At 35.8% G+C, this 144,179-nt stretch overlaps 3 protein-coding genes across 12 annotated transcripts; 2 read left to right on the forward strand and 1 right to left on the reverse strand.

The window, feature by feature from the left end:
* The first annotated feature begins 13,482 nt into the window (after positions 1 to 13,482).
* On the forward strand, positions 13,483 to 24,456 carry LOC145035079 (callose synthase 7-like). Of its 2 annotated transcripts, XM_078983661.1 has the most exons (41): positions 13,484 to 14,197; positions 15,048 to 15,148; positions 15,243 to 15,355; positions 15,448 to 15,535; positions 15,623 to 15,733; positions 15,850 to 15,972; positions 16,074 to 16,163; positions 16,256 to 16,347; positions 16,423 to 16,564; positions 16,661 to 16,795; positions 16,873 to 16,949; positions 17,034 to 17,121; positions 17,197 to 17,319; positions 17,416 to 17,533; positions 17,607 to 17,938; positions 18,023 to 18,075; positions 18,149 to 18,209; positions 18,284 to 18,365; positions 18,457 to 18,506; positions 18,592 to 18,678; positions 18,759 to 18,958; positions 19,040 to 19,121; positions 19,218 to 19,381; positions 19,472 to 19,595; positions 19,680 to 19,783; positions 19,860 to 19,962; positions 20,037 to 20,188; positions 20,269 to 20,378; positions 20,470 to 20,571; positions 20,656 to 20,724; positions 20,821 to 21,007; positions 21,083 to 21,194; positions 21,279 to 21,401; positions 21,545 to 21,663; positions 21,753 to 21,836; positions 21,918 to 22,030; positions 22,108 to 22,337; positions 22,416 to 23,213; positions 23,293 to 23,343; positions 23,459 to 23,644; positions 23,845 to 24,455. In XM_078983661.1, exons 1-41 carry the CDS (start codon positions 13,996 to 13,998, stop codon positions 24,079 to 24,081), a joined length of 5,718 nt encoding a protein of 1,905 aa, XP_078839787.1. In that variant the 5' UTR covers positions 13,484 to 13,995; the 3' UTR covers positions 24,082 to 24,455. The 2 variants fall into 2 exon arrangements, with proteins under 2 accessions (XP_078839786.1, XP_078839787.1); XM_078983660.1 differs by having other exon boundaries at positions 13,483 to 14,197; positions 17,034 to 17,319; positions 23,845 to 24,456.
* A 2,971-nt stretch (positions 24,457 to 27,427) lies between these two features.
* LOC145035080 (uncharacterized) lies at positions 27,428 to 50,946 on the reverse strand. Of its 8 annotated transcripts, none has more exons than XM_078983662.1 (5): positions 50,579 to 50,940; positions 50,246 to 50,322; positions 49,753 to 50,061; positions 49,185 to 49,665; positions 48,926 to 49,100 (listed from the first exon to the last, which is right to left on the reverse strand). In XM_078983662.1, exons 3-5 carry the CDS (start codon positions 49,885 to 49,887, stop codon positions 49,039 to 49,041), a joined length of 678 nt encoding a protein of 225 aa, XP_078839788.1. In that variant the 5' UTR covers positions 49,888 to 50,061; positions 50,246 to 50,322; positions 50,579 to 50,940; the 3' UTR covers positions 48,926 to 49,038. The 8 variants fall into 8 exon arrangements, with proteins under 8 accessions (XP_078839794.1, XP_078839793.1, XP_078839788.1 ...); XM_078983663.1 differs by having other exon boundaries at positions 49,753 to 50,064; XM_078983665.1 differs by lacking the exon at positions 50,579 to 50,940 and adding an exon at positions 50,413 to 50,535.
* A 326-nt stretch (positions 50,947 to 51,272) lies between these two features.
* LOC145035083 (callose synthase 7-like) lies at positions 51,273 to 93,939 on the forward strand. Of its 2 annotated transcripts, XM_078983672.1 has the most exons (42): positions 51,273 to 51,663; positions 59,413 to 59,513; positions 59,672 to 59,784; positions 59,864 to 59,951; positions 60,031 to 60,141; positions 61,929 to 62,036; positions 62,131 to 62,220; positions 62,318 to 62,409; positions 62,486 to 62,618; positions 62,709 to 62,834; positions 62,926 to 63,002; positions 63,075 to 63,162; positions 63,239 to 63,352; positions 65,494 to 65,611; positions 65,690 to 66,021; positions 66,110 to 66,162; positions 66,233 to 66,293; positions 66,371 to 66,452; positions 66,542 to 66,591; positions 66,681 to 66,767; positions 66,859 to 67,064; positions 67,146 to 67,227; positions 67,323 to 67,486; positions 67,577 to 67,700; positions 67,821 to 67,927; positions 73,062 to 73,164; positions 73,242 to 73,393; positions 73,487 to 73,596; positions 73,687 to 73,788; positions 73,868 to 73,936; positions 74,007 to 74,193; positions 74,286 to 74,397; positions 87,487 to 87,609; positions 87,687 to 87,805; positions 89,264 to 89,347; positions 89,430 to 89,542; positions 89,689 to 89,918; positions 90,002 to 90,799; positions 90,877 to 90,927; positions 91,027 to 91,209; positions 91,659 to 91,907; positions 93,788 to 93,939. In XM_078983672.1, the coding sequence occupies exons 1-41, from the start codon at positions 51,462 to 51,464 to the stop codon at positions 91,902 to 91,904; spliced, it is 5,691 nt and encodes a 1,896-aa protein (XP_078839798.1). In that variant the 5' UTR covers positions 51,273 to 51,461; the 3' UTR covers positions 91,905 to 91,907; positions 93,788 to 93,939. The 2 variants fall into 2 exon arrangements, with proteins under 2 accessions (XP_078839798.1, XP_078839797.1); XM_078983671.1 differs by lacking the exon at positions 93,788 to 93,939 and having other exon boundaries at positions 91,659 to 92,074.
* The last annotated feature ends 50,240 nt before the right edge of the window (positions 93,940 to 144,179 follow it).

Raw genomic sequence — 144,179 nt, forward strand, 5'->3', positions numbered from 1 at the left:
GATCCAACATCGTCTGAATCATCAATTGCACACCAGCCATGGTTATTGGCTCAGGTGCTGCTGCTACAACAGGTCTTTGTTCAATCACTGGTGGTTGATTCCTGTTTTCCTCAGCATTTCCAACTCCACTTCTTGTTTTCACCATTTTTGATCTACACACCGAATAAGGTGAAATTAGATCCTTATTCACGATAGATATTGAAATCATCCTTATCACTCCGAAACGTTTACATGCTAGTTCTAATATAGTAGACGTACGCTTAGAATCCTACACACATAAAGTTTCTAGATCCGGTCGGCAACAGACCATAGATCCGAACAAATAATATCATATATGGCAACACACAACATTTAGCACATAATTAAAGCATTTTAGGCAATATTCCTAAAATAAACTAGTGCTCGTGTCTAAAACATAACAGACACACATCTCAAAATTCCACTTAGCATTCTAAGTTTAAGTATAGAAATCCTAAAAATTTCTAATTCGCTTAAACTAATGCTCTGATACCAACTGTAACACCCCCCTCTGGCACGTATCACTTTGCCAGGGCACGGGTCGATGTGTTCGACAGGGACGTCGAACCCTATAATGGGGGGTGAAAGTGGGTTAGATCTGATCCTACATCGGCTTGGAAGGAGAACGAAACATTTCCTTATAAAGGGGTGTGGATACCTTCCTTGTCACAACGCGTTTTAAAGTCGTGAGGGCAGCAGATGCCATAAGAACTCTGCAGTTAAGCGTGCTCGGGCGGGAGTAGTACCGGGATGGGTGACCCCCTGGGAAGTCCTCGTGCCGAGTGGCCCAAAGCGGACAATATTGTGATACGTGCCATAGGGGGGTGTTACACCTACCCATGGTCCAAGTCAACCTAACTATCAAAGTCAACATTCAGTTGACCTGACTCGTCGAGTTGGGCCGCCAACTCGTCAAGTCCTTACTCTTACTTCCTTGATTCCACTCGCTACTACTCGTTGAGTTTTGGCGCAAACTCGGTGAGTTCCTCTTCGCTACTAACACTCAAACAATCTGCATCCGAATCACCGAGTTGTATGAACAACTCATCGAGTTCTCCTTCATCAGATGATCATTCTAGCTGTGACTCGCCGAGTTGTATGAATAACTCGTCGAGTCTGTTCTTGAAGTATGAAGATGGCCTTGAACTCGCCGAGTCGGGGCATTGACTCGCCGAGTTCTTCCACGAATGAGTCTAACCCTCTAACTCACCGAGTCCACTTCTCACTCACTGGCTCCACTCGGCATAACTCGAAAAAGGAAACACAAGGGACTCGCGACTCGACTCGCCGAGTCGTATGCATGCAAATACTATACACTCGATTTTGTTTGAAACTAATCCATGCCATGAATAGATCTGGGTTCCTGGGACTTGATTTACACGTAAAGTTTCCAACTTTACGTGTAAATAACATCAAATGGAAGTTTTAAGGTTAAAAGCACACTATAATAGTAGATCAAGAGCTTTCATGCAAAATGGATCCATAAAGGTGCTAGATCTAAGCTCCTGGAAATCAAATCTAGCTAGATATGAAGGTTAATCAACTCCATGAGTCCTCTATGCTACTACTAAGCTAAGAAATGGTTTAAGAATGGCTTCACAAAAGAGATTTAAGCATTGAAACAGAAAAGGGCCAAGATATACCTTACTTTCTTCTGAAAGTCCTCCAAGATCTAGGATCTCCTTCTTCTCCTCTTGATCTACCTTTCTTTATCTCTCAAAATCTTCAAAGAATACACCAAAATCACTCAAAATGCAAAAAGAGGCTCTAGGGTTTCGAGAATGAAGCTCTGAGGGGTGATGGGGGCTGACTTGAGGCCCCAAAAGTTGTTTATATAGGGTGCAAACCCTTGAAATTAGGGTTTCATCCAGACTGGCGGACTCACCAAGTCGCCAACTTAAACCTGCTCGAAATCACGACCCAACTCGACGAGTCCAGCTACTGACTCGTCGAGTTCCCCTTAAAACTTGAGGGAATATAACAATAAATAACAATATAAATATCATACCAGAATTTGGGTGTTACAAGCCTCCCCCACTTGTCTCAGACTTCGTCCTCGAAGTCTGCTGTTGCCAAATCTAAGAACAACTCAGGGTAATGCCCCCGCATCTCCTCCTCGGACTCCCACGTCCACTCAGAACCCTTACGGTGCCTCCACTGCACCTTTACCAACTGAATCACTTTGTTCCTCAAAGTCTTCACCTTCCGATCCAAGATCGCAACTGGCTTCTCGACATAATTCAGGTTGTTATCAACTTGAATATCCTCAATAGGCACTATTGCTGACTCGTCCACCAAACACTTCCTCAACTGAGAAACATGGAAAGCGTTGTGGATCTGGCTAAGCTCTGACGGAAGATCCAACCGATAAGCAACCCGACCCACCCGGGCAAAAACCCTAAAAGGACCAATGAACCTGGGGCCCAGCTTGCCCCTCTTTCGAAACCTAATAACACCCTTCCAGGGCGAAACCTTCAAGAGGACCATATCGCCCACTTGAAACTCCAAATCTGAACGCCTCCTATCGGTGTAACTCTTCTGCCGACTCTGAGCAGTCTGCAGTCTGCCACAAACCTGCTAGATCAATTATGTCATCTTGAGCACCACCTCGGTGCTCCCAATGACTCGCTGACCGACCTCGCCCCAACAAATCGGGGTCCTGCACTTCCTCCCATAGTGCATTTCGAAAGGAGGTCGATCGATACTCGCATGGTAACTGTTGTTATACGGAAATTCTGCTAACGGAAGGTACGTATCCCAACTGTCACCGAAGTCTAGAACACATGCCCGCAGTATGTCCTCAAGGGTATGAATCGTTCTCTCGCTCTGTCCATCCGTCTGAGGATGGAAAACAGTGCTAAAATGGAGACGAGTACCCATCTCGTCGTGAAACCGCTTCCATAATCTGGAAGTGAAACGGACATCTCGGTCTGACACCACCGAAACAGGCACTCCATGACGTGCCACTACCTCCCTCGCATAAATATCAGCTAACTTTTCTGCTGATATGCTCTCCTGAATCGGTATAAAATGAGCGCTCTTCATCAACCGATCCATAATAACCCATATAGAATCCACTCCACGTGTAGTCCTGGGAAGCTTTGTGATGAAATCCATGGTAATGTCTTCTCATTTCCACACCAGAATGTCTAACGGCTGCATCTTTCTGTGAGGTCTCTGGTGTTCTGCCTTAACCTTCCTGCAGGTCAGGCACCTCTCCACATACAAGGTGACATCCCGCTTCATGCAAGGCCACTAATAATAGGGTCGAAGATCTCTATACATCTTCGTAGCCCCCGGATGAATGGAAAACCGAGACTTATGGGCCTCATCCATCAACACTTGCCGTACTCCACCCCAGTACGGCACCCAAACTCTCTCGTGAAGGGTCAACAATCCTTTACTATCATAGTCAAAAGAAGCTACTCGGCCCACGATTCTCTTACACTTCTGTCTCTCCTCTTTGAGGCCTTCTCCCTGTGCCTCCTTAATTTGCTCCAATAATGGAGCAATCACCGTCATCCTCAAACAAATGTCCCTGATCGGGGCCGCTACCACCTTGCGGCTCAAAGCGTCGGCCACTACGTTGGCTTTCCCCGGGTGATAAAGGATCTCACAATCGTAATCCTTCAACACATCCAACCATCGCCTCTGCCTCATGTTCAGATTCGGTTGATCCATGAGGTACCTCAAACTCTTGTGATTCGTGTAAATGGTACAACGGACCCCATAAAGGTAATGTCTCCAAATCTTGATGGAAAACACCACTGCCCCCAGCTCTAAATCATGCATAGGATAATTAGCTTCATGCGACTTCAACTGTCTCGAGGCGTAAGCTATCACACGGCCTCGCTGCATCAATACTACTCCCATACCTGTGATCGAGGCATCACAGTAGACTACGAAATCCTCTACTCTCTCTGGCAGGGTAAAATTTGGTGCCTCGCACAATCTCTGCCTGAGGGTCTCAAACACTACTTGTTGCTCAGGCCCCCAATGAAATGCTACCGACTTCTTGGTCAGTCGGGTGAGCGGTACTGCTATCTTGGAGAAATCCTGGATGAATCTCCTGTAATACCCTGCCAATCCTAGGAAACTCCGAATCTCGGATGGAGACCTCAGAACCTCCCACTGCATCATAGCCTCAATCTGGGCCGGATCTACCAAAATACCCTTCTGGTTGACGAGGTGACCAAGGAACTGCACCTCACGCAACCAAAACTCACACTTGGAGAACTTCGCGAAAAGTTTCTCCTTCCTCAAAACATCTAGCACCTCTCTCAGGTGTTCCTCATGCTGCTCCTGAGTCTTGGAATACACCAAGATATCGTCTATGAATACTATCACAGACCGATCCAGCATCGGCCTGCACACGCGGTTCATGAGGTCCATGAACGCGGCCGGAGCGTTGGTGAGCCCAAACGGCATCACCACAAACTCATACTGACCATACCTGGTCCTGAAGGCAGTCTTCTGCACATCCTCATCTCTGACCCGCATCTGGTGATATCCGGAGCGTAAATCAATCTTGGAGAACCAAGACGCTCTCTGAAGCTGATCAAACAAGTCATCTATCCTCAAAAGTGGGTAACGGTTCTTCACCATTACCTTATTTAGCTCCCGGTAATCTATACACATACGGTGCGACCCGTCCTTTTTCTTCACGAATAAAATCGGTGCACCCCAGGGCGAACTGCTCGGCCTGATAAATCCTTTGTCCAGCAGCTCTTGCAGCTGTGTAGACAACTCCTGCATCTCTAGGGGAGCCAACCGATACGGTGCCCTGGCTATCGGAGCCGCACCAGGGACTAGATCAATCTTGAACTCAACTTGTCTCTCAGAAGGTACCCCCGGTAATTCCTCCGGAAATACATCCGAGTAATCTCGCACCACTGGAACATCATCAACTGCCATATTGCCCTTCTCTCGAGCATCTGAAACATAGGCAATATAGCCGACACAACCCTGCTGAAAGTAGTGTCTTGCCCTCGCTGCTGAACACAGAACTGGCCCGTTGTGGCTTCTCTCCCTGAATCACTAACTCTCCCCCACTGGGAGTGCGTACCCTCATTAATTGTAGCTCGCAATCTATCACCGCCCCATTGGGGCTCAGCCAATCCATGCCTACTATGACTTTATTCCCTCGCAGGGGAATAGGGACCAAGTCCACCGGAAACTGCTCATCGAACAACTTCATAGAACACCCTCTGTGCACCCTTGCCACCCTAACGGTCCTATCAGCTGCAATCTTAACCTCAAGTGGACAATCTAGCTCCCTTGGAGCTCTGCTAAACCTCTTGCTAAGTGCGAGAGAGACGAATGATCGGGTAGCTCCCGAATCAAACAATACCGTAACTGAAATGTCATTCACTGAGAACGACCCTATACAAAACATATAACCATAAGAAACACTCAATAATAAATGCAGAGATAAGGGGAAAATACATACCCATCACCACGTCAGGAGTCGCTCGCGCCTCCTCTGCTGTCAGCTGAGAAGCCTTACCCTTTGCCACCGGCGTCTCAGCTCGGCCCTGACGGCCATCTGTAATCCTCAAAGTAGTAGGAGCAGGTGCTGACACCTTTCCTGCAACAGCTAAACTCGGACACTGGGACTTTTTATGTCCCCTCTTATTGCAATGGAAGCAAATCATATCTGATGTTGCAACGGCGACAGTAGTGGTTATACAATCTCTGCTCATATGCCCAGTCCGGCCGCACTTGTAGCAACCGGCACTCCCTGCCTTGCACGCCCCGTCGTGAAATCTCCCACACTTGCCACACCGAGCGTAGCTCTGCTAACTCCTAGCTCTATGATCTGAACCCTTGGGCTTTTTTCCCGCATTCCCTGTACCTGGAGCCGCCTCCAGCCTCCTCTTCCTCTCCATCTTAATGTCAATCTCTCTCTCTCTCTCTCTCTCTCTCTCTCTCTCTCGCCCTAGCAATCATGTCATCCAGCGTTTTGCAGTTGGACCGGCTCACGAACTGGCGGATATCACTCCGCAACATCTCATGATAACGAGCCTTCTTCATTTCCTTATCAGCCGCATACTGAGGAACGAGAAGTTCCCTCTCCCTGAACTTGGCGGTAATTTCCACCACCGTCTCAGTAGTCTGGGTAAGATCCTGAAACTCGCGAGCTAATTGTTGCACCTCAATAACCGGTGCGAACTCGGCTCTGAATCTGGTAGTAAAGTCTGCCCAAGTCATGGCATCCAAGGCTGCATCATCTCCGATGGCATGACCAATCTTCTTCCACCAATCCCGTGCCCTGTCCTTCAGAAGACAGGACGCCAATCTGACCTTGTCCCCCTCAAGACATCTGCTAGTGCGGAAGGCGTTGGCCACATCTGCCAACCATCTGGTGCTCGCTATGGGGTCCTGCGCCCTGTGGTAATCTGGAGCTCCACATGCACGAAACTCCCTGAAGGTGAGCGTACGCGACCCCATCATGGCCGCTACCTCAGAACGAAAAGTACTCAGCCTCTCGTCCATCATCTCTACGATACCCTCCTTGATCGAACCGAAGATCACAGGAGTCTGCTCAAGTATGGTGCGAGTAATCTCTGAAGAGATAAACTCCCTGGTCTGCTCATCCAACTGCCCGACCTCCGGGCCTGATCCTGATCCCCCTCCGGCACCTGAACTACCGACTGCTGGTCTAGGGCGTAATTCCACCATTCTGAAACACAACATAATAAACGTCAGGAACACTGATATATCTCGTGGAATCACTACTACCACAAGTTTCCTGGTCTCATCTCAGCTTTCCTTGATTCGAGTACGGATCCTCTTCTTCCAGTAGTACAGGCCCATACTACCTTCCACATTTATCTGTACTTTCCTCAAGTACTGCCTCGACTCCACCAAGTCACTATTACTGCTAATGATCTCTGCTACTCTCATCCTAGGCTTGCCCTAGGGAATTCTCTGACTATACCTGATCCAGTCCTCAGCTGCTGAAAGCCTCCTTGTGATGCCAATTAGCCAGAACCTGAACACCATCACATGCGGCGAGGCTCAGATAATCCTTCAAGTAACAGACTCGTCTCTACAACGGTTAGACTCAGACAAGAGCTGCGCAATAGAGCTAAGTCTAGCACTCTGAGATTATTCAACCCTATTCACATGTGACGTGACGTATTCACCTAATGGCTAACTCCCATCACTTAGAGTCTCACAAAGCACAAAGTAAGCAACATTCGGACATAGGAGACTACTCAAGCAATTCTATCCTCATAAGAGGGAAACTATACTAGCATACAATGCTAAGCTCACATTATCAGGCATAACCTAAACATGCTATCCTACTGCTGACTACTCTATGCTAGCATGCAATTCTTATAAGGCTGAAACACATAAAACAGACATATAAGGCATCATCCTAGATCCTTAGTTCTATACTAGCATGTTGTTCTACTGAAACTGAAACTGATATTCACAACATAACTTGTATGGGTAATTTGGGAGTACTTACTTGAGCTCGGCTGATCGCATGCACCACACCCCTTTTCTCTTTTCAAAGCTTTTATCTTCTTAAATTTTTTTTTTTTTACTTTTTCTAAAACTCTTTTCTTTTGAAAACATTTTACCTAGGGCTGTAAACGAACCAAACGAACACGAACAAGGTCTTGTTCATGTTCGTTCATTTAAGTTAGCCGAACAACAAACGAACACGAACGGATAAACGAACGAGATTTTCTTGTTCATGTTCGTTCGTTTAACAAATTACTTTGTTCATGTTCGTTCATTTATGTTCGTGAACATGCTAAACGAACATAAACGAACAAACATAAACGAACAAAGATAAAAAAAAACACAGTTGAACATATATGAACATAAACGAACATATAATATAGCAATATAATAAAAAATAATTGAATATAGATGAATATAAATAAACTTAAACGAATGAAAATAAACGAACATAAATGAACATCATAAACGAATGTTCACGAACATAAATGAACGAACGAGACCATTGTTCATGTTCGTTCATTTAACTAAACGAACGATAATTTTTGTTCATGTTCGTTCATTTATTAAATAAACGAACATAAACGAACTTCCCGCCGAACAGTTCACGAACGGTTCGCCGAACGTTCAGTTCGTTTACAGCCCTAATTTTACCATTTCCTTAGTTTGAGTTCAGACACACCCGGAAGTGTGCCCAAATCCCTCAAACCAAGGCTCTGATACCAACTTGTAACATCCCAAAATACAACCCAATTTTTTTTGTTAAAATAGTAATAAAAATCATATATTGATTGTCATATCATAAAAACCATATGTCAAATATCTCAACTCATAATAAAATGTCGTGAAACAACTATATCAAATCAAACTATGAATCAAAACAAACTCCCAGGATAAAGACTGAAGCTGTGGTGTGTGCGATGCCATCATCCCGAGCTCTTCCCCTTACTTGCGGAAGTACCTGAAACCAAAACTAAAACTATAAGCACGAAGCTTAGTGAGCTCCCCCAAACTACCACATACCATACAATAACATATAAACACGTACTGGGCCTTGCCCACTGCATCGGGCCGAAGCCCGGAACTGCATCGGACCGAAGTCCGGAACTGACTGGGACCTTGTCCCTTGCATCGGACTGAAGTCCGGAACTAACTGCATCGGACCGAAGTCTGGAACTGAATGGGACCTTGTCCCCTGCATCAAACCGAAGTCTGGAACTAACTGCATCGGACGAAGTCCGGAAACTAACTGAGCATAACATAGCATAACATAAACACATATCAACTAGCATAACACACATGATCATAAACTCATTTACTGCATACTACGTCAGGCCGTAGCCGATAACACCTAACACATAAATCCTGTATGAGCCACGAAGGCATCAAACACACTAACAACTGCATCGGACCGGAGTCCGGAAACTACTACTAACTAAATGGGCCGACATTGTGGCCTTAGACCCGTTCTTATTGGAAGGAAACTCACCTCGTAGCCTAGCTGATGAAAGGACTGCTTTGGAATCTGTCTGCTGCGTCGCTTGTTTCACCCCGACTACTAGGGATGAGATTTAGAACCGGAAACCCGGACCAGAACCGGAATCGGACCGGAACCGGAACCGTTAGAACCGGAATATATAAAACCGGTTCCGGTTCCGGGTTTAAAAATTGGCTTTATCCGGGTTCCGGGTAATCCAGGTTTGGGTCCATCGGGTCCGGGTAAAACGGGTCTAAAAACCGGAACCGGTGTTTGGAACCGGAACCACTTTTAGGGCCGGAACTGATTTTTGTGAAACGTTTAAAAGATGCATATCTCATTCGTTTCAACTCCGATTGACATGCGGTTTTTTCCAACATGTAGTTTAGAGTTTGTACATGTTTTTAGACTATAAATTTGCCATTTTTAGTTTAATATTCATTGACTTACAGTCCCCCAAAGTCGAGATATCAAAGCTGGAAGTTTTTAATTTTTTTGTTTTTTTGTATTCGGTGAAAGTTTTAAAACATGCATATCTAATTCGTTTGAAGTCAGATTGATATGTGGTTTTTTGCAACTTGTAGTTTACAGTTTGTACATGAGTTTAGACTTTAATTTTGTCATTTTTGGTTTAACATTCAATAATTTACAGTCCTCCAAATTCGGGATATCAAAACTGAAAATTTTCAACTTTTCAGCAATTTGTTTTTGTACTTTGTATTATGTGAAAATGTTAACACATGCATATCTCATTCGTTTAAAGTCGGATTGACATGTGGTTTTTTCCAGAGTGTATTTTAGAGTTTGTACATGATTTTAGATTATAATTTTGTTAATTTTAGTTTCTTATTCAATGAGTTACAGTCCCCCAAAGTCGGGATATCAATATAAAAATTTTCAAAGTTTAATCCGCTAAGTAGTAAGTAATTACCAAAAAATTCCGGTTTTTCCGGGTTTTCCGATTCTAAACCCACTTTATCCGGTTCCAACCTACCCACTTTATTGTTTCCGGGTTTTCCGGTTCTAGACCCACTTTACCCGGAACCATACCCGGAACCGAACCGGAACCGGTTCCTATATACCGGTCCGGTTTCCGGTTCTACAAAATCCCATTAACCGGTTCCGGGTTTTCCAGGTCCGGGTCCATTCGATCCGGGTTTGGACCCACTTTCATCCCTACCGACTACAATATCCATGAGCACCATCAATCAAATACTGATAATAATAATATTAAGGGTAAAATAACTCTCCTACCCCTGGTCCAAGTCAACCTAACTATCAAAGTCAACATTCAGTTGACCTGACTCGTCGAGTTGGGCCGCCAACTCGTCGAGTCCTTACTCTTACTTCCTTGATTCCACTCGCTACTACTCGTCGAGTTTTGGCGCAAAATCGGTGAGTTCCTCTTCGCTACTAACACTTAGACAATCTGCATCCGACTCGCCGAGTTGTATGAACAACTCGTCGAGTTCTCCTTCATCAGATGATCATTATAGTTGTGACTCGCCGAGTTGTATGAACAACTCGTCGAGTCTGTTCTTGAAGTATGAAGATGGCCTTGAACTCGCCGAGTCAGGGCATTGACTCATCGAGTTCTTCCACGAATGAGTCTAACCCTCTAACTCACCGAGTCCACTTCTCACTCACTGGCTCCACTCGGCATAACTCGAAAAAGGAAACACAAGGTACTCACGACTCATCTCGCTGAGTCAGAAGAACGACTCGCTGAGTCGTATGCATGCAAATACTATACACTCAATTCTGTTTGAAACTAATCCATGCCATTAATAGATCTGGGTTCCTGGGACTTGATTTACACGTAAAGTTTCCAACTTTATGTGTAAATAACATCAAATGGAAGTTTTAAGGTTAAAAGCACACTATAACAGTAGATCTAGAGCTTTCATGCAAAATGAATCCATAAAGGTGCTAGATCTAAGCTCCTGGAAATCAAATCTAGCTAGATCTGAAGGTTAATCAACTCCATAAGTCCTCTATGCTACTACTAAGCTAAGAAATGGTTTAAGAATGGCTTCACAAAGGAGATTTAAGCATAAAAACAGAAAAGGGCCAAGATATACCTTACTTTCTTCTGAAATTCCTCCAAGATCTAGGATCTCCTTCTTCTCCTCTTGATCTACCTTTCTTTATCTCTCAAAATCTTCAAAGAATACACCAAAATCACTCAAAATGCAAAAAGAGGCTCTAAGGTTTCGAGAATGAAGCTCTGAGGGGTGATGGGGGCTGACTTGAGGCCCCAAAAGTTGTTTATATAGGGTGCAAACCCTTGAAATTAGGGTTTCATCCAGGCGGACTCGCCGAGTCGCCAACTTAAACGTGCTCGAAATCGCGACCTAACTCGACGAGTCCAGCTACTGACTCGTCGAGTTCCCCTTAAAACTTGAAGAAATATAACAATAAATAACATTATAAATATCGTACCAGAATTGGGGTGTTACATGACCTTGTTGAGCATCCGACTTTGCAACGCAAGGTCCGTAAACCTCGTTAAGCCATGTTTTCGTGTCCTACACACTCCCGATGAGTGTGTTATAGTGTTGTATCACTTTGGTTCATTGTTTAGCACTATCAAGGCTAAGGAAAATTAAACACACAAGTTTTCCAAATGATGTTTTCTCATTAAAATAGCGAGTTGTAGAGTAATTACATAACGTAAACCATAGTATACAAGGGTTAATTGAGTTGTACGGTTTGACTCGTTGACTTTGTTTGACTTTGACTTGACCCGAAATTGACTATTGTCACAGTAGTCGACTTCAACCACCTTTAATGGCATTTGACTGGTGCGATAGAGGGGAGAAGGGTTGATACGTTATCGAAGGAGAGGGTGGAAAGGATTTTTTTTTCATATATAAGCAAACCACAGAGCATAAAGATAGATAGAATGAGGGTTTACCGACGAGGTCGATTTAGAAGGTGGGGGAAGAGAATGATTGGAAGAAGAAGGCGGTGAAGAAATACGTGTACATATGAATCGAGCAACAAATATATGGAGTCGGTGGTGTGGTGGAGCTATGCTATTGGGAAACAGAGACGGTGGCCAATGACTCAAATGTGGACTCGAATGCATCCCACTGTCTATAAAAAAACAAAAAGAAAAAGAAAAAAGAAAACAAAAAAGAAAAACCCACCAATAGGAACCAAATACTGTTCACTAAGGGTCCTCACAATTAAAAGTTATATAAATTTGAACAAAATTCAGCATGCATAATAAAAAAATAGCACATATAATATAATATTGAACAAAATTCAACATGTATAATTAAAAAACAACACATATAAACTGAATTTGAACAAAATTCAACATGTATCTCCTCCTATGCTCGAAATCAGATGAAACATAATATGATTTTGATTTTGATTTCACAAACTCTGAAATGACACTCTCAGATTTCGAAAAATCAGAAGAAAGAAAATGATAGAAGCAGAAAAAAGAAAATGATAGAAGCAGAAAAAAGAACAAATCACAAATTGAAACATATTGGAAAAAAATCAGAAAAAAATTCGTCTTTCGCAAGAAACGGATTCTAAAGAAACGTATCAGAAACGAAAAAGAAGAAGAACACGAACCTGGGCAGAGATGGAGGGGATCAGTGACTTTTGGTCAGGGACAGAGGAGGAGGACGGCGTCTTGGCCAGCGAAGGGACAAACCGATGAAGGTTGATGATACATGATGGAGGCGCTGATATAGATGAACGAGGGGCAACGTTTTCTTTCTTGTTCGGGCACAATTGTCCAACGCATGTTTCTTTTTCATCCAGACATGAGTTTAAGCTTTGTAGGAAAGATATATCTTACCGGGGAAAACTGAACTTTTTTGTGCATATCAAACGGTTTTTCCGACCCATTTAGCTAGAAAGATCTTTCTGGGTCTGGAAAGATGGTTATTAAAGAGGACCTTAGGCTTTTCAAGCGTATTGACATTGTAATATGTACATGTACTTTAAAAATTTTCATTAATGCAATTTTAAGTAATGGAAGATCTTAGGATTCTAAGTAATGAAAGATCTGAGCAAAATTGTCCATTTACTATGTTTTATGTTAGGTTGGAATCTTTACATAAATGATCCCTTATGTTTTTCTGCTGATTTGGTGTGAGTGCAAAGTTGTCTTTTCACATGAATTTAACAGCATAAACCGATGGGAGTTAAGTCCCAGGGACTAAAGCTGATACCAAATAGTGAAATAAGGACCATACATAATTAAATCCCAATATTAAGACCAAAACTGATGATTTATGCAAACCACAAGATTCAAGAACCAAAACTATATTTTACTCTAAGTATTATGCTTAATCTATCTGGTCCACTTTAATCATGTCCATCGACCAAACGTTATTTTAACGACATATTTAAACAATATGAAAGGAATAGAGAAACTAATGTTTGTGAAATTAGAAACTCATTGCAATTTTTCGTTAAATATATATAAGTAAAGAGAAATTAAATATGAAATTATCATATCGTCAATCGAGTGTTCTGTTACTTCTGTTTTTCTGGTTAAACCCTAAAGGGGCGGGAATAGGCAGAAAGCAGTCCACACAGGAATCTCGTATTCGTATCTCCCTTTTGCCGTAGCACGAGTCAAAAGAGGACCAGAAAACCCTGCTGTTCATGGGAACTGGTGCAATGGCATCTTGGTTACAATGGATAATCAATCAAAATCAAAAGCAAAAAGCAAAACCCTCGCTGTTTCCCTTCCTTGGTCCCTTTTCAATTCCTTCCCTTGGGATGCAGTCATTCTATTCTCCTCATCCTCTTCCCCCATAAAGTTGAAAAATGCTCCCATTCTTTACTTGCTATCAGAGAAAGCCCTAAAAGCTAAGTAATTGCCCCGCATCAGCAAGCAAAGGATCTTTACACACTCTATCTATATCAAAATTCATAAATACAAATATGGTTTTCGTGTGCGCATTCTTCAGCAGCTTTCAGGGTGGAGGGAGAGAGAGTTCCAACAAGTTTCAGGTGGAAATCAGGGGTGCTGACGGAGTTGGACGGCAGGAATGGCGAGTACGAGTGGGACCAAAGATGAGGTGGGCCCACCGAGGTCGTTGTCAAGGAGGATGACGAGGACTTCCACTATGGTTGATCCTAATGCCGAAGGTGTTGATAGCGAGCTTGTTCCTTCTTCCCTTGCTTCTATTGCTCCCATCCTTCGGGTTGCCAATGAGATCGAGAAGGATAATGACAGAGTTGCTTACTTGTGTATGTTTCCCCTTACTATATCTGCCTCTTCCTTTCCTAAGATGCCAAATTGCTTATAATTTGTTGTGTTTGGAGGTGAGTTTTGAAATCGATTGATTGGAAAATCTATTGATTAAAACTAGATAGGTGTGTAACTTTGCTTCTATAAATAGGATGAACCAGAATAATAATTAATTACTTTTAAATACAATAGCACATCACACAGATCCAAGTATTGCTCATAAAATCAGGGTATCTGGCACTATGTAGTCCTTTTGGTGATTGTGCATAGCTTATAAGACATTGAGAACTACCTAATAGGATTCAAATCATGCCGCATCAGACACCAAGTCATAGGATAGGTCCAACCTCTTGGGGTCTTCTGTGACTCTTGATATCATGAGACGAAAAAAGAGAAACTTTTTGGAGTTACTTAAGTTTGTTTCTGGTTGAAATATGTTTGATTAGTTTAGAAAATAAGTTTTGTTTCAGGTTTACAATGTATAAGATGATTTAGATTCGATTGCTCTATTCTTTTTGGCAAAAGGGACATGCATAAAGATTAATTTTGACTACTACATAAAGAATTTTGGACTTTTCTTTTGAGGTATTCAGAGCAAGTATTTTTTTTTTTAAAAAAAAAAAGGTAAAAAAGCAGATAAGCTGGTATGAACAGAAATGCTGCAACTGTAAAAGTACAAGAAAAAGAAAGCGAAAATAGAGATAAAAAGTAGCACCATATATCATTTCCTCAAAAGTACATCAGCATATACAACCTTGAAACAACCAAGAAAATTAAGACAGCATGGTGGTTGTGCTTGCTGGTTGCTGTAATAAATTTCTCATTTATGCCTTTAATTTGTTGCATTAGGCCGGTTTCATGCATTTGAGAAGGCCCACAGGATGGATCCGATATCTAGTGGACGTGGTGTTCGCCAGTTCAAGACCTACCTGCTACATAGACTTCAGAAGGTGCACATTACTATTTTCACCATTTTAAGTGTATTTTAGTCATATTAGATTTTCAGAAATTCTAATGAAAATTTAAAATGTTGTATTGGTGTAGGAAGAAGAAACGACAAAACCTCGGCTAGCAAAAAGTGATCCTAGGGAAATCCAGAAGTTCTACCAGAACTTCTATGAGAAAAACATCAGAGAAGGCCAATACACAAAGAAACCGTGAGGCTTGTTTTTAATTAATGTCTAGAGATGTTACATCACATCATCTGATTACTTATTCATTTTGTTGTTTTTCTTCTATCATCTCTAAGTGAGGAGATGGCCAAGATTTATCAGATTGCAACGGTTTTATATGATGTACTAAGGACTGTGGTACCTGCTTCAAAAATCGAGCAAGAGGTATGATTGTTTTATCATACTTTGATATCTAGTTACCATGTAAGTTTAAATACCCCATTGCTCATGTATGCTTCTATGGCATTCTAGACTCAACAATATGCAAGAGATGTAGATGCAAACAGAGAACAACATGAACACTATAACATCCTTCCTTTGTATGCTGTTGGAAATAAACCAGCAATCACAAGGCTTCCCGAGGTTGTATTCAGACAGACATAAATCTCATTTTCTATATATATATACACACACACACACACACACACACAAAGATGTATACATCCTTCTTATTTATTTCACTCTTCACATGTCATTAGATCCAAGCAGCTCTTCGAGCAATTCGCACTGTGGATAACCTTCCATCTGTTAGAAGGATAGGAGACGGAGACAAACCTATTAATGATATTCTTGAGTGGTTATCATTAATTTTTGGTTTTCAGGTAACTAACTTATATTCATAAACTGCTTTATTTAAATTTAACTATGCACAAATTGTTTACAAATGTGACTATATTGAAAATTTTGTGATTCTGAAATGAAGAAAGGAAATGTTGCAAATCAACGGGAGCACTTGGTATTGTTACTTGCAAATATCGATAGAAGGTCGAAGGGTGTTGATGACTATGATCAGGTAAAGCTCCCACTTTTTTACTGTAATATTTGAAAACTGTGTGTGACTGTGATTTAGAGATGAACTAAATACTGATGAGGAGCTTTTTGCAGTTGGGTAGCCATACTGTAAAGCATTTACTGGATAAAACTTTCAAGAACTATGTCTCATGGTGTCATTATTTGCATCGAACATCAATCATTGAGTAAGTTATTAGCAAGATGAGATAGCATGTTTCTTGTTCTTTGAAGTGAGGATTTAATCTTTTTGTTTGTTCAAGTTCAAATAAGGTTCCACCTAGAGCTGATAGGCAGCAGTGGCAGCAGTTGCATCTTCTCTACATTGGACTCTATCTACTCATCTGGGGTGAAGCTTCAAACATACGGTTCATGCCTGAATGCCTTTGCTATATTTTTCATAATGTATGTTATTATTTTTTGTTCATATTTAAAAGAATACAGTTATCATTTTGTTTGTCTTTATGATGCGATCTTTTTTTTTTTCTTTGAACAAAACAGATGGCAAATGAAATGCATGGAACTTTATTTGGCAATGTCCAACCTGTAAGTGGAGGGACATATCAAGCAACAGCAGTTGATGAGGAAGCATTTCTGCGTGAGGTCATCTCACCTGTTTATGATGTTCTTCGCAAGGTAATAACATCATAAGTTGTGTTCCAGTTTGATAAATTCTACTATTCTAATGGGACTTATTTTTGTAATGGTGGCAGGAAGCCAGGAGAAATCAAGGTGGCAAAGCAAGCCATGCTTCATGGAGAAATTATGATGATCTTAATGAATATTTTTGGTAACTACTCTCTTTATAAGTATTATAAAACTGACATTCATGCTGTGAAACTGTTGACCAACCTTTAATTCTGTTTTCTTGCAGGTCTGACAAATGCCTTAAGTTAGGCTGGCCAATGGATCGCAAGTCTGACTTTTTTGTCCACTCTGATGAGTCATCGCGCCATCATGCAGTATGTGTGGATTTAATTATGCTAGTAATTAGTTTCCACCAAATAAAAATATGCTCAAATTTAAGTAATCTGCAGGGGCGCAATCAAGTAGTATCTGGAAAGAAGAAGCCTAAAACAAATTTTGTTGAAGTGCGTACATTTTTGCACCTTTACAGGAGTTTTGATCGGATGTGGATATTCCTCATATTGGTCTTGCAGGTAGGCATATATATAACAGAATCATGCAGTTAGTATCAGTTGGTGAGTTCTTATTAGGGCTGGTAGCATTTGAATCATTTCTTTTTGATCTTGTAGGCTATGATCATTATTGCATGGCATGGAGATGGATCGATCTTTGGAATTTTGGATGAAGGTGTCATCAAAAGTATATTCAGCATATTCATTACTCATGCCATACTTAATTTTATCCAAGGTACGTATTTACTTCCTGCACATTCTTTCGTTACTTCTGTTGCCCTTTTGTAATTTATGGTTTCTTTTTGCAGCTAGTCTAGACATAATCCTTAGTTTCAATGCCTGGGGGAGCTTAAAACCTACACAGATTCTTCGCTATATACTCAAATTCATTGTAGCTGCATTTTGGGTGGTAATCTTGCCAGTTTGTTACTCAAGATCAGTTCCAAATCCAACAGGACTTGTGAAGTTTGTCAGTACTTTGGGGGGAAATTGGAGAGAGCAATCACTTTATAACTACCTTATAGCAATTTACTTGATACCCAACATACTGGCTGCCTTTCTATTTCTTCTTCCACCTATAAGGAGACACATGGAACGTTCCAATTGGCGCATAGTTACTCTTCTAATGTGGTGGGCACAGGCAAGTTCATTTACATGTTGGTTGGTTGTGTGTATTGATGTCACATGCTTCTTGTTTTATTTTGAATTTTGCGGATTTTTACAGCCAAAACTCTATGTTGGAAGAGGCATGCATGAAGACATCTTTTCTCTTTTCAAGTAAGGATATAAAGTTTATTTATGAATTGTGATTTGATACATTTTTTTCTTACTTTGTTACTCTTGATCTTAGGTATACTCTATTTTGGATAGTGCTGCTAATAAGCAAGTTCGCATTCAGCTACTATGTGGAGGTAATCATGGAAATGCTTGTTACCATATGATTTGTATAGACAGTTTATGCTTATTTTTGCAAATTTCATTGTAGATACTGCCACTGGTCACACCCACAAAGTTAATCATGAAAATGCATGTTAGCAGCTATGAGTGGCATGAGTTCTTTCCCAACAGTAAAATCCTAAAATTTTCATACAAACTTTGTTTAATTGTGATTCCTATTAGACTAAGATCTGATTACTTACTTATTTGAACATTTTGTAGTGACCCACAATATCGGCGTTGTTATTTCTATTTGGGCTCCAATTGTCATGGTGAGTGTTCTTTAAAATAATAATTACTTTTGTTTTGCATTTATGAGGCCGATTAAACATATGTAATGTTATATTTTCATTTTAGGTCTATTTCATGGACACACAAATTTGGTACGCGATATATGCTACTATTATTGGTGGAATCTATGGGGCCTTCAGCCACTTGGGTGAGGTTAGTACGCATATATCTTTACTTTACTAAATTTTGAAATAGAAAGATGACATCATCATTCTGTGGTGTTTGATCCTTAGATACGGACGCTTGGCATGCTAAGGTCACGATTTGAATCGGTTCCTTTAGCTTTTGTTGAACGCCTTGTGCCTATGCAAAAAGATCCTAAAAGAGATCATATGGAAGATGATCTATCCATGAGAAAGAACATAGCAAAATTTTCACAGGTGTGGAATGAATTCATATTTTCAATGCGGATGGAAGACTTGATCAGCAACAGGTTTTAAACAGTTTGTTGTTATTAATCTAAGGAATCAAACTGAAGCAGAATATTCTGTTGACATTTGTTTTATTTTTCAAGTGAGACAGATCTGCTTCTTGTACCTTATACCACAAGTGATGTTCCAGTTGTCCAGTGGCCACCATTCTTGCTTGCTAGTAAGGTACATATTATCCTCCATGCCTTGGCTTGATGTCTTTTTGTTATTGTTTATCTGAAGTTAAAATGTAATCATGATTTTGACTTTTTGCCACTTAAGATCCCCATTGCATTAGACATGGCCAAAGATTTCAAAGGAAAGGAAGATGCAGACCTGTTCAGGAAGATCGCTAATGATGATTATATGCGGTCAGCAGTGATGGAATGCTACCAAACACTTAAGGAAATATTATTTGAACTCATTGATGATGACCGAGATAATATGTAAGGCGTACATCTTGATCCTACTGCAAATTTATACTTACAAGTAGTTGGAAAATCTATTTCATTTTCATTTTCATTTTCTTTTTACAGGATCTTACAGCATATATGCCATGAAATAGAAACTAGCATTCTAGAGCGAACGTTTTTGAGTAAATTTCGTATGAGCGAATTGCCTTCACTCAATGATAAGCTGGAGAAGTTCTTGGATCATCTGGTAAGAGGTGTTTCTTTATTATTCATCATCATTGGCAATCTATTCCTTATATTGTTTTTTGTTATTTTTCTGATTTCTCCACAGCTAGCAGATAATGTTGATGATGAGAAATACACATCCCAAATCATCAATGTTTTTCAGGATATCATGGAGATTATCACACAAGATGTTATGAATAACGGGCACGAGTAAGTCTTTTATTTTGGATTGAGTGATTGACCATTAAACATTATGCTGTAAAATTCATTTTGTGTCCTTTTGTAGGATACTTGAAAGGGCCCATGCTCATCATCATGATAGTGACAAAAAGGAAAGATTTGAGCGAATCAATGTCCAATTAACTCAAATCAGATCATGGAAGGAAAAGGTATCATCTGTCATATTGCACTCACGATTTTGTTCTTATTATTCCTTTTGCTAATTTTACATTTATGCCCCTAGGTGGTGAGGCTTCGGTTGCTTTTGACTGTCAAGGAATCTGCAATTAACGTCCCTACAAATTTGGAAGCTCGTAGGCGTATCACTTTCTTTGCAAACTCCTTATATATGAAAATGCCAAATGCTCCAATTGTCCGTAACATGCTCTCATTTAGGTCAGTAATTTTCCAACCATTCACTTATTTCACTCATGGATGCCCTACATCATTGTCCTTATTATTAGGTTTTGTTTCAGTGTTTTGACTCCATACTACAAAGAAGATGTTCTCTATTCAGATGATGAGCTTAAGAAGGAAAATGAAGATGGAATTACAATTTTGTTTTACCTCCAGAAGATATATCCAGGTGACTCTTGATATTAGTTTCGATTGTTGTCCTCTTTATCTAGAATCAAACAACATTAATATATATATTTTTGTTGTATATGCAAAACCAGATGAATGGAAGAATTTTGAAGAGCGGATTGCAGATAGCGAGGATAAAACAGAAGCCACACGTCAATGGGTTTCTTATAGGGGGCAGACTCTTTCCAGAACTGGTATTTCTGTTTGCATGCTAGTTTAATTAAAACTTAAAAGTCACGTTTTATATATTTAGAAGCTCATTTACAAAAGTTTCTCAGTGAGAGGGATGATGTACTACAAGGAAGCTCTTCAACTTCAATGCTTCCTAGACTATGCAAAAGACAATGGTTAGTGTGATTGGTCAAAAGTTTTTCAGTGTCAGTAACTTTTTTCAAAAAAAATTATTTTTTATTTTTTTATTTATTTATTTTTTCTTTCCACAGAGATTTTTACTGGATTCCGGACAGCTGACGTGAATAAACATCTCATGGATCTCAAAGAACGTGCAAGTGCAATGGCTGATTTGAAGTTCACCTATGTAGTCTCTTGCCAGATTTATGGTGCTCAAAAGAAATCCAGTGAGGAGAGAGATCAAAGTTGTTATACCAACATCTTGAATCTCATGCTGACGTAAGTGTTGTTATGATCGTATATTAATCAGAAATTTAATTGTACATTTTGTAATTATATTTTGATTGGTTTCAGATATCCTTCTTTACGAGTTGCTTACATAGATGAGAGAGAGGCTACCATTAAAGGTAGATCTCAGAAGGTTTACTACTCTGTTCTAGTTAAGGGTGGGGATTCTTTAGACGAGGTAACTATGACTTTTTGTGTAACATAACAAACTGATGATGGATTTTTTGTTGTTAACTATTATCATGGCATATTGGCATGATAGGAAATATACCGTATCAAGCTTCCAGGCCCCCCTACAGAAATTGGTGAAGGAAAACCTGAAAACCAAAATCATGCCATTATTTTTACTCGTGGAGAAGCGCTACAGACAATCGACATGAATCAGGTAATTTACTAATTTACAAAAAAAAAAACAATTGTAATCTTTCAGAAGCATCCACAGATATCTAAAATCATCTATATATATATATATATATATATATATATATATATATATATATATATATATATATATATATATATGTACAGGACAATTACTTTGAGGAAGCATTCAAAATGAGAAATGTATTGGAGGAATTTCACAAGGATCATCATGGCCAACGTAGACCAACAATATTGGGGTTGAGAGAAAATATCTTCACTGGAAGGTCAGTACTTAATTTACCTACTATAACATTTTTCCAACTTGTGTATGGAAGGTTACACCAATTCTTTCTCTCATTTCATTGTTTTACAGTGTGTCGTCACTTGCTTGGTTCATGTCCAATCAGGAGACAAGTTTTGTGACAATTGGGCAAAGGGTTTTAGCTGACCCTCTGAGGTATATATAATAATGAAAAATGCATGGATATATGAAATTATCAAGTACCCTCTATGAATTGGAATCTTTCTGCTTCCACAGGGTGCGATTCCATTACGGTCACCCAGACATATTTGACAGACTCTTTCACATCACAAGGGGTGGCGTAAGCAAAGCTTCTAAAACCATCAACTTGAGCGAGGATATATTTTCAGGTAATTAAACTTTCTTCCCATCTTCAAAAATCAAAATTATGAATCTAATCTTGTAACAACATCCTTCATCCTTCCAGGTTATAATTCCACTCTGCGTGGAGGTTATGTGACACATCATGAATACATCCAAGTAGGAAAAGGTCGTGATGTTGGTATGAATCAAATATCCCTTTTCGAAGCTAAAGTTGCAAATGGAAATGGCGAACAGACACTCAGCCGTGATGTTTACCGACTCGGTCGCCGTTTTGATTTTTACAGAATGTTCTCATTCTACTTCACCACAGTTGGTTTCTACTTTAGCAGCATGGTATAACATCAAATCTTCATCTACTTGTATTTACTACTTACAACTTTTATATAATTACTTCCTTCTCTTTCTATCCAGGTCACTGTGCTGATTGTTTATGCCTTTCTATACGGACGCATGTACATGGTTTTGAGTGGGTTGGAAGGGCGGATATTAGAAGATGCAAGTCTTAGTAGCAACAAAGCCCTGGAAGAAGCTTTAGCCACCCAATCCGTCTTTCAGCTCGGTTTACTTCTCGTGCTTCCTATGGTTATGGAAATCGGTCTAGAAAGAGGATTTCGCACTGCATTAGGCGACTTCATCATAATGCAACTCCAACTCGCCTCTGTGTTTTTCACTTTCCAGCTTGGAACAAAAGCACATTACTATGGAAGAACGATTCTACACGGAGGCTCAAAATATCGCGCCACGGGTCGTGGTTTTGTTGTCTTCCATGCAAAATTCGCTGAAAATTACAGGTTATATTCACGTAGTCACTTTGTGAAAGGGTTGGAATTGGGGATTCTGCTTGTTATCTATCAGGTGTATGGGAATTCGTACCGGAGTTCAAATCTATACCTGTTTATAACGTTCTCGATATGGTTCTTGGTGGCTTCGTGGTTGTTTGCTCCTTTTGTGTTCAATCCTTCGGGATTTGATTGGCAGAAAACAGTGGAGGATTGGACTGATTGGAAAAGGTGGATGGGGAATCGTGGTGGGATTGGAATTGCACAGGATAAAAGTTGGGAATCATGGTGGGATGCAGAACAGCAGCATCTTAAGTACACAAACATAAGGGGAAGAATTCTTGAAATTATACTTGCGTGTCGCTTCTTCATCTATCAGTATGGACTTGTGTATCATCTTAATATTTCACGTGGAAGCACGAGTATACTGGTTTGTTCTTCCTTCCCTAATCCCTATTCGTTTGTTTCATGTTAAAACAATCCGTTGTCATCCGTTTTTTTTTCTTCAGGTTTATGCGCTTTCGTGGTTGGTCATGATATCTGCTCTTCTAGCATTGAAGGTAAAAAAAAACCAAAAAACCAAATTGATCATCTATGATTGTGTGGTAGAGCTAGAAAGACAATGCAATTCTTGAAAACCTAATTGTATGGTGTAATGTTCACTCTTTTTGTCAGTTGGTGTCAATGGGGAGAAGAAGATTTGGCACAGACTTACAGCTGATGTTCAGGATCTTAAAGGCGCTTCTCTTCCTTGGCTTCCTTTCAATCATGACAGTCTTATTTGTTGTATGTGGCCTGACCATCAGTGACATATTTGCTGCCTTCCTTGCCTTTTTGCCAACAGGCTGGGCATTCATGTTGGTAAGTGCTGTTTCTTTTTTGCACTTACTCTTGACTTAATGTATTAAGATTTAAGACACCAACCTTTTTACCTTCTTAACTCCTCTCATGTTCATGTTACTTAAAATTGATGAATTTGTTTTTTGGGGAAAAGAAACATACCTTATTTTATTTGTCTCATTTGCTTACTGATGATGGTGGTTGTGGAACTGTGAATTCAGATTGGTCAAGCGTGCAGGCCTTGTGTAAAAGGCATAGGATTTTGGGACTCGATAATGGAGTTAGGGCGTGCATACGAATGCTTGATGGGATTGGTGATATTTATGCCAATTGTCATACTTTCATGGTTCCCTTTCGTATCAGAGTTCCAAACAAGGCTGCTTTTCAATCAAGCATTCAGCAGAGGTCTCCAGATTTCAATGATTCTTGCTGGGAAGAAGGACAAGGACAAGACCTAACCTACTTGTTAACACCCTTGTTCAAAGGAAGTTTTGAATTTACAACTCTACATATATATATATATATATATATATATATATATATATATATATATATTTTTATCTGTATATATTCTTCAGATTCATAATTCTTTTTAAACTTAATTGCTATTGTCAAATCAAATCTTGATTAACAACAGTCTGAAATTACAGTCATACTTGTTGAAAAAAAAAATATACCCATGACATTGAAGGTAACTTCAGTCGTTTATACAGATTTGTTCTAAAGAATCTAGGGCTGTTTAAATGTTTTACGCCTAATTCTTGCATAAAGTTGCAATAATCACTTCCGCAAGGCTCTGCTTTTGAGTGTAATTATTTTAGGGATAATGACTTGAAAGAGTAATATATTTTTCGAGTTGTATACATTTGGTCACTGAGTTTTTTTTTTATTTTTTTATTATTTTATTATTTTTTTTTGTTCACATTTACCCCTTCAACTTGTTAAACTGTATACATTCAGTCCTTATGACCGGCTACTCCAGGTTAATCGGTAAAAATGACTTAATAGGCTAATATATTTCTCACTTTGTACACATTTAGTCCTTAATATTTTTGTACATATTTGATACTTAATATTTTTTTTTTGTTGCAAAATAAATCAATTTTGTTTTTGCACTCATTCAGTACTTATGAATGATTTCTTTAGGCTTTTTCTTACGACTACGTGAGACATTCATTAATGAGTTTTTGGGGCTTTTGATGCTTATGTCCATCGCGATCTCGACTACTTGGTTGCTTATGTCATGTGTTCTGAACGTCATAAGTTCTTTATAAGATCTCAGATTTCAATGATCTTTATATCCATGCATTCGTATTTCAACTTTCTACTGCTTTCATTTAGATTTACTTCAGTTAAAAAGTAATATATTTTTACTTACGATCTTTATATCCACACATTTTTTTATGAATGCATGTATGAACGTTTTTTTTTTTTTTTTTTAATAATAAAATCATAAGTAAAAAAATATTACATTTTAACGGGAGTAATCTTAACGAAAGTTGTAGTAGACTCAAAAAACGAATTTGTGGATGGATATAAAGATTGTTAAAATCTGATATCGTATGAAAAAGTTACGACATTTACATTACAAGACCTAAGTCAAACCACAATACTTACGCAACCAAACAGTCGAGATCGCGATGGACATAAACATAATAACCCCAAACACCTCATTAATGATTGCTACACGTAAGATGTCGTGAGAAAAACTTATAGTAATAATTCCTAAGTACTGAATGAGTACAAAAACAAAAATAACTTATTTTGAAACAAAAAAATATTAAGGACTAAATATGTACAAAATGAGAACTATATTATCCTATTAAGTCATTTTTCTCGGCTAACCTGGAGTAACCGGTCATGAGGACTGAATGTATACATTTTAACAAGTTGAAGGGTAAATATGGACGGAAAAAAAACTCAGTGAACAAATGTGTACAAATCAAAAAATATATTACATTTTTAAGTCATTATCCAATTATTTTATGTATTAATAGAAAAGATATTATCATTCACCTAGGTACCTCAATTTTTTCTTTTCGAAATTTTTTTGCTATTCAAGTTTTATCTTTCTTTCATTTACATAAAAATAAGTAAAATATAACTTGTTTGATATGATTGACAATTGACATAACAATGATGTGATATTGATATCAGACTACACAAAAATAAAATGATTGACGTGTTTAATCACTAATAATTTTAATTTTAATAAACTTAATATAGATTTTGTATAAAAATCATTTTTACTTTTTGTAAAGCAATTATCTTAAATCATATTATTACTTATTAGTTATTTATTTTTATTTTTTGATTTAATATTCATTATATTTTTTTGACGTTTTATTCGAATATATATATATATATATATATATATATATATATATATATATATATATATATATATATATATATATATATATATATATATATATGAGTTGACGTTTTATTCGTTTATTTTTTTAATGATTTGTTCGTTTACATTATTTAATCATAATTTTTTTAAACATTTTGTTCGTTTATCCGAAACAGGCTTTTAAAAACGCAGGTCAACTGAATTTGTAACATTTTTTACAACTTAGGATTTTTTATTATTTATTTATTTATTTATTTGTATATTCTTTTTACAACTTATGAATGTTTAACTTTTTTTGACTTTTTGTTCATTTTATAAAATTTTTATTAGTTTATCGAAATTTAAAAGAACGGATTATAATAATCCCTAATTATTTTTTACAAATTATGAATTTTTTTTGTAAAAGCTTTTTACGAATTAGGAATATTTTTAAATTTTAACGTTTTGCTCATTTTGTAAAAAGGTTAAAAAAATGTTAAACATGAAAAATATAAATTAAAAGTTTGAAACATAAAAAATAACTTGAAAAAAATAAGTAAAAAAAATATATAAACACTATTTATAAAATGATATAAACACTATGTCATATATCACATTAGATTAATATATTCAAATGAATATAAAATGAAAATTATCAATATAACAACAAAAATAATCCCTCATTGATAGATTCATCGATGAGATGTTCGTGCATTTAAGCTTTCATATATGAATCACATGTGATTTATATGTGAATCACATGTGATTTACATATGAATTACATGTGATTCATGTGTGGATTACATGTAATATTTAGAAAAGTAAAACTGAATGGCCATTTTTGATATGTCTCTCTCTCTCTTTCTCTCTCTCTTTCTCTCTCTCTCTCTCTCTCTCTCTCTCTCTCTCTCTCTCTCTCTCTCTTTTTCTTTGGACAAAATATGAATAACTTTATTGTAAATATACGCTTCCATAAAGCTTTGTCATGTTCTATGTATGCTGCCTTTGGATTCCAAAATGATTTATATTCTGGCAATTGCTGAATTATGTAATTTTTTGTTTTTTTACAAAGAAACAGCCAAAACTATAAAAATACATCACCCATCGATTGTACAATACAAGTGTCTAATGCATTTTAATAATGAATTAGATTTGCTTCAAAATCAGCACCTAAGGGAGTAAATATGATAATCAAAGAGAAAATTAATACATTAAACCAATATAGGTGTTGAAATAGAAGCAATCTGATTGATTGTCATACACATAAAGCAATATTTCCTACCAAACACTTGCTTTAAGCATCATTGTAAGGATTTTATTTATTTGAGGAAGCAAGCTGTGACATCCCTATTTTCACGGCCAGAAATGACCGATTTTATTTATGCTTTATGAAAATCAGAGTACCTTTTTTAATAAAAATGTTGCGGAATTTGTTCCCAGTAAAACATGATAAATACGTTATCAAAGCATTTCCGAAGAAAAGTATTTTTATTCATTTTAAAACATTTGAAATGTCATCGCCAATACAGAAACATAAGCATAAATAGAACTTACATTCATTATCACTAGTGATTTATATCTCCTTCATCTCTCAGTGTAATGTGACTTCATAACAACACCTGTGATATAAATAAATTGAGTGGGTCAGGTTGGGAAACCTGGTGAGTACATAGGGTTTTCAACCCATAATAATATAATTATTATGTTTAATCAATTAAGCATCAGCCTAATTACCCATCCCCATTATCTTCTTTATTCTTAAGGATCTACCCTAAGAATCAGCTATTACTCGTTCATTTATTCCTAAGGAATCGACACGAAGTCCATCGTTGCCACGGTTTACACAACAAGCACTAAGTCTGCATAGTCGCTAGGGGTTAGGCATCAAGTCTGCATGATTGCCAAGGTTTACACAACGGGCACTAAGTCTACATAGTCGCCAGGGTTTAGGCATCAAGTTTGCATGATCGGCAAGGTTTAGGCACCAAGTCTGCATGGTCGCCAAGGTTTAGAGTACACCGGGTGAACACATCGTTCACAACACCTACAGGTTGCGAGCCTGCTAGTGTTCCACTGGACTATCTAGAATAGTCTGTGGTTGTCATCCATACTCTGCTGAATGACGGGGCCATCGTTTGGGAAAAGGCTTCTCACATCGTCCATCTCTCACCCTCACCTCGTGGTCTATAACACCTCTCAACTCATCATCAAACTCATATTCCATCTATTACATCTACCCATGTTTTACCCCAACATTATCGTAGATATAAAATACATATACAGTTTAAATCATTTAAAACATGTATAAAATCGTTCATCTAACATAGACAACAAGTATTCAGATAATATGCACACATAGCACGCAATTTATATAAAATACTTCATATCTATGTGTAATATGAAAGTAACTATGCACTCACAACACGTAATTTATATTAAATATTTCATATCTATGTGTAAGATGAAAGTAACTATGCACTCACTTGATAAGGTGGTGACTCGGTACTCGGACAACGCTTCGTTTACTTTAAAATAATTTCCTTCGACGAAACCTAGTATTATTACCACTAGATTTTAGTCTAATATTTACCGTGACTAATTATTAATATAAAGGGCTTGTAGCCCAGTGGTATCAGGTGGTGCACTCCCTCTTTGAGGTCGAGGGTTCAAGTCCCGTCGTGGATATATGTGGAATAGGTGTCGTTAGCTTAGGAGTAGATTAGATTTGCCGGTTCAAAAAAAATTATTATTATTATTATTATTATTATTATTATTATTATAATATAAGAGTTTAAACAATACTTTCCAACCACTATGTATAGACAGGGGCTAGACATAAAACACCGGAGGCAGGACCATTTTGGCGTATAGCACTTCTGAAATCCAACAACCCTATGCGGCCCTTTAAACCAGATTCCCCGTACCGCGAGTAGTTAAAAAGATATTATAACGACACTTATATAAGTCATAATAATAACTCAAATATTTATTATAAATTCATAATAACAATACTAGTTTTAAATATAAACTATATTTAAAATAGGGTAAGCATAACTTACTTACAAGGGGATTTTAGCTAGGAGTCGGGCTTTGCAGGGGCAGAACTTCATCGCTAAATCTTTCTAAGAAAGATTCGTGCAGCGCTTCAGCGCTCACCTTACTATACTAAAACTACAGAAAGAGAAGTCGAATCACAAGGGACCGAAATGCTCGGAGGATAAGAAGAGAAAGACTCTTGAATCAAGATAATGGTGCAAGAAATATGAGAGCCCAAGGTACTTACTTATACTAATTGAATTTTCAAAAACTACCCTCCATAATTACTTAATGACCTTTTAATTATATAAACAACTAAACACATCTCTATAATACTGTTTTAAAAGGATTTAATGATATTTGTACTAAACTAATGTCGAAAGAACTCAACATTAGTCTTATAATGACAACATGTATATTTATGTGTACGTATATATGATTTATACTTTATTTTAATACGTAAATATGCTATTATAATTTGTAACTCGTTCATACGAACTCCGTTTTTGATGTTCTTTATATCCACGCGTAGGTGGAGACGTACTCTACAACTTTCGTTTAGACTCCATCAGCTAATTTTGACTTTATTTTTAAAGTTATATTTTTAATAGGCCGGGACAGGATTGGTCTGTTAAAATCTCATAACTTCTTTATCCGATGTCCATTTTCTTCTGTCTTTTTATCGTTACGCTACTAATAACGAGATCTTCGATTCTCGTTTAGGTTGTGTCGGCTAAAAACCGCTCGATCTAATACTCGAACTTCGGGCTGTACACCGCTAAGCCGAAACTTCAAAAAATCATAACTTCCTCATACGATGTCAGATTTGGGCGTTCTTTTTATGGACGTTCTCAGGTTAACATATTCTATGACTTTCATTTAGATTACTAAGGCTAAAAGTCGCTCTATCATAAATTCACTATTTACGCCTTCTCGGTGCCGTGCCGGTTCCGTTGCGAAACTTCGATGGGTCATAACTTCTTCGTTATAACTCGGATTTCGACACTCTTTATATGTACGGAACCCTTGAGGCATATTCTACAGAGAGAATGATTTATAATCCATGTCTCAGTTCATATGATATCTAGAATGGAGGAATATATGATCCCTTATCTAATAGACAAGTCATCGACAAAGGTCAGAGTTCATCGACAAGGTCAGAGTTCGACAACAACTTTTGAGAGCTACAATTGTCAGTTGGTTCTTGAAGTTATACTCAATAATAGTTTTAGACTTATCCAAGTGGGAGACTGTTGGATTAGTGTCTAAGTCCATAACTATAACTGGTATGTACTTGACCTGACTCGACATGGTCCATTTGGGTTGCATGGCATCAGAACATTTGAATAGACCGTTTATGAGAAGAAGACATTTGTTACATATTAATATATTATAAGTTCTAATATATTAATATGAGATCATGTTATTTAATTAGTATTGATCAAGAATTAATTTGGACTTAATTTAGTGATAAAAAAGAAACTAATTAAAATATATGGGGATTGATTGTGTAAATCATTCATTCTTATATATGTGGGCTTATGATCCAAGATTCCTTATGTTGGATTTAACCCATGTGGTGACCCATGGATACTCCATGGAGGTTAAAACCCATGGAGCATTATTTGCATGTCAGCATGTGTTGTATTTCAGTTTACATTGTAATTTCTTTTAAAAATTTGTTCAAACCCATTGTAAATTTGTAATGATTTTTAAACTATGGTTGGTGTTGTCTTTTAACTTTTGCTATGAAACCCTTAATATTGCCACACCTCGTGTTTCCGCTTTAGCGGGGTGTGACAGAAAATGGTATTAGAGGAATGGGTAAAGTCATGGGTTACATGGTGTAACCCTAATGTGCACACTATATAAGGATCCCTTTAGCTCAAGAAATTGGCACTAGTGATACATATATGAGGGCTAGCCAATTTGAGCATGAAGTGTCTTCTTCTCATGGTTATTCCAAGAGTTGATGATGTTGTGTGAACCATTTGAGGTGTCACACTTAGGGCACTAGGCTCTCGAGCATCATGGAGTCAAGCTACATCAAGAGGTATGTATTCTAACTTGTTATATTACCGAAGTATCAAAAGATTGTATGCTAAATAGGGTAATACATTGGAATATTCATATTTGCATGTATAATAGAGAAAACATAGATCCAAGGTATTTAAGGTTGCATGTACACTTAGGAGTGTTAGAATGCTCAAAACCCAACACTAGGAATGATGCCTTATATGCCTATTGTATGAGCTTATTCGAACTGCATGCTAGTACTGATTAGTTAGTAATATGATAGCCTGATTAGGATATGCTTGATTATGGTTACTCAATGCTCGAATGCTACTTGCTTTGTGCTTTAGGAGTTCTACTTATCTTTAACTAACTAGTAAACAAATATGTTAAGTTACATATTACGAGGACTAAATAATTTCAGAAGGTTAGGTTTAGCCTTATTTCGCAGCTCTCGTGTGAGTCTAACCATTGTTGGGAGAGACCTCTCATTCGAAGAATTATCTGGTGTTAGTAATATGTAATGGTATTCGCGAGCTAGTTAGGGAAAGGTAGCATGGACTTATTATGAAGCTGATGGCAGAGAGTGGGTCGGAGATTACCCTAGGGCAAGCCTAGGATGAGATTAGCGTAGTGAACAATAGTAGTGAAAGGGACTTGGTGGAGTCAAGGCAGTTCTTGAGGAAAGTACGGATAGATGTGGAAGGTAGTATGGGCCGATACTACTGAAAGCAGAGGATCCGTACTCGAATTAAGGAAGACTGAGATGAACCCATGGAACTTGTAGTGTGTGAGATCCCTTGAGTTATGATGAGTATTCTGATGATTTTATTGGTGTATTTTGAGTATGGTGACGCTACGTACAAGACCAATTGGTAGTTCTGGCGTAGGCGAGGGATCAGGATCGGGCTTTGGAGCCGGGCAGCTCGATGATCAGATGAGATAGTTCATTTCATCTGAGATCACGCGCAGTATCATTGACCAGACTCCTGTGATCTTCGGTACGGTCAAGGAGGGCATTTTTTTGAGATTCTTGAAGAGAGGTTGGGTGCATTCCGTACCGAGATGGCGGCCATGTTAGGGGCGTACACGATGACATTCATGGAGTTCCGAGCATGCGGAGCTCCAAACTACCATGGGGCTAGGGAACCTATTTCTAGCAGCAGGTGGTTAGTGGATGTTTCCTATGCCTTTCACACCAGCCGCTGTCCCAAGGGGGACAAGGTACGACTTGCTTCCTGCCTCCTGAAGGACATGGTGCATGATTAGTGGGAGGAGGTTGGATGAGCTATTGGAGATGATGCCACTATTGATGTGTTGACCTAGAGTGATTTCTCAACCCAATTCAGGGCTAAGTTCACACCTGTAATAAAGGTGCAACAGCTTGCGAGGGAGTTCCAGGATCTCCAGCAGATGACTGAGACAGTGACCGAGATCACCGCCATGTTCAAGGAGAGGTCCGTTCTGATTCTGCAGTATGTGGCGGATGAGGAGATGAAAAAGGCCCGATACCATGAGATGTTGAGGAGCGATATTTGACAGTTTGTGAGACGATCCAGCTGCAAGATGCTGGAGGATATGATAGTGAGAGCTCGTGAGAGGGAGCTGGGTTTGGAGATGGAGAGGAAGAGGAAACTAGATGGGGTTCAGACAGGCAGTTCGGGAAAAAAGCCCAAGGTATCAGATCACAAATCGAAGAGCCAGCAGGGCTACAACCGTTGTGGCAAGTGCGGCAAGATGTATGAGGGGACGTACAAGGTGGGTAGTTTGGGCTGCTTTAAGTGAAACCGAACTGGTCATGTCAGCAGGGATTGTACTGCTACCACCACCACCACCACAATATCAGATTTGATTTGCTTCTAGTGCAATCAGAGGGGACACAAGTGGTCCCATTAGCAGCAGTAGGATAGGTGGCGACACTCGCTTCTACTACACTGAGGATTACCGATGGCCAATAGGGCCGGACAAAGGTGCATGTGGAAAAGAGCAGGGCCTTTCAGTTGACAACAGAGGAGGCACGTGCAACTCCTGATGTTGTAACGGGATCGTTCTTAGTGAACGGTATATCTGCTCTGGTATTGTTCATTCTTAGCAAGCGTTTTGTTGGAGCTCCGGGGGAACTGGACTGTACTCTTGATGTAGAGATCATAGATGATAGGACTGTACGAGTTGCGGTGGTTCATCGGGGATTTACACTGTAGTTGTTCGATGAGCACTTTTCTGTGGATTTAGTCCCTATTCCCCTGCGAGGGAATAAGGTTATCGTGGGTATGGACTGGTTGAGCCCTAATGGAGCAGTGATCGATTGCGAGCAACAACTTGTGCGAGTTCAGACCCCAAGTAGGGTTGCACAGACTATGTCACCTATGTCATGGATACCTAGGATAAGGGTAAGGCGATAGTGGATGATGTACCAATTGTACGGGAGAACCCGAACATATTCCCGGGATACCTCTGGAGAGACAGGTAGAGTTCAGGATTGACCTAGTTCTTGGTGCGGCTCCGATAGCCTAGGCACCATATCGGTTGGCTCCTCCTGAGATGTAGGAGTTGTCTACATAGCTGCAGGAGTTGTTAGACAAGGGATTCATCAGGCCGAGTAGTTTTCCGTGTGGAGCCCGATCCTGTTTGTGAAGAAGAAGGACGGGTTACATTGGATGTGTATAGATTACCGGGAGTTGAATAAGGTAATGGTGAAGAACTGTTATCCCCTCCCGAGGATTGATGACTTATTTGACCAACTTCAGGGTGCATCTTGGTTCTCCAAGATTTATCTGCGATCGGTTTATCACCAGATGCGAGTCAGGGACGACGATGTGCAGAAGATAACCTTTTGAACTCACTATGGTCACTATGAGTTCATAGTGATTCCTTTTGGGCTCACCAATGCTCCTGCTGCATTCATGGACCTCATGAATCGCGTGTGCAGACCGATGCTGGATCGGCATGTGATTGGTATTTATCGATGACATCTTGGTTTATTCCAAGACTCAGGAGCAGCTTGAGGAGCACCTAAGGGAGGTGCTAGAGACACTGAGGAGGAAGAGACTTTTCGCAAAGTTCTCAAAGTGTGAGTTCTGGTTGTGCGAGGTGTAGTTTCTGGGGAACCTTGTCAACCAGAAGGGTATTTTGGTCGATCCAGCCAAGATAGAGGCCGTGATGCAGTGCGAGGTTCTGAGGTCTCCATCTGAGATTAGGAGTTTTCTTGGTTTGGCGGGTTATTATCACAGATTCATCTAGGATTTCTCCAAGATTGCTATTCCCTTGACCTGACTGACCAAGAAGTCGGTGACCATCCGCTAAGGGCCTGAGCAGTAGGAAGCTTTCGAGACTCTCGGATAGCGGTTGTGTGAGGAATCGATTCTGACTTTACCGGAGGGCATCAAAGATTTAGTGGTTTACTATGACGCTTCGATCACGAGAATGGGTGCAATGCTGATGCATCGGGGTCACGTGATAACATACGCTTCGAGGCAGTTGAAGCCTCATGAGGTGAATTATCTGACACACGATTTGGAGCTGGGGGCTATGGTTTCACTCTCAAGATTTGGAGACAAAACTATTGGGTTTTGAGCATTCTAACACTCCTATGGTGTACATGCAACCCTATAAACCTTGGATCTATGTTTTCTCTATAATACATGCAAATAAGAACTTTCCAAGGCTTTAATCCTAACTAGCATATTATGAAGCACTTGTACTACAAAGTACTAGTTAGATGACATACCTTTTGATGTAGCTTGATGTCTTCAAGCTTTAAGAGCTTAGCCCCAATAGTGTGGAAGCCTCAAGTGGAATCACAAATCACCAAAACACCTTGGAAGACTTTAGAGAATATAGATACTTGGTTCTCTCTAGTGAAATTGGCTAGCCCTTCATAGTGTACCCACTAGTGCCAATTTCACCAACCAAGGACATCTTTATATAGTGTGGAGGATTAGGGTTAAACCCTAATACCCATGACCTTTCATTTCCTAGGATCCATGGGTTAAACACTCCATGGACTATCCATGAAAGCTTAGCCCAACCTAAATGAACTTGGCCCATTCCATATATATAAGAGTCCATATTTAATTAGTTCCTTTGATCACTTAATTAATTATAAATTAATTCTTGATCAATACTAATTAAATAATATGATTCCATAGTAATATATTAGAACTTATAATATATTAATATTAATCATAAACATACTATTCTCAAAAGATTATCCATATAAATTGTGTCGGTGAAGTGCAACCCAAATGGACCATGCCGGGTCGGGTCAAGTACATACCAAATATAGTTATGGACTTAGACATTAATCCAACAACTACCTCTATGGGGTTTGTTGTACCATTTACACAGACCACAAGAGCTTGAGGTACCTGATGGATTAGCCAAATCTGAACATGAGGCAACGTCATTGGTTGGATGTGGTAAAGGATTATGATTGTGAGATCCTTTATCACTCGGGGAAGCCCAATGTGATGGATGATGCTCTTCTCCGCAAGGCAGTGGTGGCTTTGATTCGAGACATATATCTGAGGATGACAGTGATTACTCCGTTAGTGTGAGAGGATGATTCAAACCCTAGAGGACATGCTGTGTACGTACGTATTAGACTTTGGTGGGAGTTAGGATACGTATCTTCCGTTATCAGAATTTTCGTATAACAATAGTTATCACGCTAGCATAGATGGACATCACTTTGAGATACTCTACGGGAGGAAGTGTAGGACCCCAATTGTTGGGGTGATGTTGGTCAGAGAGTCATGGGGAGTAATGAGGTGGTACTCAAGACCACGGAGAAGATCCAGTAGGTCCGGAGCAAGCTTCAAACTTCTCAGAGTCGGCAGAAAAGCTATGCCGACAAGCGCTGTTCAGACTTAGAGTTTCAGGTAGGGGATATGGTCCTCCTGAAGGTGTCACCTTGGAAAGGTGTTATCCGGTTCAGGAAGCGAGGCAAGCTAGGCCCCAGGTATATCGGTCCGTTCAGGGTTTTGGCTTGGGTGTGCCGGGTTGCGTTTCAAATGGATCTGCCATCCGAGCTTAATCAAATCCACATCACCTTCCATGCCTCCCAGATACGGAAGTGCTTAGTGGATGACTCCGCAATTGTGCCTTTAGAGGATATTGTAATATACATGTTCAATTATTATGTATTGTAAATTATAAAAGTAAATAATATTATGAAATATTATGTAAATATGAATGTTGAGTTCTAACAGATGGTTTTTACTAGAAATAAAGTAAAACTATGCCCAGAATCATTCAGAAAGTATTGGAAGAATCATTCAGAAAGTATTGGAAGTCTTATGAGATTCAATCAAATACCAAATAGTGAAATTTAGTGAAAATATAAAATTTTAAAATAAGTAAAATTTTATTATTTAAAATTGTAAAGAATCTCGTTAGAAAAGTTTAGGCGAAAACCTCGTTGAAATCCGAGTTATAACGAAGAAGTTATGACCAATCGAAGATCCGTGACAAAACCGGCACGAGGCCAAATGATGTAAAAGTGAGTTTTTCATAAGCTAATTTTTAGCCTTAGTGATCTAAACAAAAGTCGTAGCATTCATTAAACCAAGAAGTTCGATAAAAAGAACGCTAAAATCTGACTTCGTATGAGGAAGTTATGATTTTTCTAAATTTCGGAATAGCAGTAGACAGCTAAGAACTCGAATTTTAGATCGAACGTTATTTAGCCGAAACAACCTAAACGAGAATCGAAGGTCTCGTCATTTGTAGTACAACGGTAAAAAGTCTGATGAAAATGGACGTCGGATGAAGAAATTATGAATTTTTAACGGATTTTCCTGTCCCGGTCTGTTAAAAATAAGAATATTAAAAATAAACTCAAAATTAGCCAATGAAGTCTAAATGAAAATTGTAGAATATATTCTCGCCTACGCGTGCATATAAAGAATGTCAAAAACGGAGCCAGTATGCGAAAGTTATGGATTTTAGAAGTTTGGGGCACATTTTCCGAGAATTTTCTCATGAATAGTACCGGCCACATCACCTCGCAAGAAGCAGATGCGTCACTGAGTCGTGCCACGTCCGACGTGCGAACCGTGTCGTGTCCAAGCCGATGACTCCTCGCCTGTCCGAAGCGCTGGTCCAATCCCCGTCCGATGCGTGCCCTTCACCTCTCCGAGCCTCGCTGCGTGCCAGCTCTCCCTTCTCGCTTCGTGGCCTTCGCTCCAGCAGCTGCGTGTCCCTTCTGACTGGCCGACCTTCGCACCCTCACCCTATAAATAAGAGGGCTGCGAACCCTCCCGAAGAAAAATGGGAAACTAACCATTTTCACCCCCCCTTTTCTTATTTTTTCTATTTTGACATTCCCTGAAGCCCCGATATCAATTTTAGCACCCAAAATACGTCCTGAAGTTCCCGTGAAGCTTGAAAAATTTATCTTTTCGGTTTTGAAGCCATACCTTCGCTGAGCCCGGTTTTTAATATATCTCATGGTTTTTATAGAAGAAAGCTATTTATAGTAACGAAGTGCTGCACAAATTACTATTTTATTACTATTCAATATATAGGAACAATTGTATGTTATGTGTTATATGTGCAAGGTGCTTTCTTGTGATATTCTGGTATTGACTTTGAGTCTTTGGCCATGTAGAGCATGTCTCGTTTTCATATTATACCTTTGATCATGTAGAGCATGTCTTGTATTATTTTGGTATTGGCTTTGTGCCTTTGACCATGTAAAGCATGTATCGTATAACTTTTGATATTGGTAATGGGCTAGGTAGGGCTGAAAGCCTATATATGCTAGCAAAATGATAATCAGAAAATTATGTCTTTTATGCCATTTGGGCTGAACTCTATTGATGTATATCAAGCATTGAAAAGTATATCTTTGAATAAAGTATTTGATTGATATGAACGCATGTCACATGATTTCACATATGTCTTTGTTGTTCCTCTTTACTTCCACCATATTGATGTATATATATGACATAACGTTATATTGTATCTATTATTGAACTCACTAAGCATTGTCGCTTACCCTCTCAATATTTTAATAAATTGCAAGCAATAAGCATCAAGTATAGCCATATACTGTCGGAAGAATTAGAATAGTTTCTATTATTACTTTTGTATTTAAGTTTTAGTATGTATAAAATTACAATATCCTGGGTAGTTTTGTAATAAACTTAAACTTAGTCGGTTTGTATCCAATGTTTTGTAACAAGACCATCTTGTATAATAAAATATTACTTTTATGAATATGCATGTAGCATGTTTTGGAATAAGGAGGTATATAATTCATGAAAGTATCGAGGAGGGTCTTTCAATCATGGTATCAGAGCGGAAGTTTAAGTGAACTAAATTCTAAGGATTATTATTTAGACTTAAACTATTGAGAGTTCAATATATGAACTAATTCATTGTTAGTATACGGATACAAACCATAGGAAAGACTTAAGTGAAGTATTAGGTAATAATAAATCCTAATATTCTAAAATTATTATATTACTCCAAATTTTCAGAGGAATGGCTGAAGCAGTAAGTAGTCATACATCAGAAGTTGGTGGGGATCGTCATCTTGATGAAGCAGAAACTCCAGTATCCCCTCGTGAGGTGCGAATCATGGATAAACTGACTGGCGTTATCCAACAAACTCTTGAAGAGCACAAGAAGGATAATAATAAAGGCAAAGAGAAAGCTGTTGGAGAATCTTCAGGAGAGAAGGCGAGACATCCCTCTTTCAAAACTTTTAAAAGCAGTGGAGCTACAGAGTTTTCTGGTTTCCTTAATCCTATAGTCGTTCTTACTTGGATTCAGAACACAGAGAAAGTATTCTGTATTTCCCATGTGGATAATGAAGATAAGGCTAATTACGCATCTACAATGCTAGTTGATGAAGCCTTGGTCTGGTGGGAAGCAACGTATGAAGCTCTCAATAATTATAACCAGGAGAACTTGTCCTGGGAGATGTTCAAGACTCGTTTGCTAGTGAAGTATTTTCCTCTAGACATGATGAGAAGGTTAGAGAAAGAATTCCTAGAACTCAAACAAGAAGGGAAGACGGTGAATGAGTATGATACTCAGTTCAATCAACAAGCACGATTCGCTGCAAAGTACATACCAACTGAAAACGATAAAATTCAGTTGTTCTTGGAAGGGTTATGATATGAAATCTGCGACTTTGTGATAAATCGGGATATTCTATCGTTTGATAAAGCTATAGAGTATGCTCGAAAGCGTGAGCATGACTTAGAGATACATGGTGCCACTCTCTTTATTTCAAAACCGCCACGTATTGAATGAACTACTCCTGTTTCCTCTATGCCACCACCTCAACCTGTTCGAGCCGATTCAAATTCAAGGATGCAATCTCAGAATGCATCTCGTGGCAGTGATAGGTCAGAATCTTTTTCTCTTCAGTCACCATTATGTAGAAGATGCGGAAAGAATCACCAAGGCCAATGCAAAATAGATAAAGGATCTGTGATATGTTATGGGTGTGGAGAAATGGGTCACGTAAAACCTGTTTTCCCGATGAAGAGTACTACGTGCTATGCTTGTGGTGTTATTGGCCACAAAAACATTTTTTCTCTACTCTTACTAGTCAGATGACGGGAAGTCAAGCTTCTGTTCAACAACCAGAGATAAGTCAAGTCCCTGTTCAACAATCAAAGGGTACTCCAACTAAAAAGGAGGAGGCGCCAAAAGCTAAAGGTCGTGCATTCCAGATTACTACAGAAGAAGCACGTGTGGACGCGAACGTTGTGACGGGTACATTTATTGTCAACTCTAGACCTGGTCACATCTTATTTGATTCTGGTGCTTCAGATTCTTTTGTGTCTCATGAATTTGCACATTCTTTTCAAATTTCTTGCTATGCAATGGCGTAACCATTTCATGTAGATACTGCGGGAAGTATATCATTACTTGCTGATAAAGTCTATAGAGATTGTGTTATATAAATTGAAGGCTATAATTTTCTTGCTAATCTGATCCCTATCTCCTTGCCCAACTTCGATATTATTCCCGACATGGATTGGTTGTCAAAGAATCACGCATAACTCTTATGTTATGAAAAGATAGTACGTATTCCTATCAAAGGGAAGAATCCTCTTTATGTCTACGGTGAACAAAGACCTAAAATCTTAAAAATAATATCTTCTTAAAAGCTTGTAAATTCATATCAAAGGGATGTTCTATCTATATGGCCTATACAGTTGATATCTCTAAAGAGGAGAAGAAAATTGTAAATGAGTTTCCCGTTATTAACGAGTATCATGAAGTTTTCCCCGATGATTTGCCTAGATTACCTCCAGACAGGCAAGTGGAATTCCAAATCGACCTTGTGCCTGGTGCTGCTCCGATTGCAAAGACTCCTTATTGTCTTGCACCCGCTGAGATGAAAGAAATGATGATCCAACTGCAGGAATTACTTGACAAAGGCTTTATTCGACCGAGTACCTCTCCTTGGGGTGCTCTGGTATTGTTTGTCACGAAGAAGGACGATTCGATGCGAATGTGTATTGATTACCGTGAGCTAAATAAGGTGACTATCAAGAACAAGTATCCACTACCTCGCATTGGTTTTGTGCCTTTGACCATGTAAAGCATGTATCATATAACTTTTGATATTGGTAATGGGCTAGGTAGGGCTAAAAGCCTATATATGCTAGCAAAATGATAATCAGAAAATTATATGTCTTTTATGCCATTTGGGCTGAACTCTATTGATGTATATCAAGCATTGAAAAGTATATCTTTGAATAAAGTATTTGATTGATATGAACGCCTGTCACATGATTTCACATATGTCTTTGTTGTTCCTCTTTTCTTCTGCCATATTGATGTATATATATATGGCATAACGTTATATTGTATCTCTTATTGAACTCACTAAGCGTTGTCGCTTACCCTCTCAATATTTTAATAAATTGCAGGCAATAAGCATCAAGTATAGCCATATACTGTCGGAAGAATTAGAATAGTTTCTATTATTACTTTTGTATTTAAGTTTTAGTATGTATAAAATTACAATATCCTGGGTAGTTTTGTAATAAACTTAAACTTAGTCAGTTTGTATCCAATATTTTGTAACAAGACCATCTTGTATAATAAAATATTACTTTTATGAATATGCATGTAGCATGTTTTGGAGTAATGAGATATATAATTCATGAAAGTATCGAGGAGGGTCTTTCAAATATTCAGGTGGATGATAATTGAACTACATCGAGAGAGCAATAGCCATTCTTGACATGAAGATCAAAGAGTTGAGGAACAAGAGGGTAGAGCCGGTAAGGTTGCAGTGGCTACACCGCGAGGGGTCTGAGTGGACTTGGGAGCCCGAGGAGGAGATGAGGGAGCACTACCCAGAGCTATTTCCAGATGTAGAGGACTTCTAGGATGAAGTCAGATTCAAGTATAGGAGAATTGTAACATCCGTGATTTAAGGTAAGGCTAATTATTTATTTTTGTAATTTATTGTTGACTATGAGAGTGATGATGGATTAATTGAGTGGGCCTTTAGTGAGTGGGCCTATTGAAGACATACGTTGGGCGTAAGCTTGGCATACATGGGGCGTAGTAGCAAGATTGGATGCAGGGGGCGGAGGTGTGTATGCATAACGTACCAAGGAGTACGCGCAACGTACGTGGGCAGACTCAAAACCCTAATTTTTAGGGTTAAATCCATATAAATACCTTATTATGTCCCAAACACCAGCCTCCTTACCATCCACTTAAACATAGAAACCCTAGAAAGGTTAACATTCCTCATCCTTGTGTGATTTGATATTATGAAGCCCATTTTGGTAGTTTGGATCTTGGAAGGACAATGAAGAAGTTGGTTAAGAAGAACTTGTATAACTTGAGCTCAAGGATCTGGGATATCATCATCATCTAGTACTCTTTTGAGGTAAAAAGCTTACAACTTGCCTCATGTATGCTTAGATCTATGGTAATGGTGCTTTGGACCTTTTTAGTCCCAAGAATGTATTTTTATCATCCAAATCCGTTTCTAGGCTTAGGGTTGCCACCCTTAGTGCTATATGAGTCCCAAGAATAGAAAAGTTTCCATCTTGAAGGTCTTATTGTGGCCATGCATGACTTTTAGTCATTTCCATGGAAGTTAGTTGTTATATTTCATGTTTGGGTCAATTTGGTGGTTTGCAAGCCACCAAGTAATCGAATTTATGGGTTAAGACACTACAGTGGACTTATATCTATGTTTGAAGCTTAAGGTCTTAAGGGATTAAGCCTTTTTGGAGTTTATGGCTTAACAGGTTAGTACGCTGGGCGTACAAGCCCGTACGTGCAGTGTACAAGCCATGCAAGCTGTATGCTTAACGTACACAAGAGTACGCCCCATGTACTCACTGGATATGGGTTTTCATCATTTGGGCCCCGTTTTTAACCTGTTTGTTATTGTTTAGTTTATTTTAGCTCGATTATTTACAAAATTGATATAAAAAGCTTAGTTTTTTCTAAAAATGACGTTCTTGGCTCAATAAGCCACAAATTCTCAATAAGGCCCAAACATAGTGAAAATAACACTTTAGTCCCCCTTTTTTTCAAAACTTGTATTTATGGCTAGTTTGTGGTAAAAATAACATTTTAACCCATTTTTGTCAAAAATATCATTTTTGGCTTGATTTGTTTGAAAATACACATTTTCTGGTTTTTGGCTTTTCTGACCTAGTTGTTGGAAAATTTGTAGAAAAATCATCGTAAGTCGAAATTTGGATCCGTAAATTCTGGAGGTTTGGAAATTTTTTCTACTTTGTTCAACATTTTTCTCATAATTTTTAATGGCCTCTAACAAGTATGAAATTTCTCACCTTCACAGGTTGGTCCGAAATTATTTAAAATCTGATAGATAGTTTTGTAAAATTCGCCAAAAATTGTAGAAAAATCGTATGAAAACATGAGAGTATTAATTTTAAAGGTAATAACCTGAAATTTTTTCATGTAAAAGATTTTTGAAAAATATTACCATTAAGGTGGTCAAAGCAGTTCGAGATTGGACTAATACTTTTCTGTCAAGGGCAAATTTTTGAGTTTAAGTTATCTAAGTTTGTTCACAAGACTTGTTTTTGCTATTTTAAGTGTATAAATCCCAGATCTACAAGTTTACATGTTTTATATGTGATAAAACATACTTTTCTCAAGGTTTTTTTTCAAGATCCAAGTGATAAACTTCATTTTCAAGTAAAGATCTAAAAGTTAAACACATAAACACGCATATATAAATAGATCTAACACAAAAGCACTTGTATTCTCCCCCAAAAACATTATAAAACTGAAAACAAGGGGGTATGAACTCACCTTGGGTTTTTTTTTTGAGATGTAGATGATGAAGAAGATGAAACTTTGAACCTAGCTTGAGTTTTTGGTGGGATCTTGAGATAAAGGTGGTTTTAAGGTCCAAAATCACGAAAATGAAGTTGTAAGAGGAAGGATCTTAGCATAGACTTGAAATATAACATCTAGAGAAGAATATGGACTTACCAAGTTATGATACTTGAAGGAAATCTTGAGGATGACACCACCACCCACAAATTTTTGAGAGAAATAAAGGATGAGAGTTTTCTTGAAGCTAAGTGATGCAATAAATGAAGTTGTGAGGTGTATGAAGAGGGGTATGCTGAGTGATAGATAAGAGGAAGAGGAGAAGTTGACTTCTTTAAAACTTGATGGGATGCATGCCTTGTTACATGATGGTCCAAGGCATAGATGTATGATGGACAACATTAAGGTGGCAATGCATTATCCCTTATTCTTCTCTCTCTCTCTCTCTCTCTCTCTCTCTCTCTCTCTGATAATGGGCTAACCTAGTTTGGAGAGGCACTTGGCCCACGGTTGGCCCAAAATATCAAATCCGATTTTTGGTATGGCCCAAAAGAGTTTTTCGGCCCATAGAGACTACATGAAGAAGTTATCAGCCCATTAGGGCCTAATAAAGAAATCTTGGTCCAATAAGGGTTTTAGGTTGAGAATTTATGGGTTAAGGCCCAAAAATGATTGGGCTTGGCTTATTGGATCGAGTTTTGGGCTTACATAAGGAGATTATATTGTTTTAGGAATATCCTTGGTCGTCATTAGCAAAATGGTCTATTTAGGAATATAACTGCAATGTATTGTCACTTATAATATGTCTAACTTGCAAATATCCTTTGTGTTTAAGTGGACCATAATATTGGTGATTGACCAGAGCTATTCATGCAGGTGTGTGTGTGTGCAGAGAAACGATATTAAATTGCTTGACAACTTTTGATCCCAAAATGTTTTAAATTTAATTATTAAAATGTATTTGTTTTATTTTATTTATTTTTGTTTTTATTAAATTCGTTCATATTTTTCCTCTATGTGCAAATTTAGGGGGAGAATAAAAAAACCAAAAAAAAAATCATAAAATTAAAAAAAAAAAAATCCAAAAATATGTTTATTTCGGTTTTTATTTCTTTTTCAGAAAAATCAAAAATCCAAAAACATTGCTTTGAACGTATTTTAATTTTATTTTTATTCTTAGTTGTTATATTGTGTGCTAAGTTTTTTTAATTACTTTATCTCAAAATTTCTTTTGTCTTAAAATATGAATTCGAAGGAAGAAGAGACTTAAGGAGAATTCAAAAGAAGAAGAGACCCAATGAGTCTGTATCAGAATTTTCTGAGCAAGGAGAAGAAATTTGGAAAGGAATTGACAATTATTACACTTCACATTACTTTCACAAGGAATTGAAAGCTTGAAACTGTACAAACTGTTAGTTATGCAATATCTTTCTAAAAACTATCGTATTTAAGGAATTGAAAGTCTGAAACTGTACAGATTGTCAAGAGGTCTTGTCAGTTATCTTTACCTAAGAACTATCATGACACTAGAGCGATGCACCTCGCAAGACACGATTATCGATGAACATCTTGCCAAGGGCCAAGTTAACTTGTTAACTTGAAAAACTGTATTGAGATCTTTGATCGAGGATATGCAGGGCTAACATAAAAAATAGCCATGAGTAGTTCTCCGATACTCAACAAATCACAGTACGTTCCTTCGTGTTTACACATATAATGTGAGTAGTATCCATTTGAGACAAGGCTAGGTCCTTGAACATCTGTGATGAGAAGGGTCCTTATGACTTTGTGATCCACATGAATTTTTTGGTCATGGTTATTTTTAAGACACATCCATGATCGACGAATAATATTCATTCGAAGGAACAAGAAGTGGATATTATTATTCAACTCACAGTCTTTCAACCCCAGAAGCAAGGTGAAGCTATTTTTGAAGTTATGTGATGAATTGCATTGAAGCCTCCTTAATCAATTTGCTGCTATTTATGAGCCTGCTGAAGTGATCCAAAAGAATCGGTCTCTTTGTTATTGTCTATGAAGTTTCTCAAAGCTAAAAGTGCCGACTTACAAGAAGCCTCTATACCCAATGTGCGTTCAAAGTCAAATTTGAGGGAAGCCCAACTACTAAAGATGAAGTTATTCATATAGAAGATTCATATGTACATCTTGTAGTCAAGTTGAGATCGAGGAAAGAGCTGAAAGCAAGTTCAAGGAAGACTAAAAAGAAAAGAAAGTTATAAACCAAGGGGTAGATTGTTAGGAAATAAATTTTGTGGTTTATACTCTGCATTTCATAGCTTTTAGAGTTCTCGGTCTAAGTACCAAAAACACCATGGTTTCGATGTTGTGTGGACCGAAATCTCTTAATGATTTTTGGTTGGGCTTTGTATTAGGTCTAGGTATATATTGTTTTGTTTAAGATATGTAAAAAGGGATTTCCATAATAGCCATATCGAGTTCAAGAGATAAAAACAGAGAGAACCGAGAGTAATTCATCATCTTATGTACTAGACTATTATCAATATAGTGTGCATTGAAGATTTGGTAATTATGTTCTTGTTCCTTATTACGATTTGTGGTATTCACTAAATTGGGATTCTGCATCAATTTTAGTGATTTCGATTGATACATATTCAGATTGGGTTTTGCATGTTTCTTTAAGCCTTTCTTCTCTAGAAGAGATAGAACGTGAGATTAATTTGCTATTGTTTGTTCTCCTTTTTGGAGATTTTGTCCACGACAGCAGACTGAGCAGCAAAAACGATAGTTGTTGCTGATATAAGGGTCTATACTTACTGCGAAAGTTGTTAGGTTTCATTGGAGTGATGGTCGGAGATGTGCTCAAAATTATCTTTGTCCCACGATCTTGTTTGCTCGTGAACTAGATCTGGAGGCTTTCGACTGTAGATCTAGAATCGATAACACCATATTTAGTGGTCGGTGAAAGCGAGATCGGAGAGGAGACAAGACAGAGATGGTTATGAGAAGGTAGTTTCATACTAGATGTTTTTTCGGCTAATTCAAAGAGGTGGTTCAGGAAGAAGGAGAGGCGGAGGGAGGTGGTTTTCGACAAGCAAACGAGTGGAGGTGAAGAGATGAAATGACAAAACAATATTGAGAGAGTGAATAGGCAACGTTCCGACAATGTGTTGGTCTTTTCGACAGTGTTCCAGTCGTTTCGATGGTATACCAACGATGATGCGGTGGTTCCGACGGGGGCAGTACGGTGGTCCGATGACGGCAATAAAGTAGTGCGACGGCGGCCGTATGGTGGTCCGGTGGTTTTTGTAGTGGTGTAACTTTAAATAAGATGAGCGAGAATACAATAAGTTTCTATGGTGAGGGAGTGATAACTGTTAGGTGGGTATGTGGATAGAGCTTATTTCTAATAAAAATATAATAGATAATAAATATATTAGTAGTTTAGATGTATAGTGAATTTGTGGTTGAAATTTATTCTCAGTTGTTCTTATGTTACAAAATGTTTTCATTTGAACATACATTATATATATATATATATATATATATATATATATATATATATATATATATATATATATATATATATTATGAAAAACAAAAAACCTTAAAAAAACCTAAAAATCATAAAAATGCATAAAAAATACTTATAGATCACAAAACTTTTTTTTTGAAAAAACCGCACCTTTTACTACAAATTCGTTGATTTTTTTATTTTTTTTTTCAAAAAAATTGATTTTTTATTTTTTTTAGTGAATTTATAAATAAATATGCGATTTTTTCATATATAAAATTAAAAAAAAGTTTTGTGATCTCTATTTTTTATGCATTTTTATGATTTTTAGGAGTTTTTTAGGGTTTTTTTGTTTTCCATATAACCCTTCCCTTTATATATATATATATATATATATATATATATATATATATATATATATATATATATATATATATATATATATATATATATATATATATATAGTGATGAGATCGGTTGAAAACTCATAGTTTTCCGAGAACTAAAAGTGAAACGTTAGATCAAAACTAATGTATTAAGGGATTGATCGTAATCTTACAGATCTCATTTAATGTTTATTTTTTGTGTTATTGGACACAATTAACATAATAAATCAAATTTCGGATTTTTTAAAAATAATTTTTGATTTTTTTTATAAATGGAGATTTTTTAATTTTTTTCAGAAAACTTGAATTTAAATTTTTTTTGAAAAAAAGTAATTTTTTAAAAAACACTACAGTTTTTAAAAAAAAACCGTTTTATTTTACGAAAACTGCAAGTTTTTCAAAAATAAAAAGCTGCAATTAAAAAAAATTGAATTTTTTTCAAAAAAACTGCAACTTTTTCAAGAAACTCCAATTTTGTTAAAAAAACTGCATTTTTTGAAAAAATAAATTTTTAAAAATCAGTAAATTAAAAAAAACTAGAATAAAAAAAACCTAATATCTTTTAACAAAAAAAAAATCAACGTTTTAGGTGCGGTGCATATATGCATATTTTTTTAAATGCATATATGCATATTTCTTATACTATAATATTTGTAAGTAAATCATAAAAAATCTTATTTTTATTAATCAATCTATAAACATAATAGTACAAGTATTTTGTTCGATACAAAATAAAGTATATAAAATAAAAAATATACAAATTACAAAGCATTTTCATGTCTTCATGTCAATATTTCCTTATTTTTTTTTTTTTCAATTTATCATTTACACCTCTTCAATATTCATCACAATTTCTTCCAAATCTAAAGAAAAAAAATTGATTGATGCAAAAACACTTACGAAAGTACATATATGATTTTCATGTGATTAACATATGAATCACATGTGATTCACATATGAATCACATACAATTCACACATGAATCACATTTATATATGAAATCATATGTAATTCACATGCGATTCACATATAAATCACATGTGACTTACATGTAAATTATTTGTGAATCAAATGTGATTTACATGTGAATAAAATGTGATTAATATGTGAATTGCATGTGATTCTGTGTGATTAACATATGATTGTGTCCATATATACGTAATTCATATTTAATTCACTTGTGATTTATATGTGAATCATATAGTATTTATATATGATTTACATGTGATTAATATGTGAATCACATGTGATTAATATGTGATTTACATGTGAATCACATATAATTCACATGTAAATATATAATCTTTTTCGTACCTTGTAAAGTAAATAAGTAAAAGTATGAGGCTACTACCATTGAAGATAATAAAGGTCATTAAAACTCAAATAATTTTAACTCTATAAATAGTTGATGAACTTTTAGTTACAAATAAAAAGTTAAAGATAATAAAGTTCATTAAAACTCAAATAATTTATAATAAAGGATAATACTTTTTAGTTCTTTTTAAATAAAGAAACTTGAAAATTAAGTAAAATAATAAATGAAAGTTCAAAAATATTTGCGTCATTAAAAGTTACATAAATGAAAATGGGATATATATTATCAATTATCATTCCATTCCACGATGGAGTGAAGAAAAAACACTCAATGAGACAATAACGATAATAAAAATACATTAAAACCCAAATAATTTATGATAAAAATAACACTTTTTGTTTATTTAAAATAAATGTAACTGAGTTGATGTAATATAAATATTTTTGCCATCATAAATTACATATATAAAAATGGGTTTTATTTAAAATTTTCATGTCATTCCATGATTCCCTGGCTGAGAAATGAAAATTAGCAAAATGATTCCTTTCGGAATGGTCCATTCCATTCCATTGAGCAAAACAAAACACTACCTGAGTATATGACCTTAATCACTAGAAATTATAATGAAATGAATGTTTGATTATAATAAGAAAAATAAAAATAAAAAAGCTTACCATGATCTTTAATGGAGGAAGTATTTTGAACAGACAACTCCCTTTCTCTTTCATTCAAATTATCCTCTTTTGTTCGATAATCTACTAATTTAGAGCTTATCTCTTTGCACATGTTTCCAGATGCTTTTAATTCTGTCTCCAATTTAGATACCCTTCCATGGTATGCATCATTATCTTCTTTGGCTTTATCATACATTAATCTAGCTTTCTCTAGTTCACCTTGTAATTCTTTTGTTTGTTTAACCAAAGATGGCATAGTATTCTTTATTACCTCCACCTTTTTCAATAAAGATGCAATCATGTCATCAATCAGTATTGAGAAACTACCAAATTGGTCACCAAGAATTTGGTTTCTAGGATTCAACTTATGCAAAGTGTTTCCAACATGTGAACCAATAATAATACCGTCACTATCTTCTGCATTGAACTCTTCAAGCATCCCAATGTTCCAATCATTGTCAAATCCAACATCCCAACTTTCCTATAAATCATAAGAAATGAGATAGATAAAAGAGACAAAAGCATGAAACTAAATAACTAAAATTGTAAGAACTAGTGATATTATTACCTCAACTGAATGATGCTCTTGAAACTGTTCTGAATCAAAACTACCCTTTATGTCTTCGAGAACACAATCAATTTCTTTTAATTTTTCGGTTTTTTTTCTCAAGACTTCTCTTGAACAAAGTGAATAAAGACTCATCTTTTAACAACACTTGAACCTAGAGAGCTCTTGACCCCATTTATTATTACATGTATTTAACTTAGTTTTGACGATCAAAATCTCTTGTTCAACTTTCTTCTTTTCCCCAACAAGATCAGAAATAGTGTTCTTATGGTACTCAACTTCATGAACTGACCATTCCTTCAACAATCTCTACTTTAATTTCCAATACAAATTAGATTTTTATTCCAACATTGTATGGAAATCAAACTAAACTTGTAATTTTTTACTAAAAAGCCTAACTCTATAGACCCTAACTCTATAAAATTGTAAACAAATTGATTATAAATTTATGATAGAAATTGGAAAAGTCAATGAACACATTCAAACAATATACCTTCTAGTATCTCCACTTCCCAAAGGCCTGATATGCTTAAAATGATGAAGTCCGATTATTTCACCATCTGCAGTGATCTACAAAACAATAAAAAAGGTAAACATTGTTAACATTCAAATTGAATTGATTTAGAAAGCTGAATATTAAGAAGAATAAAATGCAAGCACCATTAACATGAAGTCGGAACTCAAAATCTAGTTTAGGAATCTGTAGCAAAAAGGAGCTCTGATTCCAATCTCAAACATTGAACTCTATGTATTAGGTTAATTTACTAAAATGTCCTAATAAGCGAGACCTATAATTTGCTAAAATGTCCAAGTAGTGAAGCGAGACCTGATTTCATTGAAATCGAAACACAGTTGAAGACTTGAACATCGCCGACACCGATTGAACCTCTGAATCAAGAGGTTTGGAGCGATCGGACCTCTGGTTGATTTATTAAGGCACGAAACTCTGAGAGGGAAGAAGGACGCAACTATCATGTAGTTCAATCTATCAATCATTAGGGATCTTCATTTGGGATCGGTTTATGATATAATGGATCGATGAAATGGATTTTGTTTCCAGATCTACGGTAGCGGCGTTAGGCAATGGAAATCATGGAGGAAATCGGTGATTGAGGTCGATCCAGGGAGGTGATTCGGTGAAGAAGACGAGAGAGAGAGAGAGTTAAAAGAATTATTTTATTCCTAAAATGCCCCTGATTCATTTTAAAATCATACTCCCGTGTCTTATTTTGTCTATGTATTTACAAAAATACCACAATGCATCTTGGCTATATTTTTTTTTATCCAAACGCTCCACTTTTAGTTCTTGGGTTTTCGGGAAAATATGGATTTTCAAATGATGATTCCCCTCTCTCTCTTTCTCTCTCTCTTTCTTTCTCTCTATATATATATATATATATATATATATATATATATATATATATATATATATATATATATATATATATATATATATATTCTTCGTCCCTACCTTCATAAAAAGTTGAGAAATGCTTCATTCTTTACTTGCTATCAGTGAACGCACTAAAAGCTAAGTAATTCCCCAAATTAACAAGCAAAGGATCTTTACACACTCTATATATCAATATTAAGAGATACAAACATTGTTTTCGTGTACAAATTTTCAGCAGCGTTGAGGGTGGATGGAGAGACAATTCCAACAAGTTTCAGGTGGATATCAGGGGTGCTGACGGAGTTGGGGGGCAGGAATGGCGAGTACGAGTGGGACCAAAGATGAGGTGGATCCACCGAGGTCATTGTCAAGGAGGATGACGGAGGCTTCCGATATGGGTGATCCTGAATTCGATGCTGTTGACAGCGAGCTTGTCCCTTCTTCCCTTGCTGCTGTTGGTCCTATCCTTCGGGTTGCCAATGAGATCGAGATGGATAATGACAGAGTTGCTTACTTGTGTATGTTTCCCCTTACTATATTTGACTCTTCCTTTCCTATAGAATGCAGAATTTCTTATAATTTCAGGTGTGGAGATAAGTTTTTAAAGTGATTGAATAGAGAATGTATGGATTCAGACTAGATTGCTTCTATAAATAGGATGAATCAGAATAATAACTAATTACTTTTAATTACAATAGCAAATCACACAGATCCATGGTATCTAGTACTATGTATAGTCCTTCTGGTGCCTCTGCTTGGCTTTTATGGAGTTATAGCTACCTAATGGGATTCAAACCTTGCTGATTCTACCTAGTCGTAGGTCTAACCTCTTAATTAATTAGGGTCTTTTGGTGATCCTTGTTATCATGAGACGAAAAATGGAATAATCTTGGAGTTACTTAAGTTTGTTTCTGCTTGAAATTGGTTTGATTAGTTTAATTAGAATATAAGTTTTGTTTCACCTTTGCATTGTATAGTATGATTTTAGTTACCGTAAAAAGTGATTGCTATATTCTTTTGGGAAAAAGGGACATGCATAGAGATTAATTTTGATTACTAAATAAAGAATGATGGACTTTTCTTTTGAGGTATTCACAAGAAAAAGTGAAAATGCATAAGTTGGTAGAAATGCTGCATTGTAAAAGTAAAGAAAAAGGAAAGCAAAAACAGAGAGATAAAAAAAATTCAATATCTTATCCTCAAAAGTTCATTAACATAGACAACCTTGAAATAGTCTAGAAAATTAAAACAAATTGGATGGGGAGCTGGATGCAGAGGAAAGAGGCACACAAGCGTGGAGAGCGGTTGCTGGGACCCTGGGGCGGAAAGTCGTTAGGGCCCTGATTTTTGATGTTATTATACCTGAAATAAATGTATATAGATGTAGTCTTAATTTTTCATAACTTTTTGGCCCCTATTTATTCATGATATATCTTCATACATGCTATGCAATTCAAGAAAATTATTAGTTTTAGATTATATAGTAATTAACTTCAATAAAGCTTGAAAATCAATTTTATATCATTATCTTTCCTTAGACATCGGGATAATAGGTAAGAAAATAGATTAGTAGTTAACAAAATCTCAAAAAATTATTGAAAAACCAAACAAATCCTAGAAAAATTAGGTTCCAGGTTGATTAAGAAAACTAAAACTCTAAGAAAACAAAAAAAGTAATCATATATTATTGGGACAAAAAAGAACCACTAAGATGTGCACTTTTTATTTCTCCTCTTTCTTGTTCGCTGATCTGCCATTCCGACCAGCAACCTCGGTAGTTGATGAGCTCTATGTCCCTCATCCCCGCTAAATTTGTAAATTTCTTCGCTTTTTCTTACTTTTTTTTTTCTCTATCGCTCTTCCTCTCGTTAGATTAATAGAACTTAGATATGATAAAATTTGAATGATAGAGTTGGTTATGAGCTCAAAAACTCAAAGTACCACAACACTCTTTAAAGGAAAATGGTTTAATATTACTTATTAATTGTTATTTAATAAAAGAAAAAGAAAAACCAAATTCATTTGTTAAAAATATATAATTACAAATCAACATCCTAATCATATACTATATATGACCTTTATAAACATAGAAAACTTACAAAAATTCAAATAGGTATTTTGAATAACTTTATTTGTTTGATAGCTATTGTGTTATATTTATTATTAACTAGTAAAAAAGCCTTGGCTTCGTCTCGGGTTTTTTTTATTTTTATTTTTTTATTTATTTTTTTAAATTGTGGAAACATTTAGAAAACAAAAGCCAAAAGTCATAGGAATATTGTATTTTTAGCTGGCAGCAAATAAGATATTAAAAATGTAAAAGTTTGGAAAGTGATGTGTCTAAATGAAGGCCAACACAAGTTTACTACGGGACTAAAAATGTAAAAGTTTGTAAAATGGTATATATATATATATATATATATATATATATATATATATATATATATATATATATATATATATATATATATATATATATATATATATATATATAGGGTTAGGTTCATGTGAGACGGTCTAATTTTGTGAGACCGTGAGACGTATTTTTTTATTTTTTATTTTTTTAGTTAATTCAAGTTCTGAAAATAATATTATTTTTTTTTTAATTTTTCCATTTAATATGCATTTTAAAATTATTTTTAGAATATGCACAGTGTAATATTCTATTTAGAATATTTCACGTATTTTTAAAAAAAATAGGGTTTATTTTATTTTATTTTTTATTTTTTTTAGTTAATTCAAGTTCCGAATATAATATTTAAAAAAAAAATTTTTAGATTTTTCCATTTATTTTGCATTTAGAATATTTCACGTATTTTTCAAAAAAAAGGGATTTTTTTTATTTATTTTTAATTTTTTTTAGTTAATTCAAGTTCCGAAAATAATATTTAAAAAAAGAATTTTTGGATTTTCCCATTTATTTTACATTTTAAAATTATTTTTAGATTTGGTCTCACGGTCTCACAAAATTCGAATGGGTTCAAATGAACCTGAACATATATATATATATATATATATATATATATATATATATATATATATATATATATATATATATATATATATATATATATATATATATATATATATTCTTTTCTCTTACACTTGCGATTTTTAATTTAACAATTACATCAGATATTTAATTAGTTGTTACTTTTTTTTTATTATAAATTATGTGATCCCAGTCCATGAGGTGTTTGGATGCATAAATGTGAGATTCCGTGTATTCACCTTGATGCATATGCATCCACTCGAATCATAGATATCAAATCACAACACTTAGTTTAATGCATTTATAGTTACACCTTAGTGTGTATCGGGCCATGAGCATGGTTTTTTAAACCAAGTTAGTAAGAAAATACTTTAACTAAGGGAAAGAGTTCCATATATTAGGGTCTATGATCCATAAGGAAGCGGTATTGAAGATCACGTTACCACTTCATAAAGTCATGTCCTGGCAATAGAGTAGGTTTGGAGAGAAACAACCTTGATCCATAACACATAAGGTTTTAAATAATCGAACCCATACCTTTATCCCCAAATCAATGAGTATTCAACTTCTTAGCCCAACCCATTTACATTATTACGATTACAAAAATGTTTGTATTCCATAAAGTGTTATCTATAAAATATAACATGCATCACATTTACTTCATATTTAAAATAAAATTTCTTAAATAAAATAAATGTCTACTATATCAAACAAGAATCAGAGCATGTAGACATGTAAAGTTAAGAAGTTGAGGTATGCGATTCAACATGATGCGAGTCATAGAGTCTAAGTACAAGAACAAATTCAGCATTCGATTACAATTTCTAGATGAGATGCTAGAATAACTTGTGAATGTGAATATCAGATTTTCGATTGTGATCCATATTGCTAATTGATGATTTATAAATAGAAAATTGGTCCAAAAGGTTTGGAAAACCAAAATAAGAATGAATTATCGAGTTCTCGTCTGCTTATCTATTGGTAGTCGGTCCTCCCTTTAGTGGTTTGGGCTTGGGATTTGAAATTAAGAATCAACATGATTGGGGAAATTAAGCATTGTAGTTCTAATATATATAAGTGGCATGTTTTAAATGAAGTAGATCGGTAATGATCCATACTCAAACCTTTTAATAAAATGATTAACGAGTATACGAATAAAAAATTAAGATCTAAACTCTTATGACACTTATGTGCTCGATAAAATCAAGGCCAAAACTTGCTTCATTGCCAAGTCTATAAAATAGAGAGCACATACATGATTTTTACAAGAAGGACCAAGGATATTGTAAGACTAACTATGTTCTATGGATTTAAATGATGATTAAAAAGGAACGCAAGAGGAAGATAAAGGTTGTGGAACTGAAGATGCTGAATTAGACATATAGTAGAACATTATTGGATTGGGTAGCGAAACTGAGAATCAAAAATTCATTGAGAGTTGAGAATTACACCCACTATAATGAAAATGTAGGAAAGAAAAGTTTGTTCGAATATGTTATATTCATAAGAGACAACTAAAATTTTATGGCTAGGAAGGTGGAGAAGGTCACCATAGAGGTGTGAGGAGGAAATGACACCCAAGAAGGAAGTTAGAAGATAATGTAAGGTTAGACTTGAAGAAGTAACTCTTTTCTAGAATATATGGCCACTGATAGGAGGGTGTGGATGCTTAGAATTATGATAGTGGAGTAGTATGGAAGTAAAACATATACTAGCTTTCTTATCACTATTTGTTCTTGCCGTGTAGTATTTTACCGGTTAGTTGTTGTGCCCTCTTTACTTTTCATTTTTTATCACTAGTATCCGCTTCCTGCTTTATTGCTAGTATCTGCTTTTATTTTTTATGTATCCGTTTAGTATTTACCTAATACTATTTATCCTTAATCCTTTTCACTTTAAGCTTTTATTGCTAGTATGTGTTTTTTCTTTAGTACACAACACTTATTTCTCCATTGAGGGTGGAGTTTTTTATGTTGGTCCTCCCTTTGGTGGTTTGGGCTTGGGATTTGAAATTAAAAATCAACATGTTCGTGTAAATTAAAAATTAAAAATTATAGTTCTTATATTTATAAGTGACATGTTATAAATGAAGCCAGATCGGTAATGATTCATACCCAAACCTTTTAATAAAACGGTTAACGGGTATACGAATAAAAAATTAAGATCTAAACCCTTATGAAACTTACGTGTTTGATAATATCAAGGTCAAAACTTTTGCTTCATTGCCATGTGTAACGACCCAATTTTCATGTCCAAAAATTTCATTTTAAAATATTACTTTAGAAAACATTAATAAATAAAAACATTGTTTGATCACACCATAACACATCGCAAACCATGTTTTAAAAGTCAAACCATACATCCCATCAAATATCAGAGTACAATCCCAGTGAATCTCGTAAATGCGGAAACCGAAGAGTGTGTGTGTGTGACATGCTGCTACCGCGCCGACTCCTTTCCCCTAGCTGAGGAGGTACCTGAAACCAAAACTGAAACCGTAAGCACAAAGCTTAGTGAGCTCCCCCATAATACCCCATACCATACAAGCATTTAACATATAACATGCAATTAGGAGATACGGGCCTCGCCCACACTCGTGAAGATACGGGCCCCGCCCACACCTCACTTTCTGAGAGATACGGGCCCCGCCCACACTCGTGAAGATACGGGCCCCGCCCACACTTCGCTACCTGGGAGATACGGGCCTAGCCCACACTCCATTCTCGGAGAGATACGGGCCCCGCCTACACTCAACCGCCAACTCATATCACACAAGTATCGCACAGACAACAAGTGTAAACAGTTCTATCATGCTGGTATATAACACAATCAACTCAACTAATAGATACGGGCTCGGCCCACACTATAATACTAACGTCTCATCTATACGGGCCGGCCTTGGTGCCTTAGACCCGTTACTACTGGAAGGAAACTCACCTCGAAACAGCTGCTGGTCTGTGTGGGAATTGATCACCTACTACTGCTGCTGCTGCTCCGGAAACTCCCCGGCTGTAATTCCCACAATATACTTAATCATACACTGCTAACTGTCCTTTGGGTAAAAAGACCATTTTACCCCTGGTCTAGCCCTAAGTCAAATCGAAGTCAACTTTTAGTTGACCCAACTCGCCGAGTGGATCTCCACTCGCCGAGTCCCTAGCAAACTATTGTCCTGGGTCCCTGATTCTACTCGTCGAGTTGGGCTATGACTCGACGAGTCCATCTTCTAAACTGTCATTCAACTCCTTCATCCTACTCGCCGAGTTGTATGAACAACTCGTCGAGTTCATCTTCATCCGAAGAACACATATGCTAAGACTCGCTGATTTGTATGAACAACTCGCCGAGTTTGTTCTTGATCTATGAAGATTGCCTTGGACTCGCCGAGTCAGGGCATTGACTCGCCGAGTCCTATCATGAGTGAGTTCAGCTTCCAACTCACCGAGTCACCCCCTGTGACTCACGGCTCAACTCGATACATCTTAAAGGGACCAGTTTAGTGACTTGCGACCAGACTCGTCGAGTCACATATATGACTCGCCGAGTCGCAGCCATGCATCCATCAAATACACCGATTTGCTCGATTCCAGTCCATGCCATTCACAGATCTGGGCTTCTAGGACACAATTCACACGTAAAGTTTCCAACTTTACGTGTAGATATTCACCAATATGGATTTTGAGGCTCAAAGTGCACCAAAAGAGGTAGATCTAGGGCTTTCATGCAATACGACCCCATAAAGGCAATAGATCCAAGCTCCAGGGACTAAATCATGCCTAGATCTAAAGGCTAACAACTTATTATCACCCACAAAGCACAAACAAGCTTGGGGAAGGGCCCAAGAAGGACTCCAATGAAGCAAAAAGGGATTACAAGCTTGAAAACAGAGGGGAAACGAGCTATACCTCAAGGAATATGTTGAAATGACACAAAGATGCCTGATCTCCTTCTCCTCTTCTTGATCTACACCTCTTTCTCCTCAAAACCTTCAAGAACACACCAAGAGCACTTCAATCTCTCAAGGAAATAAGGGAAAAACGATGTTGGGGAGTTCTGGGGGGTGAATGGGGATGAGTTGGGGGCGGAATGAGGGTTTAAATAGGGTGCAAACCCTTGAAACTTAGGGTTTCATCCAGCAGCGGTGACTCGCCGAGTCCAGGATATGGACTCGCCAAGTCGCCCACTTAAACGTGTCCTGAGTCTTGTCCCTACTCGGCGAGTCGGACCTTATGACTCGCCGAGTCCAAGGCTAAAATAGGGCAATGCTCAAATAAAATTCACATACCGGAAACCAGGTGCTACACCATGTCTAGTAGTATGGATAAAATAGAAAGGTCCAAGGATATTGTAAGACTAATTATGTTTTATGGATGAATTAAATAATGATTAAAAAGGAACACAAGAGGAAGATAAAGGTCGTGGAACTGAGGATGCTGAATTGGACATATAGTAGAACATTATTAGAATGGGTAGCGAAACTGAGAATCACAAATTCATTGAGACTTGAGAATTACACCCACTATAATGAAATTGTCTGAAAGAAAATTTGGTTCGAATATGTTATGTTCATAAGAGACAACTAAAATTTTATGGCTAGGGGGTGGAGATGATCACCATAGAGGCATGAGGAGTAAATGACACCCAAGAAGGAAGTTAGAAGATAATGTGAGGTTAGACTTGAAGAAGTGACTCCTTTCGAGAAGATATGGCCACTGATAGGAGGTTGTGGAGGCTTAGAATTATGATAGTGGAGTAGTATAGGAGTAAACTATATACTAGCTTTCTTATCACTATTTGTGCTTGTCGTGTAGTTTTTTTACCGCTTAGATCTTGTTTCCTTTTTATTTTTCATCTTTTATTGCTAGTATCCGTTTTCTAATTTATTGCTAGTATTCGCTTTCACTATTTACGTATCCGTTTAGTATTTACCTAATACTGTTTACCCTTAATCCTCTTCACTTTAATCTTTTATTGGTAGATGTGTTTTTTGTTTAGTACACAACACTTTTATTTCTCCATTGTGGGTGGACTTTTTCATGTGCACAAAATACGAAGTGTGGGCTTGGGTTTTTTTTCTTTATTTCCTATGCCAAAGGTCTTCTATGAAGGATTTGCCCTATATGCCTACATTAGAAGTATCATTTACTCATTTTATGCAATCACATATTCCTAGTAATATTTCTTTATCTATTATGAATAAGTGACAAATACACATAATGATGGTTGTGATTTATGGTTGCTTATAACATTTAATGCTTTTAATTGGTTGCATTAGGCCGGTTTCTTGCATACGAGAAGGCTTATAGGATGGATAACAAATCTAGTGGACGTGGTGTTCGCCAGTTCATGACATACCTACAACATAGACTTGAGAAGGTTACAATTTTCACTATTTTTGTCATATTTAGCTAGTTTTTCACATCCTAGTAGTTACATTAATATGACAATACCGTTTTAAGTTAATATCATATTATTTGTATAATATTAAACTTTTATAAATTCTAATGACAATTTCAAATGTTCTATTGGTGTAGGAAAAAGAAATGACAAAACCTAGACTAGCACAAAATGATGCTAAGGAAATCCAAAAATTCTACCAGATCTTCTATGAGAGAAACATCAAAGACAACATATACTTAAAGAAACCGTAAGGCTTGTTTAATGCTTAAAGATATTATCATGTACTTACTTGTTAATCTTGTTATTTTGCTTTTGTCACCTTTAAGTGAAGAGATGGCCAAGCTTTATCAGATTGCAACTGTTTTATATGAAGTATTAAAGAACGTGGTACCTGGTTCAAAAATCGAGCCAAAGGTATGATTGGTGTATTTGATTTCTATGTAATGGAAGTTTAAATACCATATTGCTCATGTATGCTTTCATGGCATTGTAGACTCAACACTACGCACGTGATGTAGAGGAAAACAAAAAGCAATATGAACCCTATAACATTCTTCCTTTGTATGCCGTTGGAATTAAACCAACAATTATAGAGATTCCCGAGGTCGTATTCAATTATACATAAATCTTATTTTCTATATATATATATATATATATATATATATATATATATATATATATATATATATATAGAGAGAGAGAGAGAGAGAGAGAGAGAGTCAAGATCAAATAAGAAGAAATTTTTTTGGTAGGAAGGTAAGAAATTTTATATACATATTTTCTTAGCAAAAAAATGAAACGAATCATTACATGATTCAAAAGTAAGATAATTCACAAGAAAAAAATCCGAAAAAACACTTTCATGATTCATTTTTAGGTGAATCAAGAAAAAAATTCACTTTTATGACAATTTTAGTGAATATCATCATAAAAATGAATCATCGAAATGTTTTTTCGGGATTTTTTTTGTGAATCATGTTATTATTGATTAATTTGTTTTTTTTCACCAAAAAAAATAAGTCGAAAAAAAATTTCTTACCTTCCTAAAAAAAAAATTTCTTATCGGATCTATATCATATATATATATATATATGTGTGTGTGTGTGTGTGTGTGTGTGTGTGTGCTTATATATATATATATATATATATATATATATATATATATATATATATATATATATATATATATATATATATATATAGGGAAAAGGGAATATACATTACAGCCCCACCTAAGCTTAGGTACTAATCCTCTTGAAAATACATTGTTTTACTATATAAAGATTACGGTTAATGGATTCACGATTAATACTTCAAGATGTAAATTCAAGATCGACACAATAGGGTTTAGGGTTTAGAGTTTAGGGTTTAGGGTTTAGGTTTAGGGTTTAGGGTTTAGGGTTAAGGTTTAGTGTTTAGGGTTTAGGGTTAGGGTTTAGGGTTTAGGGTTTAGGGTTAGGGTTTATGGTTTAGGGTTTAGGGTTTAGATTTAGGGTTTAGGGTTTAGCTTTAGTGTTTAGGGTTTAAATTTAGGGTTTAGGTTTAGGTTTAAGGTTTAGTAATGTTCACTTGGATGAAGTAATAAACGATAATTGAGGAAAGAAAACGGAGATGATAGAATGATAATGAAAGAAAGAAATGTTATGGAGAATGATATATTTACCAAGTGAAACCAAACCGGGTATATTTAGCATGTTAAAACGACATATTTTAGAGGTTTAGTACCTAAGCTTAGGTGGGGCTGTAATGTATATTCCCTATCCCCTATATATATATATATATATATATATATATATATATATATATATATATATATATATATATATATATATATATATAACTTTGTGTACCTAATATTAGAGATAGAACCATCAAAACAACATATTTTTAATAAAATACAATCAAATTTCTCTACCATCTTTCTTGCATCATCTATTATGGATTATGTTAGGCTTTATACAATCTGTTTAGTACACGGGTCTAACAACTAAACACATAATATTTATTTATTTACTTTTTGTATGGTTATTTTTATTATTTTTTTAATTTTGTTCTTATAATTTCCATTTATTTCAAATTTCAAATATAAATAAACTTTTGGTTTACTCCTTTGTATTTAGTATTTTGTTTTGTATTATGTATTATTTGATAAAACTTATAACAATGAAAAAGAATTTAAAATCAAATTCATTCAAATATTTTACATTAAGTATTATCTATAAAAAACAAAAATATTTAAGGTTAAAGTTGAAGAATAAATACTTCAAAAGTCAAATGTGGACAATTAATTTGGGACAGAGGTATTATATATATATATATATATATATATATATATATATATATATATATATATATATATATATATTAATTTTGGTATTCATATGTGATTAGATACAAGCAGCTCTTAGAGCGATTCGCACTACGGATAACCTTCCATCTGACTCAGAAAAATCTGTTAATGATATTCTCGAGTGGTTATCATCAATTTTTGGTTTTCAGGTAACTTGTAGTCATTAACCGCTTTATTTAATTAACTATGCATAAATTGTTTACAAATATGACTGGTTTAAATTTTTGCTATTCTAAAATGAAGAAAGGAAACGTTGCAAATCAACGGGAACACTTGGTATTGTTACTTGCAAATATTCATAGAAGGTTGAAGGGTGTCGAAGACTATGAACAGGTAAAGCTCCCACTTTTTCACTATAATATTTGAACCGAACTTCAATGCTTACTGATCTTTAGAGATGAACTGAATACCGATAAGGAACTTTTTGTAGTTGGGTAGCCAAACGGTAAAACATTTATTGGATATTACTTTGAAGAACTATGTCTCATGGTGTCATTATTTGCACCGAACATCAATCATTGAGTAAGTTATTAGCAAGATGACATAGCATGTTTCTTGTTCTTTAAAATGAGGATTTAATCTTTTTTGTTTGTTCAAGTTCAAATAAGGTTCCACCTAGTGCTGATAGGCAGCAGTTGCATCTTCTGTACATTGGACTCTATCTACTCATCTGGGGTGAAGCTTCAAACATCCGGTTCATGCCTGAATGCCTTTGCTATATTTTTCATAATGTACGTTATTATTTTGTTTATATTTACAAGAATACAGTTATCATTTTGTTTATATTTATGATGTGATCTTATTTTCGTTGAACAAAAAAGATGGCAAAAGAAATGCTTGAAACTTTATTTCGCAATGTCCAATCTGTAAGTGGAGGGAAAAATCAAGTTGGTGAGGAAGCATTTCTGTGTGATGTCATCTCACCTATTTTTGATGTTCTTCTTAAGGTAATAACATTAGAATGCACTATAAGTTCTGTTCCTGTTTCATGAAATCTACTTTCCTAATGAGACTTACTATTTTTTTTAATGGTAGCAGGAAGCCAGGAGAAATCAAGGTGGCAATGCAAGCCATGCTTCATGGAGAAACTATGATGATCTTAATGAATATTTTTGGTAACTCTATATATTATAAATATGGCATTCATGCTAACACTATTGACCAACCTTTAATTCTTTCTCTTGCAGGTCTGACAAATGCTTTAAGTTAGGCTGGCCAATGAATCGCAAATCTGACTTTTTTATTCACTCCGATGAGTCATCGCGCCATCATGTAGTATGTGTGCATTTATGCAACTTTAAAGCTAGCATTATTCACCAAATAAAAATGCTCAAATTTAAGTAATCTGCAGGGGCGCAATCAAGTTGTAAAGAAGACTAAAACAAATTTTGTTGAAGTGCGTTCATTTTTGCATCTTTACAGGAGTTTTGATCGGATGTGGATATTCCTCATATTGGTCTTGCAGGTAGGTATATAACAGAATTGAATTGATTTAACTTTCTCTATCCCCCACCAAAGGATAGGCATTCCTTTTAGAAATGATAAAAGTTACATATTACATACACCAAGAATAGGAGAAATACACAAAAGTTACAACAAAAGTTACAAAGACATATTAACATCCCCCCTCAAGCGAAAGGGCGGAGGACCGAGACGAAGCTTGGAACGAAAGAATTCAAATTGAGACCAGGAAAGACTCTTAGTGAAAATATCCGCCACTTGAAGCTTGGTAGGAACAAATTTTGTGAATAGTTCACCGGAGGTCACAAGTTCACGAACGAAGTGGTAGTTTATATCAATATGCTTGGTACGTTTGTGAGCCACAGGATTCTGAGTCATGAATAGAGCACTTTGATTGTCACACAAGAGTGTGGGTCGATCAGGGGGCAAGGCACACAATTCACGGAAAAGATTTGTAAGCCATATAATCTCAGCAGCAGCGGTTGCCATAGCACGATATTCAGACTCACAACTGGAGCGGGAAACAGTTGGCTGCTTTTTCGCACTCCAAGAGATGAGATTCCCACTTAGAAAGATGGAGTACCCATAAGTGGATCGACGAGTCTCAAGGTAGCGAGCCCAATCAACATCCGAATAGCCCAAAACAGAGGAATGTGCCATCTTGGTGAATGAGAGCCCATAGGAAACTAACCCTTGACGTATCGTAAAATTCGTTTAACATGTTGCAAATGAGTAGTGGTGGGAGTTTGAAGAAACCGAATGACTTGATTCACGGCATACAAGATGTCAGGTTTGGTAATAGTTAAGTATTGGAGAGCCCCCACAAGAGATCGATACGAAGAGGGATCCTTGCACGGTTCCCCAACTGTGGAAAATGAAGCAGTAGTGACTAGCGGAGTGTGAACGGGTTTAGCATCGAGAAGATCAACACGTTGAAGAACTTCCCGAGCATATTTTGATTGGCTGAGAAACAAGCCATCATCAGTGCGAATGACTTCTAGCCCCAGAAAATAGGTAAGACTGCCAAGATCCTTTATTGCAAATTCAAGATTGAGTCGAACAATGAAAGATGTAAGACACTTGGGTTGATTGCCTATTAAAATAAGATTGTCAACATAAACCAGTAAGTACATAATGCACGAATCATGTGTAAAGACGAACAACGAGGGATCAGATCGACTGAATGAGAACCCATTTTGGATCAAAAAATGACTTAGACGTTGAAACCAAGCCCAGGGAGCCTGCTTTAGACCATAAATAGCTTTGTTAAGTTGACAAACATGATCAAGAAACCGTGAATCAACAAAGCCTGGAGGTTGTTCCATATACACACGTTCAGTTAAGTGACCATGAAGGAACGCATTGTTGACATCAAGCTGATGGAGTCCCCAGTTATTAAGAACAGCCAGGGCCAAAATGACAAGTATAGTAGAAGCCTTCACAACAGGACTGAACGTGTGGGAGAAATCGAGTCCGGGTATTTGGCTGTAGCCTTGAGCAACAACATGAGCTTTGTGACGTTCAATGGTACGTATCATCGGAACGATATTTTGTGCGAAATAACCATTTTGAACCAACAACATTTTGTCCGGTTGTTCGTGGAACTAACGTCCAAGTATTGTTATTATATAAAGCATCAAGTTCCTTTTGCATGGTTGTCAACCAATGTGGGCTTTTGACGGCAGTTTTGAAACCTTTTGGGTCACGGGTTGAGAACAAGGTGGAAAACAAGGCATGCCGAGTAGCGTGAGAGAAGTCAACACAATATTTTGGTTTAAATATTCCTGATTTTGCCCGAGTCTGCATTGGATGAGAAGGAGCAGGTGGACAAGGCGGTACCGGGGTAGGGCCAGACTCTGCAGTTCCAAAGAATTCGGTTGTCGGAGTGGAGAGGGATCCAAACGCCGCGTCAAAGACTGGGTCAGAAACTGGATCGAAATTTGGCTCGGAGACTGGCTCGGAAACGGGCTCAGAGACTCGTTGGTTGTTAACAGGCAGAGCCGGAGTGGATAGGTCATCGGAATAGGAGAAATACACAAAAGGCACAACAAAAGTTACAAAGACATATTAACAAGAATCATGCAGTTAGTTGATGGTTTCTTATTAGGCTGGTAGCATTTCAATCTTTTCATTTCGATTTTGTAGGCTATGATAATTGTTGCATGGCATGGAGATGGATCAATCTTTGGAATTTTAGATGAAGCTGTCATTAAAAACATCTCCAGCATATTCATCACTTATGCCATACTTAACTTTATCCAAGGTACATACTTACTTCCTGCACATTCTTTCGTTACTTCTAGCTGTTGTCCTTTTTGTAATTTATGGTTTCTCTTCACAGTTAGTCTAGACATAATCCTTAGTTTGAACGCATGGAGGAGCTTAAAACCTACACAGATTCGTCGCTGTATTTTCAAATTTGTTGTTGCTGCTTTTTGGATGGTAACCTTGTCCATTTGTTACTTAAGATCAGTTCCAAATCCAACAGGATTTGTGAAGTTTTTCAGTACTTTGGGAGGAAATTGGAGAGGGCAAATACTTTATAATTATCTTATAGCAATTTACTTGATACCCAATTTGCTGGCTGCCTTGCTATTTCTGCTTCCACCTATAAGGAGACACATGGAAAGTTCCAATAGGCGTATACCCACTCTTATAATGTGGTGGGCACAAGTAAGTTCATTTACGTGTGGATTGGTAGTTTGTATTGATGTTACATTCTTCTTGTTTTTTTTTTATTGAATTTTGCAAATTTTTATAGCCAAAACTCTATGTTGGAAGAGGCATGCATGAGGACATCTTGTCTCTTTTCAAGTAGGCATATAAAATTTGATATGTGATTTTTTAAATTTCTTTTTTCTTACTTTGTTGATGTTGATCTTAGGTATACTCTATTTTGGATAGTGCTTCTAATTAGCAAGTTCGCATTCAGCTTCTATGTGGAGGTAATCATGAAAATGATTGTTAACACATATGATTTGTATAGACAGTTTATGCTTAAATATTTGCAATTTTCATATAGATACTGCCACTGGTCAAGCCCACAAAGTTAATCATGAAAATGCATGTTAGCAGCTACGAGTGGCATGAGTTCTTTCCCAACAGTAAAATCTTAAAAATTATATACAACTTTTCTAATTGTGATTCTTACTGTATTATGATCTGATTACTTACTTATTTGAGCATTTTGTAGTGACCCATAATATTGGCGTTGTTATTTCTATATGGGCTCCAATTGTCATGGTGAGTGTTCTTGAAAATAATTACTTTTGTTTTGCATTTATGAGGCCGATTAAACGTATGTAAATTGTAATGTAATATTTTCATTTTAGGTCTATTTCATGGACACACAAATTTGGTACACGATATATGCTACTATTATTGGTGGCATCTACGGGGCCTTGAGTCACTTGGGTGAGGTTAGTACGCATATATCTTTACTTTACTAAAATTTGAAAGAGAAATTAAGATGACAATTGACATCATCATTCTGTGTTGTTTGATTCTTAGATACGGACACTTGGCATGCTGCGGTCAAGATTTAAATCTGTTCCTTCAGCTTTCTGTGAACGCCTTATGCCTGTGCAAAAAAAAGAACCTAAAAGAGATCACGTGGAAGATGATTTATTGGTGACCAGAAAGAACATAGCAAAATTTTCACTGGTGTGGAACGAATTCATATTTTCAATGCGGATGGAAGACTTGATCAGCAACAGGTTTTAAACAGTTTGTTGTTATTAATATAAGGAATCAAACTGAAGCAGAATATACTGCTGACATTCGTTTTATTTTTGAAGTGAGAGAGATCTGCTTCTTGTACCATATACCACAAGTGATGTTCCAGTTGTCCAGTGGCCACTATTCATGCTTGCTAGTAAGGTACAAATCCTCCGGCCATGCCTTTGCTTGACGTCTTTTTGTTATTGTTTATCTGAAGTTAAACGTAATCATGGTTTGACTTTTTGCCACTTAAGATCCCCATTGCATTAGACATGGCCAGCGATTTCAGAGGAAAGGAAGATGGAGATCTGTTCCAGAAGATCATTGGTGATGATTATATGCGGTCAGCAGTGATGGAATGCTACCAAACACTTAAGGAAATATTATTTGAACTCATTGATGATGACCGAGATAAAATGTAAGGCGTACATCTTGATCCTATTGCAAATTTATACTTACAAGTAGTTAGAAAATCTATTTCATTTTCATTGTCTTTTTCTTTTTACAGGATCATACAGTGTATATGCCATGAAATAGAAACTAGCATTCAACAGCGAATGTTTTTGAATAAATTTCGTATGAGCGAATTGCCTTCACTAAATGATAAGCTGGTGAAGTTCTTGGATAATCTGGTAAGATGAGGCATTTCTTTTAAATCGTGGGCTATTATTATTCATTGTCATTGTTAATATATTCCTTAGATTTTTTTTTTTTTTTTTTTTTTTCTGATTACTCCATTGGGTGTCTGCCAGCTAGCAGACAATGTTGATGATGAGAAATACACATCCCAAATCATCAATGTTTTTCAGGATGTCATGGAGATTATCATACAAGATGTTATGATCTATAACGGGCACGAGTACGTCTTTTATTTTGTGTTGAACACGACTCTTTTATATGGGAAACAACAAGACTTTTATTAAGACACTTAAGGAGAACTTACACTTTGTGAGACTACTACACACTTTGCTTTCTTTGAGGCTTTCTTGGATGGTTTGGAGCAAATGAGCTCCATACCTATTTATAGGCCTCTTAGGATGGTTCTAGATACTAGCATACACTTACTACATACTAGATAACTCTAGAACTATCTAACATACTCTACATCCTTCCATATGTTTCTAGAATGTTCTTCCATGTTCTGGAGAAGTCTAGGTTGCTCCAGTGTCTTCTAGAATGATCCATAACCTTCCAGGGTCTTCCATGTCGTTCTAGAGTATTCTAGACTCTTCCGGTATATTCCAGAGTCTTCCATAGTCTTCCATAATGTTCTAGAATCTTCTAGAGCATTCTAGAACAAGCTAAAGTCTTCTAAATAATATTTGTTTTATTGGGCTAGTGATGATCTTTAACACTCCCCCTCAACACTAGCCCTCATTCTTCGTACCATGTTAAGCTGACAGCGAAAACCTTCACATTTTCCAGTACTCAGCCCTTTGGTGAACAAGTCTGCTATTTGATTATCGGTCTTGATCTGCCGCATCTCAATTTCTTCCATCAAGACTTTCTCTCTGATAAAGTGATAATGCACTTCCACATGCTTTGTTCTAGCATGAAATACTGGATTTTCTGCCAGCCGAATTGCAGACTGGTTGTCACAGTGAAGTGGTACTGCATAGTCAACTTTTTGATGTAAGTCCTCCATTAGGAGTACCAACCATGTACTTTCTTGAGCTGCTACGGCCGCTGCTTTGTACTCCGCTTCCGTGGTTGACAATGATACTGTTGGTTGTCTTTTACTACACCATGATATTGGTCCCGACCCAAGCTTGAACCCATACCCAGTGGTTGATCTTCGGGTATCATGGTCTCCTTTGACATATCTCAAGATCCGTCGGGCAACATCCAAATGAGGTTTCTTCGAACTTTGCATGTATCGACTCATAACTCCAACTGCATAAGCAATGTCAGGCCGAGATAAAGTTAGGTAGATAAGACTACCTACTAGTTGTCGATACATCGTTCCATCGTCCAACTCTTTTCCTTCATGAGCACATATCTTGGCATTTGGCTCTATTGGTGTTGATATTGGCTTACACTCCAACATGCCAAACTTTTGAAGTATATCTCTTGTATACTTTTGTTGGCAGAGAAACAACCCTTCTTTTGTACGATCAACTTCTAACCCCAAGAAGTGTTTAAGCTCCCCCAACTCTTTCATTTGGAATCGTACCGATAGATTTTCTCTTGTTTGATGGATTTCTCTTTCGTCATCCCCGGTGATGATCAAGTCATCCACATAAACCAACACAATTGCCAACTTCCCTTCTTTTTCTTTGATGAATAGGCTTGAGTCTGCATGTGCAACTAAATAATCACTTCGGGTAAGAAATTCAGCAATCTTACCATACCAGGCTCTTGGTGCCTGCTTCAATCCGTAAAGAGCTTTTCTCAACTTGCACACATGATTGGGATTAACTTCATCCTCAAATCCCTTTGGTTGGTTCATGTAGATCTCCCGATCTAATTCTCCATGCAAGAAAGCATTCTTCACATCCATTTGCCATAATTTCCAGTCTTTACTAGCTGCAAGAGCTAACAACACCCGTACAGTAGTTATCTTCGCCACTGGACTAAATGTTTCATCATAGTCCAATCCATATTGTTGTGAGAACCCTCGAGCCACCAGACGAGCCTTGTATCTCTCAATTGATCCATCTGGGCGACGCTTTATTTTATAAACCCACTTGCAGGAAATGGGTTTTAAATCTCTTGGTCTTGGTACTAGTTCCCAAGTTTGATTCTGCTATAAGGCTGTAACTTCTTCTTCCATCGCCTTCTGCCAAGCTTTATTCTTAATTGCTTCTTCATATGTCTCCGGCTCTTTAACACCGTCTTCTAAAATGGCCGCATTAGCATACTTGGGATTAGGCTTTCGGATTCTTTCCGTCCTTCGAAGTTGTGGAGGCGGCGGCTCCCTTTCACTGGCATCACTTGTTTGAGTTACTTCTTGCTCAATGACATCAGTGTCGCTCGGATCTTCAGGTGTATCAACACTTGACCAAATATGTGCAGTTTGCTCCCCTATCTTTTGTTTTAAAACTTCTTCAATATTTTCCGAGTTTGGTAGTACTTTCTTCTCTGATGACCACCATGAAGATGCTTCATCGAACACTACATCTCTTGAAGTGTAGCATCTTCCGCTTGTTGGATCACAACACCTCCATCCTTTTCTTTGATTGTCATATCCAACAAATATACACCTGACTGCTTTCTTGTCAAACTTGCTACGTAAATGACTAGGTACAAATACGTAGCAGATGCAACCAAATACTCGGAAGTAGCTAACAGTAGGTTTCATGTTCCATAGTGTCTCAAATGGTGAGATGAAACCTAACCTTGGTTGGGGAAGTTTATTGATCACATGGGCAGCAGTTTGCATTGCTTCAGCCCAAAATCTTCCTGGGACATTCTTCGCGTGTAGCATGCTTCGACAAATTTCTGCAAGATGTCGATTCTTTCTCTCAGCTACACCATTTTGTTGAGGTGTGTTGGCACATGTGAATTGATGACGTATACCACATTCTTTTAGATAGCGATTGAATTCTTCTGAGGTGTATTCTCCTCCATTGTCTGAGCGTAGACACCGAATCTTCTTTCTCACTTCTCCTTCGACCGTTGTCTTGAATTCTAGAAACTTTGAGAATGTTTCAGATTTTTCTTTCATGAAGAAAACCCACACATATCTCGAATAATCATCAATGAACGTCACCATGTACCGCATCCCGCTAACTGATGTCTGCTTGACTGGACCGAACACATCCGAGTGAATTAACTCTAGTGGCTTCTTTGCTCTAAAATTTGACTCCTTGTATGGTAATTGATGAGCTTTACCATACTGACATCCAACACAAACAACATCTGTTTTAACTTCAAGTTGAGGTAAGCCATTGAGCATGGATTTCTCCATTATTACCTTCAACTTGTGATAACCAACATGTCCCAACCGTGCATGCCATAGATCTGCTGTCTCATTCTTACGAGTCTTATCTACATAGGCAGACTCTGCGGAGAGCACATAAACGGACTCCACTCTTCGTCCTTCCATTGTTGGCGTTTATGATATTTTAAGATCTCGATAGACCTTCACATCTTGTGGGCCAAACAAGACGTAGTTGCCTGACGATGTTAGTTGCGATACCGACAACAAGTTCTTCTTCATACCTGGCACGTGATACACATTATGTAGTGACACCATGTCAGATTTATTACCAGGCATGATCGTCGTTTTTCCAATCTGAGCAATTGGAAGTCGTGCATTGTTGGCTGTAAGTACCATGCGACTCCCTTTGTACTCCTTCACGTCTTGTAGTTTGTTCTGATCGCCAGTCATGTGATTGGAGCATCCTGAATCAATGATCCAGTCATTTTCATAGTTGATACGCTCTCCCATCATTGTCATGAGTGCCAACTCGTTTTCTTCAATGGCACATAATGCCTCAGCATCCCATTCATCCTCTATTTCCTTTTTGGAAGTTACTACATTGCTTTCCACAGACTTTTTCTTTGACCAACAATCCTTGGACATGTGGCCCCACTTTCCACAGTTGTTGCAGTTGCCTTCGAACCTCCTCCCCCGAGAACTCTTATTGTCGGTCTTTTGAGATCTCCATGGTTTTGAGGTTCCTTGCTGACTCTTCCCTTTGTCAGCATTTTTGTATCCTTCTTTAGAAGGTGGCTTGAAATTCCTCCGACTTTTACTTGTGTAGAGTGCTTCTTCTTCACTCTTCAGCGTGATGCCTCCCATTTGCTTAGCCATAGCTTCTTGGCTGGCCAACAAATTCTCAAACTCTACAAGTGATGGTTGAGCGGGCCATCCTTGTACAGCAGTAACAAAGCTTCTATATTCCGGCCTCAGTCCATGGATAATGATTCTCTTCATTCGAGCTTCTGCAATGACGGATTGTGGATCTAGTTCATTAATCTCCCGACATATCGACTTGACCTTGTGGAAATATTGAGCAATCGTCATGTCACGTTGTGAGATTGATAATAGATCGTTCTCCAAAAGTTGTAGTCTCGTATCATTCTTCTTTGAGAAAAGCGTCACAAACGTATCCCAAGCTTCTTTCGGGGTGTTCTCATCCCGAATATGCTCCAACATCTCTTCTTCAATTGTGGTCTTCAAGGCAAACATTGCTTTGCCTGCTTTGATTTTCCATTTGCGTAAAGCACCATTAACGTCTTCCTCTGGTGGCGTAGTTTCGCTTCCACCAACGACCTCCCATAGATCTTGTCCTTGTAAGTAGGACTTCATACATGTTTCCCACGTTTTGTAGTTGTTGTTGTTGAGTTTCTTGATTCCTCCGACGACTTGGAGATCACCCATCGTGTTGGCAGTACCTCGGTAATACCAAACAAGCTAGTTTCGACACTAAACTTGCAGAGTCACAAACTACTCACGATACAACGAGAATCACTCGTTCTCACTATCAAGAAACCTTGCTTTGATACCAGATTGTTGAACACGACTCTTTTATATGGGAAACAACAAGACTTTTATTAAGACACTTAAGGAGAACTTACACTTTGTGAGACTACTACACACTTTGCTTTCTTTGAGGCTTTCTTGGATGGTTTGGAGCAAATGAGCTCCATACCTATTTATAGGCCTCTTAGGATGGTTCTAGATACTAGCATACACTTACTACATACTAGATAACTCTAGAACTATCTAACATACTCTACATCCTTCCATATGTTTCTAGAACGTTCTTCCATGTTCTGGAGAAGTCTAGGTTGCTCCAGTGTCTTCTAGAATGATCCATAACCTTCCAGGGTCTTCCATGTCGTTCTAGAGTATTCTAGACTCTTCCGGTATATTCCAGAGTCTTCCATAGTCTTCCATAATGTTCTAGAATCTTCTAGAGCATTCTAGAACAAGCTAAAGTCTTCTAAATAATATTTGTTTTATTGGGCTAGTGATGATCTTTAACATTTTGGACTGACCATCAAATATTCTGTTGTAAAATTTATTTTGTGTCGTTTTGTAGGATACTTGAACAAGCTCACGCTTATCATCGTGATAATGACAGAAAGGAAAGATTTGAGCAAATCAATGTCCGATTAACTCAAATGAAATCATGGAAGGAAAAGGTATCATCTGCCATCTGGGCACCCTCCCGATTTCGTTCTTATTATTCCTTTTTCTAATTTTCCATTTGTGCACCTAGGTGGCAAGGCTTCGTATGCTTTTGACTGTTAAGGAATCCGCATTTGATGTGCCTAGAAATTTGGAAGCTCGTAGGCGTATCACTTTCTTTGCAAACTCCTTATATATGAAAATGCCAAATGCTCCAACTGTCCGTGACATGCTCTCATTTAGGTCAGCAATTTTCCAACCACTCTTATATTTCACTCATGGATGCCCTACATTATTATCCTTAAGATTATATTTTGTTGTTTATGTAAACTTCAGTGTTTTGACTCCGTACTACAAGGAAGATGTCCTCTATTCAGAAGAAGAGCTTCACAAGGAAAATGAAGATGGAATTTCAATTTTGTTTTACCTCCAGAAGATATATCCAGGTGACTATTGATATTAGTTTTGACTGTTGTCCTCTTTATATAGAATCAAAATACATTATTTTTTTTTCTTGGTTGTTAATGCAAAACCAGATGAATGGAAGAATTTTGAAGAGCGGATTGCAGGTAGCGAGGATAAAACAGAAGCCACACGTCAATGGGTTTCTTATAGGGGGCAGACTCTTTCCAGAACAGGTTTGTCTTGTTTGCATGCTAGTTTAATTAAAAGTTTATATTTTATATATTTAGAAGCTCATTCACAAAAATTTCTCAGTGAGAGGGATGATGTACTATAAGGAAGCTCTGGAACTTCAATGCTTCCTAGACTATTCAAAAGACGATGGTTAGTGTGATCCATTAAAAAAAATTTAAGTGTCGGTATATTTTTTAAATAATTTAAGTTTTTTCCATAGAGATTTTTACTGGATTCCGGACATTGAACATGACTCACCATCACATGTATCTCAAAGAACGTGCAAGTGCAATGGCTGATTTAAAGTTCACCTATGTCGTCTCATGCCAAATTTATGGTGCTCAAAAGAAATCCAGTGAGGAGAGAGATCAAAGGTGTTATACTAACATCTTGAATCTCATGCTGACGTAAGTGTATTTATCATTTATGTGATCATGATCATATATTAATCAAAAATTTAAAAGTATATTTTTTAATTAATTATATTTTGAACGGTTAGATATCCTTCTTTACGTGTCGCTTATATAGACGAGAGAGAGGCTACCATCAATGGTAGATCTGAGATGGTTTACTACTCTGTTCTAGTCAAGGGCGGGGATTCGTTAGATGAGGTAACTATACATTTTTGTATTGAATGGAGACTTTTTTTTTTTTTTTTTTTTTTTTTTTTTTTTTTTTTTTTGAACCGGCAAATCTAATCTACTCCTAAGCGAACAACACCTATTCCACCTATGTTCACGACGGGACTTGAACCCCCGACCTCAAAGAGGGAGGGCACCACCTGATACTACTGAGCTACAAGCCCTTTGGTACGTACACAATATATAGATAGAGGGCAACCCTAATTCAGGAAAAGTCGGCCTGTGTGCTCAACAGGCCTACCTAGAGAAATATCACATATATACATTCTAATACTTCTCTTCAAGTTGGAGCATAGTTGTTAATAATGTTCAATTTGTTTCAAATATTAGAAAATTTTCTCCTAATTATTGATTTAATGTTGAAGACATTAGGAAGCTCGAACATGAGACATAGTGAACATGAGATGTAGTGATAGTTCTATTGTCAACCTTTTTGCGAGTGAAGTGACAATCAACTTCAACGTGGTTGGTCATCTTATGAAAAACAATACTGGTTGCAATGTGAATGGTTGTTTGATTTTCAAACCATAAGTTCATTGGCTTGGATATAGGGAAATCAATTTCGACAAGTAGATTTCCTAATCGTATCTTCAGCCGTAGCCTTGGTTTCACATTTTGCCCTCTTGCAAGATGCAACATTTTGTTTTTTACTCTTCCAAGAAACTAGATTTTTCACTTCAAAAACACAGTATCATGTAGTGGTGACTGCTAGTTTGTAGGGTCACTATCATAGTTGACATATGTAAACCCTTACATACCATGATGACATGAGTCTGGTACAAATACCTAAATTCAACGAATGGTTAAAATATTTCATAATTAGGCAACAACATCCCAATGTGAGCTTCTTGGAGATAACAAAAATTGCCTAACTATACCAGCCTGGAACACAATTTTCGGTTGTGTAATTGTCAAATAGTTCAACTTTCCCATAATTCTTCTACATTTTTCTTGATTCTTAGGGGGGATTTTATCATTTGTTGTTAGCTTCATATTCATAATCACGTGAACTTCACACACATTGATTTAATCAAACGAGATTTAACATATCTCGACAATACTTTTGTTAAAATAAAAGGAATCCTTTATGAGTACTAAAGACTTTGATTCCCAGAAAGTATTTAAAAGGAACCTGATCTTTTGTTTGAAAGACAAGATGTAAGGAAATATTTTAATTTCTTTATTCTAGCCTCATTATTGCTAGTAATCACATCAACATATACAACAAGAGGCATCTAGAAGAAGACAAAGTAACTAATATCGAGTGTTCATATTAGCTTCTCTATGAGCCAAACTCTATTATCACCATGTTAAATCATCCAAAGCAAACACACGGGGGCTGCTTTATACCATACATAGATTTTTGTAATTTTCAGACTTTACCATACTCCACTTGCTCCCATTGAGCAACAAAATAGAGTGGTTACTCCATGTAAACATCCTCATGTAGATCACCATGCAAAAATGCATTTTGACATCTAGCTGGCAAATGGTCTAGTCATACATGGCAGAGAAAGACATAGATAGATGGATGGAGGATAATTTAGCCACCAAAAAACTGTGTATGACTAATCTACTTCATAGGTTTGAGCATAGCCTTCATTCCTTTCACAACATGCCGTGCCTTTAGTTGAGCCATTGAACCTTTTGGATTAACTTTCACAGTAAATACTCGCTTACAACAAATCACCTATTTATCTAAAGGTAAGTATGTCAACACCCATGTACCGTTATGATCAAGAGCATTCATTTCTTCAATCATGACATCTCGTCATCCAGGATGGGTCAAAACTTCATTAACTCTTTTAGGGATACAAATAGAGTTGAATGTTGTGACATCCCCATTTTCACGGTCAGAAAAGACCGATTTTGTTTATGCTTTATAAAAATCAGAGTACCTCTTTTAATAAAAATGTTGCGGAATTTGTTCCCAGTAAAACATGATAAATACGTTATCAAAGCATTTTCGAAGAAAAGTATTTTTATTCATTTTAAAACATTTGGGATGTCATCGTCAATACAGAAACATAAGCATAAACAGAACTTACATTCATTATCACTAGTGATCTACATCTCTTTTATATCTCTTAGTGTAATGTGACTTCATATCAACACCTGTAATATGAATAAACTGAGTGGGTCAGGTTGGGAAACCTGGTGAGTACATAGGGATTTCAATCCCACAATGTTAAACATATATATATATATATATATATATATATATATATATATATATATATATATATATATATATATATATATATATATATATATATAAATTCACACAATATACGATTTCCCCATATATATAATCAACTCTTACCCCACCCCGTCAGTCCTCACAACGAGACTATCCATACTCACGGATCTTAAATTTTACCTCTTACTCCGGATCTAGTCCATGCTCTCGAGTCCTTGATTATACCTATTCCATACTCTCGGATGAGGGACAATTGGTCCGTGTCTAAATCCATACTCCCGGTTTAATGACAGATGACTATGTCATGTCCATACTCCCGGATTAAGGACAACTGACTATGTCTTAATCCATAATCCCGAATTAAGGACAACTGACTATGTCTTAATACATACTCCCGGATTAACGATAGTTAACTGAGTCCAATCCATACTCTCGGACTAGGGACAAATGACTATGTCTAATCCATGCTTCTGGATCAATGACATGTTTAAGGGTTCTATTCCCTGTATATATCTTACTCGTACTCATAAGGAGATACTACCCAATGACCCTCATAACAAATTTTAGGTTTACTCATTAGCCTAAATCATTATAAATAATCGGGTATGTTCTTTAACATGTAATTCAGAAAACATCAAATAATTTGCACATAAACATATATTTAATATGTTCAATCAATACTTGTATTAAAATCATGTTCATGAAAGGGACTATGCACTCACTTGATTAGGTGGTGACTCGGCACTCGGACAGCACTTCGTTACTCTTAAAATAATTTTCCTCGACAAAACCTAGTATCAATATCACTAGGGTTTAGTCTAACGTTAACCGCGACTAATTAATAGTGTAACTATTATTACTATTATATAAGCATTAAACAATACTTATATAGCCCATAATAATAGCCCAAGTATTTATTATAAGTTCCTAATAACGTTACTATAATTAAATAAAAGCTATATTAAAAATAGCGTAGGTGTAGCTCACTTACAGCGGGTTTTTCACAAAACCGGGCTCCGTTGGAGCAGCTTTCCCGAGCCGAAAGGCTCTTCTTCTCGAAGCCGCCAGGCACTCCGGGGCTTCCGCCTCGTGCTAGGGAGGTTCCCTAGGCTGTTCGGGGGGTTTTGGGGCTAGAGAGAAGTTCTAGAGAGAGAGGGAAGTGAGGGGAGGTGTGAGGAATGAATGGAGGCCTCACCACTTATTTATAGGGGCTGGAGGAAGGTTAACGTAGTGAATTTTTGATATTCATGTCGTGAGCCAGGTTGGCTACAGCCAGGCGCAGCCTGGTGCTGACACGTGGCATCGCACACAGGGTGGAAATCAGCCGATTTAAAAAAATTCATAACTTTCGAATACGATATCTATTTTTGACGTTCTTTATATCCACACATAGGTAAAAACAAGATCTACAACTTTCATTTAGACTTTGTTGGCTAATTCTCGGCCGATCTTAAATTTAACAGTACAAGGAGATTAGACTGTTAAATGATCACGAAGAATTCGTAACTCCCTCATACAGACTCCGTTTTCGTCTGTCTTTTTACCGTTGAGTTCCTATTAATGAGATCTTCAACTCTCATTTAGGTCGCGTAAGCCAAAAACCACTCGAATTAAAATTCGAGTTTCGGATCGTGCACTACTATGCAAAATCTTAGAAAATTCATAACTTCCTCATACGCAGTCAGATTTGAGTGTTCTTTTTATGGATGTCCTCGGCATAACATATTCTACAACTTTTGTTTAGATCACTAAGGCTAAAAAGTCCTCTATCTTAAATTCACTATTTACATCTCCCGGTGTCGTACCGGTTTTGCCGAAAAACTTCGACGGACCATAACTTCTTCGTTATAACTTGGATTTCGGCGTTCTTTATATGTGCGGAACCCTTGAGACATATTATACAACTTGGTTAAGATTATTTATTCTAAATAATCTTTTGTCGAAAAGTAGTTTTCGACCCCTATTATCTCTAAGTTAACTAGCCCGGATCTGCGAGCGTTACAAATGTAGAAACCAAATATCAAAAATTTACAAGTATCTTATCATAGGAAGTAAAAAATGCAATAAGGTAAGTACAAAAATGCTTACATTTTTAAATGGAAATGAGAACATCAAGGTTGGGGACATGTGTATTTACATGTGATAGAGCACCACAGGCATGAGGTTCATTGCTAGGTTGATCTGTCGAGAAAGATGGCAGCGGATCAAAATTTAATGTAGAAAGTTTTCACATATGGTAGATATGAGGAATTGGTTTCCTAACAAAATCTTGAGGTTGAGTGGAATCGGATGGGTGGATGCCAGATGTGGAGGTGGATTAGGAACTAGTATAATATATACCAACAAGTCGCTAGTGTCTTTTTTTTGGAATGGCTAATACACCCTTTTCCTATTCCTATATTACACATTTGTCCACCACAAGACTTGAACTATAAAGTCGTGACTTTTCACCTCATTTTTTTATTTAAAAGAACATTTAAAACATAATACGTTAACATAAGTCTTATTTTTTGTTTATTTCAAAAACATCACCAAAGTTACATTGTCATAAAAAACAACACTAAAAAATCGTTTAAGTTTGCACAAACCAACTGTAAATGAAATCTCAACAATCGACTACCATAAGATATACCAAGAACATAACTACCCAAAAAGCCTCATCCTCACCAAGTCAATAAATCACAATATGTGAACATATGCAAGGCGAAAACAACAAGAAAAGAACAGTGTTAGCAACTACTAAGTGAGTACATCAAAAGTACAATGTTAAAAAAACATGAATATCCCAAAACGGGTTATTTAATTATCACATAACATGTAATCAGTTTTTATAAATTGTACCGCATCACATACTTCATATTTTTATCACTATAATAAGTTGATATTAGTCATCGTTCTAATCTTCATTAATAATTACTCTTCATTAATCATCATGATTATTCATCACTTTTCATCACTATCATATTTTTAAAAATTAATCTTCATTATTATCGCTTTACTTCCTTGTTATGAGTCTTTATGTTTATCATTAACCCAAAAGGAAATATCCCATTCACTACTAACGTGACTAAATCGACCTAATGTGCTAATTACTCTCACTAGTAATGTTGTCCTTAGTGTGGTTCTTTGCTACTACGACGATGCATATACAAGTACATGAGTTTTAGATTGAGAGTGGTACTTGTTATCTGTCCCCGGTGTGCTGCATTCACTACTTCGACAATGCATATACAAGTACATGAGCTGTTGTTCGAGAGTGGTACTTGTTGTTATCTTTCTGTCATTAGATACTTCTTACTCAAACATGATGTTTGTACTTGGCATCCATCAATCGCCAACACCAATCCTGTCCGAGCATCAATGGACCATGTACCAAATGACTGCCTCAAAAAACCACTCAACTCTTAGACTTGGCTTAAGCGCTTATCCTATCGGTATTCTTTCAACCTATTATGCCATCAGAAAATCCGAGTAGGATGAACACCTAAGTCAAGGCTGCTACGCTCACCCCTCTAAGTATGTTTCCCCATATTAGTTTTATTATTAAATACATAGAAAAGGGCCTTTTACATTTCATCGTATTCTCATCATAATATAATCATGCATACCACATCATCACTTTAATAGGCAAGTTATATAACTAGCATGCATTGTGATAATCATAGACAACATAATTTCCAAAAAAACATAGTATGCATACATCACATATCATAATCAAATTATACCCCTCTTTCTAGCATGATCATATTCACACAATTCACACACAAACATAATATCAAATATCTAGCAAGCAATACACCTTAGACATTCCTTCTACAGTAAAGAACAAGACATTTCGAACATATACATCATTCACAATTAGGCACATAATTCCGATAACATCCTAGTATCAATTCACACATTCTAGGATATGAGATTTCCCCAACAAAGTACTAGAATTACAAGATAAGATGATTCACCTCTAGTCCAATTTATGGGAAGAAATGAAGAGAGGAAGACACTATTCAGGAAGAAATTAAGCACCCTAAAAGAGTATATAAAAGCCTTTAAAAACGATCCCTAAAAATAGAAAGTGGCCAACACAACGCAGTTTCCGTGCCTCGAGTAGTGTGATACCATGGCATGGTTTGGTTGACAAGTCGCAAAGCGGAAAAACACAAACTCCTTCACCCCACCGTAGACACTTGTGTGTCACCCATGGGAATACTGACCCTTACAAGAATGTTTTCCGACGATCTACCTTCTCATGTCTGATCAAAAACCCTTTAGGGAGGATTTCAACTATGCCATGCTATGATTAAGTGTCCATAATGGTTAGAACACTTTGAGGATCAACACAACACTTTATACCATGGATTTCTCACAATCCGTGGATATCTATTGATTGCGACTTAAAGGAATAGTAAAGAGCTCAAGGAAAGTACACATAGCTTCTGGAAAATTCTTAAGAACATTAGGGATTGGATAGAGAGGACACAGTCTAATGAACGCCACCAAACTCCACTAAAATCGGCAACAATCTTCACTTCAATGACTTCTACTCCAATGATGGAAAGCACTCAAGAACACTCTCTCACTCTAGGGTTTGGATAGGTTATATACTCTATAAGTTACAAACTAAGCCCTCAATGTATGAGAAAATGACCCCATGGTCCATATACATCATCAATGATCGTTTTCTTAGACTTCGGCCCTCGTAACTTAACTTCAACTAAGATAAAAGGTTAGCTTAAGAAAATACTTAACATAAACTAACCTCAATGACAAAATGGGAAAATTCAGGTTGTTACATGTACCCTCAGCCCCTTAAGGGAGGGACGCCTTTAAAAACCTAATGTCGCTAGTCTAAGAGCCCTTTGGTCATCACTGTCCCTATGATTTCATGATTCGAACACATGAAAGAAGGGTAGATTTTCATGAAATTTAACATACCAAGATAAAATATATCTATTAATTGTAGAAGAAAAACATTTATATCCTTTTTGAAGCTAGGAGTAACCAAGAAAGACATGCTTTAAGGACTTTGGATCCAACTTAGTTACGTGTGATCGGGTTTCACAAACAAAACAAGAATTACCAAAGATCTTTGGATAAACGAGGAGCAATGATTTTGTAGGGAATAAGGTTGAGAGTCAAACTCCAACATCCATATCAACTAAGATTATACGACTGATGAGAATGCTGGAATGTAAATTGCATCGGCAAAAAGGTTTTAAGGATAGCCATTTGGAGTATAAGAGTTCTCGATAGCTCAAGTAAATGACAACTCTTAGGTTCTATAGAGTTGGAGCATCAACGCATCATGATGTATATGGAATGCTATTTTGGTGCATATAAGACTAAACGGTTTGAGAGGAATATTCTTTTGATTATCAATATATAGGGTTCTGTCAGACACTTAGTTCAACTTTTCATAAGGTGAACTCAAGTAGTCAAGAATAATTATGAACAAGATTAACAAAGTACTTCAACCTAATTTTAGATGTAACATGATACAAACCCCAAACATCGGAATGGACTAAGTCAAAAGGGAATATATGCAACCCTTTTATTTAATTTATGAATTAAATGAATACGTTGATGTTTACAACACTGATATGACTCACACTATAAAGATTATAAATAAGAAAAATCAAGACATAACTTCTTTAGATTATGTATTGAAGGATGTACTAATCTGGCTTCAATTAGAGACAATGAATTGTAAGAAGTCAATAGGTATGGTGTTTGAATTTCAAATATGTATCTAGGTCATCATATTCCCATCCTTTGCTAATAATCTTCTTCGTCGATAAATCTAAGAACATAAATCAGGAAAGAATGAGAAAATACACTTTACAGCACAATAATTTTGCTGATGGATAACATGTTAAACAAAAAGTTAGTTAGGCTCAAGACCGAATATAATGAAACCAATGGGATAAGTTTAATGGTTCCAAAACCAAGGACAAGTAGGGTAGACTCATCGGCCATCATCAATTGTGACATAGGATGAAGACATCGGTTTATTGAAATTGGAAAATAATCCTATGATTACTTGTCATGTGATTCGAATTCCAAAGCACCTAAATCTGTTCCCATTTAGAGATAGAGGATAATAAGTATTTACTAGATTTACATGTCATGGTAAATACAACAGTTGGATTCTCTGTTCCCATGAGTCGAGCATACTTATCACCAAGTTAATTGTTAATGTTCTCCAAAAGTAGAGGAAACATGTGATGAATGGATCCTTCTGATTTCTAGCCAATAGCTTCTTGCATGTGTGTTTAGTATAACCGAGATCAATGCAATAGTAACACTCGACATCATCATAAGTTTGCAAGTTAGTGGTACAGTTACTATGACCTCTTTTGAAGCTCCCTGTGGCCCCTACGAGACCCTCCTTAAAAACTACCATGAAATCCTCTTTTACTAACTAAGGCAATACAATGATCAGAGGTTTGAGAGGATGATGGTTCTTATTCTGAAAAAAAAAATGTTTCTTAATGGGAAGGAAATGCATATTCTTTCAAAAACTTAGATCTGACCACCTCTGGTTTTAGTACGAACATAAAACTTATAATGGAAATATGTTCCCTCCTAAGTTTTCATGACTCTCTCAAATGGAGGACTGTATGTGAGATGGGAGGTTATTCTCATGGTTTTGAGATAGAGTTGAATAGTTTCATTCCATTCAAGTAAGTTGGAGTAGTTTAAATTGTTATCAATGAGTCTAACAGCTACCACCTTAACAATAATACGTGGGCCACTACTACTAATAGACATTTGTCATCTCCTCCCGATGTTTTAAGAGGACAACCTGAACTCAAAATCACATAAAAATGAGAAAAGGAATAGAACCAGATTGGAACCTAAAAAATCTCGGATGGTGAAATATGAACCAACGGGATTGGCAGAATTCCAAATGTCGGCACCACACCAAAAATCAAAACTAAAACAGTGCTCACACGCTCTCACGTGCTGATGCATGGTCAGACATTTAAAATGAGATGATACACGTGTGGCTCATACTATGTCAGAATGGTGACATGTTTTCAGGACTTCCTAATGGGGGGATTCTGAAGACCACGATGATATGGCATTGATCCAAAACGCGCACTTGAAATGGCCGTTCGTGATAACAGAATTTGATAGGTTTGTACTTATAGATTACTCCTATTCACAACCAAAACCAACCCAACTATCCATTAAAATCCTCTCTTCCACCTATTAACCCTAACTTTTCACACCATGGGCAAATCAACTCAAACCATTTTTTATTATATAAATAAACTTTAAGATTATTTTTTATTCTATTAATATTTATTAAAAAAATAAAAATAATTTATTTAGTTAAAATTAATAAATTATTTATTTTAAAAACAAAACTAAATAAAAGTATTTTACATTTATGAAACAAATTAACTTAATAATATAGATAAACCAAGTTAAAATCAAAACATGAAATACAAGATTACTGATATAGAAGGTGCAAAAACAACATAATCGTCCATTAATGCCAAAAAATTTCCATATATGCTCAATCAAATCGTTTTAAGCGTGTTATGATATTCTTTATTATGAAGTTGTGCCATTTTGTTCATATAACTAAATAGGTCTGCAATTCGTTGAGTGAAATATTCTAAATTTTTTTCATCAACTTCAATAGAGGTTCTTTGTTGTCGGTTTTTCGGTCTGTCATCTAGAAATTCAAATGGATCATAATAGTGAAGGTATGTACCACGATAACATTATGATTGATAATACACACAATCATAATTTCCCCCATCATATCCTTGTCCATAAAAAATGGATGTCAAAGAAATTTAAAACGATATTTTAGAACTCCAAATTCTCGTTCAACATCGTTTTTAGTGGCCTTTTGATGTTCAACAAACAACTTGTGTTTCTGAAGTTGGGGGGAGTTATTGACTTGACAAAAGCAACCCATGAAGGATATATACCATCAGTGGGATAATATGCCATATTAGTTTCCCGTATATTCATGCCACAACTCCTATGGGTGTTCGGCCTACTAAGACATCATCAAAATGGAATAATATGCGACATTAGTTTCACATATATTCATGATGTAACTCGTATGGGTGTTTGGCTTGCTAAGACATCATCAAAAATAGGACATCGGTTGAGGACGTTAATGTCATTGAACACACCTGGAGTTCGAAAGAATGCATTCCATATCCATAAGTCATACAATGCAATGGCTTCCAAAATGATTGTTGGTTTACTGTTTCTACATGCATATTTTCTAGCCTAAGAAGTGGGGAAATTTTTCCATATCCGGTTCATAGAATCAGTGCTTACTATCATACCTAGAAATCCACGTTACTCCATATATGAAGTAGTCTTGCCAAATCAGCTTCACTGAGGCTTCTAAGATACTCTATACTGAAACATGAAATGATACCTTCTAAAAACTTTATTACAACATCCCTTGTCACAGTTTCACTCATTCTCAAATACTCATCGTGTGCATTTGTTGATGTCTCCTATGCCAAAACCTGTATAGGTATGATATTTCTGCAATAAGAAAAGACCTTGTCTACCAGTGGCATTACGTCTTTGTTGAAAATATAGGTCATTAGTTGTAACAATTTTCACTATATGGATAAATAGTGATATTTGTATACGAAATCTACACTGAAAGGTATCTTGATAATATGTTGGGTTTTTAAAAAAGTAGTCCTCCGTTAAATGTGCCCCATCTTGCTCATGTTCTTAATCACAATACCCCCTTCTTGATATGGGAGGATGATCTTCTATTAGTAATTCAATGATGAGTTCATCAAGTTTTCGATTATGTATAACGACCTGTGCTTCCCATTTTGAATATTTATTCGAACTAGATGAGTTTTCATTATAAGACATTTTTCAGAGAGACAAAAAAATGAAGAGTTAGTGTTGGATATTAAAGTATGATGGTCCTATATTCTATTAATACTAAAAAAATGATTTAATTTTTTTTATATAATTATGAATAACGATGATGTTAAATTGCTTTGTCTAAATAATATCCAAGCATCCAATACAAGGTTGACACCTGAAAATGAAGATAATATTCGATTTGGTAGATGATATGATGAAATTGAATGCACTATGTTTAATAAATATGATACTGAAGACTTAATGTGTGAAAAAGATTTATGAACAACAACATTACTTAATAAAATATATTACAAATACGTGAGATACAAAAGTAAAATATCTTACAAATACATGCCACATAAAACCCCATAATAAAATGTCTTACGAGTGCATAGATAAACTGAAAATAAAACACATAGTGAATGGTAATTAGTTTTCATAAGACTTTGATATCAGAAATGTTTCATGTTTTCTTCTTTAAGCGATAAATGATACTTTTGTAGCAGTGTTCAGATGCATAAGTTGCATCTTCATTAGCTCCCTTTCATTTATTTTTTGCTCCCTTTCATCCTTTTTTTTCCCCTTTCTTTATCCAATTTGATTCTTTTTTCATGACTTCAAGTTCATTTTCTCTAGTAAGACACAGTTTCATTAGAAGCCTTACCTTTTCCCTGTTTTAGCTGCATCACAGCATGTTGGATGTTTAATTGTTAAAACATCGCTAGTTGGCGTTTTTGGGTTGGTATGGACACAATACTTCCCTTCTTTAGTAGTTCTTGATCTTTTTGTGCTACTACCACTTTTTTCATTACCCGCTTCACATTCAGGACGATAACGTGTTGTGTCACGATGTAACTATAATGCCCGTTTCTTGTGTTTACACATAACTTCATTAAAAAAATAATGTCATTGAAGGTGTTCCTACTTGCCTCATAAATTTTATGGGCTTCATTCTCAACATCTTTCTCTTTCTGACTCATTCCATTTGTTCGGCGATTTGCTTCCTTATAAAAACCAACCCACTTTTGTGCATTTTCACTAAGTTGCTTATAATGACCACTCATTTGATCTCCTTTCCTGCTATTAAGCTTTTATGGATATTCAGCCTGGCATCATACAGTTCCTTTATTTGTTCCCCCAATGATGCTTTTTTTTTTGGGTTTTTCCACACATCTTATCTTTACCAGTAAAACACCATGCTAACATTAAAGCGACATCTTCAGCATCATTCCATTTATAGCCCCGTGGTTGTTTTTCAGTATTTTGTAATGTTTGAAGATTATTTGTAACATGGTCTTGGGTGGGATTTGAAAAAAAACAAAGAGTTTTGAGGATTAGAACAATTTTAAGAGTCTCCAAGATTTATGTAAAAATTTGGAAACGAACCATCCATATTTAGAAAATACAAATCAAAAGAGATTAAAAATACAAAATGGAGATTCGATATGAAAATATGATGATATCATACTTTATTTATAGATAAAAACAAGGTTTTTAATATTAGTATTTTTTAAAATTTTCTAAAATGGATAATTTTTTATTTTATTGGATATATAATTTTATCTTATAAAAGTCTCAGGTTTCATTTTCATTAAGACAAGTAGCTTAAAATATATAAAAAAAATGACCAACATGACCGTTGATACACCCACTCCGTTAGTGGGTTTTGCTTCAATGTCTCATTTTTTTTAAATATTATTTTGGTGACCGATTGATTTTTTTGTCACCAATGGGCATAGTCTAACCTAATTATGGTACAATGTAATAGAAACTCAATAATACTTATGTGTATCGTCTTGATCTAAAACTAGGGAAAGGTAATATATATACCAAGGGAAACCCTAATACAGGGAAAGATAATCTCTATGCTCAATGAGAATTATCACACATAAACATTCTAACATGAATAAAATAACTAATTGATGATGGATTAAAGTTTACCTTTTTTTATTTTTGTTGTTAATTGTTATCATGGCATATTCGTATGATAGGAAATATACCGTATCAAGCTTCCAGGTAATCCTTCAAAAATCGGTGAAGGAAAACCTGAAAACCAAAATCATGCGATTATTTTTACTCGTGGAGAAGCGTTGCAAACAATCGACATGAATCAGGTAATTTAGTCCTTTACAAAAGTTTCTTTTTATTATCTTTTAGAAGCATTGTCATATATCTTAAATTATATATACAGGACAATTACTTTGAGGAAGCATTCAAAATGAGAAATGTATTGGAGGAATTTCATAAGGATCATCATGGCCAACGTAGACCAACAATATTGGGGTTGAGAGAACATATCTTCACAGGAAGGTCTGTATAGTTTCATATTTACTTATTATTAAGCTTGTGATGTTAAACCTTCCAAAAGCCACATTCCCTACTTGCATCTCATATATATGGGAGAAGTGAATATACCCAAAATGTATATAAACTTAGGTATCCAAACCTAACATAATACATCGTTTTTGTATCATATATATATGCATCATAAGCTCTTAAAGTTCAACCCCTAACTTGATTTACTTTCAAGATTTTCAAAATTTCACTATTATGTTACTCTTACATCAAATCTTTCTGCAGACCTACTAGGCTATATACTATAGTTGAAAATGAAAATTGCTTAAGAGGAAGATAATGGTAGAATTTATAAAAATCTTGGAAGTAAATCAAGTTAGTATTTGAATTTTATGAACTTTGGACGATTACAATGCATATATGATACAAAACGAAGTAATATAATGAGCTTAAGTGTCTAAGCTTATATACCTTTAAGGCTATATATGTTGGAAGAATTAGAGTTTATGTTAGAGATCTGGATACCTCTTGGATCGTGTGAACAGTTTTTGAACTGATATTTCTACCCTATGTATAGGTTGCAAAAATTCAGCCTAGGATAATCCAATATGACATGTACGAATCTAGGCACAAAATTCGTAAGCCAAATTTCCGAAAGGATTCTATGTTCGTCTGAAGAAAAGTGAGCTAATAGTTGTGTCCCTCTACTAAAAAAGAAGAGACGTTTATATAATAAACAAGATTTAGAGTTTGCCTCTAAGGGTTGTCTGTCATGGGTTGCTTTGGAAGCAAGTCAAGGAAATGCGGAATTTAATGAGGAAATCAATGGTTTCCATAACTGACGAATTTCATTAGTTTTACCATAATCAACCTCAAGATAATCACCCTATCCAGGGTCTCTACCACTTGGACCCCATTAGGGGCGCTGCCCCTTTAGAAACCTTGGACCCAAGGGCGTTGCCCCCAGACCCTTGACTTGTCGTTGGACATACTTCTAAGTCGATCTTATACATGCGTGCACTTCACACATACCCATACATATATTAGAGTACAAATTTTGAAGCCCCTTAGCTCACATAAAAGTTCCAATTACATAAAATGACCAACAATATATATATATATATATATATATATATATATATATATATATATATATATTACATTTTGGCTTATAAATAGAAGTTGTATCAGGTCATTGTAACCCACAATTGAAGCAAGCAGTTTCTACCTTGTAATGCCTTTTCTAGTAAAAAGGCTTTTGATAACACCTAATTTTTTGTCCCATGTTACCATCTATTTTCCTTTGTATTTCCAGCCACTATAACCAATCATTCTCTATGGTTTTTAGCACTAAACTACAACACACACATTGATCATATAAGCCCCAACAAAGCCTTTCCAACTTGTGTTGGCCAAAACTTTTAACGGATGGAAGGTTACCTTAATTCTTTTATTCTTTGAATTATTTTGCAGTGTATCATCACTAGCTTGGTTCACGTCCAACCAGGAGACAAGTTTTGTGACAATTGGCCAAAGGGTTTTAGCTGACCCTCTGAGGTACGATAATGAAAAATGGTTAAATGAAATATCAACTTTGCTCTATGAATTCATTAATAGTTAGAATATATATGCTTCACAGGGTGCGATTCCATTACGGTCACCCAGATATATTTGACAGGCTCTTTCACATCACAAGGGGTGGCATAAGTAAAGCTTCAAGAACCATCAACTTGAGCGGCGATATATTTGCAGGTAACTTTCTCATCATCCCAAAGATATTATGTTGTAGAACTGTTTCCACACAACAAAGACTTAAAATAGTGCAAAACCAGTTCTAATATCTTTAAAGTTATCTTCTTGAACTGCCCTATGAATTTAATCTAATTACATTTTTACAGGTTATAGTTCCACTCTGCGTGGAGGTTATGTCACACATTATGAATATATCCAAGTAGGCAAGGGTCGTGATGTTGGTATGAATCAGATATCCCTTTTTGAATGCAAAGTTGCAAATGGAAATGGTGAACAAACGCTTAGCCGTGATGTTTACCGACTTGGTCGCCGCTTTGATTTTTACCGAATGTTATCATTCTACTACACCACAGTTGGTTTCTACTTTAGCAGCATGGTATAACAAAATAAAAACTACTTCTATTTACTTATAACTTTTACAATATTATTACTTGCATTAAATAACTTCTTTTGATCCAGGTTACTGTGTTCATTGTTTATGCATTTTTATATGGACGTATATATATGGTTATGAGTGGGTTGGAAGGGAGAATAGTAGAAGATGAAAGTCTTAATAGCAACAAAGGCCTAGAAGAAGCTTTAGTCATCCAAACTGTCTTTCAACTCGGTTTACTTCTCATGCTTCCTATGGTTATGGAAATAAGTATAGAAAGAGGATTTCGCACCGCATTACGTGACTTTATCGTAATGCAACTCCAACTAGCCTCTGTGTTTTTCACTTTCCAGCTTGGAACGAAAGCACATTACTTTGGAAGAACAATTCTACATGGAGGTTCAAAATATCGTGCCACGGGTCGTGGTTTTATTGTCTTCCATGCAAAATTTGCAGATAATTACAGGCTATATTCGCGTAGTCACTTTGTGAAAGGGCTAGAATTGGCTATTCTGCTTATTATCTATCAGGCGTATGGGAACTCATACCGAAGTTCAAATCTATACTTATTCATTACGTTCTCGATATGGTTCCTGGTTGTTTCATGGTTGTTCGCTCCTTTTGTGTTCAATCCTTTGGGAATTGACTGGCAGAAAACAGTGGAGGATTGGACGGATTGGAAAAGGTGGGTAGGAAATCGTGGTGGGATTGGAATTGCACAAGATAAAAGTTGGGAATCATGGTGGGATGCAGAACAGCAACATCTTAGGTACACAAACAAAAGGGGCAGAATTCTTGAAATTATACTTGCGTGTCGGTTCTTCATTTATCAGTATGGACTTGTGTATCGTCTTAATATTGCAGGTGGCAGCAAAAGTATACTGGTTTGTTTTCCTCCTTCCTAGTTTATTTGTCTTGTATAGGGTGCAATCTATTCTCATTAATTATTTTATTTTGTCAGGTTTATGCGCTTTCATGGTTGGTCTTGATATCTGCTCTTCTAGAATTTAAGGTAAAAAACTAAGTTGATCATCTATGATTATGTGGTAGACCTAGAAAGGCAAGGAAAATCTTGAAAGCCTAATTGTATGGTGTATACTCTTTTTGTCAGTTGGTCTCAATGGCCAAACAGTTTGGCACATATTTACAGCTCATGTTCAGGATCTTAAAGGCATTTCTCTTCGTTGTCTTCCTTTCGATCATGACGGTCTTATTTGTTGTATGTGGCCTGACCATCAGTGACATATTTGTTGCCTTCCTTGCCTTTGTGCCAACTGGTTGGGCATTCATCTTGGTAAGTAACCCTTTGGATTAGTGTAGACTTGAGTGGTGTTTTTTTAAGTTAATGGGCTTAATGAGTTAAACACTTAATTGAGATAACTATACATGGATGTTAATCTCACTTCAACTAGAAGAAATGACTTAATGGGTTAAGACATAAAAATTGGCTTAATGGTTTAACACTTAATCTCACTTCTTAAGTTGTTGGTTCAAATTTTCACAATAGTTAATCAGTTTATCAAGCATTTTGAAAAAATAAAACAATAGTCAAACCTATGTGTTTCTTTTTTACTTAATGCAGAAAGAATGAACTAATAGAGAATGTCATGGAACTAGGACTTTTCCCAATAAGTCATAACTTTTTACTAATTTATCTCATTCCTTCCATTTCCCCCAAGTGTACTGTCATTATTTAAAATATATTTATTGATAGTACGTGTTTTGTTTTATGGAACTGTGAAGATTGCTCAAGCGTGCAAGCCTTATGTAAAAGTCATAGGATTTTGGGACTCGGTAATGGAGTTAGGACGTGCATATGAGTGCTTGATGGGATTAGTAATATTTATGCCAATTGTCGTACTATCATGGTTCCCTTTTGTATCAGAGTTCCAAACAAAATTGCTTTTCAGTCAAGCATTGAGAAGAGGTCTTCAGATTTCAATGATTCTTGCTGGGAAGAAGGACAAGGAAAAGACTCAGCCAACTTGATAGGTAAAATCAATCAACACCTTGTTAACAACTCAAAGAAAGTTTTGAATTTAAAACATTTCAATCCAAGATTTCATTTCTGCATATGTTTTTATCTGTATGTATTCTTAAAATTCAAAATTCTTTTTAATGTTAATTGTAATTACAACTTATAATAGTTATTTTTTTGAGATCGGATCTTGATGAACATTGTCTGAGATTATAGTCATACATGTTAAAATATATATATATATATATATATATATATATATATATATATATATATATATATATATATATATATATATATATATATATATATATATATATATATATATATATATATAGTCAAGATCAAATAAGAAGGAAATTTTTGGTAGGAAGGTAAGAAGTTTTTTTCCTACATATTTTTTTCGCGAAAAAACAAAATGAATCATTAGATGATTAATTTGTAAGATGATTCACAAGAAAAAATTCTCAAAAAAACATCTCGATGATTCATTTATACAATGATTTTGTTGTTATTCACTAAAATTGTCATAAAAGTGAATTTTTTCTTAATTTACTTAAAAATGAATCATAAATATGTTTTTTTGGGAATTTTTTTTTTTTGTGAATCATCTTACATATGAATCATCTAGTGATTCATTTATTTTGTTCGTCAAAAAAATATGTAGAAAACAAACTTCTTACTTTCCTACAAAAAAAAAATTCTTACTGGATCTATATCCTACAATGGTATGAATTATATCGGGAGATGCTACAAATAACCACATTTTATTACACTTTTCCATGCAACATATCATCGAAGATTACCGAAATTATTAGACCATCTCCAACCTATCTCCATTTTCCCCCCTAAAAATGGAGTAAAAAATGGGGTAAATAGTGTTTTATCTCCAACCCTACTTCATTTTCCCCCCATTTTTAACTCCAAAAAGTATATTCCAAGTATATTCTATTATTCAAACTTACATATATTTGCAAACACACCCCTCTACTAATTTAGTTTTAACAAATATATAATTTATATTTTTTCATTACATTAATATTAAAAAAACAATATTATATTTATAATACACTTATAAATAAATATTATACACGAATTTATAAAAGTATTACACATACACATTTATAAATAAATATTATACATACATTTATATAAATATTAGACATACATATTTTTAAATAAATATTATACATGCATAGATAACATATTTATGCGTTGGAATAAATTTCTCACAAATGATCAACTAACGCATTTCGTAGACTGAAGTGTGATTCTTTATCTTTAATACGTTTATATCGAACAAGAAATTGTTGGAATTGATTGTCTTCGTCTGTCGTCAATTCAACCTCTATCATATTTGTAATATATATTTTAATTATAAGTTTTTGTAAAATACGTTATCATTTTTTAGAATTTCAATATGTATTTAATTTTTTATATGAATTTGATGAAAAAAACAAATTTTATATTTATGATTAATTAATATACTTTAATATATAATAAAATATTATAATTATTAAATATTATATTTAAATTATAATTAGTAGGTAAAAACGAACTAGAAATGTATAAATATATAAACAGAGGGATTAAAACCGATAACGCAAAGTTCATCCCCATTTTCGGGGAAATAAATAGTATACCACCATATTTGGTGTAATACTATTCATATCTCCCAAAATGGGGGAATAAATGGGGAGGGTTGGAGAAAATGAGGGAAAATGGAGAATGAAAGTGGGATGGAGATGCTCTTAATGTCTATTTTTGAATGCTATTCATGTCATCATATAATCACACTTCATTTAAAACCGCGGCGTAGCGCGTTCTTTTATTAGTTTTGTTTATGATCCAAGGTTATTAGCAATAAAAATAAGAGATAAAAATATTGTTACAGTGATTAAAGTGGTAGGAGAAGACAACAGCAATGACATTTGTATTGTTATTGATGAATACACTTTTTAAAAGGTTATATTTGTGTATTAATTATTTACGAATATATTGTATAAACCATTATGATATGTTATTCTAGAAATGAATTTTGTGTTTATGTATTAATCATTTATGAATATATATATCTTTAATTGTTTAAGTTTTTTATTCATTGATAAACCAAGTGTGAAGCCCATGTATTCTATGAGTTTATTTAAAACAAGTTAAATATGAAATTTTAACAATTTGAAAAGTTTGAATTTATAAGAAAAATGAGAATTTTTTTTGAATTATTAAGATTAATGAGGCATTAATGTATTGAATATATTAAATATATAAATTCTTTCTAATAAATATCTTACATATATATTACCTACATATATATTACCTTACATATTAAATGTGAAATTTTAATTTAATAAAATAACAGGTGGAAAATAAAAAATTTAAAAATTCTAGAAAATGTAAATGTATCCAAATGAAGAAAAATAGGACATGTGGTAAAAAGTTCTTTGTTTATTAGGTAGGATAGATGTCAGGTGCGATGGTTTTTTATAATTATTTTTGAATTATATTGTATTTTTTATTTCAAAATTGTGTTTTATTCATTATTGATTAAAGTTGCATTAATTTTTTTCTTACCTTTTATATTGTACTTTGTTTATTTTAACATTACAAATATATTCGTATGAATACAAGTATATTCATATAATTACAAATTCATTTTTTTTTATCTCTATATTTGGTTTTATTTATTTATTATTACAAATATTTGAAAACGTATATTCACGTATGAAGACAAATTCTCGATTTTGAAGTGATTACGTCATTTATGAATGTTGGTATACTATTAATCAATCGTAATATAATAATTTAGTTTTATGAATATAAGACAATAGCAAATTACAACATTGTATTTTTTTTTGTCATGCATTTATAATCTAGTTTTATGAATATAATTCGATCCACAAGAAAAAGGTCGATTATATTCATATATCAATATAAGATCTTGGTCATTCTAAGTGATTTCATTATCTATAAATATAGTTGTATCATTGATGAATATAAATCTATAAATATAAACAATCATTGATTTCCCAAGCGATTATTATCATGTATAATTAATAATTTATTTATATTTAAGGAAAATGTAACTCTGTAGCCCTACAAAGTTATAGGTTTTGGTTTAAAATGTTCATTTTTTTTTTATTTTTTTTTATTTTGGCTTTCTAAGGATACAAATTCCTATTTCACGGGTTTTAAAAGCCATTATTTAGAAAGTGAAGGTGTCACCCGGTGAACCTCTTCCTTATCACCAGGTTGTATGTTACAAATCATTAAAATATGCCATCTCAGCTTCCAGATGTTACCTAATGCTAGAGTAAATGACCTAGTACACCCTTCCTTTACAATCTAAATAACATGTTCTACTGTCACTTTCATCTTCCCCATTCTTCTATTATAACCCCACTAAAAATCGCTTAAATGGTCGTATACATGCAGATCAATCTTCATTTTGCTTGTTTTTTACAAGGTAACCCGTGAGTAGTGTGGAGCGAGGCAAAGATTTGAGGATGTCGATTTTTTTGGGATGGAGAATAACAAATTTGTGGTGTTCGTCAAAAGATTTGCGAATGAGAAATGTATGAATGTGTAATAATGCATGCCCTATATTGAGTTTGCTGATGGATTAACGATAATAGCTAATGAAAGATACTACCAGGAGTTCATCGAAGTAGGGTATACTTGTGGTTGTGTAGTTCCTGTATATATGGATCATCTTGGTATTAATGTCCATCAATAGGTTTTTGATGAGGAAGCTGAAGTATACAGTCCTGAAAACAAGCAGTCTAGTTTAGCTGACTTCAATGAAGAAGTGCATGGTGAGGGAGCTGTTGAGATTGACATAGATGAATTGCAAGGTACTATTGACGATGACATTGAACATGTTTGATTAAATTCCGATGAATAAGACCATACATGATGTGTTGTTTACCAAGATCTGCCCGAAGCTACAACAAACCCAGTTTAATCCACCTCATGAGGATCCATATGTTTAAATTGATGACAATGAAGCAATAATTGAGGAGGTAACAAGTTTTTAATGAAAATGTACATTAGTAAAAAGCTAAGGTTGCAGAAATTGCTCGATGTAGGCTAATCGGTGGACTAGCGTCAAAGGATTAATCAGCTAGGCGGGGATTAATCGGAGGATTAATCGGGGACCATTAATTATTAAAAATATTATTAAAGATTTAATAAATATAACATTAATCATAAAAATATAAGTAAATAAGAACAATTCAACTACATGGTTTGACTCTTTTTCTTGTATTCTTGAGAAACTAAGCAAATTCAAATACATGTTACAATTCAACACCCTGCAACATCCACACAAATTCTTGAATATACAAGTTTTGAATTAAAGAACTTGTTAAAAATTTATTAAATTCTACAATAAGATTTGGAAAATGTGAGCCCTCTCCACTTAAATCAGAATGAATATTCTCTTTATTTATGTTTTGAATGCTTCATTATGTGATGGAGGACCATTTGTTTCCATCCTATGGTCTTGCTTCTCTTTACAAATCCATCAATAACGTAGTATATGAAATAACATCTCACTCAGGTATTTCATTGAACAGGTGGATTGCTCTAGTAATTTTTCCATTTCTCATCAATCCACAATTCAAATTCTATTCTTGCTACTTATAATCGAGACTCTAACCTACAATTCCAATCCAAAATCATAACTAATAAGCGCTATCGGCATCAACAATTCACAATGTCTATGAATTCAATTCGAAATCACAAAACATCTACTGATTACCACATCGAGATGCAAATTGCAGTTTTAAAAATCGATTAAAGGTTTATTTACAAATAAAATCACAAATGAAAACAGAAGTGAATTAGAGGGATATCGATTAAAGGGATACCGGTGAAGGAGCCGATGGCCGATTGAGATGCAGATAATAGAGTTGTGGGGTTGTCGGCGCTGAAAGAGATGTCACTGATCGCTTCACGAATCAGAGTCGAGCAGGGGAGGACCACTAATTTGTGACTGATCTGATTCGCTTGAGTCATCGTCGTCGTCCCTTGATATTTCACCCAAATGGCGTAGAGAACTGGTGGAGAAGTGATGAACGGAAAACGATGATTGATTTTAAATTCACGGTCTACTTGAAATAATGTATCAAACTAGTGTTTGTGAGTATTGATCTGCTGCCTTTGGATAATCAAATCTGTCATCTGATATGTGTATGTATAGACTAAAGAGTGTTCAATGGAGATGTGACAAAAACTAGAAAGTTTCCCACATTGCTGGTGAGATAAGAGATGAAGGCAAAACTTATTCTATAAAAAGGGAAGTCAACTCCTTTGAGAATCAAACCCAACTAAGTTTGGGCTAGCCGACTCCTTTGAGCTGGTGGGTATTACAGAGTTAGCTAAGCTGACTTGGTCTAATTTGGGTCCGAGTTGGAACAAATTAGTCTGATTTGGATCGTTTTTGACCGATATTGACCAAGGCCGATTAGCTTACCCGATAATACCTATTCGTAAGCAGTTGGAGTATGCCAAGCGTCTAGGCGCCGATTAATTGGCCGCCTAGACCGATTTTTACAACCATGGAAAAAGAAGAAACATGTGTTAGGTATGAGATTTAAAAGTCCTAAATTGTTAAAACATATGTTGTGTAATTATGTTGTTGCTAATGGTTATCGGTTGTACTATAAAAAATGATAGTGGGGGACTTTTAGTTAAATGTTGTTTTGGGCAGTGCAAGTTTAGACTATGGGCTTCATGGATGAGTGAAGACGTTCTTTCCTGATTAAGTTTCTTACAAATAAGCATATTAGTGCAAGAAAATTCAAAATAGGCTCAATGTTAACTATGCATGGATTGGCAGCCATTACACATCACAATTCTAAAAAAAAATGAGTGTTAAGCTACTTAAAGAAGAAGGTAAACAGACTTTTAGAATTGATGTGAGTATGAGACAGTATAGGAGAGCAAGCAACATGCAATTCAGTTAATTGAAGGCACACTACTTGAAAACTATGCAAAGCTTTGGTCATATGGTGGGGAGATAAAAAGATCAAACCCAAGATCAACAGTCAAAATGGATGGCAATAGTATGCAAGATGGGAAGACATTTTTTAGTAAGTTTTAAATATGTTTTGAAGGGACAAAACAAGGTTGGAGAGGTAGGTGTAGAAGAGTAATAAGCTTAGATGGTTGTTTCTTAAAGGGTTTATCTAGTGGAGAGTTAATATGTGTCATAGGAAGGGATGTTGATAATCATATTTTCCTAATTGTATGGGCATTTGTTTGTGTGGAAAAAAAAAGAAAATTGGAAATCGTTTTGGAGAATCTTAAAGATGACCTAGAAATGGAAAATGGTTTTGGTATTACTATGACACCCTTGACCTCTAACACCTAATCGATAAAATTTTCAAAATATTATTTACAAATGCGGAAATCAACTCAAATTTAAAAATTTTATATCCCAAGTTTGTGACATCCCCGATTTCACGGCCAGAAAAGACCGATTTGTTTATGCTTTGTTTTATAAATCAGAGTATTCGTTTAAAGAAAACGGTTGCAGAATTTGTTCTCAAAAAGAGATACGATAAAAACTTATCAAAACGTTTCTCAAAGAGAATGTATTTTCATTAAATAATATAACCTCGGGATGTCATGTTCTGATACAGACACATAAGCATAAACAGAACATACATTCATTTACTCTAGTGATTTACATATCCTTTAATCTCTAAGTGCAAAGCAGCTTCGTATCGATACCTGTGATACAATTAAATTGAGTGGGTCAGACTTAGGAGCCTGGTGAACATATAGGCTTTTCAACCCACAATAATATAATTATTTTATTTAATTATCAAACAATCAACCCAATTACCCATCCCCATTATCTTCCTTACTCTTCAGGGTCTACCCTAAGAATCATCTATTCGTTCACTCCATATTAGGCACTAAGACAATACCTGCCAGGATTCTTTATTAGGCACTAAGACAATAGCTGCCAAGGCTCCTTCCTAGAGCACTAATTCCGTAGTTGCTATGGTTCATTCATCGGGTACTAAATCTATAGCTACCAGTGTAGGTACTAAGTCCATAGTTATCATCGTCTATCTAACAATACTAAATCCATAGCTACCAGCGTTCGTCTACACAATACTAAATCCATAGCTACCAAGGTTTATCTATACAGTACTAAATCCATAGCTACCAGCGTACGTCTATATGGTACTAAATCCATAGCTACCAAGGTTTATCTTGTTCATTGACAGTATCATACACGAGATCCCTCTCGCAATACATGCCAATGGATTACTAACAGGTTTATCTTGTTTATTGACAGTATCATACTCGGGATCCCTCTCGCAATACATGCCAATGGATTACTAACAGTTGTATCTTATTTACTGACAGTATCGTACTCGAGATCCCTCTCGCAATACATGCCAATGGATTACTAACAGGTTTATCTTGCTTATTGACAGTATCATACTCGAGATCCCTCTCGCAATACATGCCAATGGATTACTAACAAGTTTATCTTGCTTATTGAGAGTATCATACTCGAGATCCCTCTCGCAATACATGCCAATTGATTAATAACAGGTTTATCTCTATTCCTAATCCCTACTCACGAATCTAAAGCTAACCTTTTGATCTTATTATCCAACTCATCTTTTATCCTACACCAACTATCTCATCTACCCATGTCCTACCCAACATATTTGTAGATACAGAATACATATACATATTAACTCATTTAACACCTATATAAAACATCCATTCCACACTCATTTCAAATAAACAACAATGTATAAACACATAGCATGTATTTCATAGCAAATACTTAATATATATGTGTTAGAAGAAAGTGATCACATATTCACCCAAAACATATACTTAATACATTAAAACAATACTTGTACTAAAATCATGTTATGAAAAGGACTATACTGTAACAACCCGAAATTTCATACCATCTCTTGTAACTCTTTCGTAGTTCAATTCAAGCAACCAATCGTCGCTTCCAAATTCGATTCCGATTTTCTTGTTTAATTAAGTCAAACTTATACGTATCTAAAATGAATTAATGGGTGTCTTAATACATTTAGAAATCATTTTAACGACCCATATTAGCGATCGGAATATTTCTAGAATTTACCGTATCGGGTTAGGGCAACTCAATCGGGTATGACCAAAAGCCTCACCTAACGCCGGTATCGGGTAGAATTCCACCGTGTCCAAAACTTAGACACTATATAAAGTGTTCTAAGCCTTCATTTGAAGCTTTTGGCCATTCTTTCATAAACACTTCCAACCTCTCTCCTCATCCATAATCAAAGGTCCAAAAACAAAGATTTAAGGCTTCAAATCAAAGAGGTAACATCCCTAACTTGTTATCTAACCTCTTTAGCCTTCAAATTGATGTTTAAATTAAGTTTTAGGACCTAGAACATGTGTTTACGGCCAAGGACCAAGCTTGGGCCGTAAACACTTAAAAATGGGGTTTTTAAAGCCAATTAACCCTTCCAAATCATAGTTGGGACTTAGATATGACCTTGAGGCTTGCAAATCTGGACTTGGAACACATTAAACATACATTTTGAGGAACAAACAAGAGTTTACGGCCAAGGCATGTGCTTGGGCCGTAAACTCCTCAAAAATGGGGATTTAACACCCTAAATCATGTCTAAATGCCTTGTAACTTAACCAATAGCCTTGTGGTAAATCCTAGATCCTTCTAAAAATAGTTTGGGGGTTTGTAACACATGAAAAATATCACATTTAGGAGTTTACGGCCTAGGAGCATACCCTTGGCCGTAAACTCATGAAACTATGTCCAAAGATGCATCTAATTCACTCCAAAGGCTTGAATAAATTTCTAGAATCACATGTGATTGTTTTAAGTATCAAAAACTAATTTTTCATCAGGATAGGAGAGTTTACGGCCATAGAACATGCTTCTAGGTCGTAAACTCCTAAAAATATGTTAAATGGTGCTCTAAATTCATAACAAGGCTTGGAAAATTAACTTGAATCACATGTGATTACTCCTTGTACCTCAAATCAATTTTCCTTCATCCTATGAGAGTTTACGGCCGTAAACTCCAAGTTTACAGCCGTGAACTCCCTTTTATGTGGTATAAATTCATTCTAATTGTTCCAAGGCATTTTAGTAAATCATTCCAACAATCCCCAAGTCCAATCTAGCCATTAAACACTCAAAATCACACCAACATGAGTTTACGGCCGTAAACTCATGTATGTGTGTGTTTTATGACTGTAAACTCACTTAAATGTTTATTCTTGGGGAGTAAACTCAAGTCCCAAGTCCCTAGTACCAATACACGTCCGTAGATGTCACCCGAGTCACTCCAAACGCGTGTTTTGAGGTGTTTAACCTCGTCGGAGTGTAATGTTCCATATAATTAGTGAATGTATCCCTAATTGAATATATATGGACATTATTGTTGGGTTTTGATCATTCTAACACTCCTAAGTGTACATGCAACCCTAAATACCTTGGATCTATGTTTTCTCTATTATAAATGCAAATAAGAACATCCAAGGTATTATCCTAATCTAGCATACAAAACAATGAGTGTAACAAGATAGAATACATACGTCTTTGATGTAGAAAGTCTTCATGAAGCTTGAGTGCCTAGACCCAATAGTGTGGAAGCCTCAAATGGAATCACAATCATCAAAACACTTAGAATAACTTGAGAGAGTTCTACACTTCATGAAATCGGCTAGCCCTTTTCTTCACTTTCTAATGTGATTCTAGTGGCCGATTTTTGTCAAGAATAAGATCTTTATATAGTGTTACAATTAGGGTAAATCCTTAATTGTCATGGCTTTCCATTTCCTTGGATCCATGGGTTCAAATACACCATGGAGCATCCATGGACCATCCTATGGGTTTTAGCCCAACTTGATTATCCATGGAGCATTAGCCCACTATATAAGTATGGATGATTTACACAATCAACCCATATATTTAATTAGTCTTCTTTTGATCACTTAATTAATTCTTGGTCAATACTAATTAAATAATCTTATTATTCTTATTATTAATATACTAGAACTTATAATATATTAATAACCATAAGTGTCTTATTTCTCTCATTATAGTCTATCCAAGTGCATGATGGTATGCAACCCAAATGGACCATGCCGGGTCGGGTCAAGTCTTACCAATTATAGTTATGGACTTAGACATTAATCCAACAGTCTCCCACTTGGATAAGTCTAAAACTATTATTGCGTATGACTTCAGGAACCAACTGGCAATCGTAGCTCTCAAAAGCTTCTGTCGAACTCTGACCTTGTAGATGAACTCTGACCTTGTCAATGACTTGTCCATTAGATAAGGGATCATATAATCCTCTGTTCTCATGATATCAGCCGGACAAATACATGGAACAACGTCGTACTTATTGTCCAGCAGTTTGTTTCCCGATTTTCGATTTGTTTGACAAAGAACTTAATCGAACACATCAATTCAGTTCTGACCGGCCGGTACATAGGTCATAACAAAATCATCGAGGGGCCCAAATATCGCTTCTAGTTCTAGAAGGAACAGATAAACTTCGACTCATATACTTGTTCTACTACTTGTTGAATTGTACACAAAGGCACGTTTTATAACATCAAGTTACTGATGCGTTTACGTGCAATCAATGCACAACCAACTCATAGGTAACAACTCATATCTCTAGGTTTGAAGATTTATATGATATTACCATCTCACGATCACTCGAGATAAATTCCATGAAGTGATACAAGTGAGCGTGGGTTTAATCCAATACTCATAACTTATGAGCACTCATGAATGTTGTAGCAACCATTGCTATGACTAAACCCATTTAGCCATCTACAAACCCGATTCATGACAGTCTTGATTCATACCTACTTCCAACATATGAACGACTGTGGAGTGTTTAAATAACTTAGTCATTCAGAACATGCAAAGTGAAACACAATAATAATTGAATCCAATATGGTCTCAGAACCCTTTTGAATATAAATAAAACCACCTTTTATTTATCTCCATATTGATTACACATTATTCAATGTTTCAAATAATCAACTTAAGACTTGAATAAAAACAACAATCGTCCCATGCTCCTAGCATGTACACTTTGTTTTTCTAAACAATAGTTATGCCATACCTCAAGTATGCACACTATGTTTGTCTATGATCCTTACATTGTGATGTAGATCAATTGAACATGATTCCAATGATACTCATTTCACAATCCCAAATTCTTATTGTAAATGTGAGAATCCACGATTCCTATCATTTACCAAAAAATCTGTTAGATTTTAAACTTTTATGCAATGTTCCTCTTGTAATGATTATACACAAAGTCACCAAAAACTTGTCACCAGTCATTACAGAGTATTCCAAAGAAGGTTAACTTCTATGGAACGGAAGTCTCATATTCAAAGCACATTCCTTTGAACATCCTTCTTGCATTAAGGTTTTCTAATCTTACATAGATTAAATAACTTCCACCTATGGAGACATTTCCATAGTCCCATTTTGACTATCACTTCCGAACAAGAGTTACCTCTTTTCAGAAAATGTCAATATGGTCCTGCTAAAATTAACACTATACTTCCAAATGTCCTTGAGCAACCAATCTTTGGTAAACCTTAGATTGTCCTCGATAACTGTTTAATCACTTTAGTCATATCTAGTTCTAGACTTTTCCCTTCTAAATGCCTTAAGCATTTGGAAAATTTAGAAAGGATGAATATTATAGCACGTGAAATCGATCCTATATCCGAAGCATATGGGATACGATTCATGATGTTTGACATAAAGGCATGATACTAGACCAGTCTTTTGCTACAATATTTTTATTTGCCATGTTTTTCAAAATTTAACTATGAAGAGGGATGCCGTAATCATAATCATCTTTGAAAACGCAATATATATAGAATTTCTTCAAGTTGAACCATTCCAACACAAAATTCATATATATTCCTGACTAAAGATGATTAAAATCCCAATCTAAGCTTTAGAATTGAAATTAAGTATAATTTCCTCTCCCTTAATTATAGCAAAACAACTTTTCAACCCCTGCAACTTCACGAATTGAAACTTTGTTTTCTATAATTAACATTGCTAGCTTGCAATACTAATCATAATAATCATGCTCCCACTAACATGATGATTATCAGCATAACACTTATGCTCCCACAAACTCTGACATATTTTCAGAAATCTGCTGGACTTCTGAAATTTAGATTCATACACCTTTCCGTAGATAGCTCAACTGTGTGTCTAAGCAATTTCAAGAACTATGAAAAGGGATGCTGTAATCATAGTCTCAATTGCTTAGGCATTTGCCATTTCTCACAAGTCCATGTTAGCGTGTCGGTTAACCACACGCGCTCCACTAACGACTTTTGAAAAATGCAAATAACACAATCGCTATCTACGTAAAATCTACTTAGTGAAAGCGTTTCCTCACCATCATTTTCATGAATCGGGGTGAAACCTTATGACACTTAGATTTTATAGTGTATGAGTTCCTATCCATGTGAATTTGTCAAAACCATAATCACAAGATAAGGTTGGTAACAAATTCAGCCTTACATGGATTAAACTTGTTCAATCTTAGTTTCTTGTCACCTTGTTAGCACAAGGCCCACCAATGCTTCCAAGTTGAACTCTGATAACTCACATGCAAATTCAACTTATTTGAAGTAGGTACAGAAATAAGAATTATGTCAACACGATAGGTTGCAAACCTTAAGTCATGTGCTAGTGATAAATTACAGGATTTACTCTTGATTAAATCTTGAAACTCTTTCTGAATCTTTAAGGCTCCTACTGTCCCCTTGACATATATGTTTCCCCAGTCAAGAACCATTCCTTGACTAAACAAATATTCAAGGGATAGTGCGGATTCTTATCAAGACTAACACTTCACACAATTGGTCTTAGTTGGTCTTTGTCTCATCCAAGACATCACAACTTACCAATCTCAAATGTACAAGAGTAGAAACATTTCACACTACATTTGATAAATGTTTTAAACCTTACTTTATGTCACTCAATGTTACAATCTTGGAGTATGACTCTAAGAATTGTTTTGGAACAAAGTATGAATCATCTCCTTGATCTTAACCAATCCAACAATTCATGACCTCTCTTCTTAGCCATAACAATGCACTAAGACGTCCTTAGAGTATGAATTTGTGATATGGTTTCTAAATCATTAAGATGATCATAAAACTGATACTAAAGTACTCTCCCATCTTTTCAGATTTGAGAAACTTTTATCTTTCTGCCTAATTTGATTCTTCTCATTTGTTTTGTCATACATTGTAACCTTTTCATTGTTACAGAATTATACTTAACCTTATAAGTGTAATCATATTTACTAATCCTTAGTAAATCATGACAAATCAATCTTTGTGGTGGACCTTGACCAGTGCACACCCAGTGTACCTAATTCCTTAGTCCTTCAATTGACTCACATATACATGTGATCAAAGAATTAGTCTTAATTTTTCAAAGATGAAAATTCTCATTCATCATACAATACAACTTGTATGATTCCAAGTTTCTGTCCAATTGAAACTTGGGTGATGAAAAACTTTCTTCATTTGGTAAATTCAGACACTACCACAAATGAAAGAATCAAATCCACTTTCCAATATTGCTATTACTGGAAACATATAAGCAACAATTTTCCACAGATGCCATTGTAAGGATATTTTTTAAAATAAATAAAATTAAAAACCATTTTTTTTTAAAAACTTTGCGGAAAAACTTATCCTTACAATCCACATGAAAACCTTGTTGTTATCTATTCCTAAGTAATATATTATAACTCCTAAGAAGTAGCTCAAGAATCCGATCTTCAAACTACGCGATAGAAATCCATCTACGCGATCAGATTCAGCATATTCTTTCTTTAAGTTTCTTTACCTTTTCTTTGATTCTTAAAATATCACCATGTGACCCAGTCACATCATGTATCAAGAATCTCAGAATAGAAACTTAATAGAGTTAGTCAGTGGACTTTACCCGAAGTAGAGTCAAACTTTTTTGACTTGACCAATCTTATGATTTTTTAGGTAAATAGGGCAGCTTCGCAACCAATGCCCCTTTCTTTGGCAATATAAACATATGGACCCTTTGATAATGGTACACGGGACTATCACAGACTTAGTTTTTCTCTTTACCATTTGGTCAACCGAGTTGACTATGGCCGGTCCCTTTCCATTGGGAAGAGAATGCTTTTATGGATTTCCTATGTCACTATTGTCAATGTCCATCAAGTTTTGAGGAAGTTGATCTTAACAAATAGATAAAATCATTAAGGGTCTTGTCATAGTCTTTTTCATAGATGTTCCAAAAGAACTCACTATGTGACTTAGAAAGTGATTGAACCACCAACTTTCTCAAGACTTTGACACCCAACTCTCCCGACTTGTCAATATGTGACTACATCTCCAAGATGTGACCACACCAAGACCTTTACTTGCCAATAGGGCTCGAGTGACCTTAAACTTTTCAAGAACTTGTGGGTGAGGGAGAATAATTGGAGGAGATAGAGGAAGTGAAGCATGATGTTGAGGAACATCATCTTCAAGAGATTTGGGAAGATCATAAATGTCTAAACCAGACATGTTTTGGGAGATATTCAAGATAGTTGATTTAAAGTCCTTAATATGACACCCAATATGAAATATTAAGGCTAGGACCCAACACAATATTTTATAATTTGGAAGAGGGATGCTGTAATCCAAGCTATAAAATATTTGAAGGTAGGCGAATGACGATTCACCAATTTCCACCATGAAAAATGAAATAATTTATTAGGTTTTAATTGGATTTGAAATTCCTAGATCTTTTGAGATTCATTGAACTTTTCAATGGCATGTTTCAATCTCGAGTGTGCCCTCTCAAAATTTGTGACTGGGATGCCGAGGATCACAAAACAAGGTGTGAATAACCATACCAATTCACTTGGTACCCTTAATATTATCACCTAATCAATGTGCCGGTTAACCACACACGCTCCATTGATCTATGAAAAACATTAAGTCACCCTTTGTGGTCCTTACTAGTCCAAGTTAGTGTGTCGGTTAACCACACACGCTCCACCAACGACTTGGTAAGGTACAAAGTGTGAATTCCATGGGCTAGCACCAAATTCACATTTTTCCTAAAGTAACTAAGATTGGGAATTATTAAGATTTTAGTTACTTAGTATTTATCATTAATACTTTTAATGAAGGGAGAATTTAAAGTCATTGTCCTACCCGTTCGGCTAACGACCCTCCACCAGTCAAGCAAGCGGTGGGTGAGAGTGGACACCCATTAAGTCGCCATTTTATAGGCAACAACCTTATACCCACCTTATAGACTGGCTTCGTGAATGAGGTCTACCAACGGTAAAACGACTTGTTCTTATACATATATATAATAATTAACCATTAATGTTATAAATAGTATAAGTGTTGAATTTTAACTCTTTAGAATTCTAAGGGCTAACTTGGAATTAAAGTATTCATAAGAGAAAACTTTTCAAATTCCAAAACTTGAGGGCAAGTTTTGAAACTATTCAAAACTAATTAATTCCATAACTTATGTGTTTAAAGTAGTTTTAATCCAAAAAACTCTTCAAGTTCCATAACTTATGGAAGACTTTAAACTAATAAAAGAATTAACTTTTCTTTATTTTTATAACTTATGGAATTAATTAAGGTTACACTTTTACTCTTTAATGAAGTGACTCTTGAACTTCCATAACTTGAGGACAAGTTATGGAGTCATAAAAAAAAATTCAATGACACAAGACTCTTCATTTTGTAACCATTACCAACTTTTATGAGTTTTATGAGTCTTTATTGTGACTCTTCATGTAACTTGAGGACAAGTTACACAAACACATTTTATACTCAACTCTTAGATTAAAATGGATTGAAAGCAACTATTTCAATTAACTTTTCTATTAATCTAAGCAACTCATAAGAACAAGATAATTCATATCAAACTTCTTCATGTAATTAGTCTAAACCTTAAACTAATACAAAACATGAATCTATTGACAATTATATTTGAAAATGGATTAGCATAAACATTACCACATTAAAAAACAAGTTTATAAGTTCAAAAACAACTTAGGGTAATGTTCCTAGTCCATTTCTAGCCAAAAACCTCGAAAATATGCTGTCTGGGGGTCCAACTCGTCGAGTGCACGAACCGACTCGGCGAGTTGGATCGTTTTGATCAATTTTTAGGCATGGACTCGCCGAGTCCCTTGATGGACTCGCCGAGTCTGATGATCAAACAGCAACACTTTCGATTTTTTAAGCAGTTTTGCAGGTATAACAAGAAAACAAGCCTAGGCTCTGATACCACTGTTGGGTTTTGAGCATTCTAACACTCCTAAGTGTACATGCAACCCTAAATACCTTGGATCTATGTTTTCTCTATTATACATGCAAATAAGAACATCCAAGGTATTATCCTAATCTAGCATACAAAACAATGAGTGTAACAAGATAGAATACATACCTCTTTAATGTAGAAAGTCTTCATGAAGCTTGAGTGCCTAGCCCCAATAGTGTGGAAGCCTCAAATGGAATCACAATCATCAAAACACTTAGAATAACTTGAGAGAGTTCTACACTTCATGAAATCGGCTAGCCCTTTTCTTCACTTTCTAATGTGATTCTAGTGGCCGATTTTTGTCAAGAATAAGATCTTTATATAGTGTTACAATTAGGGTAAATCCTTAATTGTCATGGCTTTCCATTTCCTTGGATCCATGGGTTCAAATACACCATGGAGCATCCATGGACCATCCTATGGGTTTTAGCCCAACTTGATTATCCATGGAGCATTAGCCCACTATATAAGTATGGATGATTTACACAATCAACCCATATATTTAATTAGTCTTCTTTTGATCACTTAATTAATTCTTGGTCAATACTAATTAAATAATCTTATTATTCTTATTATTAATATACTAGAACTTATAATATATTAATAACCATAAGTGTCTTATTTCTCTCATTATAGTCTATCCAAGTGCATGATGGTATGCAACCCAAATGGACCATGCCGGGTCGGGTCAAGTCTTACCAATTATAGTTATGGACTTAGACATTAATCCAACAATTATTTCATTCTACATAGGGGCATCGCGAGTAAAAAAAACCCCGAACCAACGTCTAGTGTCTGAAATCGTCGTATTCCCGAGTCTGGTGAGTTCATACCCCTACCCTTTTTCACTATTTTCACTATTTTTCAGGGGGGAACACAAGCGAAGTACAAGGGATTACTTGTACTCAAAACATGTTTTCCAATGTGTGTTTCACATTATTATATGCTTTTAACACTGATTACTACAATTGATAACTGCTTGAACATGCAGATCACGTAATATATATTTGTGAAATGGGTTTTAAACTGCTATGTTTTACATATATTTCACAAATGGTTTCCACATTTTATCAGTTAAAAGCATGGTATCAGAACATTTGAACATAATACCTGTATGCTGTTTTGTCCTCGGTAACACTCCACATATATACACGAGTGGAGGACTATCATAATATTACTAGTAAATTTGTTAATCCTGTATGATTGGAGACACGTCTTCGGCGAACACTCCACAAAGATACGCGAGTGGAGGACTACACCTGTAACCAGAATCTCTGGGATTTAGAGAGCGTGACTTGATTGTATAGATCTATACGGGGCTGACTACCCCACACCTGGCTGCTAGCTACAGCCGAACTGAAATGGTTCAAGGGTGACGAAAGTCATAAGTATGTGGACTACTTATTGCCACAGGTTTAGTCCATCGTATGGTTATGGAACTCAGAATTAGGATAATAGAGATTTACTTATAGTAATAACAAACAACTTAATACATCTTTCACATATGGTAACCTACATTCAGGAAAGTATGGGACTTTCCTGGGAAACCTTGTACATAACCAGGTCTGACAGGAATACATCTTTTACATATGGTAACAAACATTCAGGGAGGTATAGAACTTTCCTGGGGAAAATATTTACATAACCAGAAAGGATAACAAACCGGATAACTTTACATCTTTCACAATTGGTAAAACAATCAGGAAAGTATGGGACTTTCCTGGGAATACATTGGTACATAACCAAAACAGTATATCAATCCAGATAACCTAACTATACATCTTTATAAGAGAAAACATGTTTTTCAGTTTACCACTTTACTTTACGTGTTGACTAACGATAACCAACCTTCTTAAGAAAATATAGGATTTTCTTGGTATGCATAACATTTCAGAAACAGAAAGGAAACTTGAACATTTTCGCAAACAAAAACCGCTTATGAACTCACCAGCGTTATGCTGATTTTCAAACCGCTTGTGTTCTCAGGTCAGCGTTAGAACAGGTACTCGAAGATCCTTTTGTCAGAAGACGGAGTTTTCAGAAGACCCGTTTCATTTTGTTCATATATATTATTTATCACAACTGTACAAATTTTACTTTTGAAACAACTGTAAAACTTTTCTTATGTAATGTAATGGTTGTTTTACTTTACTTACTATGTGCATTGGATTTGATACTCAACGTGGAGTCAACCCCAGAAATGTTTCCGCCTTCGGTTTTCGGGGTGTGACAGATTGGTATCAGAGCCCTTGTTTATAGTGAATGGAGTATACCAAACCTTACATGGTATAAAACTATAAACATTAAAGGGCCTAAGTGCTCTGAATTAAAAGTATTTTCAAACTACAAGTATTTTCAAAAGTATACAAGTATACCGAACCGTCGTCATCCGTAAACACAAGTAGAACAAAACATAAGTAATTGGGTGTTGTGTACTATGGTTAAACCTGGGCTGTTATGTAGTCGTGTCTAGGGTCAATATAGCCTGGCCAACTATATTCATTCGAGACACGGCCAACATGTGCTTGGGAGTGACTGTGGTATGCGGCATGCCTAAAACGTACCCTAATATCCCAAACGTCGAACCATTGTCGTAATCAATTCATGAAATACTATGGGAGTATTTCTCGAGCCAATCCTCTGTAGAAATCCTTATTCGAGTGGCTTTCTATGATTATTCTTAGCGATAAATTATCTGTTTCGATAACTCTTTCCTACTTTATCGCTTATTCGGAACATATAACTGCGATATCTATCGATTCAATCTAGAGGACTTACCATCCTCTATTTCTTGATCTTATTAGATCAAGATGCCTCCCAGAAAGAGACCCAGCTCAAAGAACAACAACAATCCTTCTTCGCCGCCACCTCCTCCCCAATTTGACCTAGCATCACTCCAGACGGTCCTGACTGCTGCAATGGTGGCATCCATGTCACAAATGAACCCTGGTGGTTCAGGAAGTGGTCCCCAATCCCAGAACCCCGAAGTTAGCCAGGGACACCAAAAGGGGGTTCCTATAAGGATTTCATGAACGCGAAACCAACATCCTTCAATGGCGCTGGAGGTGTCATTTCTTTATCCCGATGGTTCGAGAAAATCAAATCCATCTTTGAAATCTGTGCTTGTGCGGAGTCCGATAAAGTTAAATTCGCAGCCTGTACTTTCGTCGATAAGGCCTTGACTTGGTGGAATGGCCGAGTCAAATCTCTGACCTTACCCGTAGCCAATGCCATGGGCTGGGAAGCCATGAAAGAACTCCTCATTGCTGAGTACTGCCCCCGTGGTGAAATGCAGAAACTAGAGCACGAGCTCTGGAACCTGAAGATGAAAGGTTCCGACATTGCTGCATACACTTCCCGATTCGATGATCTCGCACTTCTCTGTCCGGGATTAGTCACTCCTGAAAACAAAAAGATCGAAAGGTTCATTTGGGGGTTATCCCAACCGACAAAGAGTCATGTTTTGGCTGCTCGTCCGAATACCTATGATAGTGCCAAGACTTTAGCTCAAACTCTAATTGATCACAGCGATGACGTTAAGGAAATCACTACCACTTCTGAGCCGACTCAAAGGAGTGGCGAAAAGAGAAAATTCTGGAAGAAGAAGAAGGGTCAATCTTCTCAAGGATCTTCCAAGAAACAGCAGACTGTAGCAGTTCATGCTGCTACTACCCCTGTTGCTGCTGCTTCTGTTGTGGGATCCACAGCTCCAACTCCTACCAGCAGGTATGCTGGAAATCTTCCACTGTGTGAGAAGTGCAAATACCATCACAATCCTGGTCCCTGCCGAAAACTATCATGTACCAACTGTGGTAAGAAAGGGCACACAGTTCGATTCTGCAAAACTCCAACCCAATCAGCCAACCAATCATCTGGAGCAGGTGTTAGTCAAGCTTGCTACAACTGTGGAGATGTGGGCACTTTAAAAGGAACTGTCCCAAGAATTCAACAGTTGATAACACTGGAAGGGTTCTAACCATGGGACGGGAGGAAGCAGTCGCCGATCCCACTGTTGTTTCGGGTACGTTCCTTCTCGACAATTCATATGCTAGTATTCTTTTCGATTCGGGTGCTGAAAGGAGTTTTGTTAGTCATGCATTCAAACATAACCTAAAACATAATCCTCAACCACTAACTGAAACGTTTACCGTCGAGATGGCTAATGGTGAGAAAGAAAGCGCTAGCGACGTATTCATAGGTTGTACGCTTACCCTAAATGATCACTCATTTCTTATAGATCTCATGCCCGTTTCCATTAAGAGCTTTGATGTTATCATTGGCATGGATTGGTTGAGTCCCAATCATGCTGATATCCTTTGTTACGAAAAATGCATCCGTCTCAATCTTCCTTCGGATCAAACTCTCGTAATCTATGGCGATAAACCCAGTTCCAATCTTCGTATCATTTCCTACATCAAAGCTCGAAAGCTCTTACGAAAGGAGTGCATTGCATTCTTAGCCCATGTGATCAACAAGAAACAAGAAGTTAAAGACATCGCGAGCATCCCCGAAGTCTGTAACTTTCCTGATGTGTTTCTCGAAGAGCTTCCAGGAATTCCTCCCGAGCGTCAGGTCGAGTTCCGTATTGACCTAATTCCTAGAGCTACCCCCGTAGCAAAGTCTCAGTATTGATTAGCTCCAGCAGAAATGCAGGAGTTATCCAGTCAACTCAATGAGTTGCTCAGTAAAGGATTCATTAGACCGAGTTCCTCACCCTGGGGAGCTCCGGTACTGTTTGTCAAGAAGAAAGATGGATCCTTTCGGATGTGTATCGACTACCGTGAGATGAACAAGTTGACCGTTAAGAACCGATACCCTCTTCCGCGAATAGATGACCTCTTCGATCAACTCCAGGGAGCCAGCTACTTCTCAAAGATAGACCTATGATCAGGGTACCATCAGTTACGAGTTCAGGAGAATGATGTTTCTAAAACAGCTTTTAGGACTCGATATGGACACTATGAGTTTGTAGTGATGCCCTTCGGTCTAACCAATGCACCGGTTGTGTTCATGGATCTGATGAACCGGGTGTGCCATCCCTTCTTAGACAAGTTCATCATCGTGTTCATTGATGACATCCTCGTCTACTCCCGAAGCAAAGAAGACCACAAACAACACTTGAGGTTAGTGTTGGAGACCCTTAGATCCGAAAAGCTATACGCAAAATTCTCCAAGTGTGAACTCTGGATACGGAAGGTAACTTTCCTCGGTCACGTGGTAAGCGAGGAGGGAATTCACGTGGATCCTTCCAAGATTAAAGCAATAGAGAATTAGTCGGCACCACAGACACCCATAGAAATTCGTCAATTCTTGGGTCTCGCTGGCTACTATCGGAGATTCATTCAGAATTTTTTCAAAATCGCCAAACCTTTAACCACTCTAACACAGAAAGGTGTACCCTTTTGTTGGAGTGATAAACAAGAAACTGCATTCCAAACGTTGAAGATAGCCCTATGCAGCGCGCCTGTTCTGTCTCTGCCTGAAGGGACAGAGGACTTTGTTGTCTACTGCGATGCGTCTAATCAAGGCTTGGGTTGTGTGCTTATGCAAAGAGGAAAAGTGATTGCTTATGCCTCAAGACAGCTGAAAGCACACGAGGTCAACTATACCACACATGACTTGGAACTAGGAGCCGTAGTCTTTGCATTGAAGATTTGGAGACATTATCTCTACGGAACCAAGTGCACGATCTTCACTGATCACAAGAGCCTGCAGCATATCTTTGATCAGAAAGACTTAAACATGAGGCAACGGCGATGGGTAGAATTACTCAGTGATTATGAGTGCGAAATCCGTTACCACCCCGGCAAGGCCAATGTGGTAGCAGATGCCCTTAGCCGAAAGGATAGTGCAGGCCACAAAGTGAAGAACCAGACGATGACTATCCATTCCAACCTACCCATGCAAATCCAAGGAGCCCAGTTAGAAGCACTCAAACCTGAGAACGTGTTGATCGAAACCTTGAGAGGAATGGAAAAGAAACTTAAGATCAGAAGTGACAGAGTCTATTGTTTCATGGATCGGATCTGGATTCCAAAGTTCGGAGGATTCAGGGAGATTGTCATGGAGGAAACACACAAAACCAAATACTCTGTTCACCCAGGTTCGGACAAGATGTACCTGGATCTCAAGAAGTAATACTGGTGGCCAAACATGAAAGCTGAGATAGCTACATTCGTGGGCAACTGTCTGACTTGCGCCAAAGTCAAAGTTGAACATCAGAAACCCTCGGGTCTGCTCCAACAGCCCGAGATCCCCGAATGGAAATGGGAAATGATTACCATGGACTTCATCACCAAACTGCCCAAGTGTTCTAGTGGGTACGATACCATTTGGGTAATTGTCGATCGTTTAACAAAATCCGCTCACTTCATTCCGATCAAAGAATCATACAAGATGGAAAGACTCGCGCGAACCTACATCCAAGAGGTAGTTCGACTGCACGGTGTACCCGTATCTATTATCTCTGATCGAGATAGGAGGTTTACCTCTAGATTCTGGCAGTCCCTCCAGAAAGCCCTTGGAACCAAACTAGATATGAGCACAGCGTGTCATTCTCAGACCGATGGACAGAGTAAGAGAACAATCCAAACACTGGAGGACATTCTTAGGGCATGTGTCATTGACTTTGGAAAATCGTGGGACACACATCTATCTTTGATCGAATTCTCATACAACAACAGTTACCACACCAGTATTAGGACTGCTTCGTTTGAAGCTCTATACGGTCGTAAGTGCAGATCCCCTCTGTGCTGGGCCGAGGTGGGGGATACACAGTTAGCCAGGAGTCGAGTCCCCGACAGTGCTCTCACTGGTCCTGAAATCATCCGCGAAACCACTGAGAAGATCATTCTAATCCGTAACCGACTGAAAGCTTCACGAGATCGCCAAAAGAGTTACGCTGATAACCGTCAGAAACCACTAGAATTCCAGGTTGGAGACCGTGTCCTGTTAAAAGTCTCGCCCTGGAAAGGCACTGTGTGCTTTGGTAAGCGTGGGAAACTTAATCCAAGGTACATTGGACCCTTCGAGATCCTCTCCAGGATCGGTCTAGTTGCCTATAAACTCCGTTTACCTCGCGAACTCAATAACATTCATCCTATCTTCCATGTCTCAAATCTCAAAAAGTGCCTATTCGATGAAACCCTAACAATTCCCATAAACGAGATCGAGATCAACAAAAACCTCAACTTTGTGGAGGAACCGATCGAAATCATGGATCGAGAAGTCAAACTTACAAAGCAAAGTCGCATTCCATTAGTGAAGGTTCGCTGGAAAAGTCAAACTTACAAAGCAAAGTCGCATTCCATTAGTGAAGGTTCGCTGGAATGCCAAGCGGGGACCGGAATTCACTTGGGAGCGGGAAGATTCAATGAAACAGAAGTATCCACAACTCTTTCCAGATCCATGATTTGTATCTTGTCTTGTGTTTTAAACTTTGAAATTCGGGATGAAATTCCCTCTAACAGGGGGATAATGTAACAACCCGAAATTTCATACCATCTCTTGTAACTCTTTCGTAGTTCAATTCAAGCAACCAATCGTCGCTTCCAAATTCGATTCCGATTTTCTTGTTTAATTAAGTCAAACTTATACGTATCTAAAATGACTTAATGGGTGTCTTAATACATTTAGAAATCATTTTAACGACCCATATTAGCGATCGGAATATTTCTAGAATTTACCGTATCGGGTTAGGGCAACTCAATCGGGTACGACCAAAAGCCTCACCTAACGCCGGTATCGGGTAGAATTCCACCGTGTCCAAAACTTAGACACTATATAAAGTGTTCTAAGCCTTCATTTGAAGCTTTTGGCCATTCTTTCATAAACACTTCCAACCTCTCTCCTCATCCATAATCAAAGGTCCAAAAGACCTAGATTTAAGGCTTCAAATCAAAGAGGTAACATCCCTAACTTGTTATCTAACCGATTTTCTTGTTTAATTAAGTCATTAACATATACGTATCTAAAATGACTTAATGGGTGTCTTAATACATTTAGAAATCATTTTAACGACCCATATTAGCGATCAGAATATTTCTAGAATTTACCGTATCGGGTTACGGCAACTCAATCGGGTACGACCAAAATCCTCACCTAACGCCGGTATCGGGTAGAATTCCACCGTGTCCAAAACTTAGACACTATATAAAGTGTTCTAAGCCTTCATTTGAAGCTTTTGGCCATTCTTTCATAAACACTTCCAACCTCTCTCCTCATCCATAATCAAAGGTCCAAAAACAAAGATTTAAGGCTTCAAATCAAAGAGGTAACATCCCTAACTTGTTATCTAACCTCTTTAGCCTTCAAATTGATGTTTAAATTAAGTTTTAGGACCTAGAACATGTGTTTACGGCCAAGGATCAAGCTTGGGCCGTAAACACTTAAAAATGGGGTTTTTAAAGCCAATTAACCCTTCCAAATCATAGTTGGGACTTAGATATGACCTTGAGGCTTGCAAATATGGACTTGGAACACATTAAACATACATTTTGAGGAAAAAACAAGAGTTTACGGCCAAGGCATGTGCTTGGGCCGTAAACTCCTCAAAAATGGGGATTTAACACCCTAAATCATGTCTAACTGCCTTGTAACTCAACCAATAGCCTTGTGGTAAATCCTAGATCCTTCTAAAAATAGTTTGGGGGTTTGTAACACATCAAAAATACCACATATAGGAGTTTACGGGCTAGGAGCATACCCTTGGCCGTAAACTCATGAAACTATGTCCAAAGATGCATCTAATTCACTCCAAAGGCTTGAATAAATTTCTAGAATCACATGTGATTGTTTTAAGTATCAAAAACTATTTTTTCATGAGCATAGGAGAGTTTACGGCCATAGAACATGCTTCTAGGCCGTAAAATCCTAAAAATATGTTAAATGGTGCTCTAAATTCATAACAAGGCTTGGAAAATTAACTTGAATCACATGTGATTGCTCCTTGTACCTCAAATCAATTTTCCTTCATCCTATGAGAGTTTACGGCCGTAAACTCCAAGTTTACAGCCATGAACTCCCTTTTATGTGGTATAAATTCATTCTAATTGTTCCAAGGCATTTTAGTAAATCATTCCAATAATCCCCAAGTCCAATCTAGCCATTAAACCCTCAAAATCACACCAACATGAGTTTACGGCCGTAAACTCATGTATGTGTGTGTTTTATGGCTGTAAACTCACTTAAATGTTTATTCTTGGGGAGTAAACTCAAGTCCCAAGTCTCTAGTACCAATACACGTCCATAGATGTCACCCGGGTCACTCCAAACGCGTGTTTTGAGGTGTTTAACCTCGTCGGAGTGTAATGTTCCATATAATTAGTGAATGTATCCCTAATTGAATATATATATGGACATTATTTCATTTTACATAGGGGTATCACGAGTAAACAAACCCCGAACCAACGTCTAGTGTCTGAAACCGTCGCATTCCCGAGTCTGGTGAGTTCATACCCCTACCCTTTTTCACTGTTTTCACTATTTTCAGGGGGGAACACAAGCGAAGTACAAGAGATTACTTGTACTCAAAACATGTTTTCCAATGTGTGTTTCACATTATTATATGCTTTTAACACTGATTACTACAACTGATAACCGCTTGAACATGCAGATCACGTAATATATATTTGTGAAATGGGTTTTAAACTTCTATGTTTTACATATATTTCACAAAGGGTTTTCACATTTTATCAGTTAAAAGCATCGTATCAGAACATTTGAACATAATACCTGTACGCTGTTTTGTCCTTGGTAACACTCCACATATATACGCGAGTGGAGGACTATCATAATATTACTAGTAAATTTGTTAATCCTGTATGATTGGAGACACGTCCTCGGCAAACACTCCACAGAGATACGCGAGTGGAGGACTACACCCGTAACCAGAATCTCTGGGATTTAGAGAGCGTGACTTGAGTGTATAGATCTATACGGGGCTGACTAGCCCACACCTGGCTGCTAGCTACAGCCGAACCGAAATGGTTCAAGGGTGACAAAAGTCATAAGTATGTGGACTACTTATTGCCACAGGTTTAGTCCATCGTATGGTTATGGAACTCGCAATTAGGATAACAGAGATTTACTTATAGTAATAACAAACAACTTAATACATCGTTCACATATGGTAACCTACATTCAGGAAAGTATGGGACTTTCATGGGAAACCTTGTACATAACCAGGTCTGACAGGAATACATCTTTTACATATGGTAACAAACATTCAGGGAGGTATAGGACTTTCCTGGGGAAAATATTTACATAACCAGAAAGGATAACAAACCAGATAACTTTACATCTTTCACAATTGGTAAAACAATCAGGAAAGTATGGGACTTTCCTGGGAATACATTGGTACATAACCAAAACAGTATATCAATCCAGATAACCTAACTATACATCTTTATAAGAGAAAACATGTTTTTCAGTTTACCACTTTACTTTACATGTTGACTAACGATAACCAACCTTCTTAAGAAAATATGGGATTTTCTTGGTATGCATAACATTTCAGAAACAGAAAGGAAACTTGAACATTTTCACAAACAAAAACCGCTTATGAACTCACCAGCGTTATGCTGATTTTCAAACCGCCTGTGTTCTCAGGTCAGCGTTAGAACAGGTACTCGAAGATCCTTTTGTTAGAAGACGGAATTTTCAGAAGACCCGTTTCATTTTGTTCATATATATATATATATATATATATATATATATATATATATATATATATATATATATGTGTGTGTGTGTGTGTATATATATATATATATGTATATATATATATATATATCTATATATATATATATATATATTATGTATCACAACTGTACAAATTTTACTTTTGAAACAACTGTAAAACTTTTCTTATGTAATGTAATGGTTGTTTTACTTTACTTACTATGTGCATTGGATTTGATACTCAACGTGGAGTCAACCCCGAAAATGTTTCCGCCTTCGGTTTTCGGGGTGTGACATATACACTCACACATATATACAACTTTATATTATACACATAGCACGTATTTCATAGCAAATACTTAATATTTATGTGTTAGAAAAAAGTGACCACACACTCACTTGATCAGAAGATGATCGGACAGCACTACGACTTGTAGAAGTAGTATTCTTCGGTGAAACCGGGATCACTTCACACACCGGGTTTCTTACGGGCAGAGCTTCGGCTCGGAAACTATTTTCTTCTTGGGATCTTCAGGCATCAGGACTTGCTTCGGGTCTCGGGATTGATACCGGGGCTTCGGGGGTACTTATTTGCACGTAAATCAAGGTAATATGGTGAGAGATGAGAGAATGAGCAACCAAACTCGGCTGGCCCTTCAAATCTATTTATAGGGCAAAAATGGACCTTGCCACGTCGTGGGCTTGGTTGTCACTGCATGTGTCATCTCAAGTTGCATCTAGGGGACTCCCGGAGGTGTCAGAAGACCTGCCACGTCGTGTCACTGCTTGCCATGTTGTGGTCTCTGACACAGCTTTAGGGTTCGCGCCCCGAACTTCAGAATTTCATAGCTTTCGCATATGAACTCCGTTTTCAACGTTCTTTATATCGACACGAAGGTGAGATTATGCTCTACAACTCTCTTTTAGAATCCATTGGCTAATTTTCACTTTATTTTTAATATATTATAAGTATATTACTTATATATTATCTTTAGCAGGCCGGGATAGGAAAACTCCGTTCGAAATTCATAACTCCTTCATCTGAACTCCGTTTTGGTCTGTCTTTTTATCGTTGGACTACTATTGAAGAAATCTTCGACTCTCATTTAGATCACTAAGGATAGATATCTATCTACCTTAAATTCACTATTTACGTCGCGCTGGGTCATGCCGGTTCTGTCGCGAAACTTCGACAGGTCATAACTTCTTCGTTATAACTCGGATTTTGGCGTTCTTTATATGCACGGAAACTTGGTGACATATACTATCACTTGGTTAAGATTAATTCTTCTAAATAATCTTCCATAAAAAAGTCATTTTTGATGCTTATCGTCTCTAAATTGACTAGCCCGGATCTACGGGCGTTACAATTATCTCCCCCTTAGGATGATTACGTCCCGGAATCATCAACAAAATAGGGATTGCATAATGATTCCACACATTATATCTTCATCCTAGGTAATAACCGTAACTTCTATGTTTCCTCGAAAAAGTATTTAACTCTATGGCTTTCTTGACCGCAGACGATGCCCAATCTTGCATCTGCTTATCGTACTATGTTGTACTTTCAATCATAACTTCCAAGTTACAAAATAAGTCCTTATTGTGGACTCCTTCTTCTTCTCAGGATAAATACTTTCCTTTATCTATTGTAACAGACCGATGAGTCGTGTTCTAATGACCTCTCATCGTATGATGCAACGCTTAGACTCAAGTCTCTTAGAGTCAAATTCCAGAATGGAATATACCTTCCTTCATATTCTAACGTGATATAATCACATTTTTACATGTAGCATTTCTAGCTACAAGCTTCCTTAACAACCAGCGCGATGCTATCGATCGCATTGATTTTAATCTTTTGACTTAGGTCATATGTTACATCGAACTTGGTTCCATGAATCACGTAACAAACTCCTCGTAGTCGGACTCAATTTGATATGACCACTAGGGTTGGAATAACAACCATCTTACTAGTCACTACCGAAACAAGGGTAATGACACACTTGAACAAAACATAATCAATTACTAGCTTCTTGGTAACCTTGTGACTTTCCCTGATCCAAGTGCGAGTCCTGTGCTTCAGGTAGTATATGCGTCTATTAACTTTCACACCTACTCATACTCGTCCCAAGTATTGTCTCGCAGTCGACCAGGTCACCATACAAGAAAATCACAAAACAATTTAACCATACGAATGTGTCCAAATAATCATAAACAATTTCCCTAGACTCTACTAGGACTTCTTCATTGCTCAATCTTCAATCATCAACTCTACTTCAACTCGATTGGTGATGGAAATACCAGACGATGAGACAACTTCAAGAATTTTTCCAATCGTTCCATCATCCTGCCAATCGTACTTCAAACGTATCATACTCCTCTAAATGTACTGTTATTTTATAAGACATATTCTAAAGTCAAGATACCACTCTTACGATATCTTCCGATAGGCGTCATTCACTATCATAAGCCTTTTCATTTCCTCCATTTACTCAATTCTCTACGAGTCTTCACCATGACCTCTTGTATACCAAGCAGACGTTCAGTGTACTGAGCGAGAATTTAAGATAAAAAAGCTTTATTTATGATAAACGTATGACTCTCCTAATCGCTCCGAAACATTTACATTTTAGTTCTAATATCGTAGCCAAACGCTTAGAATCCTACACACATAAGGTTTCCAGATCTGGTCGGAAACATACCATAGATCCAAACAAATAATATCATATATGGCAACATATAACATTTAGCACATAAAAGCATATTAGGCATCCTTCCTAATATAAACTAGTGCTTGTGTCAATTTTGGTGTACTACCTATCATATTTTAGACACACTCCTCACAATCATTACTTAGCATTCTAAGTTTAAGTCTAGAAATTTCCTACAAATTCCTAGTTTGCTTAAACTAATGCTCTGATACCAACTGTGACATCCCAGATTTCACGGACAGAAAAGACCGATTTGTTTATGCTTTGTTTTATAAATCAAAGTCTTCGTTTAAAGAAAACGGTTGCGGAATTTGTTCCCAAATCAAGATATGATAAAAACTTATCAAAACATTTCTCAAAGAGAATGTATTTTCGTTAAATAATAAAACCTCGGGATGTCATGTTCCGATACAGACACATAAGCATAAACAGAACATACATTCATTTACTCTAGTGATTTACATCTCCTTTAATCTCAAAGTGCAAAGCAGCTTCATATTGATACCTGTGATACAATTAAATTGAGTGGGTCAGGCTTAGGAGCCTGGTGAACATATAGGCTTTTCAACCCACAATAATATAATTATTATATTTAATTATCAAATAATCAACCCAATTACCCATCCCCCATTATCTTCCTTACTCTTAAGGGTCTACCCTAAGAATCATCTATTCGTTCACTCCATATTAGGCACTAAGACAATAGCTGCCAGGATTCTTTATTAGGCACTATGACAATAGCTGCCAAGGCTCCTTCCTAGAGCACTAATTCCATAGTTGCTATGGTTCATTCATCGGGTACTAAATCTATAGCTACCAGTGTAGGTACTAAGTCCATAGCTATCATCATCTATCTAACAGTATTAAATCCATAGCTACCAACGTTCGTCTATACGATACTAAATCCATAGCTACCAAGGTTTATCTATACATTACTAAATCCATAGCTACCAACGTTCGTCTATATGGTACTAAATCCATAGCTACCAAGGTTTATCTTGTTCATTGACAGTATCATACTCGAGATCCCTCTCGCAATACATGCCAATGGATTACTAACAGGTTTATCTTGTTTATTGACTATATCATACTCGAGATCCCTCTCGCAAAACATGACAATGGATTACTAACAGGTTTATCTTGTTTATTGATAGTATCATACTCGAGATCCCTCTCGCAATACATGCCAATGGATTACTAACAGGTTTATCTTATTTACTGACAGTATCGTACTCGAGATCCCTCTCGCAATACATGCCAATGGATTACTAACAGGTTTATCTTGCTTATTGACAGTATCATACTCGATATCCCTCTCGCAATACATGCCAATGGATTACTAACAGGTTTATCTTGCTTATTGAGAGTATCATACTCGAGATCCCTCTCACAATACATGCCAATTGATTAATAACAGGTTTATCTCTATTCCTGATCCCTACTCACGAATCTAAAGCTAACCTTTTGATATTATTATCCAACTCATCTTTTATCCTACACCAACTATCTCATCTACCCATGTCCTACCCAACATATTTGTAGATACAGAATACATATACATATTAACTCATTTAACACCTATATAAAACATCCATTCCACACTTATTTCAAATAAACAACAATGTATAAACACATAGCACGTATTTCATAGCAAATACTTAATATATGTGTGTTAGAAGAAAGTGATCACATACTCACCCAAAACATATACTTAATACATTAAAACAATACTTGTATTAAAATCGTGTTATGAAAAGGACTATACACTCAGACATATATACAACTTTATATTATACACATAGCACGTATTTCATAGCAAATACTTAATATTTATGTGTTAGAAAAAAGTGACCACACACTCACTTGATCAGAAGATGATCGTACAGCACTACGACTTGTAGAAGTAGTATTCTTCGGTAAAACCGGGATCACTTCACACACCGGGTTTCTCACGGGCAGAGCTTCGGCTCGGAAACTATTTTCTTCTCGGGATCTTCGGGCTTCAGGACTTGCTTCAGGTCTCAAGATTGATACCGGGGATTCGGGGGTACTTATTTGCATGTAAATCAAGGTAATATGGGTGAGAGATGAGAGAATGAGCAACCAAACTCGACTGGCCCTTCAAATCTATTTATAGGGCAAAACTGGACCTTGCCACGTCGTAGCATCTTTTACCACGTCGTGGGCTTGTTCGTCATTGCATGCGTCATCTCAAGTTGCTTCTGGGGGACTCCCAAAGGTGTCAGAAGACCTGCCACATCGTGGCACTACTTGCCACGTCGTGGTCTCTGACACGGCTTTGGGGTTCGCGCCCCGAACTTCAGAAATTAATAATTTTCGCATACGAACTCCGTTTTCGATGTTCTTTATATCGATGCGAAGATGAGATTATGCTCTACAACTCTCGTTTAGACTCTATTGGCTAATTGTGACTTTATTTTTAATATATTATAAGTATATTACTTATATATTATCTTTAGCAGGCCGGAACATGAAAACTCCGTTCGAAATTCATTACTCCTTCATCTAAACTCCGTTTTCGTCTGTCTTTTTATCATTGGACTACTATCGAAGAAATCTTCGAATATCATTTAGATCACTAAGGATAGATATTTATCTACCTTAAATTCACTATTTATGTCGCACTGGGTCGCGCTGGGTCATGCTGGTTCTTTCGCGAAACTTCGACAGGTCATAACTTCTTCATTATAACTCGGATTTTGGCGTTGTTTATATGCACGAAAATCTTGTGACATATACTAAAACTTGGTTAAGATTAATTATTCTAAATAATCTTCCATCAAAAAGTCATTTTTGATGCTTATCGTTTCTAAATTGAATAGCCCGGATCTACATTGCAAAGTTAAATCAAGTGAGCACAATAAAATCTACCTATTTATATAAAAAGAAGAAAACAAAATTAGCATCCTACTATTAAAACTTGATCTCGTGCTCTTATCATCTCTTACGGTACCACAACTACTAATACATGAAGCTACAAAACATATATCTCCACTGCCTCAGACAATAGGTCTGGTGAGTCATTCTCCTATATTTTATTAACCTTATTTCTCTTAATTCGTACTCATCCTCATAGATACTTCTCCAACGTATCTCATAATTTGTGTATTTCTTAACTCGATCTAATATATTCTCTACTCTATCTATTAAACTCTACTTGATCTCATCATTACTCTGTCTCTCATACTCTAATTCAAACTCGTCAATACTCAGACTGATGTACTCTAGCATGTCTCATCTCATCACGATGTTATATTTTTTAATATATCTTATCTCTAATCAGTCTCATATACCCGGTATATCTCATCTCTACTCAGTCTCATATACTTTGTGTATCTCTACTTAAACTCATGTAATCTATATATACCTCATCTAGTATATCACATCTTAACTCTCTCTATATATATCTCATCTTATATATATATATATATATATATATATATATATATATATATATATATATCATTCACATTATCGTATACTCTATATAACTCATCTCATGGTCATTCTCATATACTTTGTATGCCTCATCTCGATTAAGTCTCGTATACTCTGTGTATCTCATCTCATACTCAATCTCATATTCTCATATCTCAAACTTATTCCCAAAGGAAATAGGCTGATATCTCAATATCAATACTGAAGGAAGTATACTCGTATATCATTCTCATTCCCAAAGGATATATACTCATACTATTTCTCATTCCTAAAGGAAATATGCTAATGTTTTTGAAGGAGTATCAATCTCTTTTCCCGAAGGAATATCAATCTCATTTTCCCAAAGGAATATCAATCTAATTTCCCGATGGAAATATCAATCTTATTTTCCCAAAGGAATGTCAAGCTCAACTTCCCTAAGGAATATCAATCTAATTTCCCAAAGGAAATATAAATCTCATTTTCCCGAAGGAAACATCAATCTCATTTTTCCGACGGAAACATCATTCTCATTTCCCAAAGGAAATATCAATCTCATTTTCCCGAAGGAAATATCAATCTCATTTTCCAAAAGGAATATCAATCTCATTTTATCGGAGGAATATCAATCTCATTTCTCGAAGGAAATATGAATCTCATTTTTCTGAAGGAAATATCAATCTCATTTCCTGAAAAGATATCAATCTCATTTTCCCGAAGGAAATTATACTCATTACATGTTCTGCTACATGTCTCTATGTATATCTCATACATAAACTCCAATCTTATATAGACATGCTTAGATACATAATATTTATGTATATTAATGATCTATTTTTGCCTCATAACTTGATAACATTCACCTAGTGCATCAAGGTTCTAATACATACATGCACACACACATACACACACACACACACACACATATATATATATATATATATATATATAATTTAAACGTATAACAATCATAAGAAAGAGTGAGAATAATAGCTCACCTTATCAGTTAGTGAACACTAACTATCCTTTTTTTTTTGTCTCCTTTTTGTCAATTTATGCATCTTGATCCATATTTTGACAACTTTGTTCATAGGCGTATTCATACACACTCACAAACATATTAATACTTGTCTTAGCCTATTAAGAGTTTAATAACACTCCAATTCACCAAAATCACATTTTTATCCCAAAATACTAAATTGACAATTTCTTGTCAAGAAACGGATTAAGCTCCATAAATTAAGCTTACATATGACTAAATTCATTAAGTTGTGTTCTCAATTTCACTATTTATCACTTCCACCGATTAGGGTTTGAAACCCTATTAATCAATAAACAAATTTAAGCATTGAATCTCAACATGAGGCTTGTAATTAGCTTCTAAACACTTGTAATAACATCATGATAAAGTTATCCACAAGCTATTTCAAGTTTCAATCATGAATTAAACATTTTCCACGGAAGCTCATAAACTCAATCAAGAAAAAAAATCTTATATCATATGTTTCCAAAGATTACAACTTGTTTCCCTTGATTCTAGCTTTCTCTAGACCAATTTATATCTTCAAAATCTCCCATAAGAGCCCTTGTTCGAGTTGGGATAATTTGGTTCAAAAACAAAAGTTTAATAGATTAAATATGTGTTCTCTACACGTTTTCACGTCGTGAAATGTGTTGGTCACGTTGTGAAAAGTGATAGTCACGTCGTGAGAGTATTACCCACGTCGCGACTTTTGGGAATCTGCAACAACTTTGGTGCATTTTTGTCCAAATTTCAAATGTGCATAACTTCTTCGTTTCTTATCCGTTTTCATTGATCTTTATATGCACGCGAAGTTGGGAACATACTATACAAGTTTCTTTAGTCATATATCATTGAATTCATACATATCTTAATATATTAAGTCATGAAGATGCCCTAGAAGCATAAAATACCAATTTACCCTTTTGGCCAAAAATGCATTTCTCATGCATTTTTTTTATCTAGAACTCACTCATCTAACCTATTATTGTGACTTAACCTTTTCTTGGACATCTTCATGAAGTTACAACTTCATATTCCCTTCTTTTTCTCATAAATGACCAAATTGCCCTTATGGTCAATCTTTGACTAAAACTCAAATCTTTCTAAATTTTGGGTTGTTACAATTACCTTAATGTTAGATGAACATAAGGTATGTTACTTACTATCCACATTTATGTACACTAAAATGAATTTTTATTTTTTAACAGATTACCTTTATTATGTATGGGTTGTTGGAGGCTATGAAAGAGATATCGCATACAGTTGAGCATATACAATGTGCAAGGCATATTCTTGCCAACTTCAGGAAAATATTCACTGGTGTACACTATGAGAGGATATTTTGGAAGGCATGCAAGGCATCCACTGAGCCTTTATTTAATGTATCCGTGAAGGAAATCTAACTGCTTAATCCTGTAGCATTTGAATATCTTATGGAAAAGAACCCAAAATCATGGTGTAGAGCTTTCTTTTAAGATGACAACATGTGTTATGTAGTTGAAAACGGATTATCTGAGAGCTTTAACAATATAACTAGAGATGCAAAAAACCAATAATCATAATGTGAGAAGAAATTAGGTTGTATTTTATGGAGGCAATTTAATCTAAGCATTAAAGGTAGTTTATTATTTTCATAAAAAAAATCCGAATATGTGATTTATTATGTTAGTTTTTAGACATTTTTATTAAATTTTCCAAAAACATATAAAATTAAATATTAAATGAGATTGGTAAGATGACGATCATGCCCTAATGCGTTAATTTTGATCTAACATGTCACATTTAGTTCTTGGGTTCTCATAAAACTTTAAGTTTTCAACGGATATCACCCGATATATATATATATATATATATATATATATATATATATATATATATATATATATATATATATATATATATATATATATATATATATATATATATATATATATATATATATATATATATATATATATATATATATATATATATATATATATATATATATATATACTAGTAGCGTACCCGTGCGATGTGGCGGCGGCAATTTGTTTCATTCCAACGATTAGTTTCAAAATAAATTTTAGTGTTATTTCGACGGCCGTCAAATTGTTCATTTTGATTTGTTTCATTCCAACGATTTGTTCCTTTCGACGATCAGTAAATAGCCAAACTTGAGCTTTACTTAAATACAAAACTCGAATGTCAGAACTCAACTTACGCTCAATCGGGCTTTAGATCGTGAAATAATTGGCTAAGCTTGATTATATATTAGAAAAACATAAAAATGTCAGTGAGTTATCTTTTGTGTCAACATGAACTTATTTGCGGACCATCAGTGATATAGTTATCCATTGTATGGACATGAACTCATTTGGGGTTCATCAATCCTAACGATGTCAACATCCAATTACTCATTTGGGGTTTATCAATCACAATCGGATGAAGCTCAAACTCTTATTACGAAATATATTCTTCAAATTATGTTTAGGATTAATAAATAAATAAATAAAATAACTTAATAAGTATAAATAATAAGTAAGCTAGGAATCACAAATAATAAAGTTAGTTTACTTATCGGTAGTTTCATTGTCAATCTTTAACTAAAATATACTCCGTATTAAATGAAAAACATTCTTCACTTTTATATCAATATTATATAAGAATTTGGATCAGTAAACCAATTAAATAACATCACTTAGATTCTTTCTAAACATAATAACATAAATTTAATATGAAATAAGAGTTTTATAGTAAAAAAGAAAAACTAAATAATAATTTAAGAAGTAACATCTATATTAAGAATATAGATTACAAGTTAAATTTGTTGGATTAGTGTCTAAGTCCATAACTATTTTGGTATGTGCTTGACCCGATGGTGCATGGTCCTTTTGGGTTGCCTTCACCAAAGCAACTTGATAGAACGAATTATGGAGAGAAATGATTAAATATGATTTATTAATATATTATGGGAATAATATATTAAAGGAGAAATCATATTGTTTAATTAATATTAGTCAAGAATTAATAAGAATTAAGTTTGTGGCTAAAAGAGATTAATTAAACTTAAGGGACTGGAATTGTAATTATAAGATAATTGCAATTAGGCTATGGATTGCCTTATATTATAAGGTTGGACAAATTCTATGGGGAAACCCATTAGAAATCGTCCAAGGCCTTTAAGAAAGGAATCCATGGGCTGCTTTGTGACATCCCCAAAATCACGGCCAGAAAAGACCGGTTTTGTTTATACTTTATTTCAAAATCAAAGTTATCTTTTAATAAAAGAATTGCGGAATTTGTCCCAAAACAATAATATGATAAAGATTTATCAAAAGCATTTCCATAGAAATGTATTTCATTAAAAGACTCGGGATGTCATGTTCGTACAGATCAAAAGTATAAACAGTACAATATAAGCCTTACTACATTATTTCATATCTACAGGCCTATATCCGTAATCCCTCGTCCAAAACATCACACCTATGCTCATGCGCCACTTCCTGTAATACATAAAACTGAGTGGGTCAGGCTTGGGAGCCTGGTGAGCACATAGAGTTTTCAACCCACAATAAATAAGTTTATTAATTTCATCAATCAACAATAACCCGATTACCCGTTCCCGTTATCCTCACTTTACGTCCCTAAACACCTATCATAAGGGACCTAGCCTAAGGATCATCATCGGGATGGACACTACTGCTAAGGGGATTCCTCAGCAATAAATGTCCTAATAGGCAACCATGTGGGGGATGGAGTACACCGGTGAACACATCGTTCACAACACCTACAGGTTGCGAGCCTGCTAGTGTTCCACTGGACTGTCTAGAAGAGTCCGTGGTCGTCATCTATACTCCGCTAGATGACTGGATCAACAACAACAACATTGAGGCCTCTCATCATTTTATCACACATCACCTATTACATCTACCCATGTTTTACCCCAACATTTTCGTAGATATAAAATACATATACAGTTTAAATCATTGAAAACATGTATAACAACGTTCATCTAGCATAGATAGCAAGTATTCAGATAATATGCACACATAGCACGTAAAATACTTCATATCTATGTGTAAGTTGAAGGTAACTATGCACTCACCTGATTAGGTGGTGACTCAGCACTCGGACAGCGCTTCGATACTCTTAAAATGATATTCCTTCGATAAAACCTAGTATCGATATCACTAGGGTTTAGTTTAATGATAACCGCGATAAATTAATTAGTCTGACTATTATTAAGCGTTAATAATGTTCAATATAACTCATAATAATAGCCCAAATAATTATTTTAAGGACCTAATAACATTCCTATAATTATTTGGAAGCTATATTAAAAATTGCGTAAGCGTAGCATACTTACAGCGAATTTTATTGAAAACCGGGACTCAATTGGAGCAGCGTTTTGAAACCGAAAAACTCCTTTTTCTCGGGACTCCGGGAGCCTCGGGGCTTCCTTAGGGTGCTAGGGGTTCAACTAGGGCTTAGGGGTGGTTTGGGGTTGTAGAGAGAGAAAGAAACTAGAGAGAGAAAGGGTTTTGGTGTGAAAAATGAGGGCACCTTCGGCCCCTTTATATAGGCGCGAGGCCTCGGCCGTACGCGGGGCGTTCAGCAGCTACGCGGGGCGTTCCCGCGGATAAGGGCGCCAGCTCGCAGCCAGCTGTCTCGCACCGGACGGAGGGGAGGCGAAGGTACGCGGGGCGTACCCGGATCTCGTACGCGGGGCGTAGGGCGAGGCGCCGTGGCATCTTTTGGACCGAGAGCGAGCGGACGCGGGGCGCACGAAGCCGGAACGCTGGGCGTAGCGAGGAGCGACGCGTCGCTCATCCGCGCGAGACCGTGGGCCGCAAGCGACGGCTCTGATCGCGCCACGTCACCCTGATTCGCATCAGGTTCGCATTTTCGAGTTCAAACTTCAAAAATTCGTAACTTTCGCATACGAGCTCCGTTTTTGACGTTCTTTATATCCACGCGAAGGTGGGAACGTACTCTACAACTTTCGTTTAGACTTCGTCGGCTAATTTTGGCTCGATTTTAAATTTTATATTATTAATGGACCGGGATACGATTGATCCGTTAAATCCTCATAACTTCTTCATCCGACATCCGTTTTTGCCCATCTTTTTCTCGTTACGCTACTCTCAACGAGATCTTCGATTCTCGTTCAGGTCGTGTCGGCTAAAAACCGCTCGATCAAACATTCGAATCTCGGGCAGTACATTGCTAGTCCGAAACTTCGAGAAGGCGTAACTTCTTCATACGAAGTCGGATTTGGGCCTTCTTTTTATCGATGTTCTTAGTTTAACATATTCTACAACTTTTGTTTAGATTTATAAGGCTAAAAAGTCTTCTATCGTAAATTTACTATTTTATGTCTTCTGGTGCCGTGCCGGTTTTGCCGTAAAACTTCGGCGGGCCATAACTTCTTCGTTATAGCTCGGATTTCGGCATTCTTTATATGTACGGAAACCTCGAGACATATTCTACAACTTTATGTAGAGATATCGGGATTATCTCACACTTTAATTTTGACGTTCATTTTTATTCTTTATTAATTATACATTTATAATTTAATAATAAACACATAAACACATAGTTCACATAATACTCAAATATTTCATATTTATTACTTCAAAAAGAGTTACAATAGTTGACCTAGACTATTACATCACCAGAAATGCTTAGCCCTGAAACCCGGGCGTTACATGCTTAGGGCTTAAGTAGTCAGATTAGGGTTTCCTAGTTTAAATCCCTAATAGCCTACATGTATAAAGAGCACCCTTAAGCCCCAACAACGTGAGGAACTTGTTCTCTAGGGTTTTGGACGATTTTGGGCAGCCTCCTTCTCTTCTCTTATTCATCCTCTTGCTCTTGGTGTTTGTGAACCATTAGAGGAGTGACATTTGTGACTCTAAGCTTTCTAAAGTCATTACAAGAAGGAATTGTGATTTTTATTGCTACATAACAATCAAGGTAATATCTTAGACCCAATATTATGTTAATGTCGATTATCATATGCTAGAATTAGGGTTTATAGTCTTGGATGAATTGCATGTACAATAGAGAAACCTAGATCCAAGCATTAGGGTTTGTATGAGCACATAGGATGTTCTTATGATCAAAACTCATCAGTGGTATCAGAGCCTAGATTGGTTTCTATTGTATTGATACATTATGTAGCTGAAAATCATTTTCTGGCCTTCTGTTCGACCTGACTCGGCGAGTCACTACCTGGACTCGGCGAGTCAGCCCTACTCGGCGAGTTCCAGAGTGTGACTCGATGAGTCGGAGCGTCAGACAGAGGGAATTTCGGATTTTGTTGCTGTTTTGCTTAAGGATAATTACCATATTCGTTTTAAACCTATAAAATACGAATTTTATTGTTTCTTAAAGGATATCCTTGCCAAAACACAAGATAATTACCAATTGATTAGATAATAACTTCCTTATATGATTAAAGTTGATTATTTGTGTTAATTAGGTAACTTATTTTGCAAGAAATTGAAATTAGGTCAAATACAGATAATGATGAAATTAATTGTTTAATTTATATTATTAGTTATTTGATCATTGTGTTATGAAAAGTTTCAATTTTCCCCTTTAGGTTTTATAGTTTAAATTTGAACTCAAAAGTTTTGTTTTGAAATTTAAATAGTTGAAACCCTAATGTTTTGAAAAGGTTTCAAAACTTGCCCTCAAGTTTTGGAATTTAAATTTTTGATTACAAGTTTAATTTTGATGTATATTTAAATTCTAAACCCTAATGTTTTGAAATGTTTCAAAACTTGTCCTCAAGTTTTTGAATTTAAAAGTTTATTAAAAGTTAATTTAGAAATGTTAAATTCTTAAACCCTAGTATTGTTTTGAAAAGTTCAAATCACACCCTTATGGTTTTATTAATTAATTAAGGTGTATAATTAAAGGAGGTTTAATAAATCCATAAAAGTTTTGGTTTACATTTAATTGAATTAAAAGTATAATCGTTAAATTTGACCACCTGGTATTTTAAAAGTGTAAAATACACCCTATACTATATATAACATTAAAAGTCTAACATTATATATGTATATGTATGAGTAAAAGTCAGTCTTACCGTTAGTAGGCCTCATTCACGAAGCTGGTCTATAAGGGGTGTTTAAGGAAATTGCCTATAAAATGGCGATTGAATGGGTATCCACTCTTACCCACCGCACTCTTGACTAGTGGAGGGTCGTTAGCCGAATGGGTAGGATAGGACAAAACCTTCCAATATAAGTATATTGAAGTACAAAAGTAACTAAATGTTTTATAAATTCCCAATCTTAGTTACTTAGGCAAAAGTGAATTGATGCAATTCCATGAAATTACACTTTGTGCCCTTGCGAAGACGTTAGTGGAGCGTGTGTGGTTTACCGGCACACTAAATGGGTTAGAGCAAAGGTAGCAAAGGGTGACTCAATGTTTTTCATAGTTCGGTGGAGCGTGTGTGGTTTACCGGCACATCAAATAGGTGACCGTAACATATAAGGGCACCATGTAAGTTTGCATGGTTATTCACACCCGCTTTGTGATCCTCGACATCCCAGTCACAAACTAGAGGGGCATATCGAGATTTAAACATGCCATTGAAAAGTTCAATGAATCTCAAAGAATCTAGGAGTTTTCATAGATTTAAAACTTAAATTTCTTTTTCGTTTTTCATGGTGGAAATTAGTGAATCGTCATTCACTTACCTTCAAATATTCTGCAACTAGATTACGACATCCATTTTCTAGGTTGTAGCGTATTGTGTTGGGTCATAGCCTTAATATCTCATTTGGGTGATTTATTAAGGACTCAATCGATCAACTAACTTGAATTTGTTTTCTCCCGTTTTGTAGATGTCAAAGTTCGACAACTACGGTCTTCCCAAGTCCTGTGGAACAAGCATTCCACATGAAGATGATATTCCACGATTCGATCGAGGAACAAGAGATCATGCTTCACTTCCTCCTCCTCCTCCCGTTGTTCTCCCTAACCCACAAGATCGAAGAATTGAAAGGTTCAATATCACTAAAGCCCTATTGGAAATGAAACATGAAAATGGTAAACTCGTGTGTGCTCACATTCTAGGAATGAAATCACACATTGATAGGTTGAAAATGTTGGGTGTGTCATTCCCGGATAAGTTGGCTGTGAACTGGGTTGTGCAGTCACTTCCCCAATCATATAATGAGTTCAAAAGAAAGTATTATATGATGGATCATGACGAAAGCCTCATTGACCTAACTTACATGCTCATTGCTGCTGAATCAGAAATGATTTGGCAAAGCAATGGAGCGTATTTGTAAAGTCGACCAACCATGCATCCGAGGACGTTCTAGGAGAACCGACCTGCGTTTGCTGCCAAGTGAAAGGGCGTTGGATACAAGTCTGCCCTAAGAGCCTGAAGAGTCCAAAAGATGGGAGAGTCAAAGAGTATGACTGTGCTTCAGGTAAAATCCACTATCTAACTCGATTAAGTTCCTATTAGTTGATTCTTAATACATAATGTGATAAGATTGCATTTGAATGTTTTGCAGGATCAATGAAAAGGGAGGAAGCTTGACGAAATAGCAAGATGAATCTAATCACGAAGACATGGATTCGAAGATTAGATTTTGAGGTTAGATAGAGTTGTTAGGAATATTTATTACATAGTTTTTCAATGAATTGCATTGTAAGGACAATTTTTTTTCCGCAATAAAATAAATTTTGATTTTATTATTTATTTATCCTTGCAATGGCATGTATGAAAAATTGATGTTTGAATGTTTCTATTATTAGCAATAATGGATTTGATTCTTAATTATGGAAATGTTGAAAATTTACCAAATAAGGAGAGTTTCTCATCACCCAAGTTTCAATTGGACAGAAACTTGGAATCATGCAACTTGGTTGCACGATGAATGAGAAATTTCATATTTGGAAATTAGACTAATTCATTTACAAAGTGTCAAGTGAAGGACTAGGAGATCGAGTACACAAAGTTGCGTATTGATCAAGTCCACCATAAGAGTAACAAAGATATTCGCCATGATTTACTAAAGGTTTAGTAAATATGATTATACTTATAAGACTAAGTGTAATTATGAATTGATAGTAAAAGTTTAAATCAATAAGCAGAACGAATAAGAAGAATCAAGTAGGCAAAAAGATAAAAGTTTCTCCATTCTAAGAAGAAGGGAGAGTACCTTTTATGCTATATGATAGGTCTTAATGATTAAGAACCATATCTCAATTGATCCTCTAAGTAAGTCTTAGTACAATTGTATGTCTAAGAAGAGGAATCAAGAATTGAAGAAATGGTTAAATCAAGAAGTCAATCATACTTCGTTCCAAAACAAGTCTTAGAGTTAAGATTGTGACATTGAGTGATAAGTACTAAGAAGGTTTATCACATTCATCAAATGAGGAAAGTTTTGATGTCTTGGATAAGACAAAGACCAACTAGGACCTATTTATGAAGTGTTTTGATAAAAACTACACTAACTCTTGAATATTTGTTTGTCAAGAAATGTTTATTGACAAGAGAATCTTATATGTCAAGGAGTCAGTGGGAGTCTTAATGGTCTTGAAAGGTTTCAAGAACAAATCAAAATAAACCTTATCGATCATCACTAGCACACGAGTTGAGGTTTACAACCTATCGTGTTGACACTATTTTGTTTCTGTGCCGTTCCAATCGAGTTAATTATGCATATGAGTCGTATGAGTTCTCATTTGAATGCATAAAAGACAAGGACCTTAATCAATGAAAGATACATTGATAGGAAAGGGTGAGCTGCTTAACTGCTTGGAAGACATGGTAGGTAGCTGTGCTACCATAAGGCAAGAAATCAAGATTAAGAAAGTTCGGTCCATATGAGTTTGAATTTGTCGTAAACTTTGGTTTTGACAAATTCACATGGATAGGAACACATACACCATTAAAATCTAAGTGTCATAAGATTTCCTCCTTCATGAAAATGACTGTGAGGAAATGCTTTCACTAATAGAGATTTAAGAAGATAGTGATTGTGAAATTGTATTCTCGAATTCGATTATGGTTACGGTATCCCTTTCCATGATTCGAATTGTGAGATTTGGCAATTAGTCTTAATTGTTTAGATACACATATGAGTTATCTAAGGCAAAGGTGTATAAGTTTGAGAAGAATTAATAAAGGATTATCATAGCATTAAGTATTAGAAACATGAACTTAAGAAATTCAATAAGTATTGTTTTTCAGTAAGTTAAGCTGTTTTCTGAATACATGTCAAAGCTAGTCGGAGCATAAGTGTTATGTTTATAATAATCATCATGATATTGGGAGCATAAATGTTATGATTGTATGATTATTAAGGCAAGTATTGCAAGTTATCAATATTAATTATAGAAAACAAGAGTCATACTTTGCAAAGTTGTAAGAGTTGAATAGTTGTTTTGCTATAATTAAGGGAGAGAGTATTATGCTTCATTTCAAAAACTAAAGGCTTAGGTTGTGGAATGTTAATAAATTTAGTCAAGGATACATAGTGTGTTCTTAATTTTCGATTATGATTACGACTTTCCTCTTCATAACTCGAATTGTAAGAACATAGTACATAGAATATTATGGCAGAAGATTGATAAAGTATCAAATCTTTATGTAAGACATTATGAATCGTGTCCCATACGCTTATGATATAGGATTGATTGAAAATGCTATAGTATTTGACCCTTCTAAAATTTTTCCAAATGTCTAGTGCATTTAGATGGAAAAAGGACAAGAATCGGTTTTGACTAAGATAATTAAACAACTATCAAAGGACAATCCAAAGTTCGCCTAGGATTGGTCGCTTGTGAGTAGTTGGAAGTATAGTATTGGATGGAGTATATCGACATTATTATGAATAGATAAGATTCTATTAAGAATAAGTTGTCATATGATATGTATGGAAAGGTTTCCACATTGGGAGTTAAATATTGAGAATCTATGTCTAGATTAGAAACTTTTATGCAAAAGGATGTTCAAAGGAATGTACTTTGAGTAAGCGACATCATATCTAAGGAATTGTATTGTAACAATCTCCGATAGAGGACTTTGTAATATCGTTGGCAATAGTCTTTGTGACTTTTGTGCTATGACATTACGAAAGGATCATTGCATAAAATGTTAGAATCTAACATATTCTATAAGTGGCAAGAATTTGATATTCTACACTTGTGAAAAGGATTGGGATTTGTGAAATGAGTATGATTGGAAATGTGTCCATTTGATCTATTTCACAAAGTAAGAACCATAAGTAAACATTGTGTGCATGATAAGAGCATGGGACAAGTGTAATAATTCAAGTAAGAAGTTGATTACCCGAAACAACAAATAATGAGTAATCGATATGGTGATAAATAAAAGGTGTTTTATTTATACTCAAAGGTTTGATGTCATATGGGATTAGTATTATTCTTGCGTCTCACTTTGCATGTTTTGACTTCCTGAATAATTTAATTGGTTAAGAACAGTCAAATTATTCAAACGGGCCACAGTCGTTCATATGTTGGAAGTAGGTATGAATGAAGACTATCGAGAATTGGTGTGTGGATTGTCTAAAGATTATTAGACATAAGCAAATGTTTGCTGCAACATTCATGAGTGCTTATGAATATGATTTGAGCATTGGATTAAACCCACGCTCACTTGGATCACTTCATGGATTTTATCACGAGTGATTGGTGAGACGATAACATCTTATATTCTTGAAACCGAGATGTGTGAGTTGTATCTTGCAAGTCGGTTGCATATTGATGATATGTAAACGCATCAGTAACTTGGTGTTATAAAACATATTGTTGTGTGTGATTCGGTGAGTGAGTGCAAGCAAGCATTGAAACAAAGTTTATCCGTTCCTTTTATCCAAAGTAGGATAAAAGTGATATCTTTGGGCCCCTCAATGATTTATTGATGACAAACGTAAATGCTCGGTCGGGCTAGGGCTAATTTGATTTGTTTAATTAGTCAGTCGTCATAAATCGGAAGTCGGGAAATAGTACAGAGAGAATGATTAGAAATCATGTCTTATACGATATCTAGAATGGAGGAATATATGGTCCCTTATCTAAAGGACACACATATCTTATAGGATTAAAGTTGACAGCGGCTTTGGAAAGCTACGATTGCAGATCAGGATCTGAAGTCATATGCATAATAGTTATTAGACGTATCCAAGTGGGAGACGGTTGGATTAGGGTCTAAGTCCATAACTATTTTGGTATGTGCTTGACCCGATGGTGCATTGTCCTTTTGGGTTGCCTTCACCAAAGCAACTTGATAGGATGAATTATGGAGAGAAAGGATTAAATATGATTTATTAATATATTATGGGAATAATATATTTAAGGAGAAATCATACTGTTTAATTAATATTAGTCAAGAATTAATAAGAATTAAGTTTGTGGCTAAAAGAGATTAATTAAACTTAAGGGATTGGAATTGTAATTATAAGATAATTTCAATTGGGCTATGGATTGCCTTATATTATAAGGTTGGACGAATTCTATGGGGAAACCCATTAGAAATCGTCCAAGGCCTTTAAGAAAGGAATCCATGGGCTGCTTAGGGCTTAAGCAGTTAGATTAGGGTTTCCTAGTTTAAATCCCTAATAGCCTACATGTATAAAGAGCACCCTTAAGCCCCAAAAACGTGAGGAACTTGTTCTCTAGGGTTTTAAACGATTTTGGGCAGCCTCCTCTTCTCTTATTCATCCTCTTGCTCTTGGTGTTTGTGAACCATTAGAGGAGTGACATTTGTGACTCTAAGCTTTCTAAAGTCATTACAAGAAGGAATTGTGATTGTTATTGCTACATAACAATCAAGGTAATATCTTAGACCCAATATTATGTTAATGTCGATTATCATATGCTAGAATTAGGGTTTATAGTCTTGGATGAATTGCATGTACAATAGAGAAATTTAGATCCAAGCATTAGGGTTTGTATGAGCACATAGGATGTTCTTATGATCAAAACCCATCAAAATTCACGTGATAAAAATTTTCAAAAATATAGTGATACATATTAGCTAAAAAAATTCCTATCTTCGGCTAATTTAAGCGTGTTATTATTATTATTATTATTATTATTATTATTATTATTATTAAATATGATATAGTACTTAGTTATATATTTTTTTTTCAAACTTTTATGTTTTTTCAGATAACTTTGATGATCGTATAAAGTAAAACTTTATAAAACAAAGGGTTATTTAATTAAACTTATGTAAATAGAAGGGTTAAAAAAATATCTTTTAAAAAGTTTAAATAAATGTGGGAAGTAGAAACATTAATCTATATTAGTCGTGTTTGTTTATCACTTAATGCCTCTGAATAAGAGGCACATCTGAATCTATAGTTTGTTGCTTAATAAATCATCTTAATTGTAAAATGACGTCTTACCGAATCAGACTTCAAAACACATCTGAACAAAAAAATAAGACGTGCTTCCTATTTTGCCCATCGGTTCTCTCTCTCGCCTCTCAAGATCTCTATGCCTTTACAATCAACTCTCCCCTTCTCCACATCATCTCTCACCGACCTCTCTCACCGACCTCTTCTCTGGTCGTCACCGCCATCCACTAACCACCTCCGGCTAGCATCATCCTTTAGCCATTCACTGGTGACACCAGGTAAACTTTTTTTTGCCCTAACATTTTCTATGGAGAAGGAGAATTATGATTCGAGCATGGAATACAAGGAACAGGTGATTCACCATCCTCTTCGGTCATTCGACTTCTCACTGCACCTCCGTCCCCATCGTCGATCTCGCACACCTACCAGGTTCGTTTTTCTTTGATTTTTCAAAAATTGATTGCTGTGAAATTTGTTCTTGAAGTTTAGGAGTTCCTTTTCCAATGATTCCTTTGAGTGTGTAATTTGTGATTTTGGTGTGTGTAATTCATTTTGTTGAAGTTAAATCTGTCTTGATGTCGTGGTTAGTTGAAGTTATTTAAGCTTAAATGGGTTTTTGAGTTACTGGATTCAAAAACTTCAAGGATATGTCCGTTGATGGCTGATTTGGTGACTCCTTAGTTGCTGCTTTGTTATTTTGAATCAATCTAGTTCGGATCAAATTAAGGTGTTTTCGGTCACCATTTGATGATTTTAGGTATGTATTAACAAGGGTGGTAACAAATGGAAAACAAGATCATCTTAGGAAGAAGATAATTGATTGCTGAAGTGATATATAACTAGTCTTTTGACTGTCGATCATGTTAACAGGAAGTGGATTGCTCTCCGGTCAAGTTTAATAGCTGAAATTGTTGTCAAAAGTTTGAAACTCTATTGAATGTATGTTTGTATGTTTAGCATGTAATTATGTAAATATATAATTTTTTTCTAGCAATTGATTTTGATTTTGGAATTTTTATAATTTGTGATATACTTAAATAAAAAATAACACGAAGGATAAAATAGTTATTTTTATTATTCAGCATAACAATTCAGATGTTTCATCCAAACAATATTTAAAAGTTCAAATCTTAAAAATTCAGATCTTAAAATTTCAGGTCTTAAAATTTCAGGTTCTACCAAACAACCCTTACAGTATGACAAAGGTTTTGTTCTAAAATAAGGAGGCGACATCAATCTTTATTTTATAGTGTGAATGCTTTATTTTTATTGGCCTAAACTTATTCGCATGGATCACCATACCTCTTATATAATCTATATCATCCAAATTAAATCTAGGGCTTCATATCTATCCTCCTTATTTTTAAGATTTTGGTCTTAAAACTTTTGGGCTTCTTATTATATATGTTTTACAAAGTAGTATATATATATATATATATATATATATATATATATATATATATATATATATATATATATATATATATATACACTCTAATAAATGAATAGTTTTAATATCCTTTTGCCAAGTGTCACTCTAATACAACTCCTTAGTAATATTCTGCCATGTGTTATCTAGATATATTAGGCAATTAATTTCAAAATTCAAATTTATATTTTTTTAATTATATGTTAAGTTTGAAGTTATAATAACTTTAAATTTTTGATATATCTCTTAACTAATAATTTATTTAAAATGACTTATTTAAAATAACTGATTAATAATTATAAATTTTTATTATAAAAGTTTAATTAATTTGATAACCGTGGTTACTACGGGTTATAAACTAATATATATATATATATATATATATATATATATATATATATATATATATATATATATATTCTAACTGTATGGATATAGGAATTAATGTAGGTCAATATTGTAATCTTACATTTTAATTAATAGTTTGTGTGAATGTAGGAATTAATGTATGTCAATTTTGTAATCTTACATTTTAATTAATACTTTAAATTAATTAATTTGATTTCTATCCCAGTCAAATCTCTTTGTATTAAGCAAATATTATGAATGTGTTAATTGTTATTCTATAAAACCCTATTTGTTATTCTATAAAACCCTATGCGACTGGAAGACACAAAGCCATTGGCATTAATTTATCCCTTCTTCCTCTTAACAACTGCGACCATATAAATCCCCCATTCAATCGCCGGCCAAAAATGGCAGTAATCATCTTCAACGCCGGTCCATTCTAGATGAATCGAATATAAAGTATATGAGCTATGTTGGCGAGCATCACCTGCCGCGTATCAATCATCATCATGCATCACCGGTTGCTATGGACAATAAACTATCCCTAGTTGCAGGTATGGTTGTATTGGGTTCTGATTTATTTATTTTTTTTGTTTTTTTTAATGCTGTGAATTTTCTCAAGACAAACATGTAGGAATCAAGATTAATTTAATGTAACTGTCTAACCAACCGATCTTGCTTGTGGTTAATAGTTTTTGAAATATATCTCCGTTTTTGTTACTCATCCTGGAAAAAGAAATGGAATACGGCAGTATTTGATAATTTTTTTTAAATATTAGATACTTGAAATCTTACCCAGGACCGGTCTTAGACAGTTTGAGGCCCGGGGCAAAACACAAAAATAGGGCCCTTTCCAATATATATATATATATATATATATATATATATATATATATATATATATATATATTCTTTAGTAACTTCAAAAAGAAAACTCAGAAACGAACAATTTATAAAAAGATATTTGCACCTTTATATTCAATAGTAAAATAAATGTCTCTATTTGTATGTTGTTTCATCCGACCCACCTTTATCACAAAGATATACATCACCATTACTAAAACTTACCCTTCAACTTAAGGTTCATAAATGAACTATCTGAAATTAAGTTTCTATCAAAAACAAATAAACAAAAAAATAAAAATGATTGATTTTTCCAAAAGATAGCATGATACAGAGTGTAAGAGTGTAGTTGATCATTGCACATTGCATAAATTCCCAACAAATACTAACAATCTACTTCGATCACATTTTTCTTGTTTTACTTACATTGCTTTAAAAGCCTCTTTCGCTATCATCTATAACAACATCATCATCAATTCATTAACATGCATACCTATAATCATAATTAAAAAATAAAAATACAAAAAACTTGCCTAAAATGAAAATGCATCATGTTCTTGTTCTAGGCTTGCACCTAAATTCAGCCAAAAGTGAAATATGATCCGAAGACCATTCACAATCAGAAGGTCGAATACTACTCCGATTCTACATAACACAAAATTCTGAAGTTGAAAAAAAGATTCATAGAAAAAATCGAATTCAAACAAGAATAAGAAATTTCAAGAATGCTATAGACTAGAACTTACAGAGACTTATAATCAGTTTCGTCTCAATTTCAAGAAGATTTTGAGTCTGAGTTACTCTCGATTCTAGATTCTAGTCTCTCAGTCACTGATGCTATTTTAGACAAAGAAAACTTGATATCGAAAATAAGAAGGGTAAGAATGGATTTCAGTTTTCTAGAATCATGAAAAGATGGAAAAGCAATTAGACTTTGGATGTTATGGTTCTTAGTTCTAGTATGGTACGTGACAATGTGGTTGTTGTGGACAAACTCAAAAAATCATAAAAGATGGAGATTGGAGAATAGGAGAAGAAATTGTTCACTTGAAATCTTGAATAAGAAAAAAGAAATTAGAGAAGAAATTGATTCACTAACCATTGTTTCTAGATTCTAAAGAAGAGTCGTTTGGATTTCCCATAGAAATCTATTATTCTTCGAAGATCAATTGCGCCTTGGAACTTGGAAGTCTGATGTTGCACGCTTCCTCTCGCTTTCTCTCTTGGATCGATGCAGATATAGCTTAATTAGAGTGTTGGGCTTTGAAAATCTAGCCCAATAGGCTTAAAACTAATGGGCTAATACCATATAACCAATATAACAAGTGTAAATTAAGGGCCCTTTGGCATTTGGGGGCCCGGGGCGGTCGCCCAACTTGCCCAGGCTCATGGGCCGACCTTGATCTTACCATGGCTGGTGCTCATGCTGTACAGATATGAGAGAGACAATACACTCTGTAACTTTATTAGGGTTATTATGGGACTACATATTGAAAGCTTCATTTGCGCTAAATCAAATTCAAAATAAATAAAATGGATTTCCTTGAAAGCTATTAGGAAATAACCCAACATGCCGCTAATGTTTCTTGCATATGTTTTAAAATTGTATTCTTTTGAACAATGAAAATGGATAATATTGTTAGTATCTTCAAGTTTTCATTCCAAGGTTTTAACTTTGTTATTTGAGAAAGGATTAGCTTTTCATTGTATCAATTTACATATTTGAAATTTCATTAATAACATGTGCTCCAACGAAGGAAAAAGAACTAATCATATATTAAAATGAAGAATTTTTCAACATGCATTTTAGTTCATGAAGTATTTGGTTTACATTTATCGTCTTATAAATTATGTTTTTTTTGCATTACTTGTTTCATCATGAAGGAAATTTTTTTTGAGAAAATTTGATGGTGTTCGATCATTGGTATTCTTAAAATATTATTCTTATAAATGGTTTTTCAAATACATGTTTTTATATGGTAAGGGTTTCATATTTTGTAATAGTATGTCATTATATCTTATAAAATAATATGGTTATTTTTATCTATGGTTTGGTTTTCAATTCTATAGGAAA

This window comes from Lactuca saligna, chromosome 3 (assembly GCF_052625555.1).
Source record: "Lactuca saligna cultivar CGN05327 chromosome 3, ASM5262555v1, whole genome shotgun sequence".
NCBI classification, from domain to species: domain Eukaryota; kingdom Viridiplantae; phylum Streptophyta; class Magnoliopsida; order Asterales; family Asteraceae; genus Lactuca; species Lactuca saligna.

What these genes read in the sequence shown, in the direction of transcription:
- LOC145035079 (XM_078983660.1), top strand. Translation starts at nt 13,996, where the DNA reads ATGGCGAGTACGAGTGGGACCAAAGATGAGGTGGGCCCACCGAGGTCG. An exon ending in CAATCACAAGGCTTCCCGAG is followed by an intron (nt 15,734 to 15,849) that starts GTTGTATTCAGA and finishes ACATGTCATTAG; the next exon opens with ATCCAAGCAGCTCTTCGAGC. An exon ending in CTGCTCTTCTAGCATTGAAG is followed by an intron (nt 23,344 to 23,458) that starts GTAAAAAAAAAC and finishes TCTTTTTGTCAG; the next exon opens with TTGGTGTCAATGGGGAGAAG.
- LOC145035080 (XM_078983662.1), bottom strand. Translation starts at nt 49,887, where the DNA reads ATGAGTCTTTATTCACTTTGTTCAAGAGAAGTCTTGAGAAAAAAAACC. An exon ending in AAGAGCATCATTCAGTTGAG is followed by an intron (nt 49,666 to 49,752) that starts GTAATAATATCA and finishes TATGATTTATAG; the next exon opens with GAAAGTTGGGATGTTGGATT. An exon ending in TTCCTCCATTAAAGATCATG is followed by an intron (nt 49,101 to 49,184) that starts GTAAGCTTTTTT and finishes TCATATACTCAG; the next exon opens with GTAGTGTTTTGTTTTGCTCA.
- LOC145035083 (XM_078983672.1), top strand. Translation starts at nt 51,462, where the DNA reads ATGGCGAGTACGAGTGGGACCAAAGATGAGGTGGATCCACCGAGGTCA. An exon ending in GTTTTAGCTGACCCTCTGAG is followed by an intron (nt 89,348 to 89,429) that starts GTACGATAATGA and finishes TATGCTTCACAG; the next exon opens with GGTGCGATTCCATTACGGTC. An exon ending in GTTTCTACTTTAGCAGCATG is followed by an intron (nt 89,919 to 90,001) that starts GTATAACAAAAT and finishes CTTTTGATCCAG; the next exon opens with GTTACTGTGTTCATTGTTTA.